The 121,896-nt window shown below is 42.5% G+C and overlaps 9 protein-coding genes and 2 long non-coding RNA genes across 15 annotated transcripts; 3 read left to right on the plus strand and 8 right to left on the minus strand.

Moving 5' to 3' along the window:
* Window positions 1-4,664: 4,664 nt before the first annotated feature.
* Window positions 4,665-15,586, plus strand: pepd (peptidase D). Its single transcript, XM_086107508.1, has 15 exons — window positions 4,665-4,736; window positions 7,424-7,607; window positions 7,740-7,867; window positions 7,938-8,001; window positions 9,098-9,145; window positions 9,812-9,873; window positions 10,247-10,291; window positions 11,254-11,329; window positions 11,415-11,461; window positions 12,394-12,462; window positions 13,383-13,460; window positions 13,677-13,825; window positions 14,228-14,412; window positions 14,481-14,672; window positions 15,145-15,586. Exons 1-15 carry the CDS (start codon window positions 4,720-4,722, stop codon window positions 15,286-15,288), a joined length of 1,488 nt encoding a protein of 495 aa, XP_085963634.1. The 5' UTR covers window positions 4,665-4,719; the 3' UTR covers window positions 15,289-15,586.
* Window positions 15,587-15,775: 189 nt separating this feature from the next.
* thsd4 (thrombospondin type 1 domain containing 4) lies at window positions 15,776-34,476 on the minus strand. Of its 2 annotated transcripts, XM_086107507.1 has the most exons (16): window positions 34,430-34,476; window positions 34,281-34,347; window positions 33,439-33,695; window positions 32,232-32,550; window positions 31,038-31,140; window positions 30,165-30,301; window positions 23,576-23,780; window positions 21,630-21,805; window positions 21,300-21,549; window positions 21,067-21,196; window positions 20,379-20,583; window positions 20,128-20,301; window positions 19,066-19,239; window positions 18,814-18,993; window positions 17,585-17,729; window positions 15,776-17,513 (listed from the first exon to the last, which is right to left on the minus strand). In XM_086107507.1, exons 1-16 carry the CDS (start codon window positions 34,456-34,458, stop codon window positions 17,368-17,370), a joined length of 2,697 nt encoding a protein of 898 aa, XP_085963633.1. In that variant the 5' UTR covers window positions 34,459-34,476; the 3' UTR covers window positions 15,776-17,367. The 2 variants fall into 2 exon arrangements, with proteins under 2 accessions (XP_085963633.1, XP_085963631.1); XM_086107505.1 differs by lacking the exons at window positions 30,165-30,301; window positions 31,038-31,140; window positions 32,232-32,550; ... (1 more) ...; window positions 34,281-34,347; window positions 34,430-34,476 and adding an exon at window positions 28,787-28,910.
* A 1,479-nt stretch (window positions 34,477-35,955) lies between these two features.
* On the minus strand, window positions 35,956-58,557 carry lrrc49 (leucine rich repeat containing 49). Of its 2 annotated transcripts, XM_086107509.1 has the most exons (18): window positions 58,322-58,557; window positions 57,562-57,624; window positions 57,400-57,466; window positions 56,763-56,921; window positions 56,590-56,692; window positions 56,091-56,294; window positions 54,793-54,859; window positions 52,269-52,412; window positions 49,396-49,457; window positions 47,275-47,422; window positions 45,032-45,115; window positions 43,899-44,083; window positions 43,208-43,303; window positions 39,637-39,865; window positions 39,367-39,552; window positions 38,627-38,736; window positions 37,304-37,457; window positions 35,956-36,468 (listed from the first exon to the last, which is right to left on the minus strand). In XM_086107509.1, exons 1-18 carry the CDS (start codon window positions 58,385-58,387, stop codon window positions 36,259-36,261), a joined length of 2,337 nt encoding a protein of 778 aa, XP_085963635.1. In that variant the 5' UTR covers window positions 58,388-58,557; the 3' UTR covers window positions 35,956-36,258. The 2 variants fall into 2 exon arrangements, with proteins under 2 accessions (XP_085963635.1, XP_085963636.1); XM_086107510.1 differs by lacking the exons at window positions 57,562-57,624; window positions 58,322-58,557 and having other exon boundaries at window positions 56,798-56,921; window positions 57,400-57,467.
* Window positions 58,558-62,264: 3,707 nt separating this feature from the next.
* Window positions 62,265-66,790, minus strand: LOC147207892 (uncharacterized). Its single transcript, XR_015100500.1, has 3 exons — window positions 66,167-66,790; window positions 63,499-64,035; window positions 62,265-62,602 (listed from the first exon to the last, which is right to left on the minus strand). It is a non-coding gene; the product is annotated as an uncharacterized LOC147207892 (long non-coding RNA).
* Window positions 63,321-72,139, plus strand: larp6a (La ribonucleoprotein 6, translational regulator a). The gene is made up of 3 exons (XM_086107511.1): window positions 63,321-64,074; window positions 68,884-69,082; window positions 69,870-72,139. Exons 1-3 carry the CDS (start codon window positions 63,344-63,346, stop codon window positions 70,965-70,967), a joined length of 2,028 nt encoding a protein of 675 aa, XP_085963637.1. The 5' UTR covers window positions 63,321-63,343; the 3' UTR covers window positions 70,968-72,139.
* Window positions 72,140-74,223: 2,084 nt separating this feature from the next.
* Window positions 74,224-78,679, minus strand: tm2d3 (TM2 domain containing 3). Its single transcript, XM_086107690.1, has 6 exons — window positions 78,546-78,679; window positions 78,196-78,297; window positions 77,563-77,726; window positions 77,281-77,455; window positions 75,651-75,726; window positions 74,224-75,549 (listed from the first exon to the last, which is right to left on the minus strand). Exons 1-6 carry the CDS (start codon window positions 78,643-78,645, stop codon window positions 75,384-75,386), a joined length of 783 nt encoding a protein of 260 aa, XP_085963816.1. The 5' UTR covers window positions 78,646-78,679; the 3' UTR covers window positions 74,224-75,383.
* Window positions 78,680-79,267: 588 nt separating this feature from the next.
* tars3 (threonyl-tRNA synthetase 3) lies at window positions 79,268-89,078 on the minus strand. The gene is made up of 19 exons (XM_086107513.1): window positions 88,758-89,078; window positions 88,040-88,123; window positions 87,389-87,576; window positions 87,188-87,311; window positions 86,606-86,730; window positions 86,397-86,514; window positions 85,658-85,722; window positions 85,480-85,558; window positions 85,241-85,387; window positions 84,434-84,532; window positions 82,897-83,063; window positions 82,647-82,809; window positions 82,356-82,493; window positions 82,028-82,105; window positions 81,854-81,954; window positions 80,674-80,778; window positions 80,492-80,564; window positions 80,288-80,402; window positions 79,268-79,671 (listed from the first exon to the last, which is right to left on the minus strand). The coding sequence occupies exons 1-19, from the start codon at window positions 89,076-89,078 to the stop codon at window positions 79,523-79,525; spliced, it is 2,439 nt and encodes an 812-aa protein (XP_085963639.1). The 3' UTR covers window positions 79,268-79,522.
* A 674-nt stretch (window positions 89,079-89,752) lies between these two features.
* Window positions 89,753-101,635, plus strand: ulk3 (unc-51 like kinase 3). Of its 3 annotated transcripts, none has more exons than XR_015100501.1 (17): window positions 89,753-89,874; window positions 90,720-90,829; window positions 90,911-91,051; window positions 91,480-91,600; window positions 91,683-91,778; window positions 91,861-92,004; window positions 92,198-92,280; window positions 92,803-92,958; window positions 93,030-93,135; window positions 93,205-93,245; window positions 93,872-93,974; window positions 94,203-94,267; window positions 95,036-95,114; window positions 96,728-96,824; window positions 97,875-97,922; window positions 98,163-98,226; window positions 99,819-101,635. XR_015100501.1 is itself a non-coding variant. In XM_086107515.1 (17 exons), the coding sequence occupies exons 2-17, from the start codon at window positions 90,725-90,727 to the stop codon at window positions 99,833-99,835; spliced, it is 1,410 nt and encodes a 469-aa protein (XP_085963641.1). In that variant the 5' UTR covers window positions 89,753-89,874; window positions 90,720-90,724; the 3' UTR covers window positions 99,836-101,635. The 3 variants fall into 3 exon arrangements, 2 of the variants coding, with proteins under 2 accessions (XP_085963641.1, XP_085963642.1); XM_086107515.1 differs by having other exon boundaries at window positions 96,728-96,768; XM_086107516.1 differs by having other exon boundaries at window positions 90,911-91,012; window positions 96,728-96,768.
* Window positions 101,636-106,214: 4,579 nt separating this feature from the next.
* Window positions 106,215-108,537, minus strand: LOC147207897 (uncharacterized). Its single transcript, XR_015100558.1, has 2 exons — window positions 108,185-108,537; window positions 106,215-108,109 (listed from the first exon to the last, which is right to left on the minus strand). It is a non-coding gene; the product is annotated as an uncharacterized LOC147207897 (long non-coding RNA).
* A 46-nt stretch (window positions 108,538-108,583) lies between these two features.
* Window positions 108,584-109,989, minus strand: LOC147207898 (growth arrest-specific protein 1). Its single transcript, XM_086106813.1, has one exon. It carries the CDS (start codon window positions 109,642-109,644, stop codon window positions 108,886-108,888), a length of 759 nt encoding a protein of 252 aa, XP_085962939.1. The 5' UTR covers window positions 109,645-109,989; the 3' UTR covers window positions 108,584-108,885.
* Window positions 109,990-112,391: 2,402 nt separating this feature from the next.
* On the minus strand, window positions 112,392-120,976 carry cplx3b (complexin 3b). Its single transcript, XM_086107517.1, has 3 exons — window positions 120,460-120,976; window positions 116,658-116,745; window positions 112,392-115,174 (listed from the first exon to the last, which is right to left on the minus strand). Exons 1-3 carry the CDS (start codon window positions 120,615-120,617, stop codon window positions 114,950-114,952), a joined length of 471 nt encoding a protein of 156 aa, XP_085963643.1. The 5' UTR covers window positions 120,618-120,976; the 3' UTR covers window positions 112,392-114,949.
* Window positions 120,977-121,896: the final 920 nt, after the last annotated feature.

The raw sequence follows: 121,896 nt of genomic DNA on the forward strand, positions 1-121,896 counted from the left end.
TTTTAGATAAATACATAACCTAACAATGCGTTTTATATAACAAGGCGAAATGAGCTTTTGGGCTCAGGTCCCCTGAATGCAGTTTCAAGGCTTTAAAATTTGGTGTCTCAAGTGTCTGGCTTGCTTTTTGCTCAAATACGGGAGGGGGGATAGAGTTATTGAAAAGGGGTTTGTGTCCCATGCGCACACACGCACACACACACACACACACATCGTCTCACAGCAGCCAGCCAATTAGGCAACAGGATATTCCCGGGATCAACACATTAAAAAGTGCATTCCACATCATATAATAGGAAAAAAATGTCATTATGTGACCCTTTGATGGAAAAAAGAATCAAAATATTTATGAAAGATTCCATCTATAGTGATGATGAGGATTTCAACCAGTTGCAACCTCAGTGTTGCTGCTCCTTGGAATTCCTCAGTCATTTCAGTTGTTTTTGTGTCACTGTTATGCTGTTTTGGTGAAGGAATGGAAACGCTGCAGCAACGCGACCACTGGTTTCTACAGCATGACCACTTTTCCATTTTTGCGCAAAGTTGAAGTATCGTGGTCAATAGTGCGAGCGCCCGGCGTTATGCCTGCCCACATCATCAGAGTCAGGGGTGGAGCTAAGTGTTCGCCAGGTGGTGGCTGCCCACTCGGCCACCCCAAATCTAGGGGGAAGATTTTGATACCTGCCATCCTTCCTGCCATTTTCATCGCATGGGGGGGGGGGCAGTATTTTTTAATCCTTTGATGCCCTTCCACAATTAATTTATCGTGACTGTATATTCAAAGAACAAATTTACAGTTGATCTGATTGCAAAACTCCCCAGAAAAATATCTCTATCGTAAATATCGTTTGATTCTTGCAGTCAATGTCAGTCAAAATAGTTACTTTTATACCACAGCAAAGTTAAAAGCATCGCTGGGACTCATGTGACAACGGTGCTCTATAATCACCAATTTAACAAGGCAGCATTGTGTAATTGTGGATCTTTAACTGATCCACCATACGCAAACAAGGTCACCAGCCCGGCGAATAATCATCATTTTCCACTTAACTAATAATTATTTCCTCAAATACCTTTGCACGTTAAATTGGAATAGAGCAGATCTCCTGATTGCACTCCAACAAGCAAAACTGTATGCGGAACATTTTTTTCCCATCATCAAAATTCAATTCAATGTGAACATGCTTTAGTACCTCCCAAAAAATTTGTGTTGATGCATTGGTAGAAGTTTCATTCTTTCCATTCTTCTTTTAATGTCTGTTCTTCTCTGTGACTTGGAACTATTCAATCGCATATGTCCAAAGCCTGCAAACAAAAAGCTTGAAGTTACAAAAAGCTGGAGTGGAGCAGTTCAAATTGTGTCTGACACTCAAGATTAAACAAAAGGATGCGGGGGGAACTGGCGCTCAATGTGCAGTTCAGGCCCAACATCCTCTACTTCTTCCCTCCATGGCCTGCAGGGGTCATGGAGGGAGGGAGGAAGTGTGACGAGGATTCAAAGAGCTCAACAGAGCGGCAGCAATCAAAGAGACCAAAATCCTGATGTCAGTGAGTGAGGCAGGACGAGAGACTTTACACATAGGTGAGGTGATACACAAAGTGATGGTCTAGAAATAAGTCTTAAATCGACATTTAAACATTTCGACTTCCAATAAAAAGGATACCCATTATTCACTGTTGTTTGTCCTGACAAACATTTGTATTCACCGGTTGTTTTTATTCAGGACTGGTCAATAATTTTCATTGACCTACAATTTCAATGAAGCAAATCATTCAAGTATGATGAAAAATATGTTCTTTTTGTTATGTATTTTTACGTTGATCTAAACTTGAATTACTGTTGTCATAATGCGCGGAACAACACAAGACAGTCAGTCGACACGCCACAGATTCAGGCTCCATTTTCTGTGTCTCCAGTGTGTGACTTGCTTTTTGAGCAAGTGCAGGGGATTATTAAAAAGGGTTTGGTGTGCATCTCTCACAGACACACACACACACACACACACACGCACACACAAACATGCAGAGCGTCTCACAGCAGCTAGCCAATTATAAAAGACATTGCCGGTATCAACACATAAAAGTGCATTGCACATATTGGAATAGAAAAAAAAATGTAATAATTATGTGCTGCTACAATGGAAAGAAACATGTTTTTAAAAAAGTAATATACAGAGCAAAATGTGTATGAAAGATTCCCTCCATGGTGCTGATGAGAATATTTTAACCACTTGCAACCTCAGTGCTATGTAGTAATGATTTCATACGTCTTAATGAGGAATGACCTTTAATTAAACAGGCTACTGCGCTTTCCCACAAATCTTTGGTATCCGTGCGGCCGCTATGCTAATATGATCACATTCATTCATCCTTCCGCTATGCGGAACAGCGTTGCAAATGGTGTCATTTACCCCATTTACATGCAACGCTGACAAAAGGGGGGTCGTGTGCTTGTAATTCTGGGAGACCTGAATTAAGGTCTCCCAGATGTACACTATATTTTCTTGCAGCAAGAAGAAGCAGACACAAAAGGGCAGTGAAAAACAGGTTGTTGGAACACTCTGTTAAGGACAATTCTTCTTATGACAAGAGAACACATCGATCCAAATATCAATAATATTTAGACCAAAGTTGATCATGATATTAAGTAAAAGTCATGAAAATAATGACTTAAGGTCCTGAATATGTATTCAGATGCAGTACTGGGATGATGAATCCACATTAAACATTAAACATATATTAAACATTAGAAATTGCGCTGATACGATCCAGACCCATCAGCTAAAGATGAAAACCTGCAAAATAGCGAGACTATAAAAACATTTTTAACTTAAAAAAATGAGTTTCAATACATTTACGTGTGTTTCAATCTTAAACGCAATGTAAATGTGCTTCAACACATGCAACAAAAAGCCGAAAATATATAGAAATGCTGTATGTAGTTAGTCCCATCACAGATGAGCCTTCATTCTTTACATCCTAATACTTTGTAATATTAAAAGTATTTTTCTTGATTGTATGACAGTTACGGTAAATAGGATACAATGTTGCTTTAAACATTGCATGTGTAGTCAAGTAAAAGTCTTAACTGAGCTACAAGTGATCAAAGCCAACCCCGAAAAATATAAATGCCTGTACAGTATTAATCTAAGAACCAAACTGGATTTCTAAAACACTTAAATCTCATTTCAAACCAACCTTACAACTGCCAGTCTGTCTTCAAGGATGGTTAAAAAAAAAAAAAGACCCAGAAATGAAATATTTGTCTCTATGATCGGGTCAATGAAAATCAGCATTTAAAAAAAAAAATTGATATAGATCTTTATTGGACTCATGAGATTGTGCACCAAACGTCTTGCCTAATGGGGTTTGTTTGTAATTGCATTGAAACCAATGTGCATTAGTGAAGTTTTACAGCCCACTTGGGCAAGCATTAGCAAATGAATGATCTCAAAGCAGAACAAACAAGTTGCCTGTTGCCTTTAAATTACACAGACCAGCGGCTTTTAATTCTGGCCGCGCGTTTGGCTCATTTACACTGGAGGCAGCAGGTCGTTTCATTTCCATGCGGCACCTGACGCAAATACAAAAAAAAAAAGACAGCTGAAAGCATGATGGCGATGTGATGCCTTAAGGTCAGGCTTCTTAATTGCTCTATTGGTCTTTTTAATTAAAAAGTGGCATGCTTATAACAACAGGTGTGAAGCTCACTGTGAAGAAAACAGAAAGAGATGAAAGGCTGTGCGATATCCGTATGGTAAATCCTCACATGGTCTACTAAATTGAGTTTATGTTAATACATGTAAGGAAAACATTTGTGACAGACCTGTTTGATTTTCCAAACAGACAGACGTGCCAGGGGATTCACATCATCAATCATTGATTTTATAATAATTCATCAAGGTGAATGTAAATGGTTGGTAGCTTATACATGCCCTGTGATTGGCTCGTGGCCAATTCAGAGCAACGCAGTATACAATATAACCTTGAATCACTGCTCCTGAAAGTAAGGGACTCCATATTTAATGTACAAACTAGCAACGTAATGGAAAAAAAGGTATCTCGGGACCAGCAGGAATGCTAAACTGGCGCAACGGGAAAAAAGTCTGTTAATTTCAGAATTGGTTGCTCTTGTTTATTTGAGCACTCGTGTTGTACACACATACATTTTCTCCCTTGAACATACTGTACTGGTTTTGGTAAGGTATGCAGTTTATTTTTTTACAAGCCTTTCACAGAGTAGCCTCCACCATTCGTCGATTAAATTGAGGTTCCACTGTAAAGTCTGAAAAGTGTCATGCGCAGGCATCATAATTACCCATCTTAACATTATGTGCCTATGCAATGCAATTCAATTGACTATTTACTGAATTAACCATTTGTAAGGGATAGTTTCGACAGAAGCCTCACAATATATTTTATGTTAATCTGAGATTAATATTATCATTAATCGTGACAAAGATCTAGTGGGCTGTATTGAAGAAAAGAGCATGTTTTCCTGTACGAAGACCATTTAATAACGAATATTTACAGTATTATATAAAGCAGCCTGCGCTCAATATACAGTACAAGCACTACTTTCATTGTGGAATGACGTCAGGCCATTAAAAAAAGCGCTAAAGTCCGATTATTCTGAACGCAGCACAATCTCGCGTCAGGGGAAGAAAGCCACGTGACTTCCGCTAGCACGTGACAGTTGGTGGAAACCGGAACGTCGTCATGGCTGCAGCGCCGCAGTGAGTTTCTATTTCTTACTTTATGACAACACCACCACATTCTATTATTTATTAAAATGCATGCCACTGTGTTTAGAAGTGATATACTTAATGCTGTGCCGCCTCGATACCAGCGGCACGCTTCTTCAGACGTTTGTTGTAAGTTGGCTGTCAAAAGCCGTTTGCAACCTCACAACAAAAGTTCAATGTCCAATTACTAATTAAAAACACAATCAATAACTTACAGGAATTATACAATTATAGAATGTGAAACACTATTAAATTATACTACGGCAGTGCTGCGTTCTTGATCTATAGCCACTGGTTTCTCAGACGTCAAAAAAAAAGAAAAAAACCTCCCAAGTATCAAATAAAAATAATGAAAGTTCATCTACAGTAGTTACAAGTTAGATTAAAAAGAAACAAATATACTTTTAGAACAATTTCTTCCTTATAATATTTTGGTAGCGATGTATTGTGCATTTGTAAATATTGATTTGTCGTTTTATCTTAGGTTCTTAGTTTAGTGTTTAAATTCTCAATTTAAACACTAGATTTTTACACTCAATTTGTAAAAATATTCTTTTACGTCATCATTGTCAGTATTATTATTATTATAAAGATGATGGATGGATTTTTGTTTTGTTCAATCAATCAATTATACTTTAATACTCCCTTGGGAGGGTCCCCTCGGGGAAACTTTATTATTATTGTTTATGTCCATTTTATTAAATATGGAATATGGAACCTTATCAGTTTAAATTCACAAATCATATTAAAAATACTCTTTACACTATTAGTATGATCATTATTATTAGTGTGTGGTATCTATGTTATTACATAATGAAAATAGTAACAGGGATATGATCATTTTCTATATCCCTGTATATATGTAATGCTCATATTAAAACATTTAGATAATAACAAGAAATAGCATTTATATTCATTTTATATATCGTCAGATATTTTAAAAAGGTGGCTCTCAATAGTCATTGCAAAAAAAGAAAAAAGTCAATACAGAGTTTTGGAGGGGTATTTTTTTATGATAACCCCTCTCATTCTGTAAGCGAATGTGTTTAATTATTATGTGATATAATCATTGAGCGGATTGGCTTGCTATTGTAAGAAAACACACACACACACACACACACACACACTTTGATGTTTTGTGGGGGTAGTCATTCAGTTCATAGAAACGCTGCCCCCCTCACCCTTACTCCCGCCATGTTGCCAGGATGTGTAGATAATCCATCAGATATGACATAATAACATTTGAAGTGGTGTGAGGAGTCACCCCGACTGTGCAAAGATTAAGGCAGTACTTTGACAAGCTTGTAACACGGCGGGTCAGATAGCAAGTCCCTCTTTGCTGATAAGACACAGTCTATCTGATCCTGCACACTGCACTGTACTCAAGGTCGATCCATAAACCTCATAAACACTGTTATTAGGGCCTGAGCATGCGGTGCCAAGGCTCTCTTAAAATTGCTGGGTTGCTTCGTTGTTGTTGTTATTTCTGGGCTAAATAAATCACAATTTTGAGGACCTTTCTGTACTTCCAGGGGTCCTTCAAAGATCAGTTATCGAGATCCTTACTGGCATTGATGTATACATGCAGTGACACTGCACCCGACTGGCTTTTCTGAAATCGTGGCTGCTCTACTAATCGACACATTGGGCCTCCTTATTTAATAAAAGCTTACAACTGTTCATAATTTGCGCACAACTTGAGTGTTTCAGTGAACTGATTCGTGATACGTGTGTTCCGGTCAATTTCATTTGCACCACTGCGCGTATTTTGTTGAATCTGAATTCGTTGTGATACTACGTTCACTTCACACCGGAGTTGAAACGACGCTTCACCGATACTAAGACTGAGGGTGATTCATTCGGGCCACAACAGAGAAGAGAAAGGGCTCCTGCTTCTCCTGTAACAGGAAATTTGAGAAATATATATGAACGTTGCTACTCTATCAAGCAGTTGTGCTAAAAGTGAAGCTAATCCTAAATGCTATTGCTATCTCGGTTCACAGTTCGACAGCTATAAAACACCCACAGACCGCGATGTTTATTTGGTCCTACACTGCGCGCGCGCACGTTTGCTTGTGTGTGTGTGTGTGTGTGTGCGTGTGTGAGACGCAGTAAGTACATGCTAAACATCGATTGAAGTGTCTTCCAGTTCAAATTTACAAACTTCAGCAAATGGGTTCTGCCTGACTCACCTCATACGTCAATTATGTCGACGACGCGCTTTGGCACCTTTCCACGCAAACTTCGTTGACATCGCGAGAATAGTTCAATCACGTTCAGATTGACCTGAGTCAAATCATGGCTGAGGCTCTGATTTGTTTAAATTAAGACACCCTCCCTCCCCCCTCGGAACCAAAAAGGCATTTTAGCGAATCTGCAACGGTTTCAATTTGCAAAGGGACATCCCAAAATGCTCATGTTTAAAAACGTTTGTTTCACTGGAAAGCTTGCTGAACACAAAAAGTGACAATATATAGCATTTAAAATAAAAAGAAATAAAAAGACCCAAGAATGAACAAACCTTGCACCGGTCATTAAAATAGGGCGGAATAAATTACAATTGCCCTGCAAACAAACTGACAAAACATTTTTTTTCAAATCCCATTTCAGTATATGTTTGTTCCATTTTTTATTTATGTAATTATTTATTTAGTCATTTATTTATTTTTTGCTTTCAGACCGTGCTTCTGGCTGGGTAATGACACCCTCCGAGTGTCCACAGAGCTTTTCGCAAAGAACCGCGAGCGTCTGTGCTGCGAGCTGAGAGCCAAAGAAGGTGTGGAGTCCTCCTCGGTTGTGGTGCTGCAGGGCGGCGAGCAGCAGCAGAGGCACTGCACCGACACAGACCTCCTCTTCAGGCAGGTTGGTGGTTGATTCGCAAAGCTGAATTACTTTAAATCACCAGGCTGTGGTCATGGCCTAGAAAAATATTACAGTCACAAATGGGGGAAGGTGGTTCATTTGTTTTCCTCCTGTGCACTTTCTTCACTTTAGGAGTCTTTCTTCCATTGGGCCTTTGGGGTGACTGAGGCTGACTGCTATGGGGTTATTGAAGTGGACTCCGGAAAATCCATCCTGTTTGTTCCAAAACTGCCTGAGAGCTACGCCACATGGATGGGAGAGTGAGTCTTTGTGTTTTCTGGGAGCTGGAGTGTTTGGGGTAACAGTAATGTGAGCCTGTTGTGTCGACAGGATCTATTCCAAAGACCACTTCCGGAAGAAGTATGCTGTGGACGAGGTGCAATACACCTGTGATGTAAGTCTACGTTTTTAACTTTGCCTTACCCGGGGTTCTCATGGATCCCCGGAGTCTTAAAAGGCTCTAATCTATGAATTTGAAAGTAAGCCTTCATTGGCATTAGCATTAGCATTGCAAAATTTACACAATGACCTTCTCGCTGCTTAAGAATAGAGTTTTTCTCGCGGCTTCCCTGAGGCGTGCGATTCCCGCCTGGGGGGGGGAGGCTTCCACGTCAATCTGCCGCCGCTTTCTCTGTGACAGTCACAGCGGGAGCCTTCCAAAGACTAAAACGCCATAATAGCGGCTTTCGCCCGCCTTAAGTGTCGCCAGCAGGGACTTGCACTATAATCACAATAGAAAAGCACCACGTCAATATCGTGACCTTCGTAAGTGCTGCGTGCATAGCTGAGACTGACCGGGATTTTTTTTTTTTTTTTAATCTACACAAGCACTGCCTGGGCACATGTCAAAATGTTGCGCCTGGCTCGACTTGATAAGTGTTTTGCTCCAGAATGTTCTTCTACCTCAGGTTCTTCTCACTAAGGTGTAAAACACACTTTTAAAACCTCCAAAAGTGTCTTATTAATGGTGGGTTTTTTTTCTTTTCTTTTGCCCTCGGCGGGTGAGGCCAAGTGCTTCGGCAGATCCAGCAGATGATGCATTTTCATTCATGAATTTATTGACGGTTTTAGATGCCCTTGAGGTGCTCAGCAATTTAAAATGGGCACCTCATGTATATGTTCACTTGTAGAGTCTATCGCTGTAAAATTACTCGCCTCCACCATTCAGACAGACCGGCACCACTTTATTGTGTCAACGGTGCTTGTGAATCGAGACGACCTTCACCGGTGCTCATGTGTGTAAAATTAAAGGCATGTGGTAGTTGGAACGCTCCCCGGCCGGACAGCAGTTGTGTCAGGAAAATGTCACCTGACATTTTGGGCTGCAGGATGAGCAATAAAGTCATTTGAGATTCCGTCTCGCGTTGGTGCCGCAGAGCAACGACGACACCTGGCAACCAGACTCTCACTCTGCAATGTGTGTGCGTGTGTACACGAAAAGTCTTATTTGTCATTGTTTCTTTTTATTTTTTATTTTTTCTGCTTTTCAGATTGCTGAAGTCCTGGGCAAGCTGAAACCAGCCGTCCTCCTCACATTGGTATGCTGCTTTATTTCTTCCTACACCATTCTCCAGGGGTGTAACAAAAGCGGTTCAAACCAGGAAAAATCGATGTTTGATTTAAAAGGTGCAGGTGGATCGTATTTAATCGAATTGAATCGTTCCACGTTAACAAGAATAAAACTGGAATTTCGGAGGGGAAAAAGGCACGAATATAAATTATGAGAATAATGTTGACATATTTTGCCGTTTTTATTGTTGTCATACTTTGCGGTCATAACACAGAATGACATCATCGACTACAACTGTCGTGATTTCCCCCCCCCCCCCCCACTGACTAACTGGCTGGGAGAAATAATGCTATAACGCCCAGTATAGTATGACCACTTTTAGAATTCCAACATTTATAAAGGTCATTAGTCAGCAATTGTACGGTTCCACGTATGATGAATTGTTACTGCATTTTGCTAAGACTAGTTAGCAGAGAATACAATTATTATTATTTTATTTTTTTATTGCTGTTGACGCACACAAACTCAGACTTGATTGATAAAAGTCGAAGATGGTAATTAATTTAACGATACGTCGGTGTGCAGATGCATTTAACATTTCGTGTTGTGTATTTGTTTTGTGCATGTGTGTGTGCGCGTGTGTGTGTGTGTGTGTGCGCATGTGTGTGTGTGTGTGTGTGTGCGTGTGTTGTAGCGAGGACAGAACACAGACAGCGGGAGCGTCAGCCGGGAAGCCTCCTTTGAAGGAATTAGCAAGTAGGTTTGCTTTCATGGTATTTTGCTTTATGTGTTTTCAAGCATCATTTTAGTCGCGGAAACGCACGTTGCTGCTCTCTAGTCTTTTTTTTTTAAATACTCCGCACCTTCTTCTCCACCTAGTGCGGATAAACACCAGGTCGAGGAGATGGGTGGGCAGTGGGAGTGCATTTGGTGCTGTTTGGCATCGGGCTATTACCAAGCAGCTAAACAAGGACAGTTACAAACACATAAATAAATTAAATATGCACCACGAACATCATCTTATGATGATTCTTCTTTTTTTTCTTCTTTTTTTTAAAGAAAGGATATTAAATGTAAAGGTATTTTATTGTCTAACTGAGCTACTTTTGTTTTCTTTCTTTTGATTCAGATTCCAAGTGAACAACATGTTGCTGCACCCAGTCATTGTGGAATGGTAAGTCGTGACATGCATGAAAAAAACAAAAGTCCTTCTCCCAATCTTCAGACATTTAGCAAATAGAAGTCATTTTGGTAATTCTAGGTGACCTAGAACAAAGGAAAACTTGAATTAGTTTTTTTTAAGCCTCTATAATTTGTAATTTGGCTTCATTAGAATTTCACACTTAGCAACGAAAAATAAATCCTTGTTTCTCAGTTCATGTTCTAAAAGTTCAGTCGACCTTTTGCGACAACGTCATCCAATCTTCACGAAGCAGGTTTGTTTTGCCCACACCCCCATCCCCCCATCCTCAAGCCGGTTAGTCGTGATTGAATACGTGCACGTCTGCTTGTTCCCTGCATTAGACTTTGGGGCCATCAGATGAATTGACATTTCTGGCCAAAATGAGGCGGAATGCTCTTGAGTCACACCCCCTGTCGACAGAGGCAACGTTTCTACCGCATGGCAAAACAACAACCCCCGCCATTTATCACATGGCTCTGCACTAATGCCTTGCCCTTTCACTCTCCATTTTCCCACGACGTTTTTGTTTGTTTCTTATTATTTTCCGACACGCGGTACGTCACGTGCCGAAATCGCACAATGATAACATGCACGCATTGTCATTGATTTTAGGAACAAAGGTGACAAAAAGAAGAAGACTGTTGATATCATGGTGGGGAAGAAGAAGCAAAAATACAGGGAAAGAATTCAGAAAAGTTTTCCCGAATGAATTGTTTAACGGTAGTGTATGTTTATCAATGTATAGAAAGTGGCCGAGTACAGAAGGACTCCATATTGAAAGATTCGGGTGCACCTTGTGAGTATTAGCAAAGCTTGGAAGGTGACGTTTTTACCCATGTTTGACACAAAAGAAAGTGCCTTTTAACAAACCGATTTGTTAACGCGCGCAGTTCACTCCTGCTGACAGATTTGAATCGCATAGGCCCACTCTTTGTCTCTCTCTGTCCCTGCAGCCGCCTGATTAAGACGGACATGGAGCTTGAGGTCCTGAGGTACACCAACAAGGTGTCCAGCGAAGCCCACAAGATTGTAAGTAGCAGATTTAAGCAGAAACATCATCTACAGTATGTAGCCTGTTACTCACGAGCATGTGTCTCTTTGTTTGTTTTTATAGATCATGAAGAGTGTGAAACCTGGACAAAAAGAATATGAAATGGAAAGGTAAAGTCAGGAGTAGGTCTGTCTATCGGAATCTAAAATCTAACCACCACAATACTGTATTAACATACTGTCAATTGACAACTCTGGAAGCTTCATTATCCTTGTAAAGGTTGAATAATTCCTACGGGTTTTGGATCTCATTAAGTTGTCTGAACCTAATAAAGTGACCAGTGAGTTTACAATAGCTGTTATCAAATGTATACCATCCATCCATCCAAACATCCATCATTCACGTAAATGTTTTGTAGCTAGGTATTAATTAGTTGGTTACAATATTTGACCTCATTGTAGTACACTGGCTCGTAAAGTCAGTCAGTTGAATAGTAAAAGTAGGATTCTGTTACTCATTTAACTACGGTTGTCAAATAGCTAGCTAGCGAGCAAGCAATGATCATTCAACTACATGAAGTACTGTCGTAGCATAGCTAACCAATTAGTCAGCCAAACAATGAATTAGTACAGTCCTGCCAGTTAAGTCACTCTCGAGTTAGTCAGTAGTAGACTTATATAAAATAAGTTATTTAGTTAATGAAAAGTAAATTGTCAAGCAAGTTGATCAACCAGTCAAATAGTAAGTTCTTTATTCAAATTATACGTAAAATAATGTGCTAGTCAGCAAGCTAGGCAGTTGTTTTCTCAGTCAAATAGTTATGGTAGGCGCATTCTTTTATGTTACCTCACTAAAAAGGCTATCACATTGTTTATTTAGTTAGTCATCCAGTCAGATAGGTGGTTAAGTTCCCTAAATATTCAATAAAATAAAGTCTTTATCAGGATGCTAAGTTTTAGTTCGCAAACGATGAATCTTTTTAGAAATCAGTTAGCCGCATGCACACTATCAGTTTTGCAGATTCTTGTTCATTAATTTAATTTAATATTGTTTTTATTTTTGTATTTAGTTATTATATACCATGTATTTTCTTTCTTTTCAGCCTGTTCCAGCACTACTGCTACACTAAAGGAGGAATGCGGCACACCTCGTACACTTGCATCTGCGGAACGTGAGTGGGCTTTCTCTATAACGCACTAGCAATATTGAAACCAAAATAAAATGGATTCCGCTTGTGCTTTAAAATGTAATTAGTGACATGGTTACGCATGAACAGCTGCAAATCAAACACTGTTGTTCTGTGTATCCAAGGCCGCGCGTAATGAGTTTTTCTCGGGGATTACTGCTTATTAGCTTAACTTTGTGTTTACAAACAAGGCTTTGTCTTGATTAACAACCTGAGCCATGTCCAAACTTTGTAGTGAAATAAGGTCATCAGAGGCGACGTACATGACATTTTTGACACCGATGGACAAAAGCTAATTAGTTCCCTTCAGAGTCTTCATGTACCACAGTCTAAACCTAAACTTGCTTTTGCTAATTACAGTGCAACCACGAAAGTCCAGTTCCACGAATGTTGTCCAATTTGGGATTTAAGCCACATATTCACAAAGATGCCTGTGATTGGACATAATTTCAGTTACAGAACGTTACAAATTGTCATCAAAGGAAGTTTGGACGTCGTACTAGAAACACTGATTTACGGTACTTGTTTTTGCCATTAGCTCGCTTGCGATTGAGCTAGAATACTTAGGTCCGTAAATATTGGGACATTGACACAATTATCATTGTTTTAGGTTTGATTTGAAATGAACCCAATAAGACTTGCTTTCGCTGCCAACTTTCAGCTTCTCAGCCTAAGGATGACCTGCTTCACTGATTGTGACAGTTCTTTGGATGCCATATAAAGAGTTGACAGCAATGTTAATGTTTTTGTTACACTAGTGTGACAATTACAAATGGAAAAAAAAAGTGATGCAGCAAGTAGAGTACCATACATCTCACCTTGCAGTTAGGAACTTTTATTTCCAAGTAAATCGTGGTGTTTTTACCTCTATAATGAAGTTTGATGTTTGACTGTGTGACCCATAGGGGCAATAATGCCTCTGTTCTGCATTACGGTCACGCTGGGGCTCCCAACGATAAAACCATAATGGACGGCGACATGTGGTGAGTGCTAAAATGTTTATTCAATTTTTTTAGACTCTCAGAACTAAATATCTGAATTGTCTGAAACCTCTGTGTACTATTTAAGTCTTATGATGGTGACACTTGGACCATTGGAGGGATGAGTTATATTGCTATTATTTCTTACAGGAAAACAGATTTAAAAACCATAACAAATTGAAAGATATTTTTGGGGGCTGGGGGTGTTTACTCCTGCAGTTTGTTTGACATGGGCGGCGAGTACTATTGCTACTCGTCAGACATCACATGCTCCTTCCCCGCCAATGGCAAGTTCACCGCTGACCAGAGGGCCATCTACGAGGCAGTCCTAAAGGCATCCAGAGCGGTCATGGCCGCCATCAGACCAGGTGATACTTTGACTGTCAACATTAGAAAACGGCACTGTGTTTGTTAGCAAACAAATTTGATAGTTGTCTAAGATTCAAATGAATCAAATATTAACTGCCTAGTCCATCGATTATTTACTTCCTCGCAGTCAGTTTGTTAGTTGGCAGCTCCATATTTAATCAGTTAGTTCGGTGAATTTAGCTAGTGAGTCAGTCAGTGAAATTATTCTCTTGGCTTTATAACACCCGAGTAAATTGTGTTCTTTAAGTTCTTTAAAAGGAGTATAGGTGTCTCTTCAACCAAATTACATGTGTTCACCAGTTACAGTACTTTTGTTTCATTACAACGATATGATAATCACTGATATGGAAAAAGTATGATTATTTTCCAATCAGAATAGTTAACAATGTAAAAATGTCCAGGTGTGAAGTGGACCGACATGCACCGTTTGGCTGACCGTGTTCACCTGGAGGAGCTGGTGAAAGTGGGCATTCTTCAGGGCAGCGTGGAAGACATGGTGAAAGTCCACCTTGGCTCCGTTTTCATGCCCCATGGTCTGGGTCACCTGTTGGGCATCGACGTGCATGACGTGGGCGGTTATCCCGAGGTGAGAGCGCTGTTCTCGGTGGATGCTGAGAAGCCGTTGGATCGTGCGGTAACGTAGGTGTCCCGCAGGGAGTGGAGCGCATCGACGAGCCCGGGCTGAAGAGTCTGCGGATGGGCCGCCTGGTCCAGGAGCGCATGGTGCTCACCGTGGAGCCTGGCATCTACTTCATCAACCACCTGCTGGATCAGGCCCTGGCCGACCCCATGAAAAGCTGCTTCATCAACAACCAAGTGCTCAGTCGCTTCAGAGGCTTTGGCGGGGTCAGTATAGCCTGTATTTATTCGCTCTATACCAAGGTCAGCAAGAGCTTGTATATTGATTATTGCTTATTTCACTCAAAAGCATATGTAATTATTGAGCAAGCATGTTAGTTTGTTTGTTAAGTCAAGCATCCGTCAAGTCGTTGCTTGGCATATTTTCTAGTTCGTCAATCACACTCTGGTTTCATTAGCTACTTAATTAGTTATTCAGTTAGTCAAAAATTGATCATTACATAGTACATTGATCAGCTGGTTTGGCAGCTAAGTAGATCACTGAAATTGTAACACCGTTATTCGCCACTTAGTCAGGAAGCCAGTCAGTCAAATATACAGAAATGTAAGGGCATCATCAGAATCTGAATTCCTTCATTTTGTTGGTCTGCACCCTATTGAGTTTTAGTGTATTGTTATGTTGTGTGTAAACGTTAATGATGTTTCTATTGATCGCGCCCTATTGAAATCATCCTGGCAGGTTCGCATTGAAGATGACATCGCCGTCACTGCAGATGGCATTGAGTTGCTTACCTGTGTCCCAAGGACCGTGGAGGAGATTGAGGCCTTTATGAGCGCCTCAGACAAACCTTTCAGCTCGCTCGTGTGCAGCCAAAAATTTTGATCCACCACAACTCTCTGTACATATTCAAAACTAAACAATCAACCAACACAAGATGAACAGATACAAGCTTGATCATGATGCAGAAAAAAAAAAGTAACATCAATCAGTTTTAAAATACCACCTCAAGTAGGTACCTGGAAGTAGGTATTCAAATTGACACAAAAACAAATGTTGTATAACTGAATAAAATGTGATTTTTGCAAACGAAAACAAATGTTGTATAACTGAATAAAATGTGATTTTTGCAAACGAAAACAAATGTTGTATAACTGAATAAAATGTGATTTTTGCAAACAAATGCAGTTGACGTTCTCCATTATTTAGAGGGTGCACTTGCTTATATCTGCCACTAAATGCCACTCTTTTAGCCATGCAGCCATTGCCTTATGCCTGAACAGAGCAGTGCAATGTTTCTTTGAAAGACAGTACAGCTGTGTTCAAATACCGATTGGTTTTATTTTTTTAGTCTTTTTAAGAACCACCACATTTATAGGTTTGTGAATGCATTGCAACGTATAATGATGATTGTGTGGTTGGGATGAAGACTTACAAGCTAGTCAGTTAGCTAGCTAATGATTAGCTTGTAAGTCTATTACTTAAAAGTTGGTTAGTAAGTTGGCTTGTCAACCCGTCAATCTTTTAGAGTACCAGTAAATTCGTGATTCATTTACAAGTGACCTTTGAAGATGAAATTTCAGATAAATTGGAAGCAATTTATCGGTCATACCAATACAGTGGACCCCTGCTATTGCTGGGGTTCTCGGGACTTGCCCGGCCCACAAATTGAGAAACTCAGCGTATAAATGATGCAAAAATGTTTTTACATTAATGAAAAATGAAGTGTTCTCCACAAAAAAATGCAGGTTCACTGCTTCTCCCCCCCAAAAATAAATATTAAAAATATATATTTAAAACTGTTAACGGACAACAGTTAATTAGTTGGGGCGGTTTTTGGATCATGTATCAATATACAGTACATGACATGTGCTCAGAATGGAGGGTGGGGTTAGGTTGATGAATAAATTAACTGAGCAATGTAATTGTGCGAAGTAATCAATGGAGCTGTGACCTTCCACCATAAAAAAAAAACCCCAAAAATTAGGATTCGGGTGCAATGGAACAAGCCAATGGGGGAAAAAAATTATATATATATTTTTTAACATCATCCTCTCCGGGATTCGATACATAAATAATTTGTGTTCTTGAAAAGTCTGTTTAAAAAAATGAAATTACACGAACTTACATATTTACAGCCAAGCCATGAATACTCATGTTCTGCTGTTCAGTTTAAAGATAGAGAGGCTGCATTTAAGAAAACTGGGAAATTCATACTTTTAATTTCACACATTTTAAAGCGCGTCAGAGTTCCAACCAAGTACATAGTACCAATCGATGTAGCCCAACAGACAACTGTCACACAAAGCTTCATTTCAACTAGATTTACATGTACATAAGGGTGGGATGAGAAAGTAAGATAGCTAGATTGTCAGGCAAACGGTTAACTCATTCAGTACCAGCCAATTCTGGACCAAGTCTGAAAAGACGTTTAAAAACGTCTTTGGGAGTGAATGAGTTAAAAAGGGAAGATGTTTTTTTTAAATAGTTAGCTATAGTTAGTTGTTTAAATAAAAAAATAGGGTAATTCCAAATTCCCAGTGTTCTTGAATGCGTCCTTGACTGTATGCACATTTGTAGGCTACACAGCCTATGAATTTGGATAGCCGTCAAAGGCATAATTTCCGACGCGCCTCGACCACACACCAGTGTCCGAATTCACAACGGGCCCTGAGGCTTGCTTCGAAGCACACTTTTGTAGCCTACGTTGCTCTGCTTTTCTTCTACGGCGTTCTTCTGGGCTAGGACTAATTCGCCACAGTTCATGCGGTCCACGCAAGCTACATGAGCAGGAGCCTTCGAAGGACCCAGACCGCAAAAGGTCTTCAAGAACGCACCCGACAAATGTGGACAGAACTTTTGAATAGATTAACAGAGGCCATTTCCTCAACTTGGTGCCATCTGTTGAGTGGATTTTCATTGTTTGCTGCATGCAAATGTTTTTACTTCCTGTCCCGATGAGTGTTAGCTGCGCCCCTTGTGGACCACGGAGTGTCTGTGGGGGTGGCGAGAGCAGGATGCGCAGCAGGTCTTCTTGTAGTAGTCGTAGACGCACAGGCGGGCCTGGACCACCACGTTGCAGTTGAAGTACTCGTCTTTGCAGTGCTGGTCTGCGACGGAAATGTCACAGGGCTCAGGGTCGGAATCAAGCAAAGCAATTGGTGCGGTTTTTCGGACCAACCTATTTGAGATACACAAGGTTCGGGGTTGCAGTCTTCCCGTTCAGGCGGTTTGAGCCGCTCCTCACAGCTAGTGCTGGACTGCATATCTTCGGAAAGACAGCGCACCTCACGCACACGGAATCCTCGCTCGCAGGTTTTAGAGCACTACGCGGAGTCGAAAGAGACATTTGATAAACCTCTCAATTTTTACGCTTGAAATATCCACCTTCATGAAATTGCAATACTTCTGCCTGTAAAAATGATATATCAAGTGTTTTAAACTAAGGTTAGATTTCAAAGTAGGGTTTCGGATAAGGGCTAGGTTTCAAATTAGGGAATTAAACTAAGGTTGTGGTTTCAAAGTAGGGTTTAAAATACAGCTCATTTCAAAGGAGGGTATGAAACTAGGGCTGCGGTTTCAAAGTAGGATTTTAAACTAGGGTTAGGGCTTCAAAGTAGGGTTTTCGATTAAGGTTAGGGTTTCAAATTAAGGTTTCAAAATCGGGTTAGGTTTTCAAAGTAGGCTTTTAAACTACTGCAAGAGTTTCAAAGTAGGGTTTTAAAATATATATAGGGTTTTAGGCTAAGGGTGGGTTTTCAAAGTAGGGTTTTAAACGAGGGTCAGAGTTTCAAATTAGAGTTTCAAGCCTGGCGTCTGCATAGGGTGGGGCCACTGCCTGGCCAACCACCTGAGGGGGAGCATCCACAGCACCATGCTCGGTGACCAAAGTTTTTCGGGGTCGGCGATTGTCAGTGAAGGGGCATCCTGTTGGCAATAAGGATGTGTCAACATGGCTAAACTGCCATCCTCCGCCAACCACCCTCAACAACAATTTTTTGGGGGGGTTTTGTGGGTGGCCCTAGGCATCCTGTGTGCTTTGCACGCCACTGCCTTTAACATGCTTGTCTATAAGTTTCTCTCTAAACCTCTGGGACAATTCTTTCCTTGCTTCCTGTGGTCCATGTTCGCATGTTTACACACCATGTCACCACCTAGCAAAGTGCCGAATTTCACCCTTTAAAAAGGTCGATTGACTGCTTCTAAATTTGAAGACACCACTGATGCTAACTAGAGAACACGCCTTGCTTGAACATGTCCCAATGGTCTAATAATTTCATTCTCACTTTCTTCATCTATTTGTTTAACCTTGGTTTGACTTCTTTGATAAGAAGTTGTTATTAAATGAGGAAACGATCCAGGTTGTGTATGATGATGCCGCGTGATGGTACGCAAGGGGGCGTCACTCACGGCGCTCCAGTCGGTGTAGTACCACTTTGCCCCGCACGCTTTCACGTTGCAGCTCTGCTGGCTGAGCGGTCTTTCCAGCGACGAGCACTCGTACTGGGGCGCCACGGCAACCGTGTCTCGGGACCTCATGAGACACACCACCGCCCGCTCCTGCTTGCCCACGCCGCACTCTGCGGAACACTGGCAAACAATCACATGCAACTTTAATGTTGCTTGAAAAGTCACGCGTTTGTCCCCGTTGAGTGTTCATACCTGGCTCCAGGGGCCGGTGAACCACTCAATGGCGTTGTCGCAAGGGCCCGTGTCACACACTTGAGAGTCGGGAGGTCGCTCGCTGCCGCAACCCTCCAGAGGGAGGCTGCTGATGTGATTGGTCAAGCACAAGACATCTCGCGTTCGTACGCCCCTCCCGCACTCGGCAGAACACTACAAGAAAAGTCGCTGTTTATTTATATTTCACCGTAAACATCACATTTACAGATGCTTCATCTACTCTGCGGGTATATTGGGGTAACTATGAAAGCGTATGGGATGTAAAGAATATGATTTTTTTTTCAGTCACGATTTTTGTGTTTTTGGGAGGGAAACATTTTTTGTGTTGGAAAAAACAACACAAAAGAATTTCAATGAATCAATCATAAAAATGTACTTTCAGAATGATGAAGCAATTTTCACTTAATTATTATTATTATTATGATTTTTGTTGTATTAATCAAATATATGACCAGCACTTCTTCTTTTCAATAAATATTTTGGAAATGGAAACTGAATCACTTTCATTAACATTAAATTTTCCCCAGTTCACAAATATATTTTAAGTTAATTACATGGCTGTTAACTATCCTCTTACCAGTAATAAATTAATTTAAGCAATTAAAATCCATTGATTATGAAATCAGTCATTTTTCCACTCAATGGTGGTAAATGGTGTCTAGTGGGGATACAAAATTGCGGGAATTTTCAAATTGGGAAACTTTCAATGAGAATACATGGGAATGAATCAAGAATGTACAACAATGAAGCTCGGCTCACAATAGGAAGGAAACTTTAAAATTGTTGGCCAAGTACTGTATTATCCCGAGTTAACCAGATTGCATGCAAGTACAGCCGAATACAGACAGTATCGACTGTACATGCATTGTGCATTCATCAGTCACACGCACAGATGTTTTCCAGAATGTGGACTTTTCGCAAGGGAAGAGGGGTTCTTTCCATTTCACATTTTACATGGGACATTTGTATTCATTTTAAATGGATCGGGATGAAGGGGATGAGTCAGCGTGAACGGAAACGCTGGTTGCATGTGTGTGATACCTTGGTGCCCCAGTCTGTGTAGAACCAGCTCTTGGCGCAGGCGCCCATGTCGCAGTTCTCCACATGGGCCGGCCTCAGGTTCATGTTACACTCCGTGTCGGGGACGTTGTCGCCTATGTTGCTCACGCAGCGGACGTCCCGCCACCTCTGGCCCAACCCGCATGGCACCGAGCACTGCGGGGACACAAATTGCCACCGTGAATGAAGCATGCAATCAATCATCCTTGCCACGACTGACAGCTGACACTCACGGCACTCCACTCTGAGCGGATGTGCCACTCGCTGCAGATCTTGGTCTGGCAGGTGCCGGAGGTCTCGGGCCGCTGCAGGTGCCCGCAGCGGCCGACGTGCACATTGTGGGTGCGGTTGGCGTAGGTTTGGCGACACAGGATCTGACGCTGTTGCGTGCCCAGACCGCACGTCTTGCTGCATTCCGACCACTCACCGATGTCCCAGCTGACAAAAGGCAAGAATCAATCGCAAACAAGGAGTTCTGCTTTACTCAACTACAGAAAAGACCAAGCCTTTATTCGGAGAAAGAGCTTCATATTTTACAGAGTAATTTTATTTTTTGATATTCTTTTTTTTCATATTTTTCCACAAATAATACAGTAAGTGTAGTTTATATATACAGTATATATATATATATATATAGAATAGAATAGAAAAATAAATAAATAATAAAATAGATTACATAATAAACAGAAATTGATTCATTCAAATATACACTTTGGTATTTTACAAGATAATATGTATCATAAATGTTATAAAATATGTACATTTAATGAATATTGTTCACCAAATTAAATACAAATTATAATACAATATACTGTATATTTGTTATAATAAATGTGATATTGCATGTACAGTGTAAAAATATTTATAACAATACATAACGTTTGAAGAAACAAGATACAAATGAAGACACAATTGACTCACAATGCAGGACAGGCTTGAAGGTTGCACGCTTCCTCCTGCGGCACTGGTTTACTGCTGTCGTCGCACAAAGCGTCCTGGACCTGGATCTGCTTCAGCCGGTGTATACAGTGGAAGATGGGATACCTGAAACCTACAAATGGCAATGACCAGCCGGACATGTACATTCAAAACGATGCAGAAGGTCCACCCGTGAAAAGACACCATCAAGCTCAATATGAAAAGAGTCAGCTCACCTTTACCACAGGAGGCGCTGCACTCGCCGGTGCCAGCCATCTTCCAGCCGTATTCCCGTTGACGGCGTGGCGGCTGGTTGTCGTGACGATGAGGCGGGTACCTCCGCTCACCGGCCGGGTCGGAGTTTGCCTGCTGGGAATCGTCATGCCCCACTTGCTGCTCAGTCTGAGGGTCTTGTTTACCTTGCGGTGTCTCAGAGGCAACCACGTATTCGTAGTGAACCCCTGGGTTGGGCTGCTGGAAGATCAACTGGGGGAAGGAGAGAATTACCTCCATTAAAAATGTCTAGGAATAGCAATAGCGTATGTGCAATTGCGTTCTCAACTCACATAAATGTCCAGAATCTCATTGGTGGGCCCCTCGGCAAGGAGGGACTCCCCAGCAGTGCTGCTGATCTCATTGGGTCGGCGGTAAGTGAACATAGTGCCCCCGCCCTCATACTTGCCCGGCCGGTCAATAGCCCAGTTGCCATTGACGATGGAGCGTCCAGAGCGGCTTTGGAGCGCTGCAGGAAACACAGTCTTTAATAACTGCATCGTCTCTTACGGGGAAAATGCTTGCCACAGTTCACTCCCAGTTTGAATTTTTTTTTTTTCGCCCAATAGGAAATTACAGCTACAGAAAATTCCTGCGAGTAGAAAAGAAGTGTATAAAGACATGTTTTTTAAATTTTATATATATATATATATATATATATACTGTATATAAAACATTAACAGGAAATTAATCACTGTTTTTTTAATTGACATAAATAAAATTTAAATGAGAAAAAAATAATTTCGTTTTTTTTGTTTGAAATACAAATATTCTACTTCATGGATATATGAATTCAAACCCGAAGCGCAGGTTCAACATTATTTTAGATTTCAATAATATAAGTGTAGAAATGAGTTGAAAAACATTCAACTTGAAAACCTCAGAACTGTGCATGTAAATTGGCAAGTGTGAATTGCACAACATCTTTAGTAACGTTACACGTCACTGCTATTAGTCCAGGTTAACTTTGACAACAAGTGATGTCCGATTATATCACAGTATACTCTTACTTTTTTGAACAGCACTTATTAAGAATACTCCTTCTTCTTTTGGAGTAAGTGTCACAAAAATAGCCAAAGAATAAGCCAGATGTGCAGCGTTGGGGACTTTTATTTCGAGGAAAACATTGGTCAGATGCTGAATGGCACAACTTCAGAGGTGTGCGTGACTAACTTTGAAAACCTAACGCAATCCTGTTTCACTGGCAGACCTTTTTGGCCACAAGGCTCAGTGGATTAAGGAAAAGAGAACATTAAAAATCCATTAAGAGGGTAACTTTAGACTTGTAAAAGACGGTTTGGATCAAGTGGAAGCACATTAGGGCCCAAAAAAAAGAGACCCTCTGAGGGAATACGTGGGATGTGTTTGTTCATGAAAAATCCATTATGAACCAGGTTGTTCTATATTACTTGAGTGGGTATACATACGTTTCATAAGTTTCACACAGAAGGTTGCAAACTTCATCATCACTAACATATCATTGTTTACTTGAATAAGCCACATGCTGCTTCGCCTCGCTTTTATAATGAGATCACACGTAGTCCAGACTGCTGTCGTGAACTCCCATGACAGAAACCTTTAACTTTGTAGATTCTGATTCACAAAGAACTTCGAACTTAATTAAAGAAAAAAAAAGTGGTTAAGGCTTGGGGTTTTATTCAAAGTGTGCACTTTCATCGAGGGAGGGGTCGCGGTGCAGGTTTTAGGGTTTTACCATTAAACTGGGTTCTGGCTCTCATTAAATGACATTCCAATAGCTGCTTGAGAAAATGGTGAACACCGGTTAAAAACATTAAACGGACTATTGGTTTATCAAAGCAAGTAATGGCTCAGCTTGCGAACGTCACATGACCAAATTCAGAAAAAAGGTGAGCCATGATGTCACTTTCAGTGGACAGCAAGTGGCAAAATGGCCGCCCCACCAGAGATGGATAAAAACGTGTTTTTTCATCTGCTTTAATTCATGTTCCGCAAACGCAATCTGAATCCCAAAGTGTTTAGACCAATGGGGTCACATAGAACATATTACAGAAAAAAAAACATGCTGAGCTTTTCTTTGGCTTTTTGTGCTATTATTTAGTTTATTTTCAATTATATAGTAAATATGGTTGACTTCTCTTCGTATGCGTATTTCAGTTATAAAGACTAAAATGCTACTATTGTTTTTACACTCTACACAAAAAAGTCTGGACTTTTTCTTTGTTGTTGGGATTTTTTTTTTTTTTTTTTAAATTCCCACCAAGGTAATTGCGGCTCTTGGCCATCTCAGTGACGTTGATCTTGGTGGCTCCTGGTGGAATCTCAGCGATCTTATGGTAGCCGATCTTGGTCAGAGAGTGGCGGAAGACTCCCGAAACGACCCGGCAGGTAGCGTTGTCGCCGCCGCACACGCCGCACTTGTCCATCACCTTCCCAGAGCCCAGAAAGCCATCACAGCCTGGATTCTGTGAGGTGCACCAAGAGAGGAGTGTTAGACAGCTAGTTCATGTGAGAAAAAAAAGCCCAGCGCTCAAAGCAAATATGGTGAATAGGCAATTGGCTGTTATCCTGCAGACGAATGGAATAAGCTGCCAACAGAACTGAACTCAGCTCTATCACAACAGACACTGGAGCTGACGTCATGTCACTGATGGCAGGATACTGTGTCGCCGTGTAAAAGTGCACACAGTTGCGGCAATATTCAACGTTTACTGGGTTCGGTGTAAACAAACAAAGGCGGATAATTGCCCAGTCTTGATCTTCTTTCCGCAGTTTTGCAGGAGCAAAGGAGGATGAATTCCGTTTCATCTTTTAAAGCTATCTTTGATAAGACAACTATGCAGGATCTCTGTATGAAACAGAATGTCAGGACATTGGTGTGTCATCTAATTATCTGATTGCGGGATGCCGCGTCACTTTGTCAAAGCACAAAAACAGTTGAGGCTGCTACCTAAAAGACATGTCAGTCCATTTCTATTGAATGTTTCCAATGAGCACATCATCCAACAAATAAAAAGTCCCCCAGTGGAAAAAAGAATAAAAACACAGCAATGAAGAGCTGCTAGTGACATGGCGAGCATTAAACAGCTCAACCGTGTCAGCGTAAAATCCATCACACCTCACACGACATCATCACAGTAGTCAAACGCTCCCCCCATAAAACAAACGCTGACACGAGGTCTTCCACGGCCACTCTGACGGCAACAACGCATCTCTATGGAAACGCGGCCTGATTTATGGATCCATAATCTGACTCGTCGATGAAATCTCATTCAACCACGAAAGCAAAAACATGTGAGGCGCCTTACGGGAAGACTCATAAAGTCTGAAAATCATGTTGAAACAGATGCCTCAACTTTTCAACTTTTGTGACCGCGACATGATAGAGTCGTAGCTTAGCAGCTGAAGGATTCGACATTCGAGACATGTATTGTCTTGCTCATAAGAAAAAAAATTGAAAAAGATCATGCTCGAAGACATCAGAACAAAAACAATGTCAACCTGCAATGGGTCAGAGGAGACAAAGTATCATCTGCATCTTGAAAAGTCAAACTTCAAAATATTTTATTTTGAAATATTTAACTTTTCATGTTTGGTTCTCTGGTCTGTGCCCTTTGAATCCAAGGGTGTCCCCGATTTCATCGGCAAATTTGCGTGTTTCCTGTTTCAAAGCATGGACGAGACGTGAAGTGCTGCAGCAAGCAGTCTCACCTCCCCTCAGATTGCGCAATCCCTCATTAGCTGGGCGGAGGCTCCAATTTTCCAGTCATGCTAGTGCAATGTATATCGACATGGCTCATCTTTAGTCCTGCTGATCACACGAAACTAAAGAGAAAAGCGGGGTGAAGCAAACAGTGCTCTTGCCACACTGAAGGGGGCGTAAGTTCTTTATGCAAATACAACTGCCGTTCACTACCTCCAAAATCTTAAAAATATTCTCTAAATGATAAAATAACACCAACGCTGGAGGAATTGCTTCAGACATCAGGTCAGAAAGTAAGCCCATTTTCACACCGAAAGTGATACCCATCAGGACCAGCTTATTAAAATTCATATTTTGTGCTCTACTTAGTAATTTAATGACTTGCCTCTAATGAATGGGTTACAATGGCTAATATGTCTATCTAAGCTGCAAATGTAATGCTCATTACGGCCAAATATGTGTGTGAAAAGAATGCTGATATATGCTTTTAATCCGTTTTTAATGTCAGGGTGCCGTGCCACTCTGTTCGGCTTAGAAATGAGTACATCCGAGTCTAATGTGAGCACCTCGCTTGCATATCATTGGTTCATGTGGTGTATGTAGACCGAAGCTCAATTTCGCTCACAACATGCGGAGCTTCAACATACTCAAGAAGTAGCACAGAATCAGGGCAATAAGTGAGTTAGTTATTTAAAATAGTGAGTTTTTCTGTGAATAGAAATGTTTAAAAAATAGTGCTCATTCGAGCGTCGTCGTCTGCCGAGGCTGAACAAAGTGTAAGGAAATGTATGCGCTCTCATCCTTCAGCTGCCGGGGCCCGTGAGTGAAACATAGCACGACACAGCCACTTCAATGAAGATGTCAGTGAAGCATTCAAAACCGTCAATGAGAAATATTTACTTCGTTGGACACAGAACTCAAGCCTGAAAAAAATTATGCTCGATGATAGCGGTTGCTTTGCTAGCAACAAAGAAGACGTCAATAAACGTGTACTGTTTAAAATAAGTTTAATTACATCGGTAGTATAGATGCTGAACAGTTATACTTTAGGTAGATTCCAAATGGCTTTTGTTTTTTTTGTTTTTACGACAGTATATTGAAGTGAGTTGAAAAGTATCAGTGAGATAAAAGTAATTGCTTGCCACCTTCTTGTGGCAGGGATTGGTAGTTATAAACCTTTTGGAGGGGGTATCAATTTCTTGCTGATAATGGCTGTAAAACCTTAAAAAGCTAACACGAGAATGTGACTTTGTAAAACAGAAACATTTGCTGCACCTAAAGTTATTGTATTTTTTTTCTATTTTCTCTCAGTCTTTTCTGGCTCCTCGCTGCCATCTGAATGCTTTCTCTAGTAAAACCATGGCGAAACCATGTTTCGTTTCAATGCGATTGTTGAAAGCGGCATTGAAGCCCACCTTCATCTGGAAGTGGTTACCAGCGGAGTCAAGTCTGAAAACAAGAGGGTCTTAAAACTAAATCCTGCCGGTATTTTTCCCACACGGTACCTCTTAGTACCATGTGGAAGTTTGATCCAAATATTGATACCAACCGGTATTGATATTCAATATTCATGGGGGAAAAAAAAGGATTTGAATTACTGGAATGGACGATACTGGTTCTGGAATTTACTTGTTAGCATTCATACCAAATATTGCAGTTTCGCAGACGCTTGGGCCTCGGGTGCTTATATACTCTTCAAACAATAATAGCAGAGTTAAGCACTCTGACATTCAGACGAAGGATTACAGCAATCCTATCTCAGCAAACCTAAATTCCACAACCAACCAAGCTTTGTGGTTTATATAGTGTAAAGTCCTTAAAACAAACATATGATACCAGCAGTAAATGTAAGGTTTTTAGATTAATTAAAATACAAACTATGAAGGACTTATATGTATCTTGGTGCGAAACACTTTCCTTCCCAAAACTAGTAGTTTTTATTTCAAATAGGGAACGATGTTAAAAACACATTAATTTCAATCAAATACAGCAAAAGTGGGGCATTTAATTGCATTTTCAAGACTATTTCAACACTTCAGGCGAAAAGGAAACTTAAAACAACACATGTAGCTAAGCACGGACAACAGAGCTAACGTTAGCGTGACCTGGATTTGTTCTTGTGCTCCACGCAAGTCTACAAGTTTGCACCAGCTAACTGCAGACAGCAGTCGACTTGAAAATAAAAAGCTATTAACTCTGCTGTGGTGAATCAAAGACTACTAAATGGAGGAATCTGGAAGCAAAATTATTTTTTTTTCTTGAACCACTGGACCCATTATTAGGTGTCCCTTTCTTGGAATTATTGGAAAAAGAAAAAGTGTGCCAGAACAAGCCCTGGAATTTGCCTGACATGGTTGCTTGAAAACAAAATGGCCGACTTCCTGTTTTTAATTTCAGGAATGGTTCAAGAGTCTTTTTATTGCAGATTTATTTATTCAGCTTTTAATTTATTTTGTATCTATTGGTTTTATTGATTTATTTGACCTCTTATTTTAATTGACTGCATTTTTTGAACTCACACATTAATTCACCGTTTGGTGTTATCTATTTAGTTGTTGTTTTTTTTAATGGACTTCATATTTTGGCCTTTGTGTGTTTTACAGTGAAATGAATTAATCAAACTAGTTTTACTTTGCCACCGACTTCTACCCTATTGGTTTCAGTCGGATTTATTGGGATGGAACCAGGATACACTGCAAGCAAGTCTTAATGACGAATATGACGGTAATCTAATTATCAAGGGAAAAAACGTAAACTGATGCTGTGAAGACCAAACAGAATAGAGCCACAGTGCAATACTTTAAGACCTATTTCCGAGCAAGGGGTGAAAGGCGAATTTTTTTTATGGACACGCTGTGATCCGTAGAGCTCTTCACACGCGCAAACACAAATAAGATCAAATGTTTTCTTGCGAGCTTTGACATAGCATCTGGAAATGCCATAAACGTTCTTTTGAGAATACCCAGCCAACATCGAGGAATGTATAGTGATGACTTGACGGGATGCTGAATCTGGAAGTCAACTTAAATGGAAGGTTGCGTTCAACGTGTATGTGCCGCCCACGTGCCGGTATAGCCGGTGATCTTGAAGCAAAATTTTTGACGTGGCGTTAGCACTTAAAAGTGACAATGACACAGTTGCCTCTCAGCATGTGTTGTTGATGTCACAATACTGTGACCCTCTTTTACATTGGCGAATGTGTTCCACAAAATCTGCAATATAGAGAAACCAAAGTTTGGTGTTTTTCTTGAACTATTGTACCAAAAAAAATTTCTCTCATCTTTATTATTGTAATATTTTGATCTAATTTTCACAATATTAAAATCAAAATCTTGATTAACCTGCATCAGTGTCCTCATAGTATTAGTGCATTTCTGAGATTAAGACTTCATTCCAATACGCTCCAACTACAAGTAGCTTCTGATTTACGACCAGTGAGTAGGTGGTGGATGGGGGGGGGGGGGGGGGGGGGGGGGGGTCACGCTTGCATGACCGACCCCAGGCACTTCACATCATCAGTCAATCAGGGCTGAGCTAAAATGGCAGTGACATGCTAATTCCAGCTAGTCCTAACAGAGTCACCTCCACTTCTACACCTTCATAACGTCTACGAGACCAAGACTAGTAAAGTCCAAGTTGTGGACCAAAACAGAAAACCTGCACTGGAGCTACTCTGACATCCAGTTAACCCAAGGCAACTGACAAATAGCAACGGGTTGGTCTAGTTCTTCCAACCTTCTGACAGGTAACGCAAAAAGCAGGTCCTACCTGAGACCTTGGCTTCCCCTGCACGTGGAGGCACGCCAGGAGCAGCAGGCTCGGTACTGGCAGCATTCTCCGCAAAATGTTACAAAATTGTAACGCTCTCAAGCCCCAAAAACGCCACCGACCATCCCTTACGAGCTCTTACTTGTAAAAGAGAGCCGGGGAGGAGGTGCAGAGGAGGGGTGAGGGAGATGAGGGTTTGCGGGGGCTTTTTTAGAATCGAGAGTGAGCGGACGGTTAAAGGGGAATTGGGAGCCCACTGAGGTGTTTAGAGAAATATTTGCATGGGAAAACCACGGCCTCGTAACTATGAGGTATTGTGCATGACTGGATTCTCTTTCTGAGACTGTTTTCAAGTGACTGAGTCACTCCTAACATACAGGATGGATGAATAGATAGATAGATAGATAGATAGATAGATAGATAGATAGATAGATAGATAGATAGATAGTTATTCTGTATATCTGTCATGGCTGAGGCGAGGACTCGTTTGTGGGGTTTTTTTCCCCTTATCATTTTACAGAAATGCATCACAGTCAAGGGGACAAGCACACAGCTGTTCCATTGTTTTCTTGGTTGCATCATTTGTTGCTAGGCAGACTTCATAGGACTCATGACATTATACAAACATTATGTTAGCTGTTTGCTGTACCTGAATTCTGGATTTATTTTACTCTGCCTTTGTCTAGCTACCCTAACAGTTCCGTCAAAGAAAATAATTCAAGTTTAGTGCTGGATTTGAAATGAGCCGAATAGTTGATAGTCGCATTCCAGCAGATGTTTTGAGGTTATCGCCAGTCAATGGGGGATGTTTCTGAGCAGCATGGCTCAAGCAGCTGAGAGAATCCAAAGGACAAATGAAAGAAAAATGAGAATAAGTAAGAAGATGGTGCAGATGTGAACGCACCACTGTGGATCACAACATTCATGTTGTGAGTTTGCTCCCACGCAACGAAGTGTCGGGCCAAATGCGGCAGGTGTGTTTCAGCCATTTGGATTGAAACACGGTAAACTTCCTCTGGACCTCAGCTTCACTCCAAAGGAATCATCTGAAACTATCCTGCCCTCTTGTGGCCACAATCAACCCCCATCTGAGCACCTTCATTTTTGATGCTGTGTCCAAACCTTTTCAAATCAAGACCATTAAAAAATGTTATATAATAATAAAATAAAATAAAGTCAGGTGACCCAGGACACGCTGGAGAGACTATGTCACCCAGCTGGCCTGGGAACGCCTAGGGATCCCCCGGGGAGAGCTGGAAGAAGTAGCTAGGGAGAGGGAAGTCTGGGCTTCCCTGCTAAAGCTGTTGCCCCCGCGACCCGGCCCCGGATAAGCGGTAGAAGATGGATGAATGGATGGATGAAAGTCAGGTGATCTTACCGTGCACTTTCCTGCTACACACACAGAAGAATTGTTGGGTCCGCATGGCGTGCCATCAATCACCTTGTCAGATAGTCGCACGTAAAACCGAAAGCCAGCAGCTCGACAGTTGAGCTCGCAGTCCTGGTCCCCCGCAACTAAAAAACATGGACAATTTACATTTGAAATCTAGTCTGGGCGGCAATTCACGCTCCACAACCATATCTGTAGTTTTATATTATAAAAATTCATACTTCCGTACATCGTCTTCATACACTAATGCCAAGCATATTTTCGGCTTGATATTCGGCAACAATCACATAGTTTCTGATTTCCTTTGCAACCTTTCCTCCTCTGCTGTTTTTTGTGCTCACAACACATCACAAATCGAGAAAGGGAAACTAATGCGCAGTTGGGACAGAGACTTAGGAAAATGTTAAGTCGAATGCTGGAAAATGTTTTATAACTGTACCGTCATACCGAAAAAACAAGTATTACTTTGGCGCCATCTAGTGGAATATTGGGGTTGTTCTTGTGTTTAATTCTTTGATGGCGTAAATGATATGGATGAATTTATTGTTGAAATTATTATTAAAAAAAGAGTAAGATACAGATGTTAACTCATCATAAATGGACAGAAATGTGTTCTGTAACGTGGGTTCATGCTTGTGTACACACTAGATAAATGGTTTTGATGATTTATAATCCCCTCCGCTGTAAGTGTGTTGCCAACATGTAAGGCATCTTTTTGCAATCACAAACCACAATTCAGTAGTTCCCGGCCCCTTATTTCCAACAAATAGTGGGTGTTTCACTACAATTATGATACGTGACTTTCACATTAGCACATTCCTGTGTTGTTTAAATTTTATTTTTACATGCACACTATGGTACCTTCGCTGAAAGGCTCCCAAGCATACAGTCTACCCATGAAAGGCTTCTTGTCATGTGTGGCACACTGAGCCGCTCTGATGGGTTTGCTGGATGCGGGACAAGCCTAAAAACACATGATAACATCATTCATAATAATAATAATAATAAAACCGCAGTTTATGGGCTGGCATGAGGTGAAGACATGGTGAAAATGGATTGGAAAACCCACCTTCTGGATGGGATAACGCTAATATTTCTTCTTCACCAGATCATTACTTTAAATACACACACAGATTTACAAGGACCTGCTGTTTACTTCCAAAGGGGTACGCCAAGGTTATGTATACACGCGGAAAAAAAAACAACGTAATTCATCAAGCAGGAAGAAGGGGAGGCAAAAGTTACTCGTCGATCAGTTTGCTGTTAGAAAGAAGACCCGCCGACTCCTCAATTTAAACAATCGTCAGCTCTGATTTACTTTACGCTCGTGATGTTATGCAGAACCGTAGGGGCGTGTTACATTTCAAAGAGTTCACTGAGTCATTTTAGAAGGGGAAGCTCTGGGGAAAAAAACTGCAGGAAGTCAACACTCACTGGTCACATCATGAGGTCACAAGGGTCGCGGAGGGTGCCGGAACCTATCCCAGCCGTCTTCGGGCAGTAGGCGGGGGACACCCTGAGCTGGTTGCCAACCAATCGCAGGGCACACACAGACGAACAACCATCCGTGCTCACACTCGCACCGTGGGCCAATTTAGAGTGATCAATCAGCCTGCCATGCATGTTTTTGGGATGTGGGAGGAAACCGGAGTACCCGGAGAAAACCCACGCTAGATCTGAGTATTTCAGACCTAAATTCCTTTTATAAGACCTAAATCTAAAACTTCTGAATGTTGATGAAATGTGGGAAATTTTAAGCAAAAGACTTTTCAAGTTCATTGTCTATTTTTAGAGATTCCAGATGGCAGTGTAAAATAATGCAATCCAAAACGAACTTATATACATACACTCAACAAGATAAAACATTGATTGAAATGATTATTTTTATCCGTCAGTATTTATTTCAGCACCAATTCAGGCAGGACGGCAAAAAAAAAAATAATAATAATGTAAACGGTGTAAAATGCTGCTGAATGCTCTAAAACGGGGAGAAGGCGCTACGTATAATATCGAAGTTAAAACATGATATGAGTTTATTCAGTTGGCCATTGGTACCTCACGCTCGCAGATTCTGTGGCGATTGACCTCTCCCGCACAAGACGAAGCCGGGAGAGGTTGGTAGGGTCGCTCCAGTTGTTGCGGCGGCTCCTGGGATCGGGAACCCTGCCCGCTCGAAGGAACCCCCATCTGGCCCGGCTGGTAGAGCGGCGCCCAGTGGCTCTCCGTGTGAGGTCCGTGGTGGGAGCTGAAGCCACCGTGAAGGGGGACAGCGGACCGTCTCTGTCTGTCAGGTTGAAACTGCCGCACACTTCCGGAAGCCTGCGACGGAGCTCTTCCATAGCCGTACCTGCCCGGGACGATGGCACTGATCCTCCTGAAGTCATTTAGGCAAGTGGTCAGCAAGGCCTTCTCTGCTGGCCTAAAAGCTTTCCATGAGAAGAACCGACCTCTATTTCCAACCTAAGTTCTAATATCTCGGTTCCTAAATGTAGTTTTGGGGTAATATACACCTTCGGGCTGCGGTTCTGCAGCGATAAACTTAAAAAAAAAAAAAAAAAAAAATCTCTAATTTCGGCGCCAATAAAGTCCCCTTCAGCAGCCCCCGCCCCTTCCCCAATACCCCTCGTTGCTCAGCTGTCAGCGTGATTTGTTTAAACAGGAAGGACTGCAGATCCCAAAGCTGCCAAGCACCGTCTGAGTCCTGGACTGTCTTGAAAGAGGAGCTTTGCAAAGGAAAGAAGAGGGCAAGTGGGGGGGGGGGGGGGGGGTTCCGTCCCGCGGCCCAGAGCAACAGCCATACAGAGTCACTTTCGGAGCCGACTGGTCAGCATGAAGCACAGACGTTATTCCCAAAAAGACCAGAGAACACGTAACTGTTATAAGCGATTGGGAAAAGTAGCTTTTGACTGTTGGTTGCTTCTTGATGGTCTAGTGCATGCAGAATTTGACATTTAGGAGGGCGGCCTTGGCTCAGTCGAAGAACTTGGCTCAGAGACCGGGCCAGTTACGTTCATTTAAGACACTTAATTCTCTTTGATGCTTCCAAAAAAACAAAAAATACCTAAATTAGATTTGTTGAAGACTCTTAACTGTTTTTGATGTTCACAAAAACATGGATGTTCATTTTGACAAAAGAGTAAATCATCTTTCATTTTAGGTTTCTTGAAGACTCGCTGTGATGTTGATGAAAACCTAACACATCACACATTGTAAGGTGCATCAAAGTTTTAAATTGTCTTTGGTGTTCACAAGACATGAGTACCTGCGTCCACCAGATGGTCTCCTATTCCCTTCATGACGGCCGCCATCCTGATAGATGGAAACTGAAGGCCTCAAGGCTGAGATGACGTGGCCTGGATGCAGGGGAAGGTAGACCTTCAGACATGGTCTACTCTGCCCCTGCACGCCACCTCCACATGTCAGGGAACAGGCTGACCAGGGCCCCCAGGGACCCCAGGACCCTTGGATTCCTCCACGGTCTGCTTCAGAGACGAGCAGGGGCCCTGCCCTCTGGGGGACCTTATTGAGAACAACAATGAGATTTCCTCAGGTGGACATTTTTAGAAGCCAAACTCATCAAAATGCCGCTAAAAAAGTAGTGCAGTTCAAGTTTGAAGTCAAGTTTTTTAATTGAAGTCTGTTTGCTTGCAGCCCTTCTCAGTTTTGCCTCTGTCTCCCTTTGTTGTTTTCAATATTCAAAGACAAGTTTAGCGTAATTTGATAACAACATCATCTGCAAACATTATGAAAACCGTAGTGTAGGAATTGCAACTTATTTATACAGTTGTGTGATGGTTACGGATGTTAAAAAACAAACAAACGTAAAGACAGTGACCAGGTGCTCAAGTTCTTCCAGAACCTCCAGTTAGCCCTTGTGCTGATTTTGTGGCAGTTTGTTGACACAATAGCTTCAGCACCTACGTTTTTTTGGGAGCGTTCCTATTAGCTTTCCACACTTGTCGGGAAGCAGGAAAAAGGAGAGTCCTCTCACTCTGAGGCATTTGACGAACAAAGACGTGATTATGATGATACGTGCAGAGCCGAGGTGTGTTTGTGTGTGGATGGCACGTGTTTGGACTTGGGTGCAACCTCGGTCCCGCTCACCTTTCTGTGATGTGCGGCGTGTTGACACCTCACAGCCTCCAAGAGAAGTAAAAACAGTACCACATCCCTACAGAGCGAGCCGGTTTGAAGGGATTAGTTCCAGGCAAACAACACAATGCAACAATGGTGCCCCTTTAAGGAAACATTACCTGACAATCCACGTGTCGACTCCTTGCATTCTTGCAGGATGATGATCACACATGAATGCGAAATGACTAATTAGACGTGCTCAAACATTGAACTTAGTTTCATTCTGAATGTAATCACATCCAAGTGAACATGTGACAAGATCCTACAGGAGCACAACAAATTACAAACTGATTTGATAGTGCCGCATACAACATCTTAAATACGTACAATTTGAATGTAATGTGGAATGTGGATCATCTGGATTAAAGTTTGCAGTATAAAAAGCACTCTCACAGTACGAATGTGTACAGTATGTAAAGTGGATTTTCTATGTGGATGGAAACCTACTGCCAAAGTCGTCACTCTCACCAGGTCGTCAGGTAAGTTACCACCTCTCCTCTACATTTAACTGACTGACCATTCAAAAAAAATACAACATAAAACCAGTAGCATTCCATGTTTGGCAACTTTAGAACATGAGTAAGCCATGCTACCATAGCAGCCTAAGCTATAGTCTGTTTGTACGCATTACATTTCTTCATTATTTATATTGATATATATTTTTTAACTATAATAAATACTCTATAACTACATAAAACGACTATGTGCCTTTGAAAAGAAAAAAAATCCGGGTGGGAGGTAATAAAGCCAAATAATTGTTATTCATTAATTCAGTTGTCTTCAAGGCGTTTTTTAAAATACGGTTTGAAAAACGACGTGTAATTTAACTGCTCTTTTCTCCACATTTTGCAATGAAGACAGGGAATGGGAAGATCATAATAAACCCAGCGCGTTCAATAAGAAACACAACAAAAGATAACAGTTGAAGATTTACCTTGAGTGATCCTGGTACACTTGAACTCCAGTGGACTTCTACGGCAACATGTTCCAATCCGCAGTCTCCATGAACGCCACTTTCGCGCAGCTGCAAAACACATATTCTACTTTTCCCCCTCGCTTTTCACTTCCACATCCACCTGTCGAATCGTGTGAAACAAACATTCTGGATTCCAAACTCTGAGTCACGTTAAAAAGAGGAGTTCCGCAGAACTGCTAAAAGTCATCCCGCCGCGCTACGGTGCTTGTAACTTTTACGCACAGAAGAAACTGAATGTCAAGGACTTGTTGTGAACCGCACGCGGTTAGGAAAAGTGACTCTTTTGTCCCCCCCTGCTGGAATACAACCATCTGAACCCTTTGAATTCTCTTGTGGATGGTGCAATTGGCGAGCTGAATTCGTGTACTCACTCATCGGCCACTGCAATATGTACACGTGACCTCGGTTAGTGACACCAGAGGCATCTCCATCTCAAGACATGCAGAAGAATGTTCGCAGACAAAAACAACAACAACCAACAATAATAATAGTGATGACAGAAATAAATTAAAATAAAAATACATGCTGCATTAAAGTTGCTTCAGAAAATGCATGTATAATACAGTACATTTATTTGCAATCAAGTGATACCAAAATATTTTTAAAACGTACAATGTCACCAGGGGTGAACAGTGTTAGGCGTAAAACACAGACAGATACACCAATGAGTGTGTTAATAGAGAATCTTTTTAATACAGTACAATAGAGGAATCCATTGTTTGTAAAACAAAATCTTGATTTGTGACCTTCCATCTTTTATCAGGCAAGACACACGAGGGATGAACATATATGAGGTTTAAGACATGGCAAAGGTCATTCAAAACAGATTATGGTCATTTCAAAGCTGTCCCAACTACCGGTACATTCAATCAACAAGTCCTTAAAGTGGACCACGTGGAGAAGGTGCTTGTGAAAACGTCCAGACGTGGGCGCGTGTGTATGTGTGGTGACTGCTCGAGATGCTGTCCTCATTCACTTGGACAGCTTTGCAAGGCTGGCTTGCCGGAAGGCCGCTCGGTCGCTCATCTCCAGCACGCAGTCGCGAACCATTTCTGCGAACATGGCGGGCCACAGGCAGTGCAGGGCCTCGCCCTTCACGTTGGTCTCGGATGCCTGGCGCACCAGATCCTGAAGGTAGAGGTCCACAGTGGCGGCGCGCTCCGACGCCTCCGTGGTGCCCTCCTGTGATGCACAATATCATTTTAATTTTCTTAATTTGCTCCTTTCATGAAGATAATAAAATAGTGTTTTTTGTATATATAAAAAGTTATATTGTATTATATCCCTTTAGAGTAGAGAGTACCCTTTAGTAAAAACAATTGTAAAGAGCACAGCCACCTTATACAGCACTTTCTTTGTATGCAGCGATGGCTGTTTGAAAGTGCTCTATAAATACTGTTGACTTGACTTGACTTGACTTATCTATATCTATATTTATATTGCACTTAATTGAACTGTGTACACTGAAACTGAAACATTTATTTTTGTGAATGCTAACACTTTGTTTTTCTTCTTTCTACCCCCTAATTTTGCTGCTGTAGACTGTCAATTTCCCCAGTGTGGGACAAATAATGGATAGCTTATCTTATCTTAGCTCTATCTAGTGGATGGTTTCTACTCCAAAGCGCCTTATAGTGAGGAAAATACGGTAAATAATATTTGTCGCTCTATGCATCGGGTGAATGAAGACTTAATGAATATGAGACCTGTTATATTGTCAATATATATGTTGTTGAACTGCTTGGTTTCAATTAATTGTTGAAAGGGTTAAAGCACTGCCACATTGAAGCAGCTGATTAGCATTAGCATTGAACTGGTGGACTGAAAGGCTAAGCTATCATTGTTTATAAAGCACAAGACGTAAGTAATTTTCTTGGTTTTATGTTAAGTTTGACAGTAAACCTCGACTGGGAATGGCAATAATGAGCTTGAAGCCTCTTTTGAAAAAAAGTTCACGATTAAATATGAATTAAAGGAAAACGGCCAGAGGATGGCGTATCTCAACAAGTATGCTAACCTCCGGGCTGTCCGTGCTGCCGTCCCGGCTGGGGTAGTTGAAGAGCGCTCGGCTAAGGCCTTCGCCCACCAGCTTCCCGTTGTCCCGCAGCTCCTCCGGGCTCAGCCCGGCACGCCGGCCGCGCCCCTCCAACAGGAACTGCAGCTGCCGCTTCCTTTAGAGGAGTGAAAAATTAGATGGAGAGAAGCCAGGGAGTGAGTAAATTGCCCAGCAAATAACCCTCTCTGCTTTTTTTTAAGACTGATAAAATGCCACAACATTTTCGAAACCATTTGACATTTGTGAGGGGCATGGCTTTGGTCAGAGACGCGATGGGGGAATGAAGTGAGGCAACATTAAAATCTTGCTAGTAGTTTGAAAACTGCAAACTCCACTTTGAAAATACATGATGTCTTGCCTATGTGTGTGTGTGTGTGTGTGTTTGTTGTTGTTGTTTGTTTGTTTTGTTTTTTAATATGACACCTCTGTTACATTGAGAGATGTTTTGAGTGGACATAAGATGCACGGGAACTACAGTCACACATTAAACTGAAAAATTTCTCTGACTACAGTGAGATTGTCTGGACATGCTACATTTTTCCAGTTTAATTACATCGGAGGCTACACTGCTTTTTACAGTTCAACCCAAGTGCACGCTCGAGGACAGAATTAGAGTATGAAAGGGAATAAGGTGGATTGTGTGCATGTGTTTGTGTCACACTGCCAAGTATCCACCCCGAGCAAGACCGTTGCCTTAACACCGCCGGCTGCCTGGTGCCAGTCTCACACAAATATGCATATAGAAACGCACGACAGTCAAGCATGCACATGCCCGCTAGGGCTTCCGCGTCCTTTACATACTTGCTATCAGTGGTGGGAAGTCATGTAGTACTAATCCTACATTCATGTATTTTAGTAGATTTTTCAACAGATGGGTCAAAAATATCCCTAAAAGGGACCGACACAACTTTTTGGGTTTCATTTAACCTTGAAAGTTGGGTCTAATGAAAAACAGACTAACCAACCTGTTTTGTCCAAATACAACCCAGTCTTTTGGCTTTTGTACAAAACAAACCATTTTGGGGTTATTTGGTGGATTATTAATTTTGATCCAACGTTTTGGGTTATATGAGTTGGGTCAATTCTTTTTTGACCCATATTGCATTTTTTTAACCCAAAATGAGTGCAGGTATCTGTTCTATACTTGGGTAGTCATTTTTTTGATGATCCTTTACAAAAAAACATTTCCGGTACCTCTACTATAGTACAGTGTGAGAACTTTTGCTACCTCTGCTTGCTGTTAAGTAGCGTTTAATGTAGCGATTGTGTAGCTGAGTGCCTGACCTGGACTCCTCCAGCAGCAAGAGGAGCCGGCAATGCGGTGTCTCGGTGGCCGCTATGTGGCCCAGCGTACCGAAGATGCGCTCGGCAGCAATGACGTCATTCATGGTGACCTGGCGAGGGATGTGAACAAACACACACATGCACACAGATGTACTAATACACCACACAGAAACATACACGGTGACATCACATCAAGAGGGAAAGCTTTTTGCTAAACGTTACTTGGACGTACACCTGCCAGTGCCAGTGAGATCCAAATGAGATTTGAAAGAAAAAAAAAATCCTGCAAAATGTTGTTGACATTTTCCTGTGACACTCTTCTCTCCAAAGTAAATAATTAAAATAAAATAAAGGTCTTCAGGAAAGGTATTCATGGCGATGACGCTCTTTGAGAGATATGAATGACAAATGGATAATAAAGAATAATCTTATATGTGATTTGAGAGTGTCAAACAAAACTATACAAGAACACTAATTTGGGACTGGACAAATTAAATAAAATGCAATTTCATTAAAGTTGCCTTAAGATTTGTGTAATATATGTGTCATGAATAATATGCCAAAATCAAATTCCACTGTTAATAAATAATGAAATCGAATTTGTGCACCACTGCCCCCTACTGGCATTAAAACAATAAACATAGAGTTCAAAGTCAAATCGTTCTGATTCGGCTCTTGCATTGGATCTCACTAGCACACCGGTGCAAGGGCGTACCAAACGTCCCGCCATGCGAACTGACCTCCTGGCCGTTGATTCTCTGCAGGTTAAAGTGGTGGAGACGGTAGATGACGAAGGAGCGCCACAGGGCGAGGCCCACCACTGGGTTACCCTGCGGGTGGATGGTCAGCTGGTCCAGACGGCGAACCTGAGCCAGTGCAGCCAACTGCGGCAGACGGCTGATGTTGGTTTCCAGGAAAATAAAATGCTACATAAACAAACAAACAAAAATTCAAACATGTTGCATATTCAGGGTTGCATAATTCTTCTGCCTGTAATCCTCTGTCCTCACCGCCAGATTGGGAAACTTGACCCTGATCCTGGGCAGCATTGGTACAATGGCGTCAAAATGGATGTAACGGAAGGCGATGACGGTGACGGCGCTGGCCGTCTGTGCCCCCCATCCTCTCTCCAGCACGTCCAGGGCGCCAAGGCCGAACAAGCGCAGGGTGTCGCCGTCCAGCTCGGCCAGATGATTGTCGGACAGCGACAGGCTCGTCATGCTTCCTGCTTCGGTGAGTCTGAAAGGCGGATAAAACATAAAGATGAATTTGCGGACATTTATGTTGATTCAACACTGTCAGAGTAACACAACACACAAACAAAAAAAGACAAATGTTTCCAGTTTAATCCAGTTTCATGACTGGACAAAAGAAAGAAAAAAAACAATAAAAAAAAATATGGCATAAATTAAAAATACATATTTTTCTCATAAATATGATCTGTATACTACAACAGTACTAATCTTTGGAAGTGGTATTCGAGCCGCAAAAGTGTTTACCAGTAAATGTTTTCTCAAAAGCACTTCTCACTGTCCGACAAGCATTTTAGATGTCACACCAGATGCTACGATGACATCATCTAATTGTCTGTTGGCGTGTGTGCGTGGTTGCGCTGATATCCGCTGTTGGCTTCTGTGTAAAAGGTATCGGAAGAAAATTGCCGGCGCTTCAGCAGTTCCGTTTGGAAACAGGAAGGTACTTTTCAGAAATGGTGTTTAAAAAAAAAAAAATCTAGTCTTTCCTGATAGACAACAAAATGGTCTAATACAGCCACTATTTCGGTCCATGTCCTGCCTGTCAACGTACTAACCACATTTTTCTACCCATTACACACTCCCAAATCTCTTGGGCGAAGAACCAAATAAGGTTTCAGAGTATAATCCTTTAATTACAGGACACTAATCCGAGTTTGCGATTTTTGGGAGTATGAGTTTGAGTGGAGAACAGTGGCAAAGAGCCTCCTTTGAAGAAGCTCCGTGAATCCGACATGCATCAAGTAAATCACGACATGAGGAACAGTATTTGATAGTATTTGGCCTCCAGTTGCCATGGTATTCAAGTGGACAAATTATGTAAGAGGTAACTTTTTTGTTGTTGTTGTTAAATGCAAATAGCTCGCTGGAGTGACTGCCCAGCTATCATCAAGTATGAATTTAAACCACCAAATAATCCTTTTGTGAGTGGCCTATTTCCCATAATGTGTCAGTGAGCTAGCCTTTTTTAATTTTCCCGGCTTGTGACATCACAATTGGGCTAATTTCCATAATACAGCCCCACCACCGGGTTTCTGTAGCCAAAACTTGACGGTTAGGCTGGGCGAAGGTCCGCCATTTTCAAACGACGACTAAAATACTCTCATGTGAAAGTCAAAAGCTAATTAGAGTTGCACGGTGTTCGTTAGGTGCGTAGACTATAGCGCTGGTTAACAGTGTTAGCTTCTGACAAGATGTATATACTTGAACGTTTGATCTTGTTGTCAACATGGGGAATAGGGGGGTATTTATGTTTGGCGATGTGTCCGTTGCATGCGCCACGTGCACACATCTGCACACTAATTGACAAACTGAAATTCAGGGAAATCTTAATTCATGAGGTGCTGCCTTCAACAGTGAAAATACAGTCACATTTTTAAGGGCACCCATTTTGTTTTGTCACAATCTGGGCTAGTAGTAGCAACTCGCATAGCCTTTGCTCCGCCTCCAGTTGCCAAGGTAACAAAAGCTGTACTCGGCATTTACCGCATAACGTAAGTCTTCCGTGTAGATTTTAAGGGAATTATTAGCCCTTTATGTATTTTGACCACAGAAATTTTACATAAGTGCATCATTTGTCTTTTGTAAATTGTAAACAAAATATATGCACAACGTTTTCTTTCTGTGTGTGTGTGGGGGGGGGGGGGTCTAAACTGTAAAAAAAAATAAGCGAAATGTCTCATAATTTTTGGGGGAAAAAAATTGCAACATTGATTTTATAATGCCTCCATTTAATTTTGCCAAATTATTTTTGGACAAACACAATAAATCGCGTCGTCGTAAACGGTAATGCATAATGGTAAATGATGTACAAGTGTGGTCTTGCCTGTGTGTCTCTCTACACACTATTGAAATCATAAGGGGCGCAACAAAAACAAGCTCACACAAAGCAGCCCACCCAATGACACTCTGCAGGAAGTCGTAAAAAAAGACGATGGGGAAAGTACCACTGGGATCCACCCACTGTTGCGAAAACATGCCACTCTTACACTCTGGATGTAAATCAATTAGGCCATCATCACTTCACATAAACCCCCAGAAGATTATCTGGCAATTTAAACCCCCCCCTAAGAAGTGTACACAGCCTGTGTAGACTTCACTTCTTTAATGCTGTGCATAAGTGCTGTTAAGACAACATTACAAAGTGCTTTTTGTTATTTAACCACTTCAAAAGTGTCGGATTTAGCTAGCAGGCCACTTCTGCCAGCTTTAGCAGAATCATTTTGCTTTTCTTTTTTTCTTTTTTTTTTGCAGTGGTGCTATTGTGACAAAGACAAATATGTGACAATTACCGTAGAAACAGAAATGAAACTTCTTAAATGGTCCTAGCTTAGTCTTAACAATGCGGCTACAATAATAGAGAAGTATAGAAGATTGAAGAAGAAATGTATTTTCGAAATTCTAACACGTAGTTGAAAATGGAGCGCAAAATTCTATTAAATAGACTTCAGGTCTGACCAGAGGGGACACACACATGGACGGTCAGACAAACACACACACGCACACACGCACACACAGCACGCACGCAAAGCAGATCCAGATGTCGTCCTGCCTGGATGAGCTGCCGGTAATCTGTTTCTATTCCGGAGGGTGACAAACCATGTGGCGTCTGTGGCGTACTTCCCGGGGATTCCCACGCACGAGGGCAGACGATATGCGATGTCGTGAGAGACATTAACAAACAGGAGACATTTTCGTCCCTTCACAGGTATTGCTGTTTGTTTGCATTTGCGTGCGTGGGAAGAAGGGTGTCATCTTTCTCAATACCTAATGAATGACACTCGACCTGAGGGGGAAGATAAAATATAGATGTGGGGGCAATACAATAGAAGTAAAAGGTGACACCAGGGCCAGTTCATCGTGGGGGAGGCAGAGATTTGTCACCATTGCCTTTCAGGGCCATTTTTTTTCCTATCGCAGTGCCGTGGTTGAAACACTTAATGCTACTGTGTACGCCTCCTCTTTACTCATCTTTGCATGACTGCTGATGCAGAGGACTGATGGAAACAGAATGCATACGTCTGTGAGTGATGGATGCAATTCAAGCAAGCTTCCATAGTTCTAGAATGAAAATTAAAAAATAGGAATTAAAAAAAACATTTTAAAATTTTCAGTTACATATGAATTTAATCAGATTAAGTGGTGGTCCGTTTGGTTCTCCGAACATGCCTTCATATTTGCAAAATAATGATAATAATAAAATAAAACATACGAAAGCAAATTAATTACAAGTTTCAGATTAAATGGGCATCCGGATTTTAGGTGGTCAAGACTTGTCTTCGGTTTGCCCTTTCATATTTCTGGAATTAAATTGTGAAGCTTGACTTACTTTGGATCTCGAGGGCTGTTTGGACGGCTGTTGGTGCGAAATCGGCTCTCGGGTCCACCAGTCACTCGTTCAGGTCCGAAACCCGGACTGATCCGTCTAACACAGGACATTAGACAGACTTGTTATTTCAGATTAAAGGGAACGAAGGAGTGGGGCGCGGGGGGGGGGGGGGGGGGGGGGGGGGGGGGGGGTTAATCAATTATTGCGATTAAAATTTTTTTTTTTTAATTTCCATTGCTGGGGAAAGGGACTGAGCCCTCCCACAAAAAGCACTTAAGACAATAATATAATTTCAAACTCATCCCGCAACATTACCCTTACAAATGAATGCCTTACACATACAATGACACATATGACAAAGACTCCCCGTAAACAACCCAGGCTAAATTTACCTCCGTCCCAACACACAAAAATACCTTATAAACCAGTTGAGATGTGTGACTTCAACATCCTTCCATGACACCAATGACTACTTTCCTATTGCCTATGGCTTTGGTGCCATCTTGTAGCATATTATGGCATGAATGAAAGAGCATGAAACACGGCCAAGGTTCCAAACTTAGGTGAGTTATTCAGCAAAAAGTTGAGGATTGGTTGCACAGAAAAAAGAAAAAAACACCAACGGCTAAATTTGTAAAGAGGGAATTGAGCATTTTGTACAAGGTAGACTGTTCTGCGGCATCAGACCCACCGTGGCTCATCTGGCGAAGGTTCCTGAGCCAGGCCGTTGGTCTGCGTGGGGCAGTGGGCGGGGCTGTTCTCCGGGCTGACTTCTTCTCTGGCACCATTTGTTGTTGTCGACGACAGCTCCAAGCAGGCGGCGACAACGCCCTCCCATTGCTGCGCCGCATTACGGATGGCAAGACGGCGCTTCTCCTATGCAAGGCACACAGACGGATTTGGCAAGTTTTCAAGTGTCAGTCGCCCCAAGCGGAACCACAAAGGACATTCAGCTGTCTGTCTTAGGTCCCAGTCAAAAGCGACCTCATAGCTTCAGCTGATGTCTGAGATGCTGAATGTGAGCCTGACTGTGTCGTCGACCTTTCAGTTACACGCCATAAATTCACCTCTGAGACAAGCGTAAACAATAGTGTTTCACATTCAGTATTGGCACCACTCCCCCGATGGCGAGGTGAGTCGAAACTCTTGACAGAGGCTGCTGAGGGATTAGCTGGCAATGAATTGAGTGCACGGGGGTGATTCTCACAAACACAGACAGGTGAACACATTGGCCCATTTTAAGTAAAACGATGGATGGATGGATGATAAAAGATCATTTTGAATGGATGGGTGGATAATATAAGCTCATTTTTGGATGGATGATAAAGATCATTTTGGATGGATGGATGATAAAATATAATTTTGGATGGATAGATGGATGATAAAAGATCATTTTGGATGGATGGATGATAAAAGATAATGTTGGATGGATGATGTCTGATAAAAGATCATTTTGGAGGGATGAATGGATGGATGGATTGATAACAGGTTTGGATGGATGAAGTTTAGACAGATGCTGAATAATTTTGGGTTGGAGGATAAATTGCTTGAATGCAGGAATGAATACAGATAAAAGTATAATATAATCCTTATATTTATAATATAAATATAATATGGCAAACGAGATTGATGTGGATGATGCGGATTGGATAGAAATACCAATGGGTAATAATTTGCAGTAGATGGATTGGTAGTATCATGATGGATGGATGGATGGATGGATATTGGATCAATACTGTAGCTGGACAGACAATCCTGAAACGGTTTCATTTCCAATTTTTACTATGGGGATGCGAGTTTCCATTGTATAATTTCGAGACGTACCTTATGAATGGTCTGCTTGTGACTCTCTTTCTTCTTCTCCTCCTCCTTCCGAGCCTGCACACCAGCCATGCGCCGATCCTCGTCCTTTAAAAAAACATAACACCAGTGAGGTCAGCAGTCTCGCTGGCTTGTGATTTCTAAATTATTCAACAGAGTGAAGCACCACCAAAAAAAAAAAAAAAAAAAAAAGAGCTGTTGCTGCTTTTTTGTGTCCGTCAGAATTGGACCATGTGCTGCAGGGGATCTGACACAAGCCAGCCGGCCAGCATCATCATCATCATCATCATCATCATCACTGGATTATCGGTCTACATTTTCAGTCTGGGATCAGCCCAGCTGTTGGAGATAGCCAATACTCCCAGAATGCAATGCTGCTAAGCCGTGACAGTCTGTGACAGCCTGAGACGACACGACACTCCTTTTTGGATGCATTGTGTCAAGAGGGTGGATCTCTGTCAGTTAAGTGCGATTAATGTATGAAGCTGTAATTCCCCCCCGGTCTACAATTAAAAAAGTAAAAGTCAGGCTGTGTGCTGTTTTTGTGACACTGATCAATAGTTTATTGATTTCAAAGGAGTAGTGTTCATAGTGTTCTAGTTTGGGTTTTGGTTTGGATGGAAGACATGATAAGGTTTGACGGACGGCTAATGTTCATATGGATACACGAGAGATAGCTCAGTTTGAATGGTTATTTTCTGAATTGGATGCATTGGCCTGAAAAACTTTGTTTCATTTGCTTTTATTAGAAATTATCTTCATGATAATTTTCAGTGTCCCATTCACCTCCTCATCACTGTTGCTGCTGGCTCTGATTCAACGGTAACGTTGACATTTAAATTCAAACATGTAGCAACACGCCGGGCACAAAATCTCAGCTAATCGGATATCACTACAATTCACAGCAAACATTCTGTGGATTCATCCAAACGGGACTGGTTTTGAAATTGCTTCAACGTGTTTGCAAATAACACAACCCAAATAGTTGAAAGTACCGTAAGAGTTTTGCTACAACGGTGGCATGCTACGAGGACAATTTGTCGGAGGTTCCAACGAATGACAAACTCAGACCTGGACACTCGAAAATGGGGGTGGGCAAATTTGTGAAGAAAATACAGTGTGGGCCAAAAGAAGGTACAGAATACATTTTGTAAACTTTTTACCAGATTGCATGAAGGATGACAAGTAGTTTGCGCCAACAACAAAGGGAGGGGCTCCTCAAGGGAGACATACAGGTACGTGAGGAAAGAAGGCATATACATACTGAATATACAGTACATAATCCGCCCATTCACTTGTTTGTTTTTTTTAATTAAAAAAAATATCTCCATCGTCCACTATTTTTCATGCAAAAACATATTGAATGTTGATGGGGTTTTTTTTAAGATTTAGATATTTATTTATTTATTTTTCTCCAATGGATTTCAATGATGTGCAGATTCCGCTATTTTGCGGACCACCCAGGTCCCCATCCCCAACTGTATTTTAGTGTGTATACCTGCTTTTGAACCACCCTGTATACCTGTACATTCAGATATATTCAACTAATATTCTAGAATCCGTGCCTTGAGGTGTAAACGCACTGTAAAATAAATTCCAACAAGCCATAAATAAACCACCAAGTCTGTGATCTCTGCAACAGCTTTTGAACGTGCGATAACAAAGACATGAATGGACTTTGACAACCCTTTGAAGGCTTGCTGGCTCCAGCAAAAACACCTGATAGTTTTGTCTCACTGAACATGCCTGGATGGTTATTTTAGACGACTCAATGCCGAGTGTCAGAACATCACTAGCAGTCCCTTCAAAAACATTTGAACAACTTTGGTGGCGCCGGAACACATTTTGGATTTGACAAGAGATGGACAGTTCAGCTTTCATTTCCAGCTATTGACTGCACAGTGGCACACTCTCCCATCTCTAAAGTTATTCAAACTTTACACGATGCTGAACACTTTGCCCTGTTTCACATTTGGATTTTGAAAGACCTCAGCTAAATTGAAAAAAGAAGTCCGTGGAGAGCACAAATTTTCCGTGCTGTAACTGCCCAAACTTTTGGATGTAAGAGTAACTCTTACTGAACGGATAATGCCACGCTGAACAAACAAGTTTTGCGTCTGGATTTGGAAAGAGTTCTGTGAGGTAACACTGTTGAGGTGAGACGGTTCATGATACAACACACTTGTTTCGTTTTATACAGCACACCAACCACACAAAAAGACTCGAGAGAGAGTAATGAGGCTTACCGTGATGCGCTTCATGTCCAGCTGTCTGAGGTGAAGCACACAGCGCAGGACAGCCTGCTTGTACCATGTCTCCAGGGCTACTGGGTTCCCATCCAGGGTGAGCTCGGAAAGGGAGATTGACTCCCCGCAGCAGCCTAGCTGGTGGAGACTACACCAAAGCATCAGGAAAAAAGATTTGTCTAACAAAGTTCAGACAGGTACGGGAGCATTTCCTGATGTCGTGAATGCTCTGGTCGGGGATTTTGTTGGTGAACGGAGCCAAGCCAAAGCCAGAGAAGGAAACGTCTGAGGGGCATTCTGGCATTGCTTGAAAAGGAATTCATGTTTTGTCAGACTTAAAAAAAAAGGCCTATAACAATAAAAAGATGTAACTTAAATGTGTCTATAACAGGGGTGTCAAACTCATTTTTGTCGTGGGCCACATTTTAGTTCCCGTTTCCCTTGGAGGGCCGTTATGAGTGAAACCATATAAAAAAGGTCGGTTTATTCAACTATTGATTAAGTTACTGTAATGAGGGGTTTGGTTACAAGAAAATGCTTACAATATGTCTCTAATTTATTCAACATAATAATTTTAAATTTTGGGAGAGATTTTAGCAAGCATGTTTGATTGGCTTTCGCGGGCCTCATAAAATGATGTGGCGGGCCAGATCTGGCCCCCATGCCTTGAGTTTGACACCTGTGGTCTAGAATTACAAGTCCATTTTTATGTAAATGGATTGTAATGTGAAATGAAAAAAAGTCTGATGATTACGATGATAAAATGATGAAAAAAAATCTGAATATTCTACAGAGATTTCTTCATCATTCTGGTTGCTTTATTATATTTTCTCATCAGTGCTGTGGCTCTCATACTTCTTTGTCAGTTTTCAACTCATTGCGTTGTCTTATTATTCATATAAAATCCTTCCAAATCCTCGTGAGAATCCGCAAACATTTAATTTGAATTGTTAAGAGCCGAATTTGCCGTCACACACATATCAGCCTGCTGTGATAGTGTTCATTCAACGCTTGCGTCTCTGCTAGTGCAAGTAGTCAAGTTGCCACGAGTCAGCAAAAATGTCAAAGGAATACCTTGTGGAATTGCTACAGTGGCCTGCTAGTGCTTCGCTGGAGCTAGGCAATACGTGATGACGCATGTGACAATTTTAATTGATCACAGCGAGGATGGTGTTTTCCCCGATTGAAAGCTCTCTGCAGTCATTCAAAACACCTCGCTTAATTGTTTGCATTCCTGATCACAGCACGATGGAATCAACTAGCGGCTGCATGCGTGGATGCAATCAATACATTTTGCGGGGTGTGGCTGTCAAGGATGGCTACTTTAATCTGATTTAATCTGTTGACTGTTGCCTATACGCTGCACTTTGAGATTTGTCTTCAAATATGAAGTGTATTGTGAATCAAATCTGTTAAAATGATCTCTTATGAGCACTCTGCTTTACGGAAAGAACACAAAATACGGTGCGTACACAAAAACTCCAATTTGTTTCATTCGATTTTTTTTTTTAAACAACGAAAACTAGGATTTATGAAAACATAATGCAATTACTCTTCATACTATATATATATTCCGTGTGTGTTGGCTGTGTGTCTTTAAGGGGCGCGGTCCGATGAGTGACACCACGGGCTGGCATCTGGAAGTCACTTTTCGCCAACAACAGATTCTTGCGAGTGGTCTCCTTTTGTATTTGTGTGTTTGACTGTCCTGTCGAACAGCTTGTATTGCATCAGCATCCATGGCTCTCCTTGCCCAAATCCAAGGAGGGCATTCCATTACATTTAACGCTCAATCTTTTTATTTTTATTTTTTTCCCACGAGGGTTCATTGTAGTCCCTCCTCAATGAGACAACATTGCACATGCAAGCTTCAGGCTAGTCAGGCTAGCCGTGTCACTACATGAACAAGTTAACGTCTTCTCTGAGGCTGCTGGGGAGGGCGTGACAAGACAACCGACACGCTCTGAGCTAGCACTAATCATCCAGTGTGGTGCAAACAACTTTTAGGGTTGGTGGATCCCCTCCGGGTTTGGCACGGTATGAACGGTACAGGCAAGCTGTTTGTGTCAAAGGGATGAGGATGGGGTGGAGGGGGGCGTTTAAGGTGGTTTGAGCACTTACCTGCTGATATTATTGCAGCTGAGAAAGAGGCGCCGTAAGCGGGGCAGAAGGTCCACCTCGGCCTGGGCGGGAAAAGGGGAAGAAGGAGGGATGAGAGAGGGAGGAAGAACATCGTCACTTTGGCCTCTCCTCTTAGTCACCTTGCAGCTCTCGGCTCCGGCGGCACAGCATCCCCGTTCGCCCTGCGCATGCACCGAGCCGCCCGGCATGCTGCTGCCTCCTCGTCTGCGCCAGGAGGGGCGGGGGGAGGCGATGTGAGGATGCGGAGGGGAGGGGGAGCAATGCAGAGATGCTGCAGCAGGCCACACACACATACGCGCGCGCGGCTAGGAACAATGGCTGCTCTGAATGGGCTGCATCCGCACCCCGCCCCTGCCAAAGCCTCAGAGGACCACACATGCAAATAAGACACAGTGGAACATCTCAAGTTCAACACACACATTAGATTCTAGGGCGCTGCTGCAAAGACCACCAGTTCATTCTTATTTCACCATTTTCCTACAACAGGAAGTTAAAATTGATCTTAAACATTTCCAGGACACCTGTAATGCCAGTGTATTTTGACTATTCATCTTGCAGGATCTTATTTTATTTTTTTACCACATCACACTTTTTAAACACTCTCCACGAATGAGGAGAGCATGATAAAAATCACATTCCATTTGAATGTTAGCAATACACTTATGTGTATTATGCATTAAATAACAATATTCTGCTATTAGTTCGTTACCCAAAACACTAACATTAGTTACTATCCATGGCATGTGTTTTGCATGCCTCAATGAAAATGTGATGAGCTCTGGCTTGGCGTTTGCTTGCCAAGGTGCTCAGAGTGAGTGCAAAAAAATAAAATAAATAAAAGCTGTCAGCCAGAGAAAGCTGACAAACACAAACACGCCGCACACCTATTGGGTGTGATCAATTGGGGGGGTGGGGGGGGGGGGGGTTGAGAAGCGGTCGACCATCATTAGCTGTGCGTCAACTCAGCGATGACATCATGTAGTCTGAGACGGTGCGACTATATTTAGTCTCAGACGGCATGCGATGGCCGCTGCCTCGCTGGCGTGCAAACAGAGCGTGGAAAAGACGTGCCTGGAGGTTGTGAGGGGCTCCTCTGGGGTATTAACCAAGAAAACACACTCTAATCAGCCCCATTCAGAAAGCTGGATACATCACAAGAAAAATATGACGCATGCTTAAAGTAGGAGTTTGCATGTTCCCCACGTGTACTCATCCCACAACCGAAGCTGTCTTCGTTGTTTACAAAAACAAGTGTCAAAATGGCTCTGATTAACTTCATTTATATGTAATTATTAATAACTAAAGATACTCTTCTTTGTGAAGATACTCAATTTTAACATTATATATTTAAATACACGACACTATTTCTGTCACTCCTTGCAAGTGTTGACATTTTAAAATGATCACTAGTCTGGCATGTCAAGCAAGCAGAGTACTTTCCCCATTTCTAAAGGTTGTGCTTATTTAGCAAATACAATCCATTTCTTGGCAACATCAGAAAAGAGATATTGACTGTGAAGTTAATGAACTGTACCGAACTGTACGTCTCCTCAAACAAGGTTAAGCCCACACGCAAAAGCTATGCAGATGTTCAAGCTGAGCGATCCGCAACAAAGCTAGCCCGCAGGGTTGAATTTTTTTGACGCTCTCAACATGGAAAAAGTAATCCTTAAAGCTAGCCTGCTTCTGTGTTTTGTATCACGTTATGACTGCCGCTCGAACACACTCAGTCATGGGGATTCTCAGAGTAAAAGAGTCCCCTGACAACTAGTGAATACAGCTAACGTTTTGACAAATGACAATTACCATACTTTTGTGTCCATGACAGATTTTGAGTATAGTTAAAAAAAAGTCAAGATACGGTGGAACCTATCCAGTCCAGGACACTGTTTAAAATGGAAACTTAGCTACTTTTAATTCTTTTTCCACTACCACCCTTTCTTCTTTGCCTTTTCAGCAGTCTGGAAGACCTGGGGCACCATGCTGCCTCTCACTGGTCAGTTTTGGTACTACAATAGATATCGTTACGGTTTGATGTGCTGTGTTGCTTCTCAGGGGTGCACTACACACACTTAAAGGCCAGTATGAAACTCTGACCCATTTTTTTTCCTCGTCATGTGTGGGATCTCTCACGTTTTAAAAAAAAGGTTTAAAAGTCTTTATTTTGGTAAAGGTTTGGAGGATGGGAGTAGCACCACTGTAAGAATGTTGTTTACTTTTGAAGCCGGGGCTTGGCAGCAAACAGCGCAAATGACAGAGACCACACCACCCACACCGCCCCCCCCCCTGTAGATCAAGTGAAATATTGCATCCAGTCATTAGCACAAGGAAGCGGTTCTCGAGGGGAAGGTGAAGATTCCAGATGACGCAATGTTGGTGGATTTCCTCTATGCAAAATCAGGCAAAGTGCTGCAGGGATTTGAGTGCAAAACTTATCGCCCTGTCCTAACATGTTGTGCTCCTGTTTAGAAGATTATAAAAAAAATATTTAAAAACCTTTGGAAACCCAAGTAAGTGAGTTTCTTGTTATTCAGTGTCCAATTTCATGCTCTTAACTGGGAAGCTTCTGCTCATGTCTCATAAGCAGCAACTGCAATGGGACGGCTTTGATTTCACGACCAAAGCGATCGCCCAGAAGTGTGTGAAAGGAGCTGGACCAAGGCCATGACATGAACAATAAACTTTTTCTGCCTGCTTTGTTTTATAATCTGACTCAACCGACCATTTACATGAGAGTCAAGTGGTCATGATATGTAATGTATGCCAATTTATTTTCATAGCGGCCTTCCACTTCCCTAATTGTCTTTAAGGGAAGACCTGATTCTTAAGTCCTAAATATAAAGAGTCCTCACCACAGAAGAGATGTAGTTGTGTCGCAGGTTGAGTTCCATCAAAGAGTCCAGGCCAAGGAGATTCTCCACTCGAGAGATGTTGTTCTCAGCCAGGTTCAACACCTGCAGCTCCGTCAGATGGCTCAGGCTCTCCATCTTGCTGATCTGCCAGTGCGACAAAAGGTTACGTCAGGATCTTTAACCGCCATTTGAACGGCCCATCGAGGTGACAATGAGAAAGCACTTTGAGTAAGGTTGGGCCCATTTCTAATATCAGAAAATGAAAGTTAGAGAAAGGGTATGTGTTGGACATCTGGCACACTAAAAAGAAAGCCCGTTCAGTTTCCAACACTCTCATGTTCACTTAAAATGAACGTTTGTTCTAAGCGCGGTGTCAGCGAGGGGCCATTATGTGAAGAAAAAAAAAAGCAATTATAATATACCATTAGCATCTGAACGACTGAACCAGAGTACAGCACAATGAAAGGATTTAACTGAGGTTTCCAGCAATTTAGGGAGTCTATAATGGTATCATGTATTGTTGCCTTGTCTTGCTAACTATATGTGCACTACTCTATATTTGTATATGTGAAAATGGCTGCTTGGAAAGACTATTGCACAATACACAGCAAGCTAGGCCACGGTGCCTCTCATATATGCGAAAATTGGGTCACTCAACTTCCACACAGCTATGAAGATTCACATAAATAATACATCCTGAAGTGCGGAGTTGGAAACGTGCCCCCGTAAAAGCAGTTGCGTTATCTCAAGATGGCCGTTACTGTCAAATGAGAGGCTCCACATGGATAACGTGCTCGGCGGGTGTAATTCACGGTGATGGCATCTTTGTGGGGTGCCTCACTGTCGGGTCGCCCCTCCACCCACGCATTGCAATGCTGACAGTATGAGTAAAATTGATGAGAGAAGGTGGTTTCGACGGGCCTCGGTTTTCAGCGTGAGTAGAGCATGTCGTGGAAGCGCTCGTGTCAAAGCGGCCGAGGGGAAGGCATTGTGGCCTCACGCGCTCTTGGGACGTGTCAGGTCACATTTGATGCTCGGTTCTGGGTCATCAAGTGTGCATAGAAGATGTGTGTCGACTTTTACAGATTTACTGCCATCCTTGCTTTGACTATCAAGTCCATTATAGACCACTTCATAAAGTTTGGAAATAATACACACTAGGATTCTTCCATGTGGCATCAAAGTGAAAATATTTTCTCACAAGTATGTCAAAATGTTTTATTGGGTCGTCTTTGAGTAATTTAGCATGGATAACAGCTAGCTTGTTAGCTCAGCACACTACCCAACTTTCCGTCAAAACAGTATATGTGTGCCATTAATCTGTAATAATATATTAAAAACAAATATCTACAAAAGAAATGTTATTTTTTAAATGATTTTAAAAATAGTTCATTTATTCAAATTATTGCAACTATTAAAACTACTATTGAAATGGTGACCTCCAGAGAGGTGACGAGCTTGCCACACCATCCTAAAAATAAAGAGAATCTCAGAGGCACAGTTAGCCTCAAAGCACAAATCCTAATTGGCTATAAATAAAATGTATCATAACATATGTTTTGATAAGGCACTTTATAACAACTGACAATGTGATAATAAATGAAACATATCAACATGTAAAAAAATCCCCTGTGAACAACAAAACAAAACAAAAAAAAAAACCCCAGCAACAAAATGATGAACTTCAAAACGTGTCTATGCTATAATTATTCATGTATTCGGACTGTGGCTCATATAACACTGAGCCATAAAGCGAGGAGGGCTCAGGAGTGTTCCCTGAGGTGCGGCGTGGGTGGCGCATTGGCACAACACAATTAAGACGAACAATCGGGGCCTTTCCGTTTAATCTTTTCTCATCATTTGAGTTGGTTCGCCCTGTGTGTAAATACTTGGTCGGCATAATCGCTTTAGACCACAATTACTGGACAACATCATTGTAACCGCGGGACCAACCAAACAAGCATTTGTTCCCACGGCTGAGATTATTGCCTGTTGGATGAATCAGGTTCAGATCACTGAGAAAGTCAATGTAGGCGGAAGCAAGAGACATCACATGGTGACAGCTTTTAAATGAGACATATGCTTTTTGTCCACAATTTAAGATCATTCACAGGTGGTTTTTATTATATTATAAACACTGCATGTACACAGTATACATACAAAGTACACACGTTATACATACAAAGTACATACTGTATATATATATATATATATATATATATATACACCTGTATATATATACACATATATAATTTTTAAGTGTTACAACATTGTACGTACCGTTAAATTAATTTTGTGAAAAAATTAAAAATATAGTTTTATTTTACTAATTATTAACTGTCATTTTGCCAATGATTTTGTCACCTGAATTGATAATAGTTTGATGCTTTTTGCTTTCAATTTTCTCTCGCAAAACATAGCTGCTAAGGCTTAAGACAACTTGGCACAGAGGGAAGACTAATGAAGTGAAGCTAGATAGACGGATACAATGTATTAATCCTGCGAGAGGAAATGAACGATGTACCTGATTGTGATGCAAATCCAAGATGTGGAGTTTGGATAGGTTGTCCAAGCAGGATATTTGATGGATCCTGCAACAGAGAAGTCATATGGTTAATAGGCTGTCATTTGCATGGCGTTTTTCCACCTTTGGCACTCAAGTAGCGCTTCACACTGTTACCTCATTTACCAACTTATGACGCAGTATCAGGAGCAACTGGGGGTTCAGTATCTCGCTCAAGGACATTTCGACATGGTGACAATGGCCGTGGAACGACCCCCCCCCCCCCAACCCCGCAAACGTGGATAATACATTTTTATTTACTGACCCCATGAGTGTAAAATGATTCACACAGTGGCTGAATGTGATTTGGTATCTTCTGGCTGAAATAATGGTCGGTAAATAACAGGGGCAGGTGCAGACAAATTGAAAAATGTTTTCCTTTGCCTGTTTTGGTAGGGTCAGCATCTGTAGACCGGGACTTGTCACCATTGCAGTGATATACAGGCAGTCTCTTCCTGGGTTATTGAGTGCACCGCTGCAAATGCAATTTTTAACTTCATCTGACACTGTGCGAGCTGTAGCTGCCTAGATTGCAAGAAAATTGAGCACTTCAAGTTTGCTCCGAAAAAAGGGGACAGTGAAAATCAGCAATACAGAAGAAGTGCAGACTGAAAATGTTGCATTCATTTTCCCTCCGACCAGCACACGACCCATCTGCTTAATATGCTGTGAGACGATACTTTAATGATTTCCAACCTGAAATGGCATTTTAAGACGACAAATATGAATCCTGAAGAGACCTTCCTCAAAATCCTATGGTAAGTACAAGAAAAATGAATGCGTTGAAATGGTCATTATAAGCTGCAAAGCAGGATTCTTGTCACATTTATGACATAACACCACACTTGAAGTGGTGTGGATTTTGGGAGAAAACACCTGGCCATTCTCAGATGAAGAAATAATAAAGCAATGCATGACTGAATAGTATTGGAAGGGGAAAAAAGGACATGCAAGTGCCCATATTTTCTTGTATTCCATGGTTGCCAGACACATGGAAAGCAGTGCTTGCCGGTGATCTATTAAAACAGCTCTGTATTGAGAAAAAAAAGTGTGGAAGACTTGACTCACAACACTTAATGCTCAACTGAAGGCTTTTGTGTTGTTGGTGGGCACATTAAATTGGAAATTTCATTTTATTTTAGCTCATATTATTAGCTCATAAGAGGCGTGACCGACATCCATAAAAATGACATTTTGACTCATTAAATATTTGCATTTATATATGCAATATTTGCACTCATTAAATTTTCATTTTAAACCTGTTTGTGGCCAGAGTGAGTATCCTGAGGGAGGTGAGCGTTTGGATGCCGCTCATGTCGGCGATGTGGTTGTCGTCCAAGTTAAGAACGACGAGCTGCCTCAGGAGTGACAGCTGGCTGATACCGGTGATCAGGTTGTGCTGCAAGTTGAGCACTTGCAGGTCATCCATGACGCCCAGCTGCGGACACTCATCAAGGCAGCGCCTGCGTTGTGGAAACATTCATGCGGATTGAAGCCACGCGCCAAAATATTACTGGTGTTCAATATTTTAAAGGGTCTGCTGCACCCTAGTGGACGCATTTGTTATTACTACTTAAACTCAAGCTAAAAAAAAAATCAACAGCAGCAGCATATTCAGTGATCGCTTTCCAGTTCTGTAGGTAGAATGTAATATCAATTGTCACTTCTTGTAAACTAAAGGCAGAATGTAGGATTTGGATCTCACTACTCAGTGCAGGCATACCTAACATGAAAGAATAAAGTCACAACAATGAATACCTGTCCATGTCAATTCGATGAAGACCGGATGCTGCATCGTGCCAGTGGAAGTGAATGATGGGGAAACCAGAGGTGACATTGAAATGATATGCCCCAGAGCCACCTGAAAACATAAACATGTACAGTATAAATAAAATCAAAGTTTTCATTAACATGACAATACTGCGGTTCACCTGCTGACTTAGGGTGAGGGGCAGTGCCATAGTACCTGGTCCCCGCACTGTGAGTTGGCCTGTGAGATTTGTCTTGGACCTCATTTGTCGCAAAAGGAACTGAGGGCAAACTGCAGTTAGCGGCGCGAAGTGATGGCTCTAGATGGAAAGATGGGGAATCTGGGCAGAAATCAGGATTCAATGTTGGTCAGTCAGGAATAGGGAGAGCCTTCCTCATAGGGGGTCAGCCTATATTCACTCCCCTTGTAGGTAGGTTTGGTTAAGTAAGTCAACAAGGTAGGCAGGTGATTTGTTGAGTTGGGTAGATAGACGGAGGAAGGTAGATCAGGTTCGCTGGGTCAATAGATTAGGTAGGTGGGTGACTAAGTAGGTGAGTGGGTAGGTAAGTGGGTAGCTGCTAAACTGGGTGGTTAGCTAGTTAGTTAGGTAGCTAGGTATGTAATATGTAAGTAGATAGATGTAGGTAATAGTTAAGTAGGTAGAGATGTGGGTTTGGCCAAGTATGTGGAGTGCCCCAAAAAGTTCCAAGACTGGCGTCACAAAAGACATACACGTTTCACATACCATCCACAAAATATATACTATTCGTATGTTTCTGAATTGGGATAACACACCTTTTTTCTGCACATAAAAGTACCTGGGTAAGGAGGACTTCTTGCGGTAAAATTGAAACCTGTGTCCTTGAAAGGATCATAAGAATTGACCTAGAAAAAGGTAAACGATAGTCAGCAATGCATTTGATGACTAAAAATGATCAGTATCTTCTGTATTTAATTTGTCCGTCTTCCAGGTGGCTCACCATTCGCTGGCCTCTTCCTGGCAGTACTTTGGCCACCTTCGGGCGCAACTTGCAGCTGTTAACCTGCAGGAAGACTTGAGCTTTGTCATCCCGTTTAAATGAATGTATTATTTGATTAGTTATTGTAACAATCTCTGTTTAAGTTGTATATTCATGATTTGCTCCCCAGACTGTCCACTGCTGTCTATGCCTTGGGCTGAATTTGTTTTCAGATGATTAAACATTATCTATCTGTACAAAAGAAAAAGCTGTGAAATGATTGCATATTTTATTATATGGTTGATTGTGTACACTGTGTATTGTTTTTTTTAATTAATCTTTATTTATTTTATTTGTTTTCAATGCCCTTTGTAACCTCTCTGGAGTGTTTTGTAAATTTTTTGTATCCCATTTCTATATTTGACTTTTCTTCTTGTTCTGTATACTTTTTTAAAATCTTTAGTTTGTTGAAACGGAAAAAAAATAAGCACATCTCTTCTTGAATAATTAAGAATAAAGCATTTGCCTTTTTATTTTGACTTTCATTGTAACTCTACTGTTAATCGGGAGAACTGTTTCCGTTTCAAAAGAACACTTCACTTGTGAGTCTTTAAATGTTTCACTTCTATAGATTGTATGTTTTAAATGCCGTTCACCAAATTGGCCATTGAGTGTCAAATACGAAAAGCCGAAACTTTCAACTCATTAACTTTTATGTTCTTGTTAAATTAAATACAAGTTCAAGTGGAATAGTTAAAACAAACTAAGACGCGTAACTAACCATGGGCGTGAGAAAAACTAAATTATCATTGTCGTTTCTGTGTTTCCGTGTGCGCCCCGACTCCATTTCTTTATCCACCGTTTAGCTAGCACCGGCCAACCATCGACCTTTCGCTGGCGACCTCCCAATGGAAGCGAAAAAATAGATGAAAATAGCACATAAAATGTTCGACTTATCACTGCCGTTGTTGGAGACCCTCTCGGTTTCTCCCGACGATTCGGAACTTCCACGGGAAGCGAGAGACACAAATGCAGACATTTCGTTGCCGCGGCAACCCCCATAGCGTTGCTTGGTAATACAGTATACACTTCCTGTATTTAAAAAAAAAGGAACCTGGAATGAGGAACTGGCATTAAAAATTGCAAATTCGGCTGCAAAATTAGCTTTTTATTCACAAGTAATTTTATGGACACACACAAATAGCAGACGAAATAAACATGCTGTAGCGTGCACTTACAGTGCTTTACGTGACCTTTGAGCTTTGCCTCCCGTCTCTGAATTTTCAGGAACACTATGTAGGACGAAAGCAGAGGCTCCTGGACTTGACCTGGAGAAAAATAGAACAACACAGCAAAGATATGCACAACTGTGAAACTGGTAACAGTGGTAAATGTAGACCAGATTGCACAGGGAATAAGTATTGTTTTTCATTCGTGAGCTATCGTTGTCATGCCAAAAACAAAACTTTTTATTCAACTTTTACGGAAGAGGTTGACCCGGATGACTGAAAATCTACACAGCCATAAAGAAAGCAATGTTTAGCAATCATACTGGGATTTTTTTTTTTTATTGACATTGAGACAGGAAGTTAAAAACGGACTTGGGCAGATTCACTAATATGCTAGCAATTTGTAAAGATTGATGAAATAGTTACACAGTTTCTCTTCATTATCTTGAATAAAGCTAATAAGAAAAAAATGGTTTCCTCCACTTTTGGCTCCTTGTCAAGGTCCAATTAACGGTCCTAAAAAAAGGTCAACTTTCAACAGATATTTTTTGTTCTGGTTTCAATTTAGAGAGCAATATACTGCAGGGGCGGATCATTTCCAGTGAGTCACAGAGCTGCTGACCACCCCAAAGTGGTGTTACCATCTCTAATCAGAAAGCTCTCACGTGGTTGTTATTTAATAACTATAATTTATAAATATATATACAGTATATATATATATATATATATATATATATGAAATTGCTTGTAAGAATGGTTTCACCATTTTTCACTAATTAGAAGTGAAGAATTCCAAAAGAGGCGTTAAATCCTTCTATTTTTCTGTAGGTAAGCCTCAGAGGAAAACGTTTGGACACCCCTGTCTTAAGTTGTTTGATTGTTTGAGGTGATTGGAAAATAATAACCAACTACCAAGTGTACAGTAATTGTAAGGGACTGTGTAGTATTTTGCCTCCTTGGGAATAAGAAGTCCAGATTTATCAGAGGCGCAACCCACACAGTGCCTGTCACAATCTATTCATGAACAAGCAAAAACTGGCACATACATAAAATGGAAGCTGCCTGTCAAGCGTTCATATGACAGGCGCCATATTGGCTGAATGCCACGTCGGTGTTAGGCTGTGACTCTCCATACATGCATTGAGCCATTGAAGGCGCTAATTCATTTGTGAAAGCTTTTTTTTTTTTTAAAGACCTGCGTCTTGTCATTGCCATGTGTCTTTTCCGTGCGTTTTATTCAAGTGTCCCCCAAGGTGTTGTTATGTATACATAACCTTTATTAAAAAATACAAGTGTGAAGATACGCGGTTATTTTTCTGTTCTTTCTTAAACATCCAGCAAATAAAGGTCATCGCTTGACTGCAACCTTCAGGTGGTAAACAGTAATTAATTAATTTAGCTGGTGGTGTTGTTGTTTTTCATTCCAGGAACCCCAGATTGCATAAATGGCTTAGAAAGGTCAGTGAGCCAAAGGATGAATGCTGTGAAAACATTGACACAAGCCGAGGGATGTTGACATATATATCGTAGTGGTATATCTGAAAAACAGGGGAGAAAAAAAAAGACTTTTTATTGCCATTTTCTGTCTCACTTGTCATTGCTCGTGGTGCTGACTGCAGAAACTGATACTCACAACAACGTGGTCGAACCATAGGCGGATATAAAAACCTTGACTGCTAATGTCGCCCATTTGCTGTAACAAGAAGTGAAGTCAACACCGGCCATCTTGTGTTCAAGTGCGCGTGAATGTACTTAAAACTACACACGCAGGCGCAGCACAGACGGACACACAATCAAATAAAATTAGAAACACACGCACACACACACACACACACACACACACACACAAACACACACACACACATTATGTGGGATAATATCATTGTGGGACAGAGAGGTAAACAACACAGCCAGATTTCAATACCGGCTGGGCCCCGGTTTTTGTTTTTTATGTTAGGGTGAAGCGGTTGTGCTATGATTCAGGTTTTGTCATGGTTAGGAATTAAGTACTGAGTTAGAGTTTATATGATTTTGCATTACTGAGTTTACATTGGTCATAGGTTTTGTCTTTGTGGTTTTGCAATTATGAGTTTTTGGGTTTGTACCCATTAGGGGATTCTGCATTGTGAATATCCAATCGGGCAGTTCTTCTCAAAGTAGGTACATTAAAGGAGTAGTTACAATCTTAGGTTCGGCATGGTCATGGCTCGAGTTTTACGTTGGGGATTCTGTCACGGTTGGGGTTAGGATTTTGTCATGGCTAGGTTTAGTGTTACGGTTGGAAATTATCTGTGTACAGTATTGGGAAAAAAATTTATAATCTACATTAAGAACTGCCAATCTCTCTCTCTCACTCACACACACACACACACACACGCACACACACACACGCACACACGCACACACACACGCACACACGCACACACACACAGACGCATCTCTACCACACTTCCCATGTTACACTGTACACACAAAGTGGAGCAGTGTGTACGGCATGTGGTGCAGAGAATGAGTCAGACTGCCCACCAGCTGTGAGCCTCGCTTGCCAATGTTTGGGACTCGGGATGCTTCATGCAGGGATGGTGAGAGCTAGCAAAACTATTATATGAGTGATTGTCACCATTGTTGGGTCGAGGACAAAAAATTTGCTTGGAAAAGTCAAAGGCTCAGTAACAACTGGCCCTAAAAAACAAGTGGGCGCATTGTTTAACCGTGACCACATAGCCAAGGCCTCGATCACTTGTGGAAGTCAATTATTAGTGTTCCATTATATTATTGTTCAATATATTCCCAGTCACATGGTTTCGAGCTCATTTTGAACCCGAAACACTTCCAAGGACAATGGAAAACAAATTAATATATTGAATTTTGTGTGTCTATTCATAAAGGGCAGAGTCAACTTTTTCCACAATCTGACACTCTTAAGATTTAATGGGCCTTACCTCGACCCCCCCCCCCCCCACACACACACACACTCACACACGAGTCAATTTAATGGAAACGTTGCCCTGGAAACCTACAAAATACACAAACCATGTCCTCCCTGGCAGAACTAACCAAACTTCGGAAAAAAAGTCTTTTTTTTCTGGTACTGGTATCGGCCCTGAAAAACCAAAAAAAAACAATAAACATGTCATATTGATAATATTGATGTTATTGAGAAGCGTAATGATTAATCAACAGCTAATTGATTATCAAATTAGATTAATTTCAATATGGTTATTTTTGATATTCCATTAATTGTTAAGATATCTTTTTCAATTTAAAATGGTCCAATCTCTCGGAATTTCTGCTTCCCAACCGTAAAAAATTCCCCAATTTCTGCAAATTTTCCACGAAAGCAGGCCGATTCCCTTTTTATTGAATCAAAATAAAACATTTGCTTTTACTTTGGAAAAATAAGATTCACAGGTTTGCCTGTTTTCTGGCATGTTATGGACCAAACCCGTCACAGAATCATAACTAATTAGTTTAAACAATATCTTCACTGTTAGTTTGAAATACTGTCCTGATTTTTAATAAAGTGAAATGAAAACATGATTTTTTTTTTAAATCCAACTCATTGGATTCAGAAAATGATCAACAGATGAATCAGATATGAATATAAATATTAGTTAAAGCCGTAAGATTCGGTCATGCTGTCAGACTGCGAGATAAATATCATTCTGTGTCTTGGACCAGCCGAGCTATCTCGCTTCAAGTCTGTTACCAACCAGACCCTGCCCAATTGTCGCGTGCTTCCATCAAGATTCAGTCCATCGGCGCGGGTCAATAGGGGAGGAGGGACAGCAGCTGTCAAAGTCATGTCGGTGGAGGCATTATGTGCATGGGTTCTAGGTTCAGAAAAGGCAAAAAAAAAAAAAAAGAGTTAGGGCCCATTTCTTCATGGTGGGGAGAGGGCGGTATGGACTTTTGTCATCGTGGTCGTGAAGCGGCCCAGACGCCTCCCAACCACTTATGTCACACTCCACGGGCTTAGAACGGCTAAAAGACACAATGTATGCGACACGTCTGTCGCCTCAAAATCAGCGGGCAGCGTTCGTGTCGTCCGACGTTGGCATCGTCAAAGCAAATGTTTGCAAAGGCCTTGTTGTTATTAAATAACAAAAGATAATGAGTCTGCTTTCATGAATGACGACAGAAATCAGCTGGATCCTGAAATCGGAGGATTTGGACAGTTTAAACATTAGCTCAGAACGATTTCTCGATTATTAGAATAGTTGTAACTTGACAATCGACTAGTTGTCAATTAATCGATTCATTTTGACAGCCCTCGATTGGAAGGGGGGAAAAACTGCTATCGAGTCTCACAAAGATACGAAAGATCATCACACGTCTCATTTCCTGAAGGTTCAACTTGCTTGCGTGCCAGGAGCGGCTGCGATCGCATTATCTAATTATCAGCCCTCAATTCGACTTCTTCCAGTGTCACGGCGATTCCCCAATTAGGCTGCAACGCGTGCATTCACGCCCCTCCCTTTTTAAAGGCGTGTTCGTAAGAAGCACGTGTGTCATCACAAAAACAACAATTTTGTATGCACGACTGAGAAGAAATATAAGTGAATAAATCAAGTATGCACGCTCTGGTGAACGCCTTCATGCGTTGCCTCTCCTTCCTGCTGCCCCCCTCCTGGCTGTGTGTCAGCCTGTGCTTGTGGGCCAGTGAGTGCGAACAGACGCCGCCACGGTCCAATCCCAGAGCTCGCTTCCGAGCTACAAAGCCTCTTACATATGAGGAAGTAGTCGCAGTAGCCGCGGCGGTACACGGTGGTGGTGGTGGTGGTGCTGCTGCTGCCTCCTCCTCCTCCTCCTCCTCCCCTTGCAGCCCGTCGGCCTCTCCAGCTCCAGGCTGCGTCTCGCCGGCTCCGCAGGCCGCTCCGTCGGACGCTCGGATCTGGTTCGGTCTCGCGTGGCAAGCCGTGGAGCGCGTCTTGGGAGCTCCGCGGGTCCTCCTCGGCGATAGTAGCAGTCGATCGGCGTCACGTCCCGCCTGCCTCCTTGACTCGAGCACGGCTTCTGGAGGCGCTTTCACCGACCCGGGGGCGAACATGAGCGCGGCCGCGGGGATCCCCACCCCGAGCCCGAGCCCGAGCCCCAGTCTCGGTCTCAGCCCGTGCTCCCCCGACTCGTCCGAAGAGGTCATCACCGTGGACCACCAGCTCTCTCAGGAAATGGGTACGGTGACCATCACGGTGGCCATCCAGGCGGCAGAGGACGAGGAGCCCGAGGAATTCTCGCCCGGGCATGTCGACTTTATCGGCGGCAGCTGCAGCGAGGACGAATTCGGGAAGCACGACAAGTCGAGGTTGGTCATGAAACACGCTCACGCATATACGGTGAGACACTTAAAAGTTGGCGTGAGGTAAATTTGATTTATGAAAAAGAAACTCACCGTTGTTTGAGTTCAAATGTTACTTGTTTCGCAATTCGGCTGTCATGTGTCATGAGTTGTAGCGAGATGAGCTTCAATTGGAATTAAACCTCGCTTTCCTCCAATTCATTATGTTTGTAGTGCAGGCAGCCAATTCACAAATAGTTACTAGCGGCACTTATTGGAGTAAGTGGTTTTTGAACCAACTCATTCATCTGCTTATTTGCATTTTAAGCATGTAAACAAACTGGAATATTATACGGACATTTTTATGGAGTTTATTTTTAACATATAAAAAAAAAATAAAGTATAAGTTGTTCATTCAAAATAGCTACTGCGGTTGAGGAATTCTGTTCACATTTGGGGGTGTGGGAAAACATTGTTTGGAGTTACTGCCTCACCAGAAAATTCATATTTCATATTTATATGTGGGACACATACGTTATGCCCTGTGCTTTTAATATGAAGCAAACTCTGCCTATTTAAAATACAACCCCAAACTACATCATGGGGGGGGGGGGGGGCAAGTGATGGCAAGTAACCTTGGAATTGAAAATGAAACACACTCAGAACAATTTGGCTGAAGTGACAATTAGTTGGTATTTGTTTTAAAAACAAAACAAAACAAGTGCTCGTGTTGCTTCAACTACACTGTGTGGGTGTCCATCTGACTTGAACAGTTGAGTCAATTGTGATTTGGGATGTTTTTAGGTGCCACACCCAATGCCTTAAAAATAACGGCAAATGTCAGATGTTGGTGTGGTATTGTTTAAGATGTCACAAATGGCAAAGACATGATCAACACAGAACCAGAAGTGGAACTTGTTCCAAAATATTTAGTGGTTTGAGCAATTCTGTCCTACACTGTATTTAAAAAAAAAAAATGTGGACATAATTCCTGTTGTCTTCCCATTTGAGAGAATAGGTGAGCTGCATTTGGAATTACTTCTACACTGGAAAATGCCATTCATTTCATATTCATATGAAGCAGGTGTTGTAAGCAGCGCCCTGCCCGTGAGTACCAGGTAACCCCCGAGGAACCAGCTGCTCTAAAAATAACTCTCAAGCGATGACCTAGCGATGTCGTAAAAATGATCTTTTGAAAACAAACACAGTTTGCTACCTTGTTAAATTAATAACACATGGAGGAATATCATTAATGATTAATATTAGCGCCATTAACTGTCATTTGAGAAAAGTGTTATTTCACAAGTGTGTATCAAACCGGTTGCTCTCACTTCCAAAAAGTTTCGTGACGCCCGATATCCAGTTTACGTGGAAACAAAAGTTGCCTCAGTCACTTTTAATATGCGGCAATTTCCATGCGCATTAAAAGTAATCTTTGTTGGCCAGTGATAGCAAATACACAAATGTGATCACTATAAAAAACAGGTTGCAACAAAAGTGGATCAAGGCTCTCTGTTGTGGCTGCTCAGCACCGCGTGGCTTAAGTGACAATCTGATGATAATTATATTTCTAAGGCTGTTTTGGTCTCATTTGGTAGTGCGGGGAGGATCGCGGTCGGAGTCACTTGGATGATAGAAAATGACATTATTTGCGTATTTAGATGGAGAACGCTGGACAACAAAAGATACCTAATGCACTTCTAATAGAATGGTCCCTTGTCATTAAAAACACCCCACAGTGTGAATCTCGATCAATGGAACGACTGATTGATTGCGACGGAGTTTTCATTTCTCAACCCATTGCTTCAATAGAAAGTAGTGAAAGTGTAGACAAGCAGATTTTCCTGGCTTTCTTTGCTCAAGTAAAACCACATGCTCAACAGGGGCCGGCACGGCAGCGACAGCCAACGGACGGCGCGTTCGTATGAGGCGATGGAAGCGTGTAAAAATCCTTGCACTCGAGGACTGCCCGAGCGGCCTGGCGGGAATGGCTCAGTGTTACTGGACTACCAGACACCCGAGGGAGATAAAGGATGATGCCTTCACCTTAATCTCAACCGCCAACCCTCCCTTGCATCCCTGCCTGCTATTTTTAGCCCATCTCTTGAGAAGTTCTTACCTGGACTGTCTGAGCACAAAGTGTGGCCACGCCCGGATGACTTTATAGCACACAGTGCTTTGTGCGGCACCTCCTTGTGTGGTCACGTTGCCGTTTTTGTTGCGGGTGCCGGGAGATGAGAGGATTGGTAGCTGCCGGCTGGGTGTTCACTGGTGTGTTTCCGACAGAGAATCTGTTGTTATTATAATAATAATAATAATAATAATACATTTTATTTGTGGGTGCCTTTCTAAGCACTCAATGACACCTTACAACAAGCAGTTAAAAACACAAATACAATGTTAAAAACAACATCAAATAAAATAAGATAAAATAAAACAAAATAGAGAGAATGGATTTATGGTCAGAGTGAATACGCTTGTCTAAACGGATGATTTTTTTGCAGTGGGACAGGGTAGAAGCCCAGCTGCCAATAGTGTGTGTGCCTGTGTGTGGAAGGAGGTTGGGGGGGGGGGGGCACAAGCAATTACCCCCTCCCAAATGGGTTTCTACATGTCTATACTGTATCTGTAAATATACAATAAATCATTTCCAACCCAATTTACATTCCCCTTAAGTATAAATGACTTACGGATTAATTTCGGGGAAGAAAATGGAGTCAATACGTAGTGACCGTGTCCAGTATGTTGTCTTTGCAAACTGTAAATATAGCGGTCGTCAAGCCATAACGAGACCCCCATGTGTTAGCTTAAGCATCTTAATAGCCATTCCATGGAGAAAAACTACACGAGGCAGACTCGCCGTAACCTCCGCTAACAACCCAAGCGGAACTCCATGACACGCAGTTCTTTGTCTCTCAGACTCAACTTGTACAGTGTTCCCCAAATATTTTATGAGTTGATATTCTCTCATTCATATATAGTCAAAACCCTGTCATGTGTAATTTGTCAAAACGATTTTTTTGTGCTTGGGCCAAAGCCCTCACTTCAATATATTGCTTTAGCCACATCCCTCTTGGTGCCAAGGTCACGATTGGGGAGTGGGAGAGAAGGGGGGGTGGGGGGGGGGGCTAATCTGGGGATAGCACAAATACAGATTCATTTATGATGATGCTAGCTTCCACAGGAAAAAAAACAAAATGAATTTGTGAAGAATGCGGGGGTTCACTTATCTCTGTTTTCATTTGCTTTATTTCCAATGGGAGCCACTGGAATGTCCATGGTTGGATGTTGGAGATTCCACAGTACTGTTCGGTTTTGATTCATGTTGGCGCCCTCTTGTCAAAAGAGGCTCGCACGACTCATGTGAAGGCTTGTGCCAGCTGTGCGGTCAGCTTGCTAGAAAGCTGAGAGGGAGAGAGAGAGAGGGAGGAAGGATGAAAAGACGATGCGGAGGAAGGAGATGAGTCATCCTGACAAAAATTAATTCAGTCCCCCCTTTACTTCTCTGCTTGTTTATATGAGACTTGGCGTGAAAATCCCCCTAAAGCAGGAGTGAGGTAGTAGCTTTGCTGCCTATTCTCCAAGGGAACATTGGGACCGTGTGCCTCTCAGATGGACCCGTGACTCACTGTCTCGCTGGAGCGATGGGGTTGTGTGGGGGGGGGGGGGCTTGCGCAATAATCAGATTACGTCAACGACTAGTAAAGTGATTGTGTTGAATGCAAAACGTAGTAAAAGGAGATTCTGTGAGAGTGGGAGAGCCCTCTTCCCACACAGGCAGTTAAGTACATGTTATCATCCAGAGTGTCCCAACAATCATAAGCTGTCCATTACACTGCAACATGATGTGTTCTTTCCAAATTGGAAAATAGTGGAAATAAACTGCTGCCGTCATAAATGTTTTGGTAACTGCAGAGGGTGATTTAAGTCACGTTTGTCATAGTAGAAAAAAAAAAGATACTGTATATTAAAACAAACAAATGCAAAGATACAAAACTATTAGCAGATGTTAAAAAAACATTAGAGGAAAATTATATGAGTATAACAGAAAATATCAGAAAATAATTCAAAAAACACCAAAAACATTCAATTGAAAACATACCGTACTTAAATATTTGAACCATGACAAAAATGCAGTCAAGACGTGCCCACACTTGTCTGACTGAAAATATGTAAAAAAATAAAAAATTTAAAAAAAGGAACTTTAGATGAAAAAACATTGGAAAAATTACCAGCATCTTACAGAAAAAAAATAGAAAATACAAACACAGATAAAAATACAGGAAAAAAATCAATCAAAGGATATTGGACTAAAACAAAAATATTACAGGAAAAATACGCAAATGACGGTGGTTTGTGCAGGATGTATTCCTGTAAAATTAGAGAACAATTAAATTTAAAAGAAAATTCCCAATATTTCACAAAAAAATAGAATCTTTTGGGGGGTGAAATAGTAAAAAAACGGTTCTTCAGAGAAAAAAAAATTGATCACACAACAACAGTGCCGAGATTTCAATCCAGAACTTCTCGACTGTGTGGTAGACTGATAAGACAAAACGACACCATTTTTTCCCCCATGAAATTTGGGTAAAACTCCCCAAAAACCTGGGTAAAATTAAGGCTCGATGCCATCTTTTTCACTGTTACAGTCTACGTGCATCGGGGCTAAGGTGAGGCAGTGCCTCATAAAATCCATTCGATGGAATTCTGGTGTGACATTTCTCAAATTGATCCCTCAACAGGACCGCAGTAGAACAGCAACAGGTCTGAATGACATGGACAGGAGATTTTCTGGTCTTGTCCCGACAATGACACAATTATATTGTCTCACCACAGTGGTGCCGGGACCAGCGGCGGGGAGCTGGAGGAGGAGAGCTGGCAGCCCCCTGACCCAGAGCTCATCCACAAGCTGGTGACCCAGATTGAGTACTACCTGTCGGACGAAAACCTGGAGCATGACGCCTTCCTTCTCAAGCACGTGCGACGCAACAAGCTGGGCTTTGTCAGTGTCAAGTTGTTGACCTCCTTCAAAAAGGTAACCATGGCGATATTGATTGTTGCTTTTGTCAGTGGGTGTCGGCTAGTTCCTGGCAGTTAAACTGCTGATGTTTACATGGGCAGGTTTTCCTCGCATTTTCATGCTTTCCATTTCGTCACTTGGGTGCTACGAATTATTCAACGGGTTTGTTGTATTGCCTTGTTTTTGACGACATGGCTCAGTCCTCCACGTCGCTCCGGAGATACCGCCGTACCTGCGCGTTAAACTGCCCATTGCACATTCTGTCTACTTCAACTTGCAAGCCAAAGTTATAAAGAAAAGATGGACTCTGATTGGCTGCAGTCGTGTACGTTTCTGTCGTGTCTGGTGGAGTAAATATGCTCACAGATAGCGGCCGGTCACGTAATATCATCATTCTCAATTATATCATCGCCCAGCCCAATTGATTGCCCTTCGGAAGGTAATCGACAAGGTGGAGGAATTTTGAGGGGTGGGGGGGGGTTCTGTTTCTCTGCGGCCTGGTACTGGACCACGGACCAGTTGTTGAAGACCACTAGTCTATAAATCGGGGGGGGGGGGTGTGACATGGAATATATTATTAAGATTATCAAAGGAAGAAATATAAGAACATAAAAAAAGGGGGGGGGGCAAATAACAAAAAGGGGTGGGGTGAGCAGTCACTCATTTGCATTAGCCAAGACACTTTCAAGAGGCAAAAGTACGATGTTGAAAGTACGCCTATCTTTGAGGTATTTTGACCAAAGCTGATGAAATGTTATTGAAACAGTCTCAGCCACGTCATGCGAGCATCTTGTTTTCGCAGGTGAAACACTTGACTCGCGACTGGAGAACGACTGCTTTCGCCCTGAGACAATCCAACCTCCTGGAGCTCAACGACGAGGGCCGGAAGGTGCGGCGTAAATCGGCCGTGCCGGTCTTCGCCAGCGAATCGCTGCCCAGCCGCATGCTGCTGCTGAGCGAGCTGCATCGCTGGCCTGAGCTGGCCCAGCTCACGGAGAACGGAGGCGGGGGCGGCGAGAGCGGTGCCGCTCAGCAGGAGCAGCTGATGAAGCTGCTGCTCAAAGCCTTCGGGACATACGGCGCCATCGCGTCGGTCCGCGTCCTCAAACCCGGCAAGGACCTACCGGCCGACCTGAAGAGGCTGAGCGGCCGCTACGCCCAGCTGGGCACCGAGGAGTGCGCCATCGTGGAGTTCGAGGAGGTGGAGGCGGCCGTCAAAGCCAACGAGACCGCGGGTGGCGCGGACGGCGGCAGCGGCTCGCCGGGCTTGAAGGTGGTCCTGATTGGCACCAAACCTCCCAAAAAGAAAGTCCAGAAGGAGCGGCCCGGCGAGGACGCCCCCCCCACAGGGATGCGCAAAAGCCGCTCGCTCAACAGCCGAGTCCGAGAGCTACAATACCACGCGGACGACTCCGCCTGCAGTTCCTCGGACACGGAGAGCACGCCCACGTCGCCCCGGCCGGCCCGCAAGTCCCAGTCCTGCAACAAGCTCAGCCCCACGGCCGCGGGTGTCGCCTTCCAGAACAATCACCTGTCACCCCGCAACAGTCCGTGGTCCAGCCCCCGCGCCAGTCCCTGCCTCCAGCGCAAATCGGCCCACTCCCACAAATCGCCCTTAGCCAGCCAGGGCCGACTCAGCCCCGAACCCGGGCGCCGCTGGGCCGACTACTCGTCCGACAGCAGCCTGACGCCGTCGGGCAGCCCGTGGGTGCAAAGGCGCAAGCAGGTGGCTTCGCAGGAGAGCAGTCCGGTGGGGAGCCCGATGCTGGGCCGCAAGATCCAGAATGCGGACGGCCTGCCCCCGGGCGTCACCAGGCTCCCGCGCGGTCCCGACGGAACCCGCGGGTTCCACTGCGGGCCGCTCGCCGAGAGAGGCAAGAGCGCCGCCACCCAGACTTGACGTGTAAAATGCATCCTGCTCGTGCCTAACCTGAGCGGCCCCCTCGCCTCTTATTTGACACTGTAGATCTATTTTTCTTTTTTTTTTTTGTTTGAGTGGCTTGTTCTATTTTTATACAAAATTTTGTGTTGACTTGGTGACATTAGTTCTTTGCTAATGGAAATTTGAGTGGAATTTAAGTTTTGTTGCTTCAAGAGAACTTCCCCTACATCCATCTAAAAAAAAAAAAATGTCAAAGGAGCTGTGGGGTTTTTTTTGGGGGGGGGGGGTTGCCCCCAATGACCCTCCTCTTTTAAATCGAAGTGTACTGTCCTAATGTGTGACAACCTCACACTATGGATTGGTGTATTGATACGTACGTGGAGATCACCGTATGCCTTTTTTGTGTCTGTCTGCATTTTGACGTGCTATTTTAAGGAGAAGTCAACAAAAACAATTGCTGACAATAATGTTATGTGCGGCCACGCTCGTCTAAACACGGTTTTCTGATTTATTGTTGCGTTTATGGAAGATGAATTTAGCAGCAAAGTCCACTGGTTTTTTTTTATCCTTTTCGGGGGGCAGCCATTTTGCCACTTGCTGTCGACTGAAAATAAAATCACAGTTGCGTAGGCAATGACCTTTCGCAAACTGAGCCGTGATTGGTTATTTGAGCCCTTGAGCAACTGTGACATCATTTTCATTCGACAGCAAGTGGCAAATCGGTCGTCACCTGAGATGGACAAAAATGTCTGTTTGTTTTTCGCTACGTAATTAATATTCCACTAATACAGTATTAATCTGAATACTGTGTTTTGGACTCGTGGGGCCGCATAGAACTTTATTGTAAACTTTTTTTTTTTTTTTTTGACTTCCCCTTGAAAGCAAGGCCATGTTCTCTCCAGGTTGGACAGTTCATTTCTCTTTTAATTTACACTTTTATCATTTAATTTCAGATCTACTTTTGGCAATGGAAGGGCCTCTTTTAGCCGTGAATATTTTTTTCAACAAGTATCATTTGTTTATTTATATTGAGGGGTTTTTTTTCAAACAGAACTTAATTTCTCCTCAGAGTGAGGGTGAGGGATGCTCAGGTCAAGCAAGAAGAGATGTTCCCATGTTTGCTCTACACCTGAGCTGGGGTTGTTTGTACAGTGCAAATCCTGTCGTGCAAATAAAGCACTAAAACTGCACGTATGCTTTTGTTTGTGGCATGTTTTACTGACTTGATGGCTCACCTGTCGAAAATGGTCGGAGTTGGAATGCAGAGTTGTCATACAAGAGTGTTGGAATGGAAAGAGAAATCATTCAGCTGCAGCACGCCTAAAACATGTTTGTTCTAATGAGGTGTGGCTTTAAAGGTTAGGCATGAGATCATGTCGGCGTTCAAGGAATAACTTACTTGATGCTGTGCTTGGCTCAGCTCGCAAAGAAGAAATACAAGCGCAGTGTTGACATCATGCGACGATAGAAACGGTCGGTAAGAGTAAGGCTGTATGGCGCAATTGTGAAAATTTTTAACAGACTGTTGCATGATATGCTGCCGATTTGAAGTTCTTTACATTTGTGACACATTGTATCGCTCAGCATGTCACCTGATTGCGTCCGCGTCAATGTTATGTTCCTTGCGCTCGGTGAAAGAAAACCAGCCATCGCATTTTGCCGGTCTGAGACCATATTGGCAGCTGCCTTCACGGAGCGAGCCCCCGCCAGGATGTAATTGCCGGTTCCTGGTGGCGGTGCAGCACTCCATTTGACTCGGGAGAGAAATCCTGCATCGTTTCGTTGCATCACATGCATGACGCATAGATAATACTACTTTAATGTCATGGTCGTACAAAAATAAAATACATTTAGGCACAGTTCTGGCATCATGCCGCGATGCGATCAGTAGATCAGTTTGCCGTCCGGCTTTTTGTCATGCTGAAAATGTCAACGCCAACTGCTTCCTGTTGCCTCGCTGAACTCGAGGGAAGAAAAACTTGAATGGCATCACATGTTCAAGGTGTTGCAATGAGTTAACTCATTCAGTACCAGCCAATTCTGGACCAAGTCTGAAAAGACGTTTAAAAACGTCTTTGGGAGTGAATGAGTTAACTTCCATGTTATCACGGTTAGCAGATCTAGTACGTATGATGTTCAAAAGGGAGGCTTTTCGTTAGGTGTTCAAAAGTTGGAAGTGTGGACAGTCATTTGGTTATGTTGCTGTCACAGAAAAACAGCGGTGGTGAAAACTGTGCAAGATATGATGCATACTTCTCAAAAGTTTTAAATCACTCTGCTTGCTTTGACATGTCAATACTTTTGTCACCATCAGGTAGTAAGCCACTGCAGTCAAAATGCTGAATTCAGAAACGTTGTCCTACACTGATGCCACAGCTGTAGAAATACGCTTCTGTAGTCCAGACAATGCAAGATACGTTGCTTGCTGACCGCAAGAAAACGGTCAAATGATGTTTGGGTTCTTACACATGAATGTCACTCGCATGAAAATAAGCTTCTTTTGTCAAGACAATGCATGAAATGCTGCTACGTGTCTGTGTGACTGTGACTATTTGAAAGAAAACCCCTCGTGCCCCATCAATTGGCGTCTGTAAGGACAGAATGAGAAGGAAAGAGTCCAAAGTAAAGGGACGGCAACGGCTTTTTATAGACTGCAGTTTCCGCAACTTAAGGTAGGCTCGGAACGCACCATGGCAACCGCAGAGGAGACACCGCGGGGCGCCGTTTCACGACGACAGAAGATGGATGAGAGGAATTGGTGGACTTGAGGGTCCGTTGAGGTCGGTCATAATAAATGTTTTCGCATTGGCAATGATAAGAGGACAGTGGGTGAGTGTCTTATGTGAAACGGGCATGAAATCACTTTGTTCTCTTTGCTCCCTAAAAAGACCCGCCTCCCCCCTGCCCCCCAAAAAAATGCTCTTTTTGTGGTCAAACATCATTCGCACATGATTACACTATCATCCTCATTAGGGAATGCTGCATGTAATTGCAAGGCTATGATTAAATGGGATTATCATGATTATGAAGGATAATGGCTTAATGTTACTCCCCCTCCTCATGCTCCCGTCGACCATTATATCTAATTTTCCTCTAATCTCGGAGCAAAATTCATTCAAAGACTCCCATATTAATTTCCAAACAAATTCATCTTTTTTTCTTTTCGCCTTACAATAATCATCATATTATACGTCCAACGCAAACTCATGTGCTCCGTTAGCGGAAAACTTATTTTGCATCACTGAATATTAAAATGGTCGCAGTCAGTCAAAAACAGAATTGATAAGATTTTATTATACACAACTCAGGAAATGTTATTTACAGTGTTTTCAACAAAAAAAAAAATTAAATACACATGAACATTCAATTGCACGTGGCAAACATTTGCCAGAAAAGGTCCCGCGGTGAGAGGCGAGTCGGCGCTCTGAATATGCTTGCTTATGCCGTCACTTCCTGACAAATCCTATGATCCGATCAGTTGTGCATTTGCATCATAGTAGGAAGTGACAAATTAGTGTTAATCTGGACAAACGCACAGTAAGAGATCATGATGGCCGCATTGCAAAGTTAATGACAGCTCCAGTTCGCAAAATGGATGAAAATTGTTCCAGCTGCGGCCCGAACTTCTGTTCCAGCTCAAACAGTCCCGCTGAAAATGCAAGAGTGTCGAGTTGACTCAAACCCCCCCCCCCCAATTCGGCATTGGTGCTATACTTAAAAACAAACAAAAGGACAGTTTTTAGCAGTCGTGTGAAAGGGGCTGAATGTTTTCCAACAATAGAGGAGAGCCATCCTTGGGTTTATTTTCTTATAATTGTGGCCTGAACTTCTGTTCCAGCTCTAACATTCCCTCCGATGCCAGAAATTTGCCGAGTTGACTTCCCCCACCTATTCCGCGAGGGCGTAATTTGTTTAGAACATGCTGATAAAATACAATTTTTTAATAAAAAAATGTTATCAGCGGTGTGAAAGGAGTTGAAGTTCTTTACATTTGTGACACATTGTATCGCTCAGCATGTCACCTGATTGCGTCCGCGTCAATGTAATGTTCCTTGCGCTCGGTGAAAGAAAACCAGCCATCGCATTTTGCCGGTCTGGGACCATATTGGCAGCTGCCTTCACGGAGCGAGCCCCCGCCAGGATGTAATAGCCGGTTCCTGGTGGCGGTGCAGCACTCCATCTGCACGCTCGCACCAGAGGAGGCTGATTGGGATGGAGCTGCCATATGTGTGTGTGAGCGTGAGTGTGTGTGTATGCACAGGCACACACTCATCTTCATCCTTAGGTGTGAGGCAGGAAAACACTTCCTGCGTGTTAGCAGATGGGAATGCCGGGGCGGTGCTGACAACGCAGTGTCAGTTGATCATCAGTCCTTGGAGCACGAGCCGTGTCTCAAACATCATAATGTTAGTGTAATCATAATGGGGGGGGGGTTTAGATGTAAAGAGAACCGTCCGCCGGGCCCACGTAACCCACGGCGATGAGAAGCACGTCTATCAATGTCCAAATGCCCAGTCCTCCGAAGCTGAAGAGCTTGCCCAGACCCTCTCTCCACTGGCCCAGGTAAAAGCGGTCCGCCCCAAAACCGCCCAGCGTGATGCTGCACAAGAGTAAACACGTAAAAGACACGTAAAATTAATAATCGGCGCGCAGGTTGCCCACGAAAGGTAATATAAAGTCTTTTGTAAGCTTTGATTATACCTGAGCGCCAACGCCGTGGACCACTTGTATCCTCCAGTCCAGTTGCAATACAAACGCTTCTGAAAACGCCTTTTGCCTATAAATAAACTAGTGTGAGCAGACGGAACATAGCAGCTCATGCTTAAAATCAACTCATTGGAGTTTTGCAATGGCCGAGGGAGAAGGACTTCAGATTTTTTTTTTTTTTTGATAAGAGTTGTTTTATCAACTATTTTTTTGTGACTTTGTTCCTCATAAAACTGAATTCCCTCCTGTAACAACAAAATAGCATTTTTGTCTGGTTTGATGGTATATAATGGTTTTGAACAGTCACGGTGTCAAAACTGCTCAAGGGAGCTTTAATCTTCTAAAAATTCCAACTTTTTGATCCATCCATCCATCCATTTTCCGAACTGCTTGATCCTCACTAGGGTCGCGGGGGGTGCTGGAGCCTATCTCAGCCGTCTCCGGGCAGTAGGCGGGGGACACCCTGAATCAGTTGCCAGCCAATTGCAGGGCACACAGAGACGAACAACCATCCATGCCCACACTCACACCTAGGGACAATTTAGAGCGTCCAATCAGCCTGCCATGCATGTTTGTTTTTTTTTTTTTGGAATGTGGGAGGAAACCAGAGCACCCGGAGAAAACCCACGCAGGCCCGGGGAGAACATGCAAACTCCACACAGGGAGGCCGGAGCTGGAATCGAACCCGGTACCTCTGCACTGTGAAGCCGACGTGCTAACCACTGGACTACCGGGCTGCCGGGCCAACTTTTTGAATTATATTTAAATTATATCAAATTCAGATGCATTTTAAATAAAAAAAAAATCTGACCAATGAAATCATAATTTTGTAACAAAGCACAGGCCGACATCAGATTTAGATGGTATGATAACCATCACGAAAAATATTACAGTTTCATGGTATCATAGTATTAAAATGACTTTTTTCCCCTTTAAATATGTGAGTGAATAGAAGCAGCATTTCCCCCCCACATTGAACACAATATATTTCATTCATCTATGTTAACATTTGTCGACTGTTTTAATTCTCCTCATTAAATCACAGTGTCCCATCACTGGTGAGCTGTTTTTAGACCAGAACTGTGAGCTACTCATGTTGCCCTTGAGGCTAATGAGAACACGCTAGCATCATTCTTTTTCTTTTCTTTAGGACAAAGCCCATTAACAGAGCAAAAAGGCACCCGTGTTTGAAGCGTCTTGCTAACTCCTTCCTCTCCTCCATTCCCTTTTTGCTCACGGAGAAGTACCAAAAAAAAGGTAATTGAGACAATTAACTTCAAAGAGGTGGCTTGTTTACTCAACATTGTAAGCAGCCAAGCATCTTGTAACCTGCTTAGGCGTCCCCCTCCAAAAAGTAAAGAGCTCATTATCGGTGACTGCCAGTATAAACGGTTACTGAAACCATGACCTTTTAAAACCAACGTTAATCATCAAACCGGTTATCATTCCATACCTACTTGGAACTTTTTTTTCATTTAATTGTCAGGCATTTCAAACACTTCAGAGCACTTTCAGTGATAAAATGTTCATGTATGCTCCACATTTTCATTCAAAAACATGACCAAAAAGAATGCATAATGCCAAACCAAAGCAAGCGTGTTGCAAGGATTCTTCAGAAGCGTACCTAAACAGTGAACGTGTTCCAAGACATCACAGGTGGCATTGTAGCGCTGCCGAGGGCAGGCCACAGTCATGCAACTGGTGGAGTTGGAGCAGCGGTACTGCCTCGAGTCCAGCTGCCAACAGAACTGACAGGTGACGGAAAGAGAGAAGTTGCTTTGCTGCTGGCCTGACTCTCCCTAAACAAAGCACAAAAATAAAATCAGGGCTGAGACACAAGAAGCAACGCAATAAGGAATGATGACTCAAAAAAAAAATGAAAGGAGGAAAAAAAACCCCAACTCACAACACAGTGAACGCCTTTTTTGGCTTTACAGGAGAAGGAAGTCGGTTTCCCGTAGGTGCAATTGTGTTGATAATTGCACTGCATGCAATCAGCGGGCAAGCGACTGCAAAGTCCCCCACTGGGACATTTGGAGGCGTAGCTCTCGTCATTACCAGCGGGAGAAGCTGCAATCAAAGACAGAAATGTAAAAAGGAATATTTTCTTCCTGCGTATGAAATATGGAGGTAGATGCCTGTTCCTAATTTTGGGCCACCTCTGGCTGTAAAAACCTCAGAAATCATAAAACCTGGAGACATGGGACACACTTTTAAGTTGCATCATTCGTAAATCAAAGTAACTATTGTTGATGTATTTGCGAAAATATGACATTACTGTGCCGTGATAAACATTGAGTCCATGTCATCTTTGCTTTTAAATTTTCGTTTGACTTGCGAAGAGATTTAAGGTTTATCCTGTATGTATAAACATTTGTTTGCGATGCAAGCAAAGAGTATGGCTGAGGGAGAAAACCCCACAATGCATTGACCAGGAATCAAACCCCAGCAACAATTGTACCACTGAACCAGTAATGCCTTGCACATGAAGGAAGACAACACACAACTACAGCATAGTACGTGAATGAATGAAGACTACCGGTGGCTGCAGCAGGCACCACCGGGCTGGTGATAACCGGGCCATGTTGGGCTTCTCTGGCGTACGGAGGATCCTGGCCGACGTGCGGGGAGCTCAGATAACCTGAACGGGAAAACACAAGCATCAATCATGGCGGTTACAATAGATCTTTTGCACGTGACAAATCACTGCTTGAATCGAAATAACCATCACCAAAAAGCTAATTACGTCATATGTGAAATGCGACATTTGATGGACAAGCAGCCTCCGGGCGCAGCTAGCTAGCCGTTTTGAGTTTTAGCGAGATCCGCTTGCTGTGCGCTTTTCCATGTACATTTTAAACTTTCACAGTCAACACGGAAGGAACGTACCATTGACACACTGCAAAAAAAGGTCCGTACACAAGAGGAGTCCGATTCCGTAGCTTTTGAGGAATCGCCCCTTTTCGGGACGCCACTGTTTACAAGCCATTTGTCCCTTGCTTGTCTTCCTTGTTGCGTCCTCCTTTTTTTTTCCTCTTTGGTTGCTCGCTTGTAGCGGTTGGTGGAATGAAGCGCATTGTTGCTCTCTATGGCCACATGAGGTACAACAACAGCAGCTCATGATTTCTTCTATGAAAGGTTTGGCTTTTACATACCGATTATCAGTTTGACGCTGTTGAAAAATATACTGAGGATTCACTTATCAAATGTTATTGGGGTTTTATTTAACATCCAAATCGGACATGCTTATCAATGTCATGTTTTGTGACCTAAAAAATTAGAACAATGGAATTCATTCTAAAACTTAACATTGCTAATGTGCCATACGTGTTAAACTGGGTTGAAAATAAATACATGATATAAAAAAATAAAATAAAATTTGCATAATATTTAGATTTTAAAAAAGGATCCATTTTTATGTTTACAAATGTTTTTTTTTCCCTAATTGAACTTTAACCTGGTTCAATTTGACCCACAACATAAAAGGAGGGAGAATCCACTAACCAGTTGTGGAAAGAAACACCTAAATGAAGAGAACATAATCTAAACATGATAAGTCTTGATAAGGTAAATGCCTGACCTTTTTTGGAGGGTACAAAAACAAAACAAGATGCACTTCAACATTTCATTTATTTCCCTTCAAAGAGGAGACTGTAGGCCAGTTACATCGTCATCTTTCATAATGGCAACCGACAAACACATTTCTTGAACCCACCAACCCCCTCTGATCAAACACAGTGACATTTTGCCCCGTTAACAGACACATTCCCAGTACCACTTTTATATGAGACACTTTTTCAGCAATTCCATTCTCATCAGGGGAAGACTGAGGTACTCAGACACCCCGCTTGGCTCATCAAGCACCCTCAGAACTCCTCCTCTGCATTTCGACAGCGGGCCTGCTTTAGAAGGCTCAGGCGGGCCAACGCGTCGGCCACCGATACTTCGCCGTGGACGTTGTTATCCCTGGTGCGCACGTTGACGCCGCTGGTCATCTTCTCCTTCTCGCCAACCACTGCCAAGGCATGATGAGATCAACACCGGTTCATGCCAAGTAGCACAGCTCCCCTAGCACATGGCCCCCGCTTGGTGTTGGTGAATTTGTCACTGATGGGGTGTTAGCCAGCACAAAACTCAGGGGAAAATCAGACCAACTGTTGAGTCTAATACAGTCTAAAATTCAATGAGACGAACAACATGAACAAGTGATGAGAAAAGTGTGCCCAAAATGGTTTAATGCCAATATTTTCAATGTAGGGACTGTACTAAAAATGTAAAGAAAAAAATAAGAATTAGGTGAATATAAACACTCAATATTCTGCATGTAATAGACACAAAAGTTAAGATTCAATTATGGCTGACAACTCGATTGGTTTTGTCATACATGGAATAAATCCACCAAAAATAACCTCCTCACCCTCTCTCTGCAGTATGGCCTTCATACCAGATGCCATTATTGCACCTTTTTGAACCATTACTTGGAACAAGGCTTCTGTATATCCTTATCATCAAGACAATTTTGGTGGGGATCTTTGTTTATTTATTGCTTATTTTCCCCACTGTTTGACTCTTGAAGCTATGATAACACTAACAAAATACTGATTTTGTTTCGTGTCAAGGCAACACCTTACCCAGAATGAAGTTATACTGGGCCAGTTGAGCATTGCGGATTTTTTTATTTAAAAGGCATCCAGAATCCAGGTCACAATCCGCCATCATGCCTGCATCTGTGAACTGCTTACACACCTAAAAAGCAAGAAACGGTGCCCATGTGGTTTTGGTGACCTCAAGGAGATGCTCTTTGTTGTGGTTAAGACTGAAGCGAGGCGACTCACCTTCTTGGCATAGTCCTCGCAAGATGGGTTGACAGGCAATACCATCACCTGCCTTGGAGAGATCCAAAGAGGCCTGGTGGTCGGGACAAGTATCAAAAAAAGCGTAAAGTTCTGGGAGCATTATTACAAATTTTATTATTATTATTAATTTATTGATGTACGGTTACCAGAAAGTCACTCACCATTTCCCAGCATAGTTTTCTGTCAGAATTGCAATCATTCTCTCCACAGAGCCCAAGATGGCCCGATGGATGATAACAGGACGAGCTTTGTCATCACCATCCTTTCTGTAGGTAAGATGAAGAAAAAAAACCCCTACATCTGTATGGGTGTAAACTACTTACTCGACATCATCCTTAACTAGGCAGTCTTGAGAGACAAGATATGGTTAAAGTCGAGTTAGCAAGAGATTGAGGGTGTCAGTCATTCAGTGAATTATTGAGAAATTGAGTCTGGTACAAAATCAAGCAAACGATTGATTCAGTCATTGAGCTCTTTTGAATTTTCCCTCTGGGTATCAAATTAAAACTAAAATTGGCAGGCTGATTCCCAAAGTGCAGTCTTTTTTTTTTCTAGCACGCCAAGTTTTTTTTCTTCCACAGCTTGCAATCCAGATAAGCAAAATTACAGTGATTGGCTGTACTAAGACTGGCGTAAGAATTTATTCCGACTACGTCTGGACAACTGAGACATTGTGCTGAGAGGTGTGTGCAGCTCCCAATAAGTCAGTACTATCGATATCTGCTAACAGAAAGATGGCATAATTGGAATTAAGAAAGATTAGTGCTGACTTTTGTCTCAATCTTATACCCATGGGCATTCCGTTGGAAGTTGCTGGGGTGTGTGTGTGTGTGGGGGGGGGGGGTGTCAAAGCATGTCTTTGCAAACATACACCCCAAAAAAAACAAAAACTGAACAATAACTTGGTCATTGATTCACTGGATCATTCAGCCATTGACGCAGTGCAGTGTTAGTTAATCACCAAGTCACATAGTTAAATATGGCAGTCAGTTAGTTAATCAGTCATTGAGTTAGCCTCTGTTGGATCACTGGGAGCCAATTATTGAGGTTGTTGAAACCTGGTTTCATAATTCAATGAGTCAATCGCCAATCAGCCAGCTAGCTCCTTAGTCATTTATTCAGTTATTAAGTTTATTATTGAATGAGAATCTTAGTCGGTCAGTCGCTCATTGACGCGTTCATCGAGTCGGTCAGTCATTCAAGCACTTATCACCAGTGCGTCTGTAATCCGTGTGGCTAAACCCTGTTTGCCTGGGCAAGTAGATTAAAAGGTTATCCTTAGAGCTCGGTCAGTAAATCAAAACCTGTGCACTGTGTCGGTGTTTCGATCGGGCGTCTCACCCCACAAAGGTCAGCTCGAAGCGGATGGGAAGCTGGAAGTCCAGTTGAATGGTTGCACACTGGTGGTAACGACCAATGGCGTCTTTGATTTTAATGTCAATCTATAACGGCGCATACGTACAGTAAGTGTTAACGTACACATTCTTATGCTGTATGTCTTTTGAGTGAGCTGACCTTGGGCCCATAGAATGCGCCGTCTCCTGAGTTCAGTTTCCAAGGCTCTCCAAACTCATTGAGGCTGTTCTCCAATTGCTGGCAAACATGAGTCAGTCACACATTCAAAAGCATCAAAGGATTACACCGTGAATACACCACGATAAACGTTTTTTGGGGTGAATGCTCATAGTAACATGTATAAAAATGGCTGTATTCAAAATAGCGTTTTGAACTTGAGGTAGATCTGGTGCATCTCTGTCATGCAGCAAATATTCCGTACCACAAAAAAAAAAAAAAAACGGAATCAGAATGAGTGAACCGTTAGATCCTGACCAGCGATAGATACCTTCTCAGCTTTGTTCCACACGGCAATGTCACCAAGGTACTTCTCCGGGCGGGTGGAGAGGTGAAGCTGGAAGGAGAAGCCAAACACGCTGTAGACACTGCGCAGGAAGTCCAGGCAGCCTTTCATCTCAGACTCGATCTGAGGAGTGAACATTGGAAATAAATCAAAGTGAGTACAAACATTTTGTGGCAAATAAGTAATTAATAAATAATAATAATAATAACTCTGGTTTCCTCCCGCATTCCAAAACATTGCATAGCAGGCTAATGGATTGCACCATGGACACAATACCTGATCCATGGTGCAAAAAATGTGAGCATCATCCTGCTGGAAACGTCGCACTCTGGTCAACCCAGTCAGCGTTCCAGATAGCTCGTTGCGGTGGAGGACCCCAAAGTCAGCCAGCCTGAGTGGGAGCTCCCTCCACGAGCGAGGCCTATGGCCGAACATCAAACTGGCGCGCGGAAAACACAGCAAAGAAATCAAATTAAATCATGAGATCTAAAAAAAAAAGGGGGAAGCAAGGAAAAGGTGGTCTAACCAGTGTCCAGGGCAGTTCATGGGTTTGAGTGCGAAGGTGTCGTCCTCCACGGTGAAGGAGAACATGTTTTCGCTGTAGTGCTGCCAGTGGCCTGACGTCTCCCACAGCTTGCTGTTGTAGATATTGGGGGAGGCTACTTCCTGGAAGCCTCTTCTCCAGTACTCAGCCTAAGTGAGAAACACACAAATATCATCAACGATCGGAACTCTCGACAGGAACGCTTGCTTTCAACGCAAAGACCATGAGGAGTTAAATATTCGGTGTTTGATTCAGAGTCTGGTCATGGCTGGTGACATTCTGTTTTTGGTTAGACTGAAAGAAAAAAAAAAAAGAATGGAAAGAAGACAGCTAGCAAAGCCTGTGAAAGTCAATTTGAAGTTTAACACCTGATACCCATGTATGCCGCCGTGTTGTAGCGGCCTCCACACTTATCTTATCTTATAGGTCTCAACAGATGCTACATATAATCGTCATTTGCATTTATCGTATGACTGATAGCATCGTATTCTCTTAATGTTTTTATTCAGTCACATAGTCACTCCACCGCTTGACCGTTAATATCGCCTTCTCACACAGGTTATGTATACACGTGTGCATTTTTTTTTTTTTGCTACTGAGAATTCCGCTGCCTATTTTTGCAGCTGTTCACCTCCTTTTCACGATCACGTTTATTTATTCATGTGCATTTTAATACTCCATATTATACAGTAAATATGCTCACAGATATTGTAGGGATTTATGATTCGTTTAGCTTATTCTTCTGTGCTGCCGCTACTCTCCATTCCACTCGTGCAAAAATGCAATTTACCCTTTGAAGGGTCTAATCAGTGGGAAATAAGATGATAATGTTTGCCCGAAGGTGGCTTGCCAAGATCCATTGACGACATGTGTCGTGGAGGGGGAACTGATGGAAATGGTGGAAGTGACACAGTCACACTACGACAGCTTTGCTCCAACAAGCCGAGCAATGTGAGAGACCTTCTTGGCCTCGTTTTGCGTTCTCATTCGGGCTGTGAAAGTTGTCAAGGAGAAATATGTCACAGGTACATGTTCCACCGAAAGACACGTGATCGGATCTGTTTCCAGTCAGAAACCCGTCCGTCTCTTTCTCAAATTTGATAACAGGATGACTTTGCTCAACTATTTAGATGTGGCTTTTCTTACCATCAAAAGGGCAAAAGTTAATATGAGGCTACGGGGAAAACAGTGTCGCCATTTCTAAACTAATGCACAAATCACATACCTCTCGATATGAAGGGCTGTTTCTGTTGTTTGAGTGTTGAGAAAGGAGTATGGTTGAGTCTTCAAGGTTCAGAATTTTAATTATCTCGTGAACTTGATGTGGTCATGATTCATGGCCATTTTTTAAAATACACTGCTGTCAGGATTACACAAAATAAAAGTCATCTTATGGTTATAAATCCATCGCTGGTTTCTTTTTAGCCTTTAATCTACTAAATGCTATTTGATTATGTGTAGCTTCTTTGAAATATGCAAAAGAAACTAAACAAAAGGTTCAACCTGCCACAGTTCTCACCCTGATGAATTCTAGGAGGGTGTTGTAGATGTAAGCCCCGCGCGGCAGGAAGAAGCAACTCCCAGGACTGAGATCGTGGAAGAAGAACAGCTCCTGATCCTGTCAAGTGCGCCAAACATAAACACCCTTTATGAACATTTCGGGATTTGATATTCACCAACCACAGTGTTGGCATTGAAAACAACCAAACTGGTGGCAACTCAATGGCTCTTGCGGAGAATGTGGACACATGCGGTCGCTAGTGAGGAACCGCCTTGTGCAACCCCATGCTGGGGAGCCAACTGGGGAGCGAGGATGACTAGAGCAGTTTCAAAATGGGGTCAAAACTGAGGGAGCAGAGTGAGTCCTGCTACTGAATTTATTGAATTGAAATTCGTCCATCCATTTTGTAATTCGCTTATCCTCACAAGGTTGTCGGGCGTGCTGGAGCCTATCCCAGCCGTTTTCGGGCAGTAGGCGGGGGACACCCTGAACTGGTTGCCAGCCAATCGCAGGGCACACACAGACGAACAACCATCCAAGCTGACACTCACACCCTGGGATCATTTTGAGTGTTTAATCAACCCGCCATGCATGGTTAGGAATGTGGGAGGAAACTGGAGTACCCGGAGAAAACCCACGCAGGCAAGGAAAGAGCATCCACCCTCCCCCCACACACACACAAAAAAAATACAGATATTAATACAAGTGTCAAAATATTAAAATATTCTTGAGAATGTATGCATATTACCACTATTGTCCATTCCAATAAATTGTTGTGGTGTTCTAAATACAAATACATTTCCCATCAAGCGAACGTCAATTTACTTTGCCAATCTTGCGATGGTCCCTATTCTTGGCCTCCTCCTGGAAGCGTTCCCACTCTTTGAGCATCTTTGAGTCAGGGAAGGAGATCCCGTATATCCTCTGCAGCGTCTCCATGTCAGAGCGGCCCTCCCAGTAGGTGGCAGAGTTCTGACAACAGAGACAGAGAAACAGAGAGAAGATGCTAAAACTGTACATCCACTGATGTGAATGACCAATGCACAAAGTTCTTAAAGGTGCACCTTGTAGAGCTTCATGGCTTTGATCTTGCCCGTGTGCCTCACGTGAGGACCTCTACAGAGGTCTATAAGGGGCCCGCATCTATCCAAGACCCATCATAATGATTAGCTTGGCAAATATTAAAGAAGAAGAAGCAAGCAAGCATCATGTTCACCACAGTCCTGTCTGACAGCAACCAACCTGTAAACTGTAGTCGTGGGTGTGGTGACCTTCTCGTTCAGAATGCGGCACTTGAATTTGTTGTACTGGAAAAATAAAAAATATCCGGGTTACCCAACTAATAATAATCCAGGTGATTTTGAGTCAGCTGCAATTTTCAAGTGTCTCAAAAGGATTAGCCTCACCTTAAATCATCATAATTTTTTTCCTCCAAATTCTACACACACACACACACATCCCAGCCGATGATTTGAAATAAATTTTGAAATTTTTGTTAATGTATTGACATTTTTTAAAAGATTTAAAAAAAAATCCTATTCATAGCACAAGCTTCCTTTTTCCACTCATCATCCTTGAGACGTTCGTACAGTTTAAGGAGAGTTCAGATTAAATACATTTGCAACCATTTAGAGAAAAAAAAACAATTGATATCTTTTTTGAATGAATTTTGAGATGGAAAACACTTCTATTTCATTTTGCAATCTGGCTGTAACAATAAAACACCCTTACAAGACTTAACATATGCACTATACTGCATGTCCCCGTTGTATTTTATTGAGAATTAGCGCTGGGCATCGATTCGGAAATCCAAAATCGGGCCTGATTTGATTTACTCAATTCGATCAATCAATTTTTTCTTAAACCCAGAAAGCATACATACTGTCACCATGTCATATTATGACAGAGGTTGGTGACGCGTGAAAGCCTTCGTGGAGGTTTGGGCTCTCTTCATATTCATGTTTCGCAACATCTCTCTCACCTTGAACATCTTCAGCAGCGTCTCCTTGGTAACCTCAAGCCTTTCAAAGGCTTGTTTCTCCTTCACCACCATCTTGCACAAGTTCTCCAGGTCCCCAAAGTCGGTACTGGACACGCTCCTAGACAAAAAAAAATGGAATAATGATGTCATTGTGTTCACCGTTGTCATTTTTGACAAAACCGCATGGGTTGCTTGTCAGATAATCTCACTTTGTTCCATCGAGGAACATGTCGTAGTAGAAGCCGTTCTCTATGGGGGGTCCGTAACATAAACAGCCACCATAGAAGCATTCCATCGCTTCGCCTAGGATGTGAGCGCTGGAGTGCCAGTACACCTGCAAGGAAAAACAATTGTAAAGTACTTTGTATCATGACAAGCTGTACTTATTGGATCTCCCTTCGCTGCTTAAAATATTGGATATGTGCAAACAACTACAAAACATAATATTCTTGGCAGGTAAGTCGGAATGACCTAAATCGTCTGCCATGCATCAAATAGGGAGGTCAAGGGCCACTGTAAAATTAGAAAGCAAGTAGAAAAAAAAAATATCTGCTCCGGGCACCACTTCCACCAACTGACATAAAATTGGGTAGATATTTCTCTCATAATAGGACACATGCAAACATCCCAATGACTGATGCTTAAAATTGGGGAAAAAAAAGTTGGACAGTTTGGTTTGAAGTGGCAATTTTGACCAAATTGAGGGTCTTGTACTTTGATGAACCCTACATATGAGCCCCATTTGGTAACTGCGATATCAAAGAGTGACACCGAAAGTCTGTCTTGCTCACTGCTTGTGCATCCTCATTCTCAAAGCGTAAAATCTCCAGCGAGCAGTCGCGCTCCAGAGGTCTGTCCAAGTCCCACAGCTCCCCGTTCACTCGAGATATCACTGCGTTGTCAGCCAGACCCTGACTGGAGGCCAAAAAGGAAAAAATAATAATAATAATGCGCTAACCAAGTATTTATTTTCCATCAGCAACAATATTTACCTGATGTCACATGCCACTTGGTACGGGGTGGTGACCCAGGACGTGCCCGCCAGCTGACGCCCATTGGGTAACTCCACCGTGATGGGCTTCCCCTCTGAAGCTCTCTTGGCCCGGAGGGCATCGCTTTCCTTCTTCAGCACCTCGTAGAGGCTGAGGCGCTCATCGACAAAAGCCGGCCAGGCCTTCAGCTGCCATAAAGATCTTGGTTAATTAATACAGCAAACCCCTGCATTGTTGCAATTCGACATTTGTTAATTCAAATATTTATTCTATTTGCTGAATAACTCACCCATTCCCTGTTTTTAACCCTTCAGCCAAAGTCACGTCTGATTATATATCTTTGGCACCATCTGGTGCCGTTTTGGTGTCTAGCATCTATGTTGAACTGGTAGCCTTGTCCAATTGAAAAGGTACTTTGTCGCTATCTTGTGGCACCTCTAGGGAATTACTCCCGGATTTGGATTTTTGTGCCAGAGTTTGGTGCCTAAACCCTGCTGGAAATGCATCCATCTGTATTTTTTTTAATAGCACTAATCTTCAAGTTAAATTGCTCACTCTTGTCTTGGCAGACCTGCCAACCACAAAAAACAAAACAAAAAACATGCCGCCTTCTAATACATTTTGCCCGAAATTTAAAGTTAGGATATTCACCCCCTTTGCGGTTCCTTCTGAATGTTCTTTTGGCTGCTGCTTCTCCTTGTTTTTATCGCCTGGTTTGGCATCAGAGCTTCTCACCTGCATGAAAAAGAGGTACACTGTCTTGAAAGGACAAATAGGCATTTTTTTAAACATGCCTGTGAAATGGTTTCATCAAAATCACCCCTAGGATCACGTGTAATGACACTTTATCCTCAATCTGTTTTCAGAGTGTAGTTTTCTCTCTCTCTCTCACACACACACACACACACACACACACACACACACACACACACACACACACACACACACACACACACACACACACACACACACAGCCAAGCTTCAAGTCATGGCGAAAGTAACTGTAACTGTAAAAATTGGAATTGTATTAACTTAACATGATAAATTTTTATCATGCGCCAAAACAAAAGTCAATTGATTTCCATGTGAATTTCTTGCAAAGTCAACTAATCTGGGCTGAGATTCTACAAGTATGTTATGACCAGAAGGTTTTTCCAGATCATGTTTATTTTGATACATCTATTTGATTAGGTAAGGATTGTAGTAAATTACACAAATGCGAATACATTGAAAGAACACTTCTCAAGATATTGTGCAATAATTAATAGTCGTAGTAATAATCCGAGAATCGCATCTTTCACTGAGGTTGTGAAAAACAACAGTAGTTGGAGAACCAAAACGGTTATGTAAACCCCTAGTTATTCATCACCTTTTTAGCAGCAGCTTTGTTATTCATCTGCCCTCCTCTGACGACATTCCCCCCGGCAGCTTTTCCGCACTCGCCCCCTGGCTGTGAACTCTTGCCCGGCTCCAGCTCCAGTTCCAACCGCAGACCCCGGCGGAGGTGCAATAGCCGGTACTTGAGCTTCTCATTCTCCAACCTCAGCTCCTCCAGCTGCGAGGAGACCCCTGCATCGCCGGCAGGGCCCAAGTCCCGGTCGATCCCGTCCTGAAGGGTGGTGATTTCGCCAGCAAGAAGCCGAATTTGCTCCTCCTGCGCTGTGAAGCGTGCGGCCAAGCAGTCCGCCATCTTTAAATGCCCACCGTTTGGGCAATGAACGGGGACTTCCGGTGGCGTTTTATCAGACATCGTTCAAAAAGATCGAAAAGATAAAGGACACAATAGCTGAAAAATGACATTACATTGTTGCGTTGCACACGTATTTCATGCTAAACTGAAATAAAATAATTAATTTCTTTGAATGTCACTTCTGAGGTGTAGTTTTATTTGTAGTGCCATAATGAAAATAATATATACTGTATATTTTATAAATTCATAATTAAATGAGCACAAATAATGTTATGATCGACAAAGTTTTCATATTTGATGTGTATTATCCTTTTTTTTTCTTCCGGAAATTATGTTTTGAAATTGATAGTCTTTATTTCAATAAGCAATACGGTTGAATAGGTCATTAACCCATAAAATCTGTGATATATTTATGAAATCAGTCATCGGAGTCAGGCAAATGAAACCACTACACTGCTGATGATTATTAGTCGTAGTTTTTAACAAGGAGACTTATATCAATGTATGTATTGTATATTTATATTATATATTTTTGTAATATTTTAAGAACGTGTGATTGATCTTTCAATATTTGTATTTTGTAGACTGTTCAATAAAAATACGACCGCAATCCAGCAGGTGCAGTGCAGTACTAGTATCCGAACAATAGGAGGCAGTGTGACAGATTCTACATGATTCCAAGTCACGTGACCCAAACAGCCAAAGGGCAGTGTGTGTGCACCGGCAACGACTGACAGCGATGTAAACGATTCCCTTTTCTCACACTTCTGCCAGTCATGGATTGACTACCATACAGGTACGCGATAATGACATTTTGAACGAGGTTTGAATTAAAACGTTCCTATTCGAATGACGGTCGGTTGATTGCTGTCGTGTTGTTTCACTCCAGTTTATGCCGCTCGCTACAACTTTTTGTTGATAGCCTACAAACAAAACACCAAATTGAGTCAACCTGATTGTTTACGTCCTTGTCTTACTGCCTTGTTAGGCTAAAACCCACTTCTTTTTCAGACTTAGCTTAGTTAGACAATCACTTCACTCCCTGTTGATAAGGGTCGTCCCCATGACCGTTAACCATTAATAAAATTGACAACAGATAAGAATATAATAACAGTTTTAATGTGAAACCGTCATATCGTTGAGAGTGAGACAACGACCAGAAATCGGTGTTAATGTATTTGTTGTATTATAACGTGTTTTGAATAGGGTGGCACAGAAAATGACTGGTTAGCATGTCCGCATCACATTACAGAAGTCCACTGTGCTCTGGCCTTCCCGTATGGAGTTTGCATGCTCTCCCCTTGCCTGCGTGGGCTTTCTCCGGATACTCCGGTTCCTTCCCATATTCACAAAACATGCATGATAGGTTGATTGGGCACTCTAAATTGTGCCAATGTGTGATTTTGATTGTGAATGGTTGTTTGTCTATGTGTGCCCTGTGATTGGCTGGCTACCAGTACAGGGTGTACCACCTGCCACCCAACTGCCCGAAGACAGCTGCGACAGGCTCCATCACGCCCGCGAGCCTTGATGTTTCATTGTGTTTTGCTTCTTCTATATCGGATTTTTGTGAAAAATAATCAGAAATTTTAGTTTTAGACAGACCACATTACATAGCTCCATATTAATGGTGCATTGCAGCCAACATGGCTTCGTCCTCCAGCTTCGCCCCTCCAAAACTGGATGACTTCATCCTAACAGAGCGATTGGGGAGCGGAACGTATGCCACAGTCTATAAAGCCTACAGAAAGGTGAGACATTGCTCCCATTTTGTGTCCTCTTCCTCTCTCATACCTCATCCGTGATACTAAAGGGCCTACATTTTTGTCCAGGGCGATAGCCGAGAAGCGGTGGCCGTGAAGGTGGTCGCCAAGAAGACGCTGAACAAGGCGTCCACAGAGAACTTGCTCACGGAGATTGAGATCCTCAAGACTGTACGTCACCCTCATATTGTCCAGTTGAAAGATTTTGTGGTGAGCTCACTTGATTAGCATCTATCCGTTCATCCATTTTCTGTAGCACTTGTCCACATTACGGTTGTGGGTGAACTTAAGCCTATCCAAGTAAGGTTGGCCAACATGGGCAAATAAATATGAAGAATCTCAATAATTATTCTTTTTTAATTCTGATAGTAATTTGACAGTATCCTACCAAAAATGCTATAAATCTCCACATAGCGCTCTTGTTAAAGAGCGCAAACAGATTAGACGTAAAGTCACAAAAAATTCAAGTAAAACATCAGAAAACGAAAGTAGAACATTCTTCTCTCAATGCTGTGGCAAAAAGACAAAAGAAAAGGCAAAAAACTCGCACTGAGATTATCTTTAATTCTGGCTGATATGAGGTACAGTGTGCTGGACTTCCTCTGTATCAATACAAAATGATGTTGTGTTACCATCAGTGGGATTCTGAGAACATCTATCTGATCCTGGAATGGTGTTCCGGTGGAGATCTGTCCCGTTTCATCCGCAGTCGTCGGATCTTGCCAGAGAGAGTTGCCCGGCGTTTTCTGCAACAGATAGGTCAGCTGACTCACCTTTGGGCCTTGTATTTCATTTGATTTGGAATGGCCATGTGAACAATGGCTGTCGCTTCCACCCACAGCATGCGCTCTCCAGTTTTTACATGACCGAAATATCTCCCACTTGGATTTGAAACCACAGAACATTTTGCTGTGTGGCTCAGTCCTCAAATTAGCAGGTAAGAAAGAATACAAAGAAATTTGTTTGTGTGAAATCCTGCTTCTGACCGTGTCGGATGCTGCATTCTGATTCAATGTCAGACTTTGGCTTCGCCCAGTACATGTCACCATGGGACGAAAAGAGCGTGCTGAGAGGTTCTCCTTTGTACATGGCTCCCGAAATGGTGTGCCGTCGCCAGTATGACTCCAGAGTGGATCTCTGGTCGGTGGGAGTCATTCTTTATGGTGAGCATTGACTTCATTCGAGACGACGGTTATAAAATAGATATTTGTAATCTTATATTGAAAGGGGGATTTTGCAGTTTCCAAACTGCTAGTAAACTTTGAATACTTCGCCCGCCCGCCCCCTTTATATTCAAAATACGAATGATCCTTTTGAACAGTCTTATCCACTCTAATGTTGCTTGTGCGAATGTAGAGGCACTGTTTGGACGGGCCCCTTTTGCATCAAGGTCATATTCAGAATTGGAAGAGAAGATTCGAAGTAACCAGCCCATTGAGGTCAGTGGTCAAGTTTCAGATGTAATTTCTCCATTGCGAGACTAATAAAGGTTTTCTTAATACCTATTTTATTTTTTCCAACTATCGGTTCATTATAAATCCACTAGGTGGCCCACTTTGCTGTCGAAAGGGCACTTGGTGGCCTGTTGCACTCATCAACATCTTTTAAAAATTTATTACACTGATTATAATGGGGAAACATGTTTTCAGTTTTCAACAAATCGGTTTTAGAACAGCCTTCTGGAACGGATTATGGTCGAAAATCGAGGTATGACTGTATCAATATGTTCTGAATCAAATAGTAAATACATTTGGTAAAGAATAAAAACATTTATGGTTGAAAATACAAAGTTTAATCTCATATCCTTTACCAAAGAATTCCATGGGAATTCATCTGTTAAGGTCACCCTACGCTGCAAAGAACTCCCGATGATTTTTGGCAACAGTCTTTTGACCTTTCAAATGCATTGTCCGCATTGCGAATTGAGAGCAACATAATAAGGTCGCATTGTTGTACATCAGCTCCCCCCTGGGGCCAGGGTCTCCAAGCACTGCCGGGACCTCCTCCTGTGTCTCCTGGAAAGGAATCCCGATGCCCGAATCACCTTCGCCGAGTTCTTCACGCACCCCTTTGTGGACATGGAGCACATGCCAAGTGCCGAGAGCTTGGGGAAGGCGGTAAGGGACTACAGAAGAGTCTGCGTCATGTTTTTCAGAGGCGTCATTCTCCATGTCCTGCCTCCCGTCAGAAAGAACTGGTCTTACAGGCCGTCCAGAAGGACCAAGATGGCGAGAGGTCCGTTGCGCTCTCTCTCTACTGCAGTGCTTTGGAGCACTTTGTCCCTGCTATTTACTGTAAGAGCATATGCACATTTCCGATGAAGCGCCATGTTGAACTTACTTACTTTGCCTTTCGTCCTCTAGATGAGACTGACCGGCAGCGAAAAGAGGTCCTCAGGCAAAAAGTAGGCCGGAGAATATTTCCCCTATTAATATTGTGTGAATGATTTTCCTATTTACGTTGAATTAGCCAATTGTTTAATCAAATAAACGTGCATATATATGCTGCATTGTGTGCTGTCAAATGATTTATTTTAGCTCTGCTTGATTTTTTTTTAAGTATAAATCAGACGTAAATTTTTATTTAAATACTAAAACAATTATTCATTTTCATTGTTATTGTTGGTTTTAATTTAATTATAATTAATTAAACAATGAAGTTAAATTAATTTAAAAAATGTCTATTTAAATATTTTGTTATGATTCTCGGCAAATCAATTATTTTATTTTAATGCGATTAAATTCATCAAAAATGAATTTATTTTAATCTAAACCTTAGTAGAAAAATAGGATTAATACATGAAATAATAATATTTGTATCATTAGTATGTTGGATACGTATTTAGATATATCCGTTGTATGTATCAAATATTGACCGTTGATTATGTAAATACTTGGTAAGGCGTATTATACCTCTAAAGAACTAGGAGGGCTGTATGTGGCCCTCAGGCCTAGTTTTGCCCACCCTTGCCCTAGTGTGTCTCTTCTGAAAGCAGACCACACATACAGCATCATGTCGGTGTCCCTGCAGGTCCGTCAGTACGCGTCTCGAGCGGAAGAGCTGAAGGCCCTGGTCGCCTCGGACAACAAGCGTATCTTTGAGGAGGCGCGCACCTCCACGGACATCCTCCGAGGTACAAAACGTCGCAGAGGTGCATATGTAGGACTTGGGTTCTCGGTCTCAAATTGCGGTGACTCTGCAGCATAGGGAAGTTGTGATTGCTCTCTTAAGAGTCGAAAGGTTCTGGTTTTGAATCCTGGCTCAGGCCCTCCAGTTTTGCCATTAGCTTCAGGTCACCCGCGACCCGAATAAAAACAAGCGCTGGTTTTCAAACCTTTCTCTTTCTCTTCTCACCTTGCAGAAATGTCTCGTGAGCAACCACGCTTGCTGGCGGCGCTGGACATGGCCTCGGTCGCCATCGCTAAGGTCAGACATGGCAGGAAGGCATGATACAAAAATGAACTGCCGCAGTTGTAAGAGCTTTTGATCACTTTTCTGATTTTAATGCTTTGTTGACATGGATTGTCATTTAAAATGTTGTCAACTATGTCTACACACGCATGTTTTCCCCAATGTTTTTCAATGGGTGTCAGTTGTACATGGGTTTTCTCCAGTCCTTTTTGCTCGTGATTAGCAAGGCTCCACTGTATTGTCACCGAAAACATTTCTAAAGAATTTGACCCATTTTTAACAAGTGTATATAATTATATATATAAAAAAATCATTATATATTGTGTTTTAAAATCAAGATTAAGCCCTTGTCGCTCTCTACCAGCAGTCATATTTTATGAATGGGAGATCTTCAGTAATGTGCCAAAGATAAGTGTAAAATCAAATAAATAGATCATTAAAATATGGTACTGTTGTGTATCACACATTTTTTTTTAAATTATGCATTGATTAAATTGAGAGAATGTAAGAAAATATACAAATTAATTTAAATTAAATGATAAAATATGTTGAATAATATATTCCATCATTTAATTCAAGGACACTTTAAGTAATTACTCCACTTTCTAAAATAATTAAATAGTCCCACTTTTAAGATTTAATTTGGGAACAAACAACACTGTTCTACAAAACTAAACACTCCCATATAAAAGTAGACAGAGTCGTCCTAAGGGGAAAAAAGAACAACTAAATCTACAAACACCTTGTAGATAATCACGTGTTGTCTTGGTGTTTGTGCTGTAGGAACAAAGCGGAGTGGACGACAATGAGGCCTTGGATGAATACCAGAATTGCTTAGGAGAACTCCTGTTGGCACTTGCAGGTAGGGTGGAAAATGGTTTGCTAAATAAACTGTTCGCTCCCAAGATTCATGCTTAAATGTCGATGTGGCAAAGTAATGTGGGCTACGAGTCGAATAATCAGTTCAATCCCGAGCGCAAACCTTCAATAAATGAGGCCCATAGAAAGTGTCAGGTTAGTTCTCGGCATATTCGCGCATGATTGTCGTGAATAAAGATGTAGGCAAGGTGAGAGAGCGAGTTGGCGAGGTTGTCGAGCAACACAGAAGGCCATTCACTAACTCCGTGTCCTTGCATGAGGCAATGAGCTCATGCGTCTTCATGTGAGAGCGATTCCACTAGCGAGGCCTTTTGGAGCCGAGATGATGGGACCCGGCGTCTGCCAGGGCCCCCGCGTGCGCTACGGGAGCCGCGCCATCTGCTTCCCATTTAGTCCTTGCTGTAAACACACAGGACGCTTATCTTCCACTGGTTAGAACTTGAAGCGGCCAGCCAGCCGGCGCTTAGTCTTCCCAATCAAGATGCTTTTCAAGGAGGACAAACCACATGCGAACATACCGCTGATATCCACTTTCAAACAATAATACATGCTCAAAATATGACGTAAGTAGAACATACTGGGACGCACTTTAATGGGAACGCATAAGCAACACGTCTTGGGAAGTTAAACTCATAGAAAATAAATTTTTGAACGATATATCTTTTGTCATTTTAAATTGTCCTTTAAGAAAGTTGCAAGACATTTCGCCAACTGCTGCAATACTAATAGAAACATTAAAGATGCAGGTTCCCACCCTCTTTCTGATGGCGAATCATGCTCAGACGACAAATACTGAAATTATTAAATTTTAAAAAAAAGCATCGCCCTGTCTAGAACGGTGTTTCCCAAGTTTTTGTTTAGCCAAGGCACACCACCAAACATTACAAAAATTGCAGTATGTACCTTCTGCAGTTGAATTGAAGAGAATTTCATTGTTCCGCCTATCACTGTATGTCGCTGGCATAGATAGTTGGACAAACATACAGTACATTATTTCTATAAAAAAATAAAAATAAAATTCACCCGGGACTCACTCGCGTGCAAAGGCACACTGGTTGGGAAGTAATTGTCGTGGATACCCGCTTCTGATTGGGACTCATTTGGGAGAATTTCGTAGCAGTTCGCCAAAGCATGTCTCAAGATGGAGGTCCAAATCAAAATGCCCGACTTCCTGCGTAATTTTGGGGATGGGTTCATTTGTGTTAATCGGGGTGTCTATTTATTTTTCTAACTTTGAATGGGGTGCTACTATTCTACAGGGGATGTGTAGTTGGACCCTTAAAAAAATAGCTACAAAAAAAATCAGTTTTGGGCATGTTGAAAGCCCCTGAATAATGAAATCATTATAATTACCATATTTGCAACATCCCCCCTTGGTAAATCTCGAACGTTACCCTCGAGAGTGCAGTCCTCTGCCAAGGCCGAGATACTAGCAAAAGGATCGTAGGGAAAAAGTTTTCTGTTTGTGTTTGTAGAAGGCCGGCTCTTTCGGGGGGGGTTGTGGATAGCGAAAAGATGGCGGATGGTGGTATGGACTGTTCCATTAGTAGAGTCGAACAATGTGCTCATTATTCTCTCTCTTTTGTCCCCTCCCAGCTGAGCCGCAGGGCCGCCGACGAGAACTGCTCCACAGCGAGGTGAGCCTTGCCACCATGGCAGTGACCTATGCGAGCCCCCCCAAAAAAATAAAAGGGTAATAATTCCGCAGAAAGGCTTAACTGGGAAACTGTTTGTCTAACCTGTATGAGATTGATATCAATGATTCCAACAGACAGTGGCAACAACATGAGCAAACACTTCCCAAGGGGGGGGGGGGACCCCAAACAAACTCAAATGTTTATTTAACTAAACCCTCTCTGCATCATAATGCGGAACTCAGAGTAAACGCACACAGCCACAAACCTTTGAGACTATAACCGACCTCTGCTCGAACAAAGGAGCACCAAGAGTCCAACTGTTGTTGACTGGAGTCCTTATCGTGATGTATCCCGTGTAAACTGATTTAATGTCATGACGGGAACTCAAGCATCGAGAGTGCGAACCCCCGTGTAAAATTCCTTCATGTTTATTGCACACGCTGATTAAAGGCTTGCGGTTTGAGGGCAGAATACCCCCAAAAAACTGTGGTCCAAATGCTAATTTGCTGCGCCGGATCACTAGGTTTTAAGGGAAAGTATGGAAACGAACCGCGGAGGTCTCCGCATTGTGTGCAGCAGTGTATGAGCAAAAACTCCGTTGCTCCTTTTTCCTCATCTGTGGCCCCCCCGAACCGAGAAGCACACATGTCCCTTCTGAAATGTTTTCCCAATTTCCCTAACTCGAGCAAAATTGGCGCTGCACTTCCGTGAGGTTGGAGGTCTCACCGGAGAGTTAAAAAAAAAAAATAATAACTCACATTCCACGCTGCTGCAGCAGGGACTCAGACATCCTGTCTTGTGCTGCTGAGTACAGGTCAGAAAAACACTGCACGCTACCCATAATGCAACTGAATGCCAGCTTTCATTATGTGCGCCACATCCAGTATGTTCCTGCCTCTTTCATATCCTGCCGGGGGGGGGGGGGGATTTGTGTCCACTGGCTGGCTCATTGTGCTACTTTGGATGGGTTCATTATCGAGTTTGAAAAAGGCCATCATAGGCATTTCCAACCAAATTAGCTTGCAAATCTGCGAACATTTTTCAGTGTGGCATGAGACCTTCAATAAAAATACAGATGTTGTTTTGTTTTGTTTGTTTGTTTCCAGATTAAAAGCCTCATGAGCAGAGCAGAGTACCTCAAGAAGAACATCAAGGTGAGGGTGCTTTTGCACCTGGGTCACATTCCATTTTAGGAGGTTTTGTGTTTGGATATCAGTTTATTTGGATAATTGTATGACTCAGAGTGTGAAAATGTGTTCAAGAATACTTTTAAAAATGTATTTTAATCAAATAGTGTTTTATTACGTTTGACCAGGTTTAAATCATGCATAAGTACAGTATATATTGTTTTTTATATAAGGAATGATACATGTCAGACTTTTTATTGGTTCCAGATGCAGGAGACTCAGAGGGATGTCTCGCTGGATCGGGAGCCCCTAGCAGACTCCGTCAGAAGCTGTGAGTGTTGTGTCATCGAAAATTGATGACACCTACAGTACATGGTGATATTTAATTTTGTACTGCCCTTATTGTGTCTAATGCACTCTGAATGACCAACAAAAGCACCCCGCGTACTTCATCGTCTCTGTTGTGGTGCCAAGACTGACTTGTGAGAGGCGGCACGTAGCCGGAGGAAGTCCCAGACTGCGGAAAATTCTAACAAAGTGTAGCAGGAGAAAACGAAATGGCAGAAGCGAGGCTGACTTTCATCGTATCTACGAACTTGGTTGCGGTGTTGCAATGTTGAAGGGGGAAAAAAAAACAAAAATCGCCCTAACGAAACTGAGATGAGTAGAACGTAGCTCTTCTCACACATATGCTTCATTCTCAACCTCAACTCTACATTCATGTATGTTAATTCAAAGCTAAACAAGATGAACTAAACTATAGCATGGGAAAAAATGTACTTTTAGTGATACACTTGATCCAGATCATAACCTACATACTTCTTCTTCTCATGCCTTTCTCCAAGATGGATCGGGCATTCTTAAAGCCCGGACAAGATCCCGTGCTTAGCGAGAAATTCCTGCGGAATTATACTTTTTTTTTTTTTTTTTTTGCCCATTTCACTGGTGAGGGAGCTCAAATTTCCCAAAGTATATGGCTTCTTCTTATTCCCGCTGAAGTTATTTTAATAAAAACCACACGGTGGCTGCTAGCCACAGGTTGGCATGGGGCCAACGGCAGCCACTGCGGGTCGACAAATGACGATGCTACTCCGGCAGCATATGTACACAATATAGCACATACGGTATGCTGTGAGTATATTGAGATACACTGTATGCTCATTCAATGTCCACACCAAACTCGTCTAACATGCCTTTGTGGACGATGCTTTATCGAAAAAGACAACAACAACAACAACAACAAAAAAGGCCTTCCACAAACTGCCAGTGGCAAAAAGTATCTGAAATTTCAAAGTAGAATGACAAAGAATTATAGTGTACCTCCAGCGCCCCATTTCGAAGTTTCGATGGTAAGGGAGCAATATTGCAAAGTTTGAATATCTGATGTTCCCATTTTTGGGTCTAGTCTTGTAGTTTCCAAAATAATCCCCCTAGTCTATGGATGTAAATCTGTCCTTTCTCGGTAGGTCACCCTAATAAACTCTTGTAGGTTTAAAAAAAAAAAAAAAAAAAGAAAAGAAAACGCTGCCAGGCAGGCATCCTCATCCCAAATCTGACCGTCAGACGTCTCGGGATCCACCAGGCCGGGTAGATGGCTGTGAAAGTGGCATCTAGACTCGGATATTTATTTATTTCCATTATTTATTTAAATGGAGAGGACGTAACCCGATCCACATCACAGACATGCTTCCGCCTGTGTGGGGGTTGATTGTTTATCATGCGCTGCAGCACCGAGGCGATGTCTGACACAGAAATCAAAACGGACATTTTTCAATGAATATAACCATGATAACGACTGCCCCCCACAAAAAAAAATCTGGTACACCATATGCAAGTGTTGAGTATGTCTGAAGGTGTCCCATTGTGGTGTCAATTATAATTGACAGTAAATAATAACATCATTGCCCCCTTGTCTCCTGTCAGCGTGCTGTGTGCAGTGAACCCTGAGGACCACGGCGGTAAACCCAACCGGCTTGGACCTTGGACAGCCAAAAGCTTCCCCGCAATGAAACTGTGTGCTCCATGCCAAATCAAACTTGCATACCCACGTCACCTTTCACACTTTTTGGCTTGGCCTTTGCAGAATCAGTCAATGTTTTGGTTGTTGCTGAAGGTGAGCTAGCAGGTAGAGAGAGACAAGCTGGTTCAATTTTTGAGCTGACACACTGTGGACCCCTCGGGGAAAAAAAAACAAAACTGTTTACAATATTTAACCTTTAATGCTGGATTTACGTGGCATGGTTCAAGTGACACTCTTTTTTCTTTTCTTCTTTTTTACTGTCGTGCAGTGTAAACTAAACGCGTGGAATCGGTTATCTTCAAATTGGAATCGGACCTCCTTCAAATATGTGTGCTGTACCCCGTCAATGCCAACTTGACATCTTCAAAATTCTTTTCATTCAATGTGGGGAGGAGTAGGTCCAAGCCAACTACTGATTAACTTACATACCGCACTGTGTAGAACGTTTTAATATTTTCTTACTGCATGCGTTAATGCTGATCGGCTCACTTACCGGTGCTTGCCATTTGGGTGTCTGCACACACAGAACTAATGTAAATAGGCACTATAAAAAAAATAAAAAAAACGATACAGGTATTCAAATCCTAATAGAGCACTTGGACCTGCTGTGTCAATTCCACCTGTTATCTCGATGTCGTCTCTGCTAACATTTAGCATGATCGTAATGTAACCAGGGGCTGTTGCGCTCCATCGCTCACCAAATGTGCTGGCGGTAACAAAATGGATTTGGACACACTGCTGACGTGTTTTGAGCACATCACTCTGGTCAACAGGCCAAAGGGATTGAAATGAAATGTATTTATGGGCAACTGTGAAAACGTGTGCCGCTGGTGCTCGCGTGCACTCTACTGTTAGACTGATCCTTTTGTGTCGTAGCCCCTGCACAGTCCTTTCTATGAGCCCCGCGTTTGTCTATACCCTCCCCCCCCCATGTCGAATTTCTTCCCCCATTGCAAAATAATGAAAAATTAATTCATTCCAGGGTCAACATTTTCATCTTTGTAAAAGCTTTAGCAACTGAACAGGCAAAATGATTGTGATCCAAGTGTAAAAAGAAGTTAAGCGCCTGTTAATGAAGCGCACAGCTTTGAGTTATGTATGCCCCATAATCCTCCAATTGTGGGTCAAATTGACCGTTTATATATATTTTTTAAACTTTTAGGATAAAACATTTTCTCCTAGCTTTATTTTTGGTTTTTTTCCATTTCAAACTCCCTGTGTGGAGTTTGCATGTTCTCCCCGGGCCTGCGTGGGTTTTCTCCGGGTGCTCCGGTTTCCTCCCACATTCCAAAAACTTGCATGGCAGGCTGATTGGACGCTCAAAATTGTCCCTAGGTGTGAGTGTGGGCGTGGATGGTTGTTCGTCTCTGTGTGCCCTGCGATTGGCTGGCAACTGATTCAGGGTGTCCCCCGCCTACTGCCCGGAGACGGCTGGGATAGGCTCCAGCACCCCCCGCGACCCTAGTGAGGATCAAGCGGTTCGGAAAATGGATGGATGGATGGATATTATATATTAAATACGCAGCTAGTCACTTTGTCTTGTGAAACTTCAAATAACAGCAAGGTATGGGAATCTCTCCATTGGGAAACAAATAAAGGTTTTCTTATCTTAACCAAGATAACGCTTTGCAAGTGTAAATAGAAGTTAGCCACGATAGTTCGACTCAAAGTCTCTTTTGAAGTTGATGTGTGCATTTTATAAACATTGAAATGCAGCTCACTCTGTGGTGTGCTGTCCATTCTTCACCATATCCACTCAGACCAAGCAGCCTGGACAGATCTGTGTGTTTTTTTGCTGTTTTTTCTTTTTTGCCCTGGTAGCCTTTTGTGTTGGCATCCCCCTCAAAAACGCGGAGAAAAGACATTTCATCTTTTGATCCCCCACAGAGCTCAAATCGCACAAGCACAGATTGACGTCATGAAAGGATTTTGTGATTTTTAAAAGTAGGATTTTCTGGTACAATCATGAAAAAAATCACTGGCCTTTTGACATGACATCAAAAAACAGTCCAAGGAACAATTGAACGCCCTTCAGGTGCTCATTCAATGCTTGTCACACGTTAAAAGAAAGACATCTACTCACTTGAGAGTTGACCCACGATGTCACAGTATGTTCCATTTCCTGTTCTATGGTTATCACCACCTTTGTCATCACTTGTAGCCTTTTGTGGTGGAACGACAAAATTGAAGACGACGTAAAACACACTTCTGTCGTTAATCATCAAGACGCTGATTGAAATGAAGTTGCGACGTCAAATTTGGAAGGAGTTCTGGGGGTATAAAGAAGTGAAGCCCTCTTTTTCATTTTGTTAAAAAGACAACTCATTTTGCTATGGAGGTGAGTCTCCTCCCATAACCAAACCCCAGTAAGCAGCCGGAATAGAACACACACAAAGTCACTGTCAGTGTTTGGAGTCTGAAAATGTCTTAAGTCCGAATTGAACTTGAATTGACTTTCGAGCCTCCACTGTAGTTCACGCTCCCCCCCGACCGCCGCTTCGCACGCCTCCACTGTGGCCTGACCACTGACTCGCCATGTGCTCGCCACTGATGGACGCCGTTCCCACCGCCATGAAAGAAGAGCTGGAGAGGTGCGGCCCAGTCCCTGTTTACTCTAGAACTGCAGGTTTGGCCAGCACCCCAACCGCTCTGTGTGTGTGTGTGTGTGTGTGTGTGTGTGTGTGTGTGTGTGTGTGTGTGTGTGTGTGTGTGTGTGTGTGCGCGCGTTTGTATGATGCCGACACACACACACTGCACACAGACAGGACTCACTGGGCCTAAACGAGAGACTTTAGGCGGATAATCCTCACTGTTGGAGGTCTGAGCACACTGTTTTGATTTCAAAGACATGCTGTAATATTCCAAAAGAACTTTTAATTTCGGGGGGGAAAAGGAAAAAAAAAAAGTATAAATATGTATGTTGGCGTCACCTGCGCTCTGTTGTTGAATTCTTCGTTTTGAATGTTGACGCAGCTGTCGTTTGAATCATTACCACGTATTTTTTTAAAGGAGAAGACGCCGGGTGGGAAATGGAACGGCTGTTGGAAGCCGCCGCCTTCAGGAGACGTTTCGTCAACAACACGCTGCCAAGGCAATGCTTGTCTTTGTCCAGAAGTTGTGAAAAGAGACCCGGGAGTCGGGGCCTCGGGCGCGTCACCGTCGTCAGGAACAGCTGGATCATGTCCACGCAGGGGGAGGAGAAAGACAGGAAGGTGCTGGGGGGTAAGGATATTTTATATAATTATATGATTCATATACGAGACTGAGGAGCAAATTGAGAGGCCGAATGTGAACATTTCACACGAGAACCGAAATTTTGAAAAGCTTATGATGGTTTTTATTTCTTTGTTTTGCCCTCCGCGCCTCTCCTTTGTTTTTAGTTTTTATTGGGCTTGACACCCTTTGCATGACCCCGGGTGGTCATAAGAGTTTCTCTAAACACGATGAGCGGTTAACACCAATTTGACAAATGTTGGGGAAATGTAGTCCGACGTTCGGATTCAAACAGATTATTGTAGGTTCTCTTAAGTAGGGTGGAGAAAAAAAATCCACATGGGAATTAAGGCAAAAAATAACCACTTTTTTAGGCCTGTGAAGAAATTAGCCTGTTTTGAGGGGGCGGTCCTGTTGCGCATGAGCCACTCGCTCACCCCCCTTCAACCGCAAAGTACGGCAATTCCCTTTTCTCTCTCCTCTACGACACATTTTAGCACTCATAACCGTCATACACGTGTAAAAGCAAGATAACTACTCCATAATAAATCTAATTGGAAATAAAATGATACTACGGTAACGAGAAAAAAATTACTCTCTTATTTTCAAATGATGTTTGTATTTCGCTCAAAACGGGTCCCCTTAACAGTTGGGCACTCGATTTTCTCCCACTAACACAATCCTGGCAAATGGCAATTACCCCGGTATGTAAAAAATGCGACATTGTTTTTCAGGAATACCACAATAGAATATCAATTTACTAGTCACACCAAGTTTAACTTTTGGGGGGGAAAAAAAGAACAAAAAACAATCCTTGTTATGGTTGGATCTTTGTCAAGACAAACTTGGTGAACCAGTATTTTGAGACGACCAGCGTCCCATCGTTAAGGCTTTCTTCCTGGCCGGTGGTGTGGAATTACAAACACATGCGAGAGAATAATGAAGTGCTTAAAAGATGCCCAGGAGCGGCATTATTGTAGGAAATTAAATCAAGTCTGAATAGTAACAGCAAGTTCTGTCCCTTCATCTAAAACAGGGGTGTCAAACACATGGCCGGCGGGCCGGAACCGGCCGCCAAGGAGGTTCGATCAGGCCCACAGGATCATTTCAAAGTGAAAAAAAATGCATAAAAGACAAGGGGTGGAACATATCAGCAAGCTAGTCACGCTGCGGTGAGAAGCAATCGGGCTTTTGTTCTCACCTTAATGGTGCTCACCTGGCAAACTGGGGCGAAATATCTCCCAGGCTAAAATTTAGAGTCGTGCAGCAAGTCATGCTCTTCTGTGTGGCCATTTCTCTTTAATCAGGACCATTCTGCATCTTTGTGGGAGTCCCGATGATTTCGTTGAGCCTAAAAAGTGCATTGTGAGCCAATCTTTTTCTGTCTTAAAGGGGAGGTCAACTCAAACATTTTCATGTCAATAATACGGTTATGTTCTATGCGGCCTCACTAGTCTGAACGTCATTGCACAAAAACACACAAAGGTATTCTGATTACTAATGCATGTGTGGTTTTCAGATATATGAAAACGGGTGGCTTTTTCTGCTTAATTCATATTCCCCAAACGTAATATTAATCCAAATGCTGTGTTTAGATGAGGTTATGTTAGGACTTGATGAGATTTTATTTCTGGTCATAAATAAGTTTATCTCAAAATATCTTATATTCTTAAAGGTTTTACCCAACCAAATGTTCCTGTATATTGGCAAAATTTTTTGCTTTGCTTCATTCTTTTATCCAAGTAAAAGTTGGGTTTTTTTTTGTTGTTTTTTTTAAGCGCACTTTTTGCAGCGCAGACAAATATTGGAATCAAAATGTTTGCATTGGGCAGTGATACGCTGCTGAGTCATACTTTTGGGGTTATTGTTTGACGTCTGTTTTCCCAAAGATTTGGGTTGTGACACCTGGGGGTGGGGTCAGACTGTGGGCTTTCGAGGGAGGGAGGGTTTGACTCAACCCCCCCCCCCCCCCCCCTTGCACTGACACCATAGAGCAGGTCGGTCGTTCACTGCGGCTGGATGGTTATCATGAATGGAACATTGTACCTCTGAGAGACAAGAGCCTCCTAAATCCTGAGAGTCCCTCCCTTTTTGGCCCGGTGAAGAGAGCGCGGGGGTCGGGATTGAGGGTTATATAGCAAAGGGGCTTGTTTGGGAGAAATGCTGAATGCAGATAATTTAGAAAATGGCTGCGGCAAAGCTGTGCCCCCCCCCCCCCCCCCTTGTTTCTCCCCTTTACGCACACCACTCAACTCGTACATTTGCCCCCCGAAGCTGCTCCGCTCGTGTTTGTTTTTACTTTATTCCCAGAAAATGGGGAAAAGGGCAGGGTTGTTGTCTGCGAGGAAATTAAGATGCATGGTGTTGGTCCAAAGTCCTGGACTCAAGACAATGTGGCTAAAAATCAAAAATGAGGGCTTCGGGTGGGGGGTCTCCTTTATTATTTCAGTTTCTTTCAATGTTTCATAGAATTTCAGGAGGCTTAAATGTGCTTTATTTTTGCTGTTTTTTAAAATCACGATACAAAGTACGATTTTTCCACTGACATTTTTCCGAAAGAATATCGTCCAAACTTATTTAAATTTCAAACTGTGATTTAGGTCAGTTGTAATGCTGACATGTGTTTACAGTTTGAGCATTGCATACAGAATTAGCCATGGATGATGTATTTTTTTTTTAATCTCATTGCAGCAGGAGAGACACATGCAACATTTAAAAAAAAAATCTCTGTCAGTGTTCGCATTTTTAAATGATCATTTCTACAACATTGCTAGAAAAATCACAATGTCATATATATATATATACTGTATATATGCATTTTCTTCACTTTCTTAACCAAATATGCTTTCCTAGCCTATAAAAGGGGACATTCAGAGCGAAAATATCTCTTAGTACAGAGCATTTTTGCATTGCAGTACCTTGAATCTGTCAAGCTGACTCTTTGACAGTTGAAAAACATCTCAGGAGTTTGGGTTTGGTAAGTGCTGAGTTCATTTGACTTCCTTGAGACAACAACTTTGAATAAATTACACTTGAGTCATACCATGCTTGATGTGGAAATTCCTTATTATAGAGGACATTTGAACTCACTTTTTCAACATTTTATTCCAAAAACACAGCATTCCACATTCGGGACAGTATCAATCATGGCTTCCAAGCTACTCGTTTTATTACACTGGCTTCTTTCATGTCATATAATTGTATAATTCTGTCAAATATAGATATATATACATTTTTCTTCATGTTCCGGCTCCATAATTTAACGTTTACACCCATAAAATTCACGGTGGTGCGATTTCTATCGACTGCATGACTTTTCACTTGCACTCTGACCGTTTTTCAGCATGTTGCGTATTAACAAAATGTAAAAACTGTCATGTCCGGCGGCTGTGCAGTGTGACAGTAAATACTGTTATCAAGTTCAGACTTGTATAATCTACTGAATACGTTCAGCTATTCCATGTGAAATAAAGCATGAAAAGGTCACAAATTTAATGAACGTGTTACATGTTGAGCTGCAAAGTTAGCATGTGATTCAGAAACGTAGCTAATCTTCGGATCGCATTTTGTATTTTGCAAGTATACACTAGGGCCCAAAATCGCATTTCTTGAATTATGACATTTCTTCCCCTCATCAGCTTAACGTTGGAACGACTTTCACGGTACATGAGTATCTCAGAACAATGGGAGGATACCCATTTGTAGGCATTGCGGTTGCCTACGACTGCACGTTTGTAGTCATCTTTGCAAAAGGCAGCGTTTTTCAACGCAGCACCGTTGGATCTTTGCAGGTTTGCCTCATGCGTCGGCCGCGGGCAACAAAGGTGACGAAGCAAAGCAATATAGTGCAAAAGGGTTAGCGGTGACAAGATGGGGGTGTGTCATTCAAAGGTGTGAAGTTAGAGGAAGGAAAGGTGTGTTCTGAGAGGAAAAGCACCACAACACAATCCCAGGATGGGAGGAAGGAGACCGAGGGAGTTGGAGGGGTGTGTGTGTGTGTGGGGGGGGGGGGGGGTGTCTCCTGCTCAAAAGTTGCGAGAAGTGTGTGTGGCGCTTCAGTTAATCTAAGCACTTGATCCTGTCCCTCGCAAATATTTGAAGTGTGGTTACCGCGACAAAAGTAGGAGAGTAAATAGACCAGGACGGGCCGAGTCTCAGTGTTTGTCGAAGGTCTTAATAAAGCTACACTCCAAAGTACTATTGACACCAAGAGCAAACAAACGCCGGCCGCACGCGAGTCGACGAGGCCCGGCAACTTGATTTTAGCGCGGAAAAAGGAGTCTGCAACGTCCCCCTGCGGTTTTCCCACAGAAAAGGGAGTTCGAGGTGATGGTTCTGCAAATCTTAAATGTCATTTCGTCAATTCACGGTGTCCAAAATCCATTGTGACCCTCAGCGGTCAGGATGATCCGCAATGTTTGGAAAAAGACGAGTGGATATGACGTCCAGGTCCAAGCTCGTTGAGGGGTTGTTAGTTTGTTCCACAAATTTGTCTGGTAGTGCATCTACACAAGAAGTCTTTAAACCCTTTCGGGGACAGCGGTTACTATCATGTTATCAGGTTACAGGTTGTCATTATTGGTGCATGAAAGGAATATAAAAGAGAGTCCTGGCTTCTTGGGTTATAAACCAGAGACCAATCAAAAATTGGAATGATTTTGTTCTCAGAATTAGGTCCTCGGAAGGCAATCGCTTTAAGTCCGGTTTACAGTTCTTCACGATGTCGAGGTTTCTACAGCAAATGCTGATGTAGAGGTTGGTTGGAACCCCAAGGCAGATGTCCTCTCCAAGGGAGATAAATTCCAAAGTAGGTTCTCGACGGTTTCTGCAGCATATCCTGGTGTAGAATATGGTTGGTGTTTCCAATGTACAAGTCGAGTGTTCTCAACCGTGAAGAAGTCCAAAGTGATGGTTCCCGATGGTTCCTCCAGCATACCGGTGGAGATGAAGGTTGGGCGCCCTTTCGCCTGCAATGGAGAAACTTTTGAAAAGCCAAGAAGTCAAAGTTTTCAACCGTGAAGAGGAAATTTGAAGTTTCTATATCTGTGTCACATACTCGTGGAGAAGACTGCTGTTGCTTCCAATGGAGAACTGAAGATCCTTCACTTTGAAGATGAGGTCCGCATCGTTAGCTCTCGAAGATTTCTGAGATGTCGCCGAATTGCAAAGACGTCAAAGCCCTCAACCAGGGAGGAGTCCAAAAAACGTTTTTTGCCCACTTCTAGGTTTCTGCGCCACATCCTTGTGCAGAGGACGGTTGGGCCCCCCATTTGGGAAGTCAAACATTTGCAACCAGAAAGAAGTTCAATTTCGGTTTGTTCAATTCCTTTAGTTTGAGGAATAATCTCAAATGCTGTAATCCAAACTGTTGACAGAAAGACACAGGGGGAAAAAACAGAATCACTCTGCCAGGTCAACCCCCCCCCCCCCCCCCAACCCCACCCCACACCCCCGGCCCACTCCAGTCAACTGCAAAAAAGAAACTCAAACTGGCAGTTCTTGAAGGTTTCCATATTCCTAAATCATATGCTGGAATCGAGTATGGTTGGACCTGCAAACATCTTCGGCCAAAAAGAAGTCCAGTTGTGCTCTAGTCAACCTTGCTTTAAAAAAATAGATATAAAAATGAATCCAAAGTGTTGACGGCAAGGCCCGAGAGTGAAACCCTGCATCACCTCATCCAGCTGACCCGGCTTGAAGCCCCCCTTCGGCAGGTCCAAGGTCTCTCGATGAGTCATGAAATAAATCCAGCTAGTGTCACAACCAAATACATCCCAGAGGGAGTAACAGGAGCGCACCCAATGAAGAAAACCCGCGAGGAGCCGCCGAGTGGTCACTGTAGACGTCTTCCCTGTCCTGTCTGGCATCATAGTCCTCGTCCTCGTATGTGTCATCCACATCCGGTTGGTCTGAGATGACACCGTGACGGTCCCCCATGGAGCAGAGCTTGCTCATGTTCTCCTTGACCACCTCGCAGAAGGGTCTCCCTTCACCGTCGCAAACGCAGCGGTTCAGCAGCGCCCCGTCAGGTGTGTATAGCATCTGCTGGATGGCGGCCTTGCACTTGGCCGAGCACTTACGTCCGTTGAACAGCTGTCCGCAATGGGACAGGTAGGCATCCAGGGAAGCTTGGCAGTGGTTGTCCTGCACGCAACGTCGGCGGGCCTCCATGCAGCCGATCCCCCCGCCTCCGTCGTCCGGATACCGGCGCGGCAGACATGGCTCGATGGCGCGTTTGGCCCGCAGACACTCGGCGTCCTGGGCGCACTCGCAGCTCTCCAGGTCCGGCCCGCCGCGGGTCCGGTTGAGGCGGATCAGCGCGTTGACGCAGGGGCTGGGACACTGACGCCTTGCGCCCCGCAGGTTGCCCTCACAGGCGGCCATATACTGGCCGTAGGCGAGGTCGCACTCGGTTTCGGCGTTGCAGCGCATGACGGCCTGCCAGCAGATGAGCTGCGCATCCGCGGCCACCAGCACCCACGAGAGCAGTGCCAGCGCGCTGTACCACCATCTCATGCTTGGGGGTTAGCTCGAACCCTTCCTCCTGCAGCACATCATCAAACCTCACAGGCTAAAAAAAATATCTCCCCGAGTCCCACAAAACACGTCATGAAGTCACCACGCGTGGGTGCAGAAGCAGAGTGCGTGAACTCACGCTCCAGCTAAAGTTCTCCTCTTCCAGCCCTTACCGCCGCGGTGCGTTCGCGGACAAGCCGCGCGCCAATGTGCGAAAGTCCATCTATTTTTTTTTTCAAGTATCCAAACTCTTCCGTTGTGTGCGAATCTCCTTTGTCCCTCGCGCTCACTGTCTGTGGTTGTGCTGATACGCTTCGCGCTCCGCCGAGCTTCCTTCAAAACACCCCTCCCCCAAGAAAGAAAAGTTTTTTACGTGCACCCCCTCCTTCCCCTCTCTCTCTCTCTCTCTCTCTCGACACACACACACACACACGCACACACACACACACACACACATTTCTCTCCCCGGCAGCTGATTGGCCGCCATTGAGTAGTCCGACAGCAAATCTGCCGGCAATTTCTCTCATGACTCCAGTGAGAGCAGAACCAGCCATGATAGGCTTGGACCGGGTGTCAAGCAACCCCCCCTTGCCCCACCCCCAACAAGTGCATGGCCGAATAACACATGAGAACACTCGAAAAATAAAAAGGAACGCAACGTCATTCAAATATGCACAGGCAGCAAAACTGGGTACACTTGCACAATCTTATTTGCATAAAAGACGAAAGTACTTAAGTGTGTGTGTGTGTGTGTGTGTGTGTGTGTGTCCATGTATGCGCGTAAACTCAGCGTTTGTCAACAAAACATGTTTGTCTGTTCAAATGCTTTACGGTGATTTTCTGTTTGCTTCTTCAAGCCAATAATGTCAATGATTTCATCATTAAAAATGAATAAAATAACGACATTAGCATATTTACTGCTTTCGAATTCACGGCGCGAAGGGAACGGAGGCATCGCACTTTCGTGCCTCACTCAACCACGCACACATTAATTGCCGACGCAGGCGGTAGGTGGCGCCCTCGCACGAAACATTGCTGTTATTTCTATCTTCATACATGTTGTATCACACTTGCTGATTTTCAACAGACGGTCTCATAAACTGAAAGAATGTGTGTGACATATTTAGTTTTTCTTATCAGCCAGAATAGCGACTGAAAGTGCACGGTGGAGGCACGAAAATACCTTGCTGCTTACGACTCAATAGCGCCCCCTGCTAAGCCCGCCCGTAATTTTCACAGGGGCTCCATATAGGCCACTTCGAGCCTGCACATTCATGTCCGTCCTTTCACATGATACACACAAAATGTAACGTCTGCTCAAACATACATACTCAAGTACAGCTCGCTGAAAAGTTTGCTTGAGGGAAGCGATAAGCTATTTCAACTTTCCACCACCGAACATAAACATCTGTTTGTTCATTCAGAAGTCAGTATCATACATATTGCTTAGTTTGACTACATACCAAGGAGAGAAAAAAAAACGTCTGACGAAGCCTTCGTGATGGCCTCATCGTTCAGGGTCTTCACTTTGAGAATCTCTAATTATCACCCCCACCCTCCTCTCTCTCTCACTCCCCCATTGCTGTCACACATTCCTCAGCCTTGTAGAATGGTATTTTCTGGCCCGTTTCACAGCCATTGTGTCAGATTGGCCATGCGTCGGCCCAGTTCTCCCCACAAGGTGGTCTGTTCATGCAACACGTCCATCAATGGAGAGGGCCTTCCGCAGCAATATAATTTACAGCTCTCCCCTTTCACGCTGCACTTGAAAACTAGCAATAGCTCAGGCTTTACTGCCATTCACATGCTGATTAACTTGATTATTTGGGGGGGGGGGGGGTGAGGGGGCTACATTTTCACGTCTGTCTGCCACTGGGAGGGCCTGGCAGTTTGCACAAAATGTATGCCAGGTTGAAGAGTGCAAACCGACAGATCAACAGTTTTGGATACAGAATAGTATGCGCTAACATAACAACGTGACTCGACTTTGGCCTCTGTCTTTTTTTTTTGTGGTAGGGGAGCACAGAAAAGCAACAAAATGCGTATTTTTGTAAAACAACCATCAACAAGGTTTTTCTAAACCTCTAAAATTATTTCGTCTTCACTGAACCTAGTTTAAGTGTTTGTTGTTTTTTTTTTAACTGAGAGCAATTTCGAGTTTTCATAAATGTTGAGGTCAAATTATTCTTCGACGAACCTGCCTTTTGTATTTTAGTTAACACCAAATATAATTGGGGATTGCAGTAAGGCTACGTTCAACTCTTGATCAGAGTTTGAAAACGCCACCCCCGGCCCTTTAAATGCTGTTTTGAGAGCTACAATAAAACTATGTATCCATCTACTGCCATTCACACGAAAGATTAGGTCATGGCCTCCTGTGAGTATATCATTTGTGTTTTCAATTGAACAGGCCTGGATTTTACACGGAATAGCTTGTAGCTTGTTTGGTTGTGTGCCATGAAATTTTTGTAATGTAAAATACACGCCCTGGGTTAACAAAATTTGAGAAACACCGATTTGAACAACGAGGTGCATTGGGGATTATAATTTTAGCATCGAAATCAAACGTGAAGTTGCAATACATCTAGGGATTTTTTTTGGTAAAGTTGTCTCCCCCTGCTGTTCATTAGTGAGAATGCAGTTCTGGTTTCTAATTGTCTTAAATTTCAAAATGATTTGACCCTTTTTGAATTAGGCTGTGACACGTGAGATTACTCGGAAAACCGCAAAATGACACACAAATGAAGAACGTTATCCAAAAATATGTTTATTGTGATTGAAAGTCCCGTCAGAGACAGAATGACAGAAATATTTGATGAGAAAGACAAAACACACTTATACAAAGCAAGCAAGTCTCGTTTCTTATGGCTTCGCTTCCCCCTTTATTATTCTTATTATTATGATTACTGTTATTATTATTACAGTAGATATGTCCGAGTAGCAATATTTAAAAAAAACAAAAAAAACGTATTGCTACTTTATCTTGTGTTTCATGATGAACATCTACTGGTCTATCACCATCACGTGACAAGAACCAGAGCAACGAGGATTTCCTCAGCGTCCATCCATTCATTCATTTGACGGACAAAAATATTGAGACACACCCTCTGATTGATGGTTTAACCAATTTGGACATCCCACTGCACAACGCCAGAGCCATAATGGTGTGCTCTGTTGAATTTGGTGGAAAGGAACATTTCCAACAGTCACAATATTATTGTCCATAAATCGCTGTCCCTCAATGCAACTGGATAACACATTTGCGTTTAACAAACACATACATACACACCAGTTTATTTGCAAAAAATAAAAAATAAAAAAGCGGCTAAAAGCACAGAAAACAAATTTGGTAAAGCAACGCAAGTTTGTGAGGTGAGTACCACTTTTACAGTAAGGGTAGCATGGACAATTATTCATTAGTTTCTGAACCCGTTATACTTCATATCAGACTTCATAAACAGATGCTGCTTATGTTGCGGTTAGTGTAGGTTGAGGTCAGAGTCGTAAAGGGTTATGGTAGGCTGAGGGTCAACTTTTTGAAACTGAGAGTGACTTCTTGAGTACTGATGCCAAGGACTACCAATTTTGATGCACAATTATGACGTTACAAACTTGCTCAAATCACTTTAACATATAATAAATAGATTATAATTAAATATTCCTCACAGTGGTCATCAACAATACTTTAAGATCAGGTCAGAGAAAGATAAATATCAATATGTATCACCTTGTTTCTGTATGTTTCTGCAGGTTCTTACAACATTTCTCGGAAATCACAAAGTCCCGTCACCGGTAAGCAATTTTTTGGGAACAAGGCTGCGGACTACTTGGTTAGATGAGGGTTAGGGTTGGGTCAGTTATAGGTTAGGTTTTAGGCTTGGCTTAAGGTTGTGAGTTCGCACTGCAGTATGCTAATAGCATCAACTCTAAAAATATTGAGCAACACTGATAAACGGCTCATGACTGAAAAGGCTTTATGGTTGCATTATTGACACGTGAATAAGGGTACCCCTGTTGTAAAGTGGTACAGAGAAGCGTATATATTGCCATGGCTACACAAAAAGTCCACAAACACCAATACAACAATCGGACCCCTCCAAAAACGACACCATGATGGCCACGGTGTTAGCATTAGCGCTAACGAGGTTCACGAGGACACCACTCGACTTGACGACAGCTAATCCACTGGCACAAAACGGCACCACACAATGAGCTCGGCGCGTACACACAACATAAAATATTGCCGTTATGAGGACACAATATTCTCACGTCGCGCTTTGGCCTCTAAAAGCATTTACATGTGTACTTTTTTTTTTAGCAGTATTTTTCGTTACACTTCCATGTGCAGCACAAAGACAAGGCTTTTCCCACTCGGTGGTGATGGCTCAATTTGGGAAAAATTAGGGGAGCTATGTCTTTACACCCAGGTATCGCACACAGTAATGACCCTAAATTGACACATGGCTTATTTTCTCAGACGTCATCGGTTATTAACGTGAAAATAAATTATTCAAAAACAAAACCAAAAAAATGGTAAAAAGGCTTCATGTTAACTGTAGCTTCCAGGTCGTAGTAGATACTAAAATTGGACAAAGTCTTACTTAACGTTGCCATTTTTGTGCTTTTCAAATGCTTATCCCCACAAAAAGCCACCACGAGTGCCCAAATTTAATACAGTATACTCCTCCTCCAAACGGGATGGCTTTGTCAGCGAAATCAAATTAGCTGCTGATGATGCGGATCCCCATCTTATGTTGGAATTCTTTGAGTTTAGCAGCGAAAAAGGAAGGACTTGACTGACACAGACCATCGGTTTCTCAGAGGAAGAGCTTCTGGAAAAGGGAGCAGAGAGCTTCAGGAACTGTTCACACGACACCGTTTTTGATTGCAACATTGGCCCCATACCTCCAAGATACCCCAAACCATTTTTTTTGTAAACGATCTACAAAAGATCAAAGAAATAGATATTTCCTGTGAATCTTTTCTGTCAACCAATCAGTGTTTGGCTGTGTGTCAGGCTCCGCCCTTTAAGTACCATATTAATTGGGTTAGTACGTCAGTGTAACTGTACCAAAAATTGGTACAGGGAATTGACTTCTCATAGATTGTGTTAAAAAAAAAAATCTGACAATGCAACGTTCCAATACACGAATGCTAATAAATAATAATAAAAACAATCGAGAGCAAAACAGTTGTTTTAAACCGTAACAGGATTTGAAATTGGTGCGCGACGCGAACAAACACTTAGGCTGCTACTTCCTCCTTCCTTGAAGCTCCACCTGTGAGCAATCTTTGTTTCCTGACATCACATGAGGCTGCAGTTCTCCGTCTGCTTCTTGAGGTCCTCCAGCGTGGCCTGGGCCTTGTCCTTGAGCTGGTCCATGTCGACGTTCTGCAGGTTGGACAGTTGGCCTAGCACCGACTGCTTGTGCGCTTCCTCCTGGTTGTCTTCGGCGATCATCTTGGCCAGCTCGGTGGGGAGGACCACGTCGTCGCCCGCCTGCTGGATCTGGGTCTCGTCCAGCTCGTTCTGATTTGGTAAAAAAACAAAAAACAACAACAAAAAAAACCCCCAACATTCACACTTTACTAGTGAGCAAAAATCTCTTCCTTTGTCTTTTTTTATGAAGTTGAGGAAAATTGATGGAAACAATCTCAAGACAAGTTAGATGCATGTGTTTTTTGTTGTTTTTTGTTGTTGTTGTTTTAGGGAACATGAATGAAAATGTAGTCTTCCGTCAACCCACCTAAAATACATTTTATAAATGCTTTATAATTGCTTTAAATAATAAACATCAACGGCAATTTAGAGCACAAGAAGACACCTCTTGTCACAAATAATTGTGCCGATTGTTGCCACAAGATGGCGGAAAGGCACCACTTTTCTATTCGAAAGGACTTTGGCCAGTATAACAGAAGCTCCTCCCCTCACGTCAACATGATGGAGCAGAACCAAGATGCCACAAGAGGGATTCTTGACAGGTTATATTTTCACAAATCCATCCATCCATCCATCCATCCATCCATCCATCCATCCATCTTCTACCGCTTATCCGGGGCCGGGTCGCGGGGGCAACAGCTTTAGCAGGGAAGCCCAGACTTCCCTCTCCCTAGCTACTTCTTCCAGCTCTCCCCGGGGGATCCCGAGGCGTTCCCAGGCCAGCTGGGTGACATAGTCACTCCAGCGTGTCCTGGGTCTTCCCCGGGGTCTCCTCCCGGTGGGACATGCCCGGAACACCTCACCAGGGAGGCGTTCAGGAGGCATCCGAATCAGATGCCCAAGCCACCTCATCTGGCTCCTCTCGATGTGGAGGAGAAGCGGCTCGACTCTGAGCCCCTCCCGGATGACCGAGCTTCTCACCTTATCTCTAAGGGAGAGCCCGGACACCCTGCGGAGAAAACTCATTTCGGCCGCTTGTATCCGGGATCTCGTTCTTTCGGTCACGACCCATAGCTCGTGACCATAGATGAGGGTTGGAACGTAGACCGACCGGTAAATTGAGAGCTTCGCCCTTTGGCTCAGCTCCTTCTTCACCACGACAGATCGATACAACGTCCGCATCACAGCATCACAAATATCAACAGTAATTTAGTCTTCAACGAATCTAATTTCAACATCAAATCCGCAAACATAAGGTGCACACTTTTGTAAACCTCACGTCACGCTCAAAGTCAATCTACATGTACAGTATATTTATTAACATAGATTACAATTGATTGTTGAACAAATCAGAACGATCTTTTCATAAACCTCAAAGACAATTTCGTTTTTCACAAATCAAACGTATAGATTTTTTTTGTCAAATTTACATGACGAATATACTTTTTTTTGAAAGTTTAGGTAAATATCAAAGGCAATTGTGGTGTCGGCATTTTCATATAAAGTACATAAATTTGTACATTTTGGCTTTTTTTTTTCATAATCATCAAGGGTAACATAGTCGTCTGCTAACCCAATGTGCATCATTTGTAGAACGGTATTTATGTGAACAGCAACGATCAAGTTATCATACCTTTGGTAGTCGGTACTTGTCCCGAAAATGACTCCTCACGGTGGCTCGCTCGGCTTTCTTCTGGGCAAAATTAGCCTCTCGTTCTTGTCTGCAACACAGCGCAAAATATTCTTTGCATTGCCGATATTATATGATGTTATTATGTGGCCAACAAAAAGCATGTATCCCCAAAGATCTGAATCTCGTATGCTTAATTTGCCAGTCGGGACTTACACTGTAGCCTGCTAGAACATGGAAATTAAGATGGATCTCAAGTATACGGAGTAAATGATCAAATACAATCAAATGTCTTTACAGAAACTAGCTACTATTAAAGTGAGTGAGCATGACTGTATTGTTTGCAAATGCCAACAGTCCACTTCAATGAGTGATTTCTTTCAGCAGAGGGCGCTATATTCCTGAATCCAAACCTCAGCGAAGCGTTCACGCCCCAGTTGGCTCTCCTTCGTCCCCCATCACAATTGTTTAATTTGCTGAGAGGCCTGAGACACAGCAAGTCAATAAAGCTGACATAATGTTGGCCAGATGTGGCATGTGTGACCTCCCAAACAGAATACAGAGACCACACACACACGCACACGCGCGCGCAGGCACACACACCCATGGCGGGGGAATTTGCACTGCTAGCCTGTGAGGATCACATCCTCTGAAGGCGATGCACCCAATGTGTCAGCGCAAGGTCGTTTTTTTTTTTTTTTTTTTTATCCCCGATGAGATGTCCTGTCACATTATAGGCCCGAGTGGGCAAAACACCAAAGCCCGGGTAGTCATCCTTCTTGTCAAGGACCTCACGTGACACCGGCGGGACGGTGGCCGAGCTCTTGTTGTCTTCACGGAATCGCTAAACATGTCTTCTCCACGCTCATGTTTAGCGCCTTGGGCTCATAAGTCACTCTGGTAACAGGTCACGTGACAGCGGCCTGAGAGACCGTCATGCTTGTCAACAGCGTGGGCTCGTGTAAAAGGTATAAGGGAGCGAGTCACAGCTGCCCATCATGTGGCGCCAAATGATAGAAGGTAGAAATACATACAGTACACATATTGTGTATTACAATGATACTTAACCATATTTACTGTATCATTTGATGTGCACCTCTGGATGAAATAGTGACCCTTGTGGAAAAAATATACAAGAGTGGCGTAGGTACCGCGCTGGTTGTACCCATATGATTGGGAGTGAGCCTCACCTTTCAATATATCACCTTTAAAAATATATTTTCTCCCATGTCTTTTTTTTTTTTTAATAACCTGCATTTTCCTTGATGGACACTCCATCATTTTACGGATTAAAAAAAAAAAAGATACGGTACAACATATTGCATGGGGAGCGTCAGAACACAATACGGGCTCACACATTTCACATTGCAAGGAGTCCTTATGTTCAATTACCTGATGTGCGTGGGTGAGTGGCCAACTGTCGTTTTTTGCAGCAGTCTGAGTCGGAAACATCGCGCAGTGTGCCCGGCCCGAATGTTAAAAAATATGAAGAAAAATGTTCGTCACTGACTTCCAGAGTAAAGCTGATGCTCGGAAATGTTTTATTTTGAAAAACGACTGTCATGGAGGACTACAGAAATCTGAGAAGGTTACTGTTTTGGGGGCTGGGATTCCAAAGATTTGGAATTATTTTAATGAAACAGATTTGAATGATTAATCATTGATCAAATTGATTAGCTGTTGATTAATTGCATAATCGCTGCACCTCTACTTGAGGGATTTCAACGAATCCAATGTACTGTAATGCGTTTGTAAACATCCATCCATTATCCGAGCCGCGCATCCTAACAAGGGTCTCGGCCATGCTGGAGTCGTATCCCGGCTGACTTTGGGCAGGAGGCGGGATACATCCTAAATTGATTGCCTGCCAGTCGCACAGCACACATAGACATCCAAAGGCAATTTAGTCTTCAATGGCTCTCAAAAACAAATGCGTGTTCACAAACATCAAATACATTTTTGAATCCTCTCCACCGACTGGTGCGCAGCCCTTATCAGCATGATAGCTAGCGGGTATCCTCACATTCACCTGAATATATGGCATGGTGCATGTACAGTACATATCTTAGAAATTGAAATTATATGGTTAAGTATTGTTGTAAAACACAATATCTGCATACTGTATGGCGCGCGGCAGCCGTCTTGAGTCGCGCTTGCGTCAAACCCGCAAATGTATTTGCTTAATCCATATTCCACAAAATGAGCCCAACATGGCGCAGTTCTGCTTTTGAAATGCGAAGCCATTTATTCGTCAATTTGTCTGAGATTGGCAGGTTACGCATCCGTGTTGCCGTTCAGGTGAACTGAGTGGATGGGCGGAGTTCTGAATAATCATTTGTACTTCTACGTCCTAATAAGGCCTGAAGTGATCGCTTCACGTTTCTGCCTTTTGACTTCGATCAGCTACTGCAAACAATCGACAAGACTGTCAAACTTAAATCGAGTGACAGACTCATTTTGGCCAACCTACAGCAGTGAAAAAATGAATTTAGATTGCATGGGACCTTTGAGTATATGTTTTGGTAAACATTAAAAAAAAACAATTGCAGTCTTCCACAAATCTAATTTTACGATATTTTTTTGGACATTTTCATTCATTTTTAAAAAACAAAACAAATTCTTGCTTGATTAAAAACAATTTACTTTCTTTTTAATAACGAATGTATTTATCATTTCTTCGTCGCATTACTTTTTCACTCAATTTTTTTGCACTCATCGTGCAAATGTTAATTCATTCTTTTTTTTTTTTTTTTTTAGATGACTCAAACGTGACCTTCTTTGGCCTGAGTGTTGCTGTTGTGTGCCACTGAGGCACACGAGACTGAACGTGGAAATCTACAACTTGGCATCTCCAATCAATAACCACACAACTCCATTTCGCAGATGACCTTGTACCCGGTGACCTCTGAATGCCACAAAGGTATACATGATACCTCCATACACGCATACTATGCCCCTCCTCCCCAATTTTCATCAATGTGTTGCGGGTTTGAAACATTTCACCTGCTTTTTCTATTTTTGACACGTTACTTCTTATTACCTCTCTGTTCTGTTTTTTGACATCTGTTCATTTTTGATGATTTTGAAGTTTCATACAGTTTACAGTTGTTGTTGTTGTTTTTTTAAATATCCCGTTACAATTTTAAATGGTATTACACACTTTGGTTCCCATTCTTTTTTTCAAATGTTTTGTTCCATATTTTGACCATTTTCACTTTTACAGTTGTACTTAACTTCAATTTTTAAAACTCACACTCTCTTTTTAATTTTTGCTCATTACTTATACACTCACTTTGTACCATTCAAGAGTTGTTGTTTTTTTTGTAAATTCGTGTTTTCATCCTTTTTGGGCTTGGTGGGTAGTTTTGTACTTTTGCTCCCCATTTATTCTCGAAATTTAAGAAAATTAAAAAGATGTCGAGAGCTGCTTTTTGACATTTCTCAGATGACCTTGTGCACGGTGTCCCCCAGCATGCCAACAGAGTACGGTAGGGTAGGCTACACTGTATATGTATCGCTTGCCCGTCATTCCTATGTACTTGTTCTACTTTCGACTGCGATTCGGGCATGCGCACAGATTATCCGCGTACACAAATCACTGTCAGAATTGGGACCGCGAGGATGCAAGAAATCTGACGATTCGTGCCCGAATGTTTTTAAACGCGTTTGCGCCTGACTCGTGGTTTTTTTTTTTTCTGTGCGTAAAAGACGCCCGTCTCCCGGACGTCTTTTTACGCACGGGAACGCGAGCGTCCACGTTAATTTCCCCCCTTTCGGTCAACCCTCATTTTGTCTGTCGACTTACTTCTCCTCCTCTAACTGTTGCTGGTACTGCTCGAAGTCCTCTTGGGTCATCCCCTGCGCCGCCGCTTCCGTCTTCTCCGCCTCGGGTTTCTCCTCAGTCAGCCCGCCCGTCAAATTCTTCAGCTGGCCCCCAACCACGTGCTTCACCATGAAAGCCATCTCTCAGGCAGTACCGTTTTTTTTTTTTTTTCAAGTGGAGAAATTGGGGCTCCTAAATGGAGGGCGGCGGCTTGGTTGGAATCCACCTGAGAAAGATGCGCGGAAAGAACAACCCAAAAAAAAAAAAACAATGGTTGTTGGGGCGGGGGGAGGTGGAGAATGAGGAGAAATGAATCCCCGCTGAACGGCGCGTGCAATCAGATCGGGAGGAAGAGGAGGAAGAGGAAGAAGAGGAGGAGGACGCTGACGAGCCGCGCGCTTGCTACTGAGTCAACAAGTTTGGCGCTCAACTCTACCAATGGCGCGCGTCTGCCGCCCTGCCTGCCCAGTGCCCTCCCCTCAATGCACGGCGACGGTGCGCGGGTGCGGCTGACTCCCGGTGGACTGGCCCGACGGCGGACGCAACATGGAGACGTCACGAGGGTTCAAGCTCGCTTCAACTCCACAAATATTTTGGACCAATTTTGCCTTTAAAAAAAAACAAAACATTTTCACTCATCTATTGTTCATTTTTTGCTCTCCCAACTTCCTTTCAACTCATGCATTACATTTTGGGGGTGGGGGGGGGGGGGGTAATATCAGGGGCAATTTTCAAATATTTAAAGATACATTCAGTAATATCGTATATATTTTCAATTTTTTAAGACATTTTTACAATAATTCCCACTTCTATTTTTTTTTACAAACATCATTCATTCTTGTAAAAATGTTTGGACCATTTTTAAATTCATATATGTGCTGATTTTTCATTTTTGACATTTTGCACTGCAAACATTTTTTCAGTCATTTTAATGCCATTCAATACATGACCTACATTCTTTGAATTTTGTCCGTAAAGTTGATCTTTTACAGTTAAAAAAAACTGTTGTTAGTTGTTACAATTACTTTGACAATCGACACACAATTCTTTTCTGTTTTCCTTTACCATTTTCTGTCTTTATCAAAAACTAATGTTTAACCAGTATTATTTTCTATTTTTCACCACCCCCCACATTTTAGCAAATTTTTCACAACATTTTCGCAATTCCAAAGATTTTTTTTCTTCTCACTCCTTTATTCCGAATGTCATTTCCCTCCTTTGGGCTAATTTCATACAAGGTTTTAAGACCCCCCCTTCAGGTCACGATTAAGACTCCCTTTTGATTGACACTCTCACTTCGGTAGCTAACGAAGTCAACACAGAAATGGAAACATTGAAAAATCCAGGCGATAAACGAGTTGGACATGAAAGTATGAGCTACCCTTCTGGGAAGCTTTCATGCTACATCCAGAAAGTTTG

The sequence above is a fragment of the Hippocampus guttulatus genome, chromosome 3 (assembly GCF_054856545.1).
Source record: "Hippocampus guttulatus isolate MCC_2025c chromosome 3, RoL_Hgut_1.0, whole genome shotgun sequence".
In the NCBI taxonomy this organism is placed as follows: domain Eukaryota; kingdom Metazoa; phylum Chordata; class Actinopteri; order Syngnathiformes; family Syngnathidae; genus Hippocampus; species Hippocampus guttulatus.

Bases quoted from the DNA above. Each gene is read 5' to 3' on its own strand.
- thsd4 (XM_086107507.1), bottom strand. From the start codon at position 34,458: ATGCAAGGAGTCGACACGTGGATTGTCAG. The intron at 23,781-30,164 runs GTAAGATCACCT...TGCACCTCACAG, and splicing joins GTGTAGCAGGAAAGTGCACG to AATCCAGGCTGTGATGGCTT. The intron at 21,550-21,629 runs GTGAGTTGAGAA...TCCTTCCCCCAG, and splicing joins ATGAGATTCTGGACATTTAT to TTGATCTTCCAGCAGCCCAA.
- lrrc49 (XM_086107509.1), bottom strand. From the start codon at position 58,387: ATGGAGTCGGGGCGCACACGGAAACACAGAAACGACAATGATAATTTA. The intron at 54,860-56,090 runs GTTTAAAATGAA...TCTCTGTTGCAG, and splicing joins CTCACTCTGGCCACAAACAG to GATCCATCAAATATCCTGCT. The intron at 43,304-43,898 runs GTGGGTCTGATG...GTCCTGTGTTAG, and splicing joins CCTTCGCCAGATGAGCCACG to ACGGATCAGTCCGGGTTTCG.
- tm2d3 (XM_086107690.1), bottom strand. From the start codon at position 78,645: ATGGCTTGTAAACAGTGGCGTCCCGAAAAGGGGCGATTCCTCAAAAGC. The intron at 78,298-78,545 runs GTACGTTCCTTC...TTTCCCGTTCAG, and splicing joins TTTTTTGCAGTGTGTCAATG to GTTATCTGAGCTCCCCGCAC. The intron at 77,727-78,195 runs GTAGTCTTCATT...CTTTGATTGCAG, and splicing joins GGTGCCTGCTGCAGCCACCG to CTTCTCCCGCTGGTAATGAC.
- cplx3b (XM_086107517.1), bottom strand. From the start codon at position 120,617: ATGGCTTTCATGGTGAAGCACGTGGTTGGGGGCCAGCTGAAGAATTTG. The intron at 116,746-120,459 runs GTAAGTCGACAG...GCTGTGTTGCAG, and splicing joins CAACAGTTAGAGGAGGAGAA to ACAAGAACGAGAGGCTAATT. The intron at 115,175-116,657 runs GTATGATAACTT...TTACCAAATCAG, and splicing joins ACAAGTACCGACTACCAAAG to AACGAGCTGGACGAGACCCA.
- larp6a (XM_086107511.1), top strand. From the start codon at position 63,344: ATGCACGCTCTGGTGAACGCCTTCATGCGTTGCCTCTCCTTCCTGCTG. The intron at 64,075-68,883 runs GTTGGTCATGAA...GTCTCACCACAG, and splicing joins GGGAAGCACGACAAGTCGAG to TGGTGCCGGGACCAGCGGCG. The intron at 69,083-69,869 runs GTAACCATGGCG...TTGTTTTCGCAG, and splicing joins TGTTGACCTCCTTCAAAAAG to GTGAAACACTTGACTCGCGA.
- ulk3 (XM_086107515.1), top strand. From the start codon at position 90,725: ATGGCTTCGTCCTCCAGCTTCGCCCCTCCAAAACTGGATGACTTCATC. The intron at 94,268-95,035 runs GTCAGACATGGC...TTTGTGCTGTAG, and splicing joins CCTCGGTCGCCATCGCTAAG to GAACAAAGCGGAGTGGACGA. The intron at 97,923-98,162 runs GTGAGGGTGCTT...TATTGGTTCCAG, and splicing joins ACCTCAAGAAGAACATCAAG to ATGCAGGAGACTCAGAGGGA.
- pepd (XM_086107508.1), top strand. The intron at 7,608-7,739 runs GTTGGTGGTTGA...TCTTCACTTTAG, and splicing joins CAGACCTCCTCTTCAGGCAG to GAGTCTTTCTTCCATTGGGC. The intron at 13,826-14,227 runs GTGATACTTTGA...AAAAATGTCCAG, and splicing joins CATGGCCGCCATCAGACCAG to GTGTGAAGTGGACCGACATG.
- LOC147207898 (XM_086106813.1), bottom strand. From the start codon at position 109,644: ATGAGATGGTGGTACAGCGCGCTGGCACTGCTCTCGTGGGTGCTGGTG.
- tars3 (XM_086107513.1), bottom strand. From the start codon at position 89,078: ATGGCGGACTGCTTGGCCGCACGCTTCACAGCGCAGGAGGAGCAAATT. The intron at 84,533-85,240 runs GTAAATTGACGT...CGCACTTGACAG, and splicing joins ACCATCGCAAGATTGGCAAA to GATCAGGAGCTGTTCTTCTT. The intron at 80,779-81,853 runs GTGAGACGCCCG...TCTTACCTACAG, and splicing joins TTCGAGCTGACCTTTGTGGG to AAAGGATGGTGATGACAAAG.